Below are 117,674 nucleotides of genomic sequence, written 5' to 3' on the forward strand. Positions count from 1 at the left end.
TTTTTTACTTTATTTTACTTTACAATACTGTATTGGTTTTGCCATACATTAACATGAATCCACCACGGGTGTACATGCGTTCCCAAACATGAACTCCCCTCCCACCTCCCTCCCCATAACATCTCTCTGGGTCATCACCGTGCACCATCCCAAGCATGCTGTATCCTGCGTTGGACATAGACTGGCGATTCGATTCTTACATAATAGTATACATGTTACAATGCCATTCTCCCAAATCATCCCACCCTCTCCCTCTCCCTCTGAGTCCAAAAGTCCGTTATACACATCTGTGTCTTTTTTGCCGTCTTGCATACAGGGTCGTCATTGCATCTTTCTAAATTCCATATATATGTGTTAGTATACTGTATTGGTGTTTTTCTTTCTGGCTTACTTCACTCTGTATAATCGGCTCCAGTTTCATCCATCTCATCAGAACTGATTCAAATGTATTCTTTTTAATGGCCGAGTAATACTCCATTGTGTATATGTACCACTGCTTTCTTATCCATTCATCTGCTGATGGACATCTAGGTTGTTTCCATGTCCTGGCTATTATAAACAGTGCTGCGATGAACATTGGGGTACATGTGTCTCTTTCAATTCTGGTTTCCTCGGTGTGTATGCCCAGCAGTGGGATTGCTGGGTCATAAGGTAGTTCTATTTGCAATTTTTTAAGGAATCTCCACACTGTTCTCCAAAGTGGCTGTACTAGTTTGCATTCCCACCAACAGTGTAGGAGGGTTCCCTTTTCTCCACACCCTCTTCAGCATTTATTGCTTGCAGATTTTTAGATCGCAGACATTCTGACTGGTGTGAAGTGGTACCTCATTGTGGTTTTGATTTGCATTTCTCTAATAATGAGTGATGTTGAGCATCTTTTCATGTGTTTGTTAGCCATCTGTATGTCTTCTTTGGAGAAATGTCTATTTAGTTCTTTGGCCCATTTTTTTATTGGGTCATTTATTTTTCTGGAATTGAGCTGCAGGAGTTGCTTGTATATTTTTGAGATTAGTTGTTTGTCAGTTGCTTCATTTGCTATTATTTTCTCCCATTCTGAGGGCTGTCTTTTCACTTTGCTTATATTTTCCTTTGTTGTGCAGAAGTTTTTAATTTTAATTAGATCCCATTTGTTTATTTTTGCTTTTATTTCCAGTATTCTGGGAGGTGGATCATAGAGGATCCTGCTGTGATTTATGTCGGAGAGTGTTTTGCCTTTATTCTCCTCTAGGAGTTTTATAGTTTCTGGTCTGACATTTAGATCTTTAATCCATTTTGAGTTTATTTTTGTGTGCGGTGTTAGAAAGTGATCTAGTTTCATTCTTTTACAAGTGGTTGACCAGTTTTCCCAGCACCACTTGTTAAAGAGATTGTCTTTACTCCATTGTATATTCTTGCCTCCTTTGTCAAAGATAAGGTGTCCATATGTGTGTGGATTTATCTCTGGGCTTTCTATTTTGTTCCATTGATCTATATTTCTGTCTTTGTGCCAGTACCATACTGTCTTGATGACTGTGGCTTTGTAGTAGAGCCTGAAGTCAGGCAAGTTGATTCCCCCAGTTCCATTCTTCTTTCTCAAGATTGCTTTGGCTATTCGAGGTTTTTTGTATTTCCATACAAATCTTGAAATTATTTGTTCTAGTTCTGTGAAAAATATGGCTGGTAGCTTGATAGGGATTGCATTGAATTTGTAAATTGCTTTGGGTAGTATACTCATTTTCACTATATTGATTCTTCTGATCCATGAACATGGTATATTTCTCCATCTATTAGTGTCCTCTTTGATTTCTTTCATCAGCATTTTATAGTTTTCTATGTATAGGTCTTTAGTTTCTTTAGGTAGATATATTCCTAAGTATTTTATTCTTTTCGTTGCAATGGTGAATGGAATTGTTTCCTTAATTTCTTTTTCTACTTTCTCACAAGTTAGTCTTAAATCCTATCCTATGCCTGGTTGATGTAAGAGAAAGCTGTCACTCTCTGCTCTAAAGTATTATTAATGATTGAAGCTGAATGCATGACTTCATTCTATATTCCATGAAGGCTCTTTTAAGTCAAGCGCTATAGCCCAGTCTAACTGGGGAACACTGTATTCTAAGGCTACACCACAGTAGAGGTGAAAAAGTGACCCAGCAACCGTAGGACCTGAGTTTTTTCCTTGGTTCTGCAACCCTGAATTTGGGCAAGATTTTATGGTTAAGAATCTGCCTGCAATGCAGGAAACCCAGGTTTGATCCCTGTGTTGGAAAGAGCCCCTGGAGAAAGGAATGGCAACCCACACCAGTATTCTTGTCTGGAGAATTCCATGGATAGAGGAGCCTGGTGGGCTATAGTCCATGGAGTTGCAAAGAGCCAGACACAACTGAACTACTAACACTTTCACTTTATCGTCACTGGACCTCAGATTCTTTGTGTGAGAGAGAATGGAAGTCATACCTGGTTATCTGCATGATCCCCACCATCACTGGTCTTCTAGACTCTGCACCACCTAGCAGATGCCAATTACATGGAATGAGAGCACCCTGACTGGTGGTCACAGCACCGTCCCCTAAGACAGCTGGCTTTACCTGAGCTCTGCTAAGTTTAAGTCCCTGGTGTCATTAGCATTTATCTCTGTGCTGGCCAGAGAAAACCAGATGGGAAAGTGTCCATACTCACTAGTAAGAAAATACTCTAGGGTACTAACGGTCTCCTCTGGCTAGAGTGAATGAGGAAGTTCAGTCCTCATCTCCTCATCAGCAGTATCAAAAGCATTTATGCCACAAAGAGGAACAAACACTATCAATCACTTTAAGGGATTTCCAAGGAGGCCTCAACATGGCTCTTCCCATTCAGATCACAAAGGTTGGCCAAACCTACAGTCTGCTCACAGGCAATGTTTCCTCGCCTTACCCATCACCTCAACTCTGTCCACTCCCCTGTATGATGTGTGTGTGTCTGTTTCCCTAACCACCCAACACAGAGTCATTCTCTTTGAGGACCTGTGACATAGTTTGTTCTTCTTTACCTAATTGTAGTTTTCTCTACCCACCACGACTTGGAAAACAATTAAGGGCACAACTGTAATGCATTTAAGTCCTGATTCTCCATCTGTTGCTGGGAGTCTAAGATCCCACCATTCCCAAACATGCCCCTTTACTCCACGGCCCAACAGGACAACAGCCCTTCTCTGTAACCCCTCACTGCCACCATGGGTGAGGAGGAGTCCTGGAGCTCACTGCCACTGGCAGCAGGAGCCCAGGGCCCTGCCCCTGCCTGGTCCAGTGCTCGCCATGGGTCTGCTTTCACAGTTTTGCTCCTGGCTGTCATCACAGAAGGGAAAGCTCCTTTCTTCACCAGTGATAACAGTTGTTCATTCCTATAAGACTCCTCCCACATCCCAAGGAAACCTGATATTCTTCATATACAGTTCCATCTGCAGGTAAGCAAAGCATTCCCAGAGATAGACAAGAGAGTGTTGACTGCTACCTTCCCATGCATTACTCCTACCAACCGTGAGTTAAAGTCCAACGTCAGGATGGATAAGAATGTAACTTTTCTCCTATCCCTCAGTAAGTTCTTTCTCCACTTAAAGAGTATTAGGACTACTCAGGAGATGTCTCCTCTCTTAATTTATAATTATGAACATAAGTGAGTTGCTTACAATGTAAGAGCTCAATTTAAGTCCCTAAATTCTTCTATTTTTTCCCCTTGGAAAGTTTTAGGAGATTCTCAGAAAAAAAATAACTGTCAACAGTCTATTCTGAGTTTCTGGAAAGGCATATCTTCAAAACATTACTCTTCTGTGGTGCCTTTCACAACAGAAGGTACATGTTTGACAAGCAAATACGTATATCAAATAATTCACTCTTCTCTTGGAAAATGCAAAGCTCACAAGTGAATGAGCATGGAGCAGTCAGTTTGTAGGAAAAGGTGAGTAGTAGGAAAGGTGAACAGACTCTTGCCTGGGCCATACATGTTCAGACAGGCAGTGGGGTGTGGAGAAGAAAGGAGACTGGAGGTCTGGGAACTGGGAAGGTAGGAAAGGGCATGTGAAGAAAACCAAAACACTTGGCTGAAGAGGAAAACAATGGTGTGAAAAAATGAGACAGGAAAAGAGGCAATCAAAGTGAGCAGATACCACATACCTATCTGGCCCAGCCTAGAGCTATCTCACAGAAAAGATTCCCAGTGTAAAAAGAGAGAAATGGCAGTGTAAACAAGTTAGAGAATGAGGTGGATACTGTACAGACAGATGACTCTGTCCTCTAAAGACAGGTAAGAGGGGACTTCCCTGGTGGTCCAGTGGCTAAGACTCAGCTCCCAATTCAGGGGGCCCGGGTTTGAGTCCTAGTCAGGTAACTAGATCCCACATGCCGCAACTGCATGCTGCAACTGCATGCCACAACCAAGAGTTCGCATGCCACTAAAAAGACCCTGCATGCTGCAATGAAGACAGAAGATCCTGAGGACTGCAACTAAGACCTGGCGCAGCCAAATACATAAATAAATGTTTTTAATGACAGATGGAAGGTCAGAGACTGGGTTACCAAAGGGTCCTCAGAAGTGCTCAGAAGTTGGGCAGCCAGTTCTTTGCTATGATATTGGCATGTACCACCCATCCAAGGGGTGCCATATAAGGGCCAAAACAGAGACTGGAGGGGGAAAGCTTACATTGTTCCATGAACCATCAGCTGTGAGACCAACAGAAATGAGAGCACTGGCTCTCTCAAAGTCAGGCCAGGAAATAAAGGACACATCGTCCATACCACAGATCTCTAACCTGTCAGGTCCCCAGACACGCTGGGATGCACTTCCCCAAATGGTAGCTCCGCTCAGTGTTGAGGCCACTGGAGAGCTGGGGCTCGGCCTCCCCCCTCCCCCCCACCACCCCGCATGGACAGCAAAGCTGTGAATTCTGAGGTAAATGCAGAGGACCTGTGAGCAGTGGGCTGCTGTCACAAAGCCCATGTGCTGAACTCCCCCAGGAGAGAAGAGTTATTGCCAAGTTCTTGCTCCTGTTTGAGACATAAGGCTGTGGATTAGAAGCAACAGAATATGTGGCAGAAGGGTGAAATGAGAGTGGAGGAGGCAAAAGATTCAGAGAAACGAGCTCAGGCACTGTAACTATCGGGGGACAAAGGGCCAACCCCACGCGTTTCAGTTGCCCTCAGACTATCATTGACTGACAGCAGTAATGTACAATCTCTGGTAGTGAAGGTCTCCAGTCATTAAATTAAAAATTACATTAAATATGTAATATTTAAGAAACCAAGACTATAAAATCTTTACAGCTAATTTTTAAACGTTGAAAAATCAATTTTTTACTTAAAGAGGTAAACTTTCAGTTCAGTTCAGTCGCTCAGTCGTGTCCGACTCTTTGCGACCCCATGAATTGCAGCACGCTAGGCCTCCCTGTCCATCACCATCTCCCGGAGTTCACTCAGACTCACGTCCATCGAGCCATCTCATCCTCTGTCGTCCCCTTCTCTTCCTGCCCCCAATCCCTCCCAGCATCAGAGTATTTTCCAATGAGTCAACTCTTCACATGAGGTGGCCAAAGTACTGAAGTTTCAGCTTTAGCATCATTCCCTCCAAAGAAATCCCAGGGCTGACTTCCTTCAGAATGGACTGGCTGGATCTCCTTGCAGTCCAAAGGATTCTCAAGAGTCTTCTCCAACAGATACCAGGAAAGAAACATGTTATTTGGAATACATCATTGCAGGAGAAGGCTAGAAAGTTGGAAAAATAGAATGTTACTTGTATAGAAGAATGAGCTCTAAATTTCTGCCTTTTCATGCATCCTTACCTAAGAAACTAAGTATTAAGGTGGTGATCAGTGCAAGTAGGAAAAAGAAAGTCTTATACAACACTGATGGTTATTACATAGTATAGAAATTTCACAAGTATTCTGGCTGGTGTATATAAAAACTCCCCTGGAGAGCTAATGATAGACCCTAGGGAATTCTGGTTCTAACAAAGCATCAATAAAACCAGCAGCAACTCCCCGGAATCAAAGGCTATGATCGCCACCCAAAGGGGCTGCTGACAGCCCAGCCTCTGAAAGAGCTACCAAAATCATTACCAATCATTAGACAATGACATTCAAAGGACATTGAGCACTCAAATGATTGTGTCAGAGTGCCATTTGTCAGAGCCAAGCACTTGCATTTCCAAATGGCAAATCCCTTTCAGGAGCAGATGTATGACCATTAGGGCCTGGCTATGCTGAGAGCCTTGGAAACTGTTTTGCAAGCTGTTATCATTAAGCAAGTAATAACACTTCTTAAGTCTGCTTCAGTGCATAATTAAGACAGGTTTCAACTCATCAGCCACCACGCCTATTGTCTGAAAGCCATCACAGAAAGGATAAGTATGCCTGCAATAAAATGAACTAGGACAGAGTTAACAGCTTCCAGGTAAGCTACAGTGCCAGAAAGCTGCGCCTTCGAGCAGCAGCAGGACAGATGCCCAATCCCTGGCGCCCTATGTTACCAACCTGCCTTCCTCCCTCTGAACAAGCGATCAGGTGGGCATGTAGGGGGCTTGCTGGATCCCCAAAGTATAGGAAGGTGGGAGGACCTGGATGTGGGATGAGTCTGCCCCAGGAAATAATTCATTCCTTTCCTGAGCTCCTCCACACAGCTAGGAACTAGGAACATGCAGGCTTTTACACAAGAAGGTGGGTTCAGTCTCAGATGGCATTTCTGCCAAAGACCAAGGGAAAGACACTGCACTGGGCCCACCACCAGCAGCCTCGGCCACATCCGTGGGTTGAGTGTGGGTACTGCCGACGTTGTGCTAAACACTACCCTGCGGTCACCTTTCTACTACGAGCTGCCTCCTCTGGGCAGATTCCATTCATCTGCCCTCAGCAATCTGAGAAGAGTGGCTAGGAGCTGGTGGGGTGTAGTGGAGAGTGTATGGCCTTGGAGCTGGGTGAACCTGAGTCACAATCCTGGCTCACTACTTATGTAATTGCTGGGTCACTTCTTCCCTTTCCATTCACCTCCACAAGTATAAAGAGGGATTAATAATACTTATCTTTCATGTCTGTTTTAAGAATTCAAGATAATATATAGCAAAGTGATTGGCACAGAGTTGGTCAATGAAAGTGAAAGTCGCTCAGTCGTGTCCAACTCTTTGTGACCCCATGGACTATACAGCCCATGGCATTCTTCAGGCCAGAATACTGGAGTGGGTAGCCTTTCCCTTCTCCAGGGGATCTTCCCAACCCAGGGATTGAATCCAGGTCTCCCACATTGCAGGTGGATTCTTTACCACCTGAGCCACAAGGGAAGCCCTTATGGTCAATAAATAATAGCTATTATTATTACTAATATATTATCCTTGGGAGTATATGACTACATGGAGATGATTTGAAGTGGGGAGGGGAGAAAAGAGATGTTAACACAATGAAATGGGCTTCACTTGTAAAGAAGACTTTTCAGACTGCCATGCATCTCTCCTATAGAAATCACGAGTATGAACACACTCTTTACTTTCATTAAGTAAGTTTCCCACAACCTTGTGATCTGCAGCTGGCAAGTTGCATCCTGTTTACGTGGGTAGGAGAAACTGAGGTACACAAGATGACCCGATTCTCTGTGTGAGTCAGAAGCACTACCCAAACAGAAACCCAGGGGCATCACAGTGCTCACTCTTTCTGGACCTGAACTGTTTTAACAAATGATTCATCTTGGTAGAAATCCCAATTGAAAAAAAAAAAAAAAAGATTAGTCCTACAATGGAGAGCACTATGTTTGGGGCCCCCAGGAAGTTCACATGCAGAAGCCCCAGGCTGGGCTCCAACCCCATTCTGTGCCAACTCTTCCTCTCTTGATTGTTTCTGGTTCTCAAAGGAGTTGAGCAGGATTGTAGACAAATAGAACCCACAGCTCATCTTCCTCTCTAGGGCCTTCTGGAGTCAACCATAGGACTATGTCCATGCTGGGCACCTGCCTATCCTCAGATTCTGGCTCTCAGGCCAGTTCTCGAGCACACACCTTTCCACGCAGGAGGCTAATTCGGATTCAGTTCACTGAGCCTGAGCTGAGAACCTGCAGGGCCCCTGCTTGCTGTTGTAAAAGGAACCAGCTTCATCAGGGGAGTCTGCTCCCACCACTCTGCAGGATTTGACCTTGAGTTTTGTTTCCTGCTGGTTAGATTATTCTCCCACCTCTCGCGGTCTAATGGCCTCCTGCTTACATAGCCCTGGACAAGGGCCTTTCCTTACGAAACTTGGTAGCCTCACAAAGTTCAGAGAGGGTGAGACCAAATGGCTACCAGAGACCACTGAAGAAACCCCTTCTCTCACCTCCCTCTATTAGATGGTCTTCCACTGGAAGAACCTGAACCTGGAGTTCTTTGCTCACTTAGTAGGGTAGCGTCCTGATCTTATGCATTTAAGAGCATAGTACAAGGGAGGCATTTATAAATAGGCAACTAGCTTTGCATGTAGTAAAGCAACTTAACTATAATACAGGACAAAAATATCGTTAACCTATACTCTTATTTCGTATCTTGCTATTTTTAATTGTACCTGAAGTGATGATGTACTGGTCCTTTACAAATGCAAATTCAAATTAAGTTCCTTTAGCGAAACCACTGGAATGTAGCTATATTCAGGACAGCAAATGCAAGGACCCAATCACCTATCTGATTAGTAATTTTTTCTGCTGATTTGACACAGAGTTCCGTCAGCTGTTACTATATTTCAGAGACCACAGGCATTCCTCTGTAGTCAGGGAGAAGAAACCAAAGCAACTTCTTGCCACAAGTTCAAAAAACCAAAGAAGCTCACAACCTAGGAAGGTCTCTCCACAGGCCTGGACGACTTTGCTGCCACGGTCACCGACACAATAGCAACATAACAAACATCAGAGCATCAGCTGGCTGGAGAGCTTGCTGTTAAAATCCATCTGGGCTTGGCCCCTGGTATCCTCTCTCCACTTTTGCTAAATTTATGGCAGTAGTTCAGAAGCTCTGCGACAAGGAACTGCTCCCTCTCCCCCCACATTCCTCCTGCCAATCCTCTTTGTAAATGTTTGTTTTAAACGTAATCTGCAGCTTTACTAAGATTATGTCCTGAGCACACATTTTTTTCGTCATCTGTATCTGTGCTAAAAGAGCCAATGCCTTCCTGCACCCTCAGTTCCCACCTCCACCTTCACTCCTCAGCCTCTCCCCAGGCCTTTCTGTTCTGATTTCAAAATCCGAACCCTGCAGAATCCTTGAGGACAAGGATCACCCGTTACCCTTCCTTTGTGTCTTCTCTGTGCCTCACACACAGGAGGCACTCGATAGATATTTTCAGCAAACTGGTCTGTTCATTGCTCTCTGAAGCACATTCCCATCTCTGAGTTCTCGATGAAGCCTTGCCTCCTGCCAAGAATGCACTCTCTTCTCTTTCCCATTTATGCAAATCCTGACTGTCCCTGGGGACCAAAATCAAGCCCTCTGAAATCTCATAATTAACAAAGCACTTTTTTTTCCCAATTAGTTTGGGTCTACAAATTGTTTCCACAGTTAATCTGAAGTCCTGTAAGCTTCATCTGGACTGAAGCAGCTTGCCAGAACCAAAACCAGGTGAGAAAGGGGGTCCAGGGCCAAACGTTTGCCTCAGGGGTGATGTCTGGGGTCTTTCCAAATCAGACACTGGGATAGCAAATGAAAGATGCCTGCCTGGAGGTGGAACCTATGCAAGTGACTCAAACTCAAAGGCAAAAGTGAAGAAACAGAATGGGTACAGAAGCTGAGGTTAGGATGTGGTCTGTCCAGAAGGATGCCCTGGGACAAGGCTTGTTGGCCGTGATACTGATGTTGAAAATCCAGGTCCTGCCCCTTCAGGCAGGATGACCTGGCCCTTAAAGCAGTCCTCCCCAGTCCTCCACACTGACACTGCCCAGTAGGAATTGCTGATCCCTTATTAGAATACTTCCATCCTCACCTGGGATCTAGCACAGTGCTGTACACACAGCAGGAAGGAAAGGAAGCAGAGAGGGCAGAAGGGAGATGAGCAGATCGTTGGTCCACTCCCCTCGGCCAGTCCAGATGGCCAGAGAGCCCAGGCATCCACCACCCTCGCATCCACTTGTCTTTAATACCTGCCACTTCTTTCATGCTTGGGGGATTGCTTTAATCTCTTTGGAAGGGTTTGGGTTTCTCAAGCACAGGGACTTCAACTCTCTTTTTTGTATCTACCCCAGGTGGCTGGAACTCACTTTTTCTGTTCCAGACCCTGTGTGTTATCTCTGAGCAAACATAATCTCTGTGGAAAAAGAGATTCCTATCTCTGAGGAAACAGGTGCTGGTTCCAGCCTCAAGCATGGGGCCTCACTGCACTGCTCACAAGGGGCTCTGGGCAAGACTCTGCCTCCAGTTAAGCAAGGGCGACTGGGACACCGTTGTGAGTTCAGACACTCTGCTTTGCCTAGTTTCCCACAGTTGCCTCATTCTCCATCCTACCCCAAACGTAGACACGAAGACATCTATGCCAAGAGGGGAGCAGTGCCCCCCTACCCCATCTACCTCCCATAAGCTTTCCGCAGACCTCTATTTAGGGGTGGAGGTAGGGGACTGTCTCATGATCCTTCTCACAGTCATTAGCAGAATCACTCCCGGTGCATGTTAATGGCCCCATCCGAGTCCTCCCAAACTTTCCAGTGCCAAGTGCACCAAAAATGGACCTGGTCTGAGTGTGACTTGAGCCTGGGCCTGCCCCATCCCTCTCCTTACTGTTTTTCAAGGCAGAATCACACCTATGGGAAAGGAATGTTAGCATCATGATGCCCCTCCCTCTAACTACATGCAAAGTTGGAAAACTAAGTGTGTCAGGGGAATTCTGAGCAGTAAAAACAAAATCCAAATCCCTTATAAATAAATGAATGGAAAGTTCTGCTTCATTCAGTGAAACCTGATTTCAGATCAACTGAGAGTAGAAAGAGAAAAAAAGCCCATGTTACAAAAGAGTGAATTAAAGCAGCCAAGCAAAACCCAAATGGCAAAATGGGGGAGGCGCGTGGTTATTTTCATAATCAACGAGAAAGAGGCAGGACTACGGGAAAGAGAGGTGAAACGGGTCACAGCCTCAGAGAAGCAGCTCCCTGAGCAGACAGGTGGCGGGGACTCACCTTTCCTGTTCCAGGCCCTGGGCATTATCTCTGAGCAAACACAAGCTGGTCTCTTATCAGAGGACAGTGCTGACCCAGCACATGGAGACTCCTGCTCAGGACTGGGACTACAACCCTGTGGGCAGGGGCACAGGGGCTGTTGAATTCATTGATTACATAGATGAGAAAACCAAGTCTCAGGAAGATTTGTTCCAGGTCTTCTAAAAGAAAAATAAGAAAACCAGAACTTGAATTTGGCTGTTCTAATGCCAAGTTTAGAGTTCCCTGCACAGGCTGGGGGGCCCTGGGACCTCTGCTGGAAGGGAAGGAACTCAACTGAGTAGTTGGTGGGGTCCCCTGGGCTTTTTTCACCCTTTCTAAACAGGAAGTGAGAGCACAGACTTCCGGCCAGCTCCCAACCAGCCCTATTATTCCAGTGTAGCCCCCGGGCTCAATAGACTTTCGATGGCCATGAACCGGCCCTCCACCAAAGGCATGAGTTCAGCCCTACTCCTTTATACCAAAGCTGCTTCTAGTAAAACACATCTATAAAGAGATTTCTCCTCGGGAGGCCCCACCCAGCTAGCCAAAGGGAGAGAATGGGTGAGTGACAGGGCTTCCTATTTTAGGAAATCTGTCAGTTCTCTATCAGCAGAGTCTGGGCCTCCAGCCAACACGTCCCTGGAGGGAGGAAGAATGAGTTGGAGGCAGCTGTAGAGAACTGGTGTCCCCACTTTGGGGACTCCTGGGCTCCAGCGAGGCGGTGGTCTCAGCCCCTGAGCTCAGGCTACAGCAGGATCACTGGCCTGGCCCCTCTTCCACCTCCACGGAAAAGAGGCTCCACTTCCCACAGCCTGGCCTGAGGCCACTGGGGAAGGGTGGGGGATGAGGCTGTGCCCCTTCCCTTAGCACATGTCCAGAGGCCAAGAGGTCCACATGTGTCCTCTGCCCCTGAAAGGAAAAAGCAGTCCCTTGCTGTGTGACCCTGGGCAATTTCCTCATCTGGAAAAGAGTGAGAGCAACACCTCCTTCATAGAATACTATGGTGACTGTGGCTGAAGCACTCAGCACCCCAGGCACTTGACTAGCAGCCATTGTCCCCTTCTCCTAGCAGATATTCTGAATCCTGTGACCTCAGCCCCTCAAATATCTTGTTCTGTATCAAATACATTTTTCCTTGAAGCCCAAACACATTTCTCTCTATCCCAGCTTCATATTCCTGTGTGTCTCTCTGGCATTTCTACCCCTTAGTTCTACCGGATATTTTATCTACCAAGCAGGTATATCACATTCACTACAGACCCAGCATTTTCTGAGACCTTAACAAATCTGTTTCTCAAGATGCCAGCACAAGTTGCACTGGGGAGGAGTGCAAAGGGAAGAGCCACACGTTGTTTGGGCTCTGTGGTAGGAGGGACAGCACCTTGGTGCAACCCCTTTTCCTTAATCATCACCTAAACTGGGCTTTCTACCTAATGCTCCCAACAGCACACAAGAAGTGCTAATTTTGCAAAGGAAAATTTGTGGCTAACTCTTGTCTCTACTTCCGAATACAATGCATGCCTTCTCTGGGGTGTTTTCAAACTCTTATTCTGCAGATTTCTGATGTTAATGTGTTATCTTTCTTTAAGAACTTTCTTTGGCTCAGCTCCTCCCACCAGACATTCCAGGACTGAAGCAACCTCAAGAGCAGAAGCCAAAGTGCTTTGCCAGCAAATGCAGAGCATGAACGCCCTCTTCTCTCAGGCCTTTCGGCTCAGCTACAGAGGACAGTGACTAGGTGAGGGCCGCAGCCAGAGGAGTAAGCGTCAGCAGCTACCAGAGAACGAAGCAAGACATTTCAAGTCAAAACCTTGCACAGGCCCTGGGCCAGGGCAGCGTCTGCAGTGTCATTACAGGGAACAATATAAAAAATCAATCTTAAACAGGCAGCCAGTGTAGCGCCTCTGAAAACAGACAACTATTAGGTCTTCTCCTCCCAGGAGCTGGCAGCCGCTACCTGGGGCAGCACAAACAGGGGAAGTTTTTAAACCAAAATAGTATTCTGGGTCTGAGGAACAATGAAAGACAAATGCCAAAGCTCAGGAAAGGGTATTTTATAAAGGCCTAAAGCACCTCTGCAGAGAGAAACTAAAATAAGATAAACCTGCTGAAGGGCTGTCATTTTCCCCCCCATCCTTATTGTGCTCCTATTAACTCATTATAGTGACAAGGAGGAGGCTCTGTCATCATGCGCCTCATCTTCCTCTCCATCATCCCCTTCATCATCACCATCATATTTGAAAGGTCAGGGCGAGGCCAGGATGAAAGGTCAGGGCGAGGTCAGGATGAAAGGTCAGGGCGAGGTCAGGATGAAAGGTCAGGGAAAGGTCAGGCGTGCTGAGGCATGCCTGGGCATGTCGGGACATGCCCCGGCAGACGGCGCTGCAGACAAGCCCCGGAGACGGGCCGGCAACCAAGCCGACCAATCAGGAGCCGACATGAAGCCCTCGCCGTCCAATCAGGAGCTGACACGGAGCCCTTGGACACCAATCACCGCTGAGCCCGCGTTTTCTTCCTTATATGGGAGCCCCGGCCCGGGCTATAAAACCCCTTCCCCACCCCTCACACCTCGCAGACTCCGCAGACTCCTTTTCCCCGCAGACTCCTTTTCCCCGCAGACTCCCTTTACCCCGCTGACTCCCTTTGCTTCGCAGACCCCCCTCGCTCCCTGCTTACCCGCCCCCGGGAGTTCTGCCCGAGAGCGACCGCCCAATAAAAGGCCCTGTTCAACTGTCCATAGGGGTGGTTCCTTCTTCCCTAGGCATTTCTTACATCTGGCGCCCAACGTGGGGCTCGAGGTGAGGGCTTCCGGCACTTGCCGTAGAGGCCCCCTCGAGCTCCACCGCCGCAGTAGCCCCCGGACCCAGGCGGCTGACCAACCCCCCGGACGGCAGGATACGGGGTAAGTCCCTTCGGCTTTGGAGCCCGCCCTCCCTGGCAACCACTTCCTAGGACCCGGTAACCAGTGGCCACTTACTGGGTCCTCCCGGTCACCAGCTCGTGAGGTAGACATCCCGAACGGCTGTGTAGACCTCTGGCTTCGGCCTCCGGCTTCGGCCTTCCTCAGTCCCCAGCTCGGGAGGGAGACGTCCCGAACGGCTGTACGGACCCTCCGGCTTCGGCCTTCCTCGGTCCCTCAGTACGGGAGGAAGACGTTCCGAACGGCTGTGCGGATCCCCGGCTTCCCTTGGCACCCGAAGACGTTCGGGCAGTGGGGGTTAGTCTCCGTTTGGTGATCGCCATGGGATCGATGGCCTCCAAACCCGATCCCCAATACTCCACCCCCTTAAAGTGTCTGCTGGCTAACCAGTGGACCCTAAAACTAAAGGAATATATCCGCTCCAAGCAGCTCACTTTTCTGTGTTCACAAGCCTGGCCTCAGTATCCCCTAGATAATGGCTCACAATGGCCAGCCACAGGGACATTTGACTTTGACGTCCTCCGTGATTTAGATAACTACTGCTGGAGAACGGGAAAATGGTCTGAGGCCCCCTATGTTCAGGCCTTTTGGGCATTGCGCTCTCGCCCCACCCTGTGCACCACGTGCACTCCCCGCCAAATCCTGCTTACCATGGCTCCCCTTATTCCACCCTCCCGGGCCAAACCAGCTCCTCCTGTCTCTGAGTCCTCTGCCTTCTCTGTTCCCCCAGAAGATCTGGTGGCCCCTCCTCCCTATACCTCTCCCACGGCCCTTACCCCTTCCACTCCGGTTTCTGCTACCTCCCCTTCCACTCCGGACTCTCCTACCTCTGCTCCAGCCCCCGAGACTCCACCACCGGTCCCGGATCCTCTGGCCCTTAACCCCATCTTGTATCCTCCTCTTCCCCTCGTCACTCCCTCCCCTTCCCCGGTTAGCTCCCACACTCGCTCCCACAGCAACCCTCCGGGAGCCTCCCCTCCCCCTCCCCCAGCCCCGCTATTCCCTCTCCGACAAGTAGCTGGAGTTGAGGGTCTAGCCCAAGTCCATGTCCCCTTCTCTCTCCAAGACTTAGCACAGATTGAGGCCAAACTGGGTTCCTTCTCCTCCAACCCCACTCAGTACATTAAGCAGTTTCCTGGTCTGACCTGCTCCTACGCCTTGACATGGCAGGACATATATGTCATCCTGGGGTCTACCACCACCCCCGAGGAGAGGCAGGCTATCTGGACGGCAGCCAAGGCTCAGGCCGACCAGCGGCATTATGCCAACCCCTCCCCCGAGCGCCCCCCCGGGGCTCAGGTGGTTCCTGACACTGACCCTGATTGGAACTACCAGGAAAGGGGTGGCGGCCAGCTGCGAGTACGCTATATGATCGAGTGTATCCTCGACGGGATGGAAACGTCCTCTCATAAGGTTGTAAACCTCCTCAAACTAGATGAGGTGACCCAGGGGCCCGACGAAAACCCAGCCATGTTCCTTAATCGGCTGACCGAGGCCCTCGTCCAATACACCAAGCTGTCACCTGAGTCCCCCATCGGGGCGGCCACCTTGGCCAATCGTTTTATCTCCCAGTCTGCCCCCGATATCCGGAAAAAGTTGGCCAAGGCCGAGGACGGCCCTCAGACCCCTATCCGAGACCTGGTAAAAATGGCCTTTAAGGTCTACCATGCCCGCGAGGAAACTGCTGAGGCCAGCCGAAAGGCAAGGCTCAAGCAAAAGGCCGAATTTCAGGCAAGCCTCCTAAACCAGCAAACCCAGGCCTTGGTAGCGGCCCTGCGCCCGGCGGCGGGCTCGGGGCCCCAAAACCCCCCTCCGGGGGCCTGCTTCAAGTGCGGCCAAGAAGGGCACTGGGCCAGGATATGCCCCAATCCGCGACCTCCTTCCAAGCCGTGCCCATTGTGCAAACGACGAGGACACTGGGCTAGTGACTGTCCCCAGGCCTCTCGGGCCTCAACCTCTAGGGGCCGGGGACCAGAGCGCCCCAGGGAGACCTCCTGCCCTCCTTCGGCTTTGGAGCTGCTGAACTTCGATGGTGACTGACGCCGCCCAGACTCGGGGACCCCAATAACCCAAGCCGAGCCCAGGGTAACGCTCCAGGTAGCGGGTAAGTCCATCAATTTTTTGGTTGATACGGGTGCTACCTATTCGGTCCTTCCCTCTTTCGGAGGCACTTTACGTCCTTCCCAGGTTTCGGTTATGGGCATTGACGGCCAACCCTCGTGTCCGCTCCAAACCCAACCACTATCCTGTTGATTAGATTCCTGTCTATTTACCCACTCCTTTCTGGTCATTCCCTCCTGCCCTACTCCTCTCTTGGGAAGAGACATACTTGCTAAGCTGAAGGCCACTCTTCAGCTAGCTCCAGGGTCGGCTCCCACGTCAGGGGCCTTCCTAATGCTACTGGTTGACCCTCCAACCTCTTCTGTTAATCCTGAGGTCTGGGACACCCGAGTCCCGGTGGTGGCTCGACACCACCCTCTGGTCCTCATCCGGCTAAGGGACCCCACCTGTTTCCCAGCCCGGTCCCAGTTTCCTTTATCTACTTGCAACCTCAGAGGGCTAAAGCCCATCATCGACCGTCTCATGGGACAGGGTCACCTGATCCCCATGACCTCCCCCTGTAACACGCCTATCCTCCCTGTTCGGAAGGCTTCAGGAGACTACCGGCTAGTGCAGGATCTCCGCCTGATCAACGTGGCGGTAATCCCTGCCCATCCACTTGTCCCTAACCCCTACACCCTCCTTTCTTCCATACCTCCGCAGACTTCTCATTTCACCGTTATTGACCTCAAGGACGCCTTTTTTACTGTCCCACTCCACCCTGACTGCCAATTCCTCTTTGCGTTCACCTGGACTGACCCCGACACCCAGCTGACCACACAACTCACATGGACCGTACTCCCTCAGGGGTTCAGAGACAGTCCCCACTACTTCGGGCAAGCTCTGTCCCGGGACCTGGCTAGGTGCTCGCTCCGCCCTAGCACCCTCCTCCAATACGTAGACAACTTGCTCCTTTGCAGCCCCTCAGAAGAGACCTCCCGACAATATACTGCAACCCTCCTCAATTTCCTTGGTTCCCAGGGTTACAGAGCCTCACAATCCAAAGCCCAACTGACTCAGACTTCTGTCGTCTATCTGGGTCTCCAAATCACTCCAACCACTAAAGCCCTGACAGCCGACCGGTGTAGCCTCCTCCAGTCCATTTGCCCTCCGGCCGACGGAGACCAGATATTGTCCTTCTTAGGACTGATGGGATTCTTCCCACACTGGGTCCCAAATTATGCTACCCTGGCCAAACCTCTATATGCGGCAGCCAAAGAGACTCCTACAGGGCCGCTGTCTTCCCCCACCGAAGTGATTCGGGACTTCCACGCTTTACGCTCAACTCTATTGGCTGCACCTCCTCTCTTTCTCCCAAATCCCAACTATCCGCACCATCTATACTCTGATGAAAAGGGAGGGATAGCCTTTGGAACCTTGGTGCAACCGATTGGCCTCGAATTGCTGCCTATTGCTTACATATCCAAACAACTTGACCCCACAGCCAGGGGATGGTTCCCCTGCCTGCGGGCACTAGCGGCAGTGACAACGTTGTACGCCGATGCAAAAAAGCTGATTCATGACCAACCCCGGACCATCTTCTCGCCTCACCGTCTTGGTGACCTTTTAGCCTCTAGATTTCTTTCTAAACTCAGCAAGTCCAGGCTCCAACAATTTCACCTGGTATTCCTGGACAATCCTCAGGTTTCCGTGGGCCGCTCCCCACAATTAAACCCGCTTTCCTCGCTACCCTCACTCCCTCTCTCCTCAGAACCCCCAACCCACTCATGCTCGGAGGTCCTTGAGTCCCTTATGCAACCACCCCACGACCTGTTTTCCAAACCTCTACCAAATCCAGAGCTAACTTTGTTCGTCGATGGGAGCTCAAAGCGAGACCCCAGTGGAAACCGAAGGGCGGCCTATGCTGTGGTAACCACCCGGGAAGTCCTGGAGGCTCAGCCCTTGCCACCCGGGATGACTTCTCAGAAGGCTGAACTAACAGCCCTAACTAGAGCCTTACACCTAGCAGAAGGAAAAAGGGCCAATATTTACACAGACTCCAAATATGCCTTCTTGATTGCCCATTCTCATGTGGCAATCTGAAAAGAATGGGGCTTCCTGACCACTAAAGGATCCCCCATCTGTAATGCCCCCCACATTACTCGACTGTTGGATGCCTTATCCCTGCCCAGAGAGGTCGCTATCATACATTGCAAGGGACACCAAAATACTCATGACATTGTCGCTCTGGGTAACAACATGGCAGATCAAGTGGCTCGACAAATTACCTTACAACAAGCCCCCGAGCCCCTGCTGACTTTGAGATCCACCCTCAACCCAGATTATTCGAGCAAGGAAGCCAGAGCCTTGCTGGCGCAAGAAGGGGCTCAGAGGCACCCGTCGGGATGGATACTGCTCCATAGTAAACCGGTGCTTCCTGAGTGCCAGGCTAAGACCATAATATCCCAAATTCACAATACCCTCCACATTGGACCAAGAGCTCTCTTTTCCTCTCTCAGCCCTGTCTTTTCTCCCCCACATCTCAGACAGACCATATATGCTGTCCACCGATCCTGCCTAACATGTGTCTCCACCTCTCCTCAAGGAGGACTCCGACCCCCACAGGAGACTCACCAGTTGAGGGGACATATGCCCGGGCAGGATTGGCAGATAGACTTCACCCACATGCCCAGACATCGAACCTACCGCTATCTGCTGGTCTTGGTGGACACCTTTTCAGGATGGGTCGAGGCCTTCCCCACAGCCCGGGAGATGGCAGCAGCAGTGGCGGAGGTCTTGACAGCCCATCTCATTCCCAGGTTTGGGTTGCCAAACTCTCTCCAGTCTGACAATGGGCCTGCATTCATCTCACAGATCTCTCAGCAGGTGGCTGCAGCCCTAGGTATCAGCTGGCATCTTCACATCCCCTATCGGCCCCAATCGTCAGGCAAGGTAGAGCGGGTGAATGGCATCATCAAGACACATCTGACCAAGCTAGCCTCAGAGCTGCGGCTGTCTTGGGTCGACCTCCTTCCTCTGGCGCTCACTCGCATTCGCACCACACCACACTCCAAAACAGGTTTGACCCCTTTGAACTGCTCTACGGCAGGCCCTATCTCCTGACTCACCTCCCCAAGGGAGAGGCTCCCCCACTCGCGGGATACCTCCCCCTCTTCTCCCTCCTACGATCCTTGCTGAGGGAACACGCAGACCGGGTCCTGCCACAACCAACAGATGACGCAGGGCCCACCCAGCCTCTAGCACCAGAAGATCGGGTACGGCTAAAAACCCTGAGTCCCCACCCACTACAGCCTCGCTGGACGGGACCCCATACTGTAATCCTCACCACTCCTACAGCAGCCAAACTCCTGGGACACGAGCCCTGGTACCACCTGACCCGACTCAAACGAGCTCCCCCAGGTCTCCCAGAGACAGGGGTGGCCCTGGCCCCGACCCCTCCTCATGATCACTCCTACCGCTCCACCCTCACGGGGCCGACCAAACTGACCATTACCCGAACCCCTCTGTCGCCGATTCCTGAGTGACTGAGAAACCACCGTCCAAATCTTTTATTAAGAGGAGAGGGAGGAACACCTTAGGGAGAGCAACAGAGGGAGAGGACAGAAGGAATAGGACAGAGAGGAGGAGATGCAGAAAAAGGAAGGAAGATGAGGGAAGGAAAGAACCAAGGGAAATGGAACCAGAGAAGGAAAGAGGAGAAAGTCAGAGAAAGCAAAAGCAAGTCAGAGAAAGGAAAGAGAAGAGTTGAAGGGCGAAAAGGAGAGAAAGCAAAAGAAAGTAGGAAAGAGAAATAGAGTGGCGGAGACAGTGAGAGAAGGAAGGAAGAGAAAGACTGAAACTGAAAGAGTGAGAGAAAAGAGAGACAGAATCGAAGGAAAAGAGAGAGAGACGAAGGCAGAAACTGCCAGGAAGGAAGGCAAAAGGCGAGAGAGAGAGAGGCCCAGCAGGGCTGGTTCGAATCCTGGTTCCAGAGCTTCCAGAGCTCCCCTTGGCTGACAACTTTGCTATCTTCCCTAGTGGGACCGATCATCATTCTCCTACTGCTCCTGACTTTCGGGCCTTCATCAAATAACAGCTCAACACGGTCCAGCTGATGGTGATGTGACAACAGTACCAAGGGCTTCCAACAAGCACTCTGTGGCAAGATTAATGGCAGACGCCCCCTGTCATCCCGACTGTACCCTACCCCATCCCGGCCGTACCCTACCCCTCGTTGCCCCCGTTCAGCAGGAAGTAGCCAGAGAGAGTCGGTGCCCCTTGTCCTATATCAAAAAGGCTGGGATGAAAGGTCAGGGCGAGGCCAGGATGAAAGGTCAGGGCGAGGTCAGGATGAAAGGTCAGGGAAAGGTCAGGCGTGCTGAGGCATGCCTGGGCATGTCGGGACATGCCCCGGCAGACGGCGCTGCAGACAAGCCCCGGAGACGGGCCGGCAACCAAGCCGACCAATCAGGAGCCGACATGAAGCCCTCGCCGTCCAATCAGGAGCTGACACGGAGCCCTTGGACACCAATCACCGCTGAGCCCGCGTTTTCTTCCTTATATGGGAGCCCCGGCCCGGGCTATAAAACCCCTTCCCCACCCCTCACACCTCGCAGACTCCGCAGACTCCTTTTCCCCGCAGACTCCCTTTACCCCGCTGACTCCCTTTACCCCGCTGACTCCCTTTGCTTCGCAGACCCCCCTCGCTCCCTGCTTACCCGCCCCCGGGAGTTCTGCCTGAGAGCGACCGCCCAATAAAAGGCCCTGTTCAACGGTCCATACGGGTGGTTCCTTCTTCCCGCAGCGTTTCTTATAATCTTCTCCCTCCCTGATCCTCCTCACCATCCCCTCATCCTCACCATCATCTTTTCCCTCTCTCATCCTTCTCCCCCTCCTTCTCCTCATCTTCCTCCTCCCCTTCTTCCCCTCCTCATCAAGGCCCACCTTCACCATTGGAATCAGCTCCTGCTCAGTCTCTGGACCTGCCTGCAAGTTTGATGAGGCAAAAAGAGGAGGCTAAATTTGCTTAAAGATGTCAGTGTGGGGACAACAAGAAAGCAAGATAAAAAGAGAGGCAGAAGCACAAATTCCTAGCAGACAAAGCCTACTACCAAGTATCTGAGACTCAGCTAATTCTGCCAGAAATATGAGTGGATGGGTGGACTGAGGCAAGGGCTTTCTCACCTATTCCCTACTAGCACCAGGATCTTTGAATTACAGCAGATTTTTGAAAGTACCAAGGGGCACCAAGTTTCTAAGACCCTGTCCCATATTTATTTCCTTTTCTAGTTCAACAGTTCAGTTCAGTTCAGTTGCTCAGTCGTGTCCGACTCTTTGTGACCCCATGAATCGCAGCACGCCAGGCCTCCCTGTCCATCACCAACTCCCGGAGTTCACTCAGACTCGCGTCCATCGAGTCAGTGATGCCATCCAGCCATCTCATCCTCGGTTGTCCCCTTCTCCTCCTGCCCCAATCCCTCCCAGCATCAAAGTCTTTTCCAATGAGTCAACTCTTCGCATGAGGTTCAACAAGGACACTATTTTGTGCTTGTTTGGTGAGATTTTGAAGACAGTTTTCTTCTGGACAAAGGATGGTTTTACCAGATAATTCAGGCATCTACTGGGTGCCCACCAACATGTCCTCCTAGGAAATGGATGGTGTAAGAGTGTTGATTCATTAAGTAAACAAAGGAACAGCAAAATATCACACACCCAGAGGCAGTGGACCCCCCGGACAGGGAGGCAGGGCTAACTCAGAAGGATTCACCTTAGGACAGACAGTGAATCCTGAACTTCACCAGCATGTGGGAGCCCCTCTACTCCTATACTTCTTTATTTTTGTCTAGGAATTTTATGTATTGAAAGTTAATTTATAATGTGTTAGTTTCAAATATACAAAGTGATTCAGTTATATATATATATTTTCAGATTATTTTCCATTATAGGATATTACAAGATATTCTAAGAGCTGTATATTGTATATTGTCACCCTGCTTTCTAAACTTGTATGTAGAGTACATTATGTGAAATGCCAGGCTGGGTGAAACACAAGCTGGAATCAAGATTGCCAGAAGAAATATCAGTAACCCCAGGTATGCAGATGACACCAACCTTATGGCAGAAAATGAAGAGGAACTAAAGTGCCTCTTGATGACGGTGAAAGAGAAGAGTGAAAAAGCTGGCTTAAAACTCAACATTCAAAAAATGAAGATCATGACATCAGGTCCCATCATCTCATGGCAAACAGATGGGGAAACAATGGAAACAGTGACAGACTTTATTTTCTTGGGCTCCAAAATCACTGTGGATGGTGACTGCAGCCATGAAATTAAAAGACACTTGCTCCTTGGAAGAAAAGCTATGACCAAACTAGACAGCATATTAAAAAGCAGAGACATTACTTTGCCAACAAATGTCCATATAGTCAAAAGCTGTGGTTTTTCCAGTAGTCATGTATGGATATGAGAGCTGGACAATAAAAAAAGGCTGAGCAACACAGCCATCGAACTGTGGTGCTGGAGAATACTCTTGAGAGACTCTTGGACTGCAAGGAGATCCAACCAGTCCATCCTAAAGGAAATCATCCTGAATATTCATTGGAAGGACTGATGCTGAAGCTCCAATACTTTCGCCACCTGATTCAAAGAGCCGGCTCATTGGAAAAAAAACCCTGATGCTGGAAAAGATTGAGAGCAGGAGGAGAAGGGGTCAACAGAGGATGAGATGGTTGGATGGCATCACCGACTCAATGGACATGAGTTTGAGCAAACTCTGGGAGATGGTGAAGGACAGGAAAGCCTGATGTGCTGCAGTCCATGGAGCTGCAAAGAGTTGGACACAACTGAGCAACTGAACAACAACAAGATAGAGTTCCTGTGCTATAGAGTAGGTCCTTGTTGTTTACCTATTTTATATATAGTAGTGTTTATGTTAATTTCAAGTTAATTTATCTCTACCCCACCCCCATGCTTCTGCTCTGAGGCTGATGTCCTAAGAAGACATCCCAGGATTTAACAACCAAGCTCCATTTGTGCCTTTCCCCATGCTGGGGCCTGGCCTCCCGAGTTCCCAGCAAGCAGAGGTTCCACTGAAAGTGAAAAGCCCCCTCAGGTGAATATCATCACATTCATCAGATGCTGACATAGCCCTTCATCACACCTGCCTCTCTTTCCCTTTTCTCCACCTCCCAGAATGAGGAAGGGTTTCTTTTCTGCTGAGCCCACAACTGATGAGTTTCAAGGTGCAACATGACATTAAAACTGCCCTGGTGGGGTAGTTGCCATGGTGCCCTGGAGGGCCACTCAGCTCCCTCCTCACACCCAGCCTGCAGCTCCTTAGGCAAAAAGGCAGAATGCCCTTAAGATAATGAGCACAGGCATTGAAATCTCACTTCAGTCAACCCCACCAAGTATTCAACTTACATACTCCCTATCAACCCTAGTCACTGGGGATTAAAATAAGAGCTCTAGAGGGCAGGACTGGTGAAAGGAGAAGAGTATACAAAGCACCTGCCAATCCGTAAGACAGAAAATAAGCCCCTGGGAACTGTAAATATCTGTTTAATGTATAAATGAACAAATACAAGCAGCTCGAGTATGGCATAGGCCTCTTAAGGGACATTTTCTGAAAAGATATGGTTGATATTAATAATTGGTATGCTTGATGTGTCATTTTCTGCCTTCCAAAATGCTTTCTTGTGTTATCACACTTGGTCTCTGAAAAAGAAAGGGCACTAGAACTGGGCTGGGAAATTATTTCCATTTTGCAGCTGAGAAAAGGAAGGCATGACGAGTTTCCCTATTTGAGCAACTCAGACTCGAGTGGAGGTCTTGGAGGGAAGCCCTCTCCCACCTTCTGTAAAGGCTCAGCCACAGGCCCTCCCCCGCCCCCCGCCCCAGCAGGAGCCACTGAACACCTGAGGGGCTGCTGGGGACTCAGGCGTCCCAAAGCCCTCCTCCATGCCTCCATGGAGTCCATGCCTCCACTCCCTGGGGCCTCAAACAATGAAATATTTATTTGGTGATAAGACCATGCCCTTCAGATCAAACGGCTGCTCTTGCCTGGATTCAGTTCAGTTTCATTTATGTCCAACTCTTTGTGACCCCATGGACGGCAGGATGCCAGGCTTCCCTGTCCATCACCAACTCCTGGAGATTACTTAAACTCATGTCCATCAAGTTGGTGATGCCATCCAAACATCTCATCCCCTGTTTTCCCCTTCTCCTCCCACCTTCAATCTTTCCCAGCATCAGGATCTTTTCATGAGTCAGTTCTTTGCATCAGGTGGCCACAGTACTGGAGTTTCAGCTTCAGCATCAGTCCTTCCAATGAACACTCAGGACTGATTTCCTTTAGGATGGACTGGTTGGATCTCCTTGCAGTCCAAGAGTCTCTGAAGAGTCTTTTCCAACACCACAGTTTGAAAGCATCAATTCTTCAGCACTCAGCTTTCTTTATAGTCCAACCCTCACATCCATACATGACTACTGGAAAAACCATAGCTTTGACTAGAGAGATCTTTGTTGGCAAAGTGATGTCTCTGCTTTTTAATATACTATCTAGGTTGGTCATAATTTTTCTTCCAAGGAGCAAGCATCTTCTAATTTCATGGCTGCAGTCACCATCTGCAGTGATTTTGGAGCCCCCCAAAATAAAGTTTCTCACTGTTTCCATTGTTTCCGCATCTATTTGCCATGAAGGGATGGAACCGGATGCCATGATCTTCGTTTTCTGAATGTTGAGCTTTAAGCCAACTTTTTCACTCTCCTCTTTCACTTTGATCAAGAGGCTCTTTAGTTCTTCTTCACTTTCTGCCATAAGGGTGGTGTCATCTGCCTATCTGAGGTTCTTGATATTTCTCCCAGCAACCTTGATTAAAGCTTGTGCTTCATCCAGTCCAGCATTTCTCATGATGTACTCTGCATAGAAGTTAAATAAGCATGGTGACAATATACAGTCTTGACATATTCCTTTCCCAATTTGGAACCAGTCCATTGTTCCATGTCCAGTTCTAACTGTTGTTTCTTGACCTACATACATATTTCTTAGGAGGCAGGTCAGGTGGTCTGGTATTCCCATCTCTTTCAGAATTTTCCATAGTTTGTTGTGATCCACACAGTCAAAAGCTTTGGCATAGTCAATAAAGCAAAAATAGATGTTTTTCTGGAACTCTCTTGCTTTTTCCATGATCCAGCGGATGTTGGCCATTTAATCTCTGGTTCCTCTGCCTTTTCTAAAACCAGCTTGGACATCTGGAAGTTCATAGTTCACATACTGTTGAAGCCTGGCTTGGAGAATTTTGAGCATTACTTTGCTAACGTGCAAGATGAGTGCAATGATGTGGCAGTTTGAGCATTCTTTGGCATTGCCTTTCTTTGGGACTGGAATGAAAACTGACCTTTTCCAGTCCTGTAGCCACTGGTGAGTTTTCCACATTTGCTGGCATATTGGGTGCAGCACTTTCACAGCATCATCTTTTAGGATTTGAAACAGCTCAACTGGAATTCCAGCACCTCTACTAGTTTTGTTTGTAATGATGCTTCCTAAGACCCACTTGACTTCACATTCCAGGATGTCCGGCTCTAGGTGAGTGATCACACCATCGTGACTATCTGAGTCGTAAAGATCTTTTTTGTATAGTTCTGTGTATTCTTGCCACCTCTTCTTAATATCTTCTGCTTCTGTTAGGGCCATACCATTTCTATCCTTTATTGTGCCCATCTTTGCATGAAATGTTCTCTTGGTATCTCTAATTTTCTTGAAGAGACTGCTAGTCTTTCCGATTCTATTGTTTTCCTCTATTTCTTTGCATTGATCACTGAGGAAGGCTTTCTTATCTCTCCTTGCTATTCTTTGGAACTCTGCATTCAAATAGGTGTATCTTTCCTTTTCTCCTTTGCCTTCAGCTTCTTGTCTTTTCACAGCCATTTGTAAGCCCTCCTCAGACAGCCATTTTGCCTTTTTGCATTTCTTTTTCCTATGGATGGTCTTGATCACTGCCTCCTGTACAATGTCACAAACCTCCATTCATAGTTCTTCAGGCACTCTATCAGATCTAATCTCTTGAATCTATTGGTCATTTCCACTGTATAGCCATAAGGGATTTGATTTAGGTCATACCTGAATGGTCTAGTGGTTTCCCCTACTTTCTTCAATTTAACTCTGAATTTGGCAATAAGGAGTTCATATGCGAGCCACAGTCAGCCTCCAGTCTTTGTTGACTGTATAGAGCTTCTCCATCTTTGGCTGAAAAGAATATAATCAATCTGATTTCGGTGTTGATCATCTGGTGACGTCCATGTGTAGAGTCTTCTCTAGTGTTGTTGGAAGAGGGTGTTTGCTACGACCAGTGCATTCTCTTGACAGAACTCTATTAGCCTTTTCCTTGCTTCATTCTGTACTCCTAGGCCAAATTTGCCTGTTACTCCAGATATTTCTTGGAGAAGGCAATGGCACCCCACTCCAGTACTCTTGCCTGGAAAATCCCATGGATGGAGGAGCCTGGTAGGCTGCAGTCCATGGGGTCGCTAAGAGTCGGACACGACTGAAGCGACTTCACTTTGACTTTTCACTTTCATGCATTGGAGAAGGAAATGGCAACCCACTCCAGTATTCTTGCCTAGAAAATCCCAGGGATGGGGGAGCCTGGTGGGCTGCCGTCTATGGGGTCGCACAGAGTCAGACACGACTGAAGTGACTTAGCAGTAGCAGCCAGATATTTCTTGACTTCCTTCTTTTGCATTCCAGTCCCCTATAATGAAAAGGACATCTTTTGGGGGTATTACTTCTAGAAGGTCTTGTAGGTCTTCATAGACCCATTCAACTTCAACTTCTTCAGCATTACTGGTCGGGGCATAGACTTGGATTACTGTGATACTGAATGGTTTGCCTTGGAAATGAACAGAGATCATTCTGTCGTTTTTGAGATTGCATCCAAGTACTGCATTTCAGACTCTTCTGTTGACTATGGCTACTCCATTTCTTCTAAGAGATTCCTGCCCGCAGTAGTAGATATAATGGTCATCTGAGTTAAATTCACCCATTCCAGTCCATTTTAGTTTGCTGATTCCCAAAATGTCGACGTTAACTCTTGCCATCTCCTGTTTGACCATTTCCAATTTGCCTTGATTCATGGACCTAACATTCCAGGTTCCTATGCAGTATTGCTCTTTACAGCATCAGACCTTGCTTCCATCACCAGTCACATCCACAACTGGGTGTTGTTTTTGCTTTGGCTCCATCCCGTCATTCTTTCTGGAGTTATTTCTCCACTGATCTCCAGTAGCATATTGGGCACCTACCAACCTGGGGAGTTCATCTTTCAGTGTCCTATCTTTTTGCCCTTTCATACTGTTTATGGCATTCTCAAGGCAAGAATACTGAAGTAGTTTGCCATTCCTTTCTCCAGCAGACCACGTTTTGTCAGAACTCTCCATGACCTGCCATCTTGGTTGGCCCTATACGGCATGGCTCATGGCTTCACTGAGTTAGACAAGGCTGTGGTCCATGTAATCAGACTGGTTAGTTTTCTGTGATTGTGGTTTTCAGTCTGTCTGCCCTCTGATGGCTTATGGAAGAGGCTTATGAAAGCCTGATGGGAGACACTGAATGAGGGGGAAACTGGGTCTTGTTCTGATGGGTGGGGCTATGCTCAGTGTATCTTTAATCCAATTTTCTGTTGATGGGGGGCGGGGCACTGTTTTCCCTCCCTGTTATTTGACCTGAGGCCAAACTATGGCGGAGGTAATGAAGATAATGGCAACCTTCTTCAAAAGGTGCCACGCACGCACTGCTACACTCAACCCCCCAACCCTGCAGCAGGCCACTGCCGCATGCCGCTGCTGGAGACTCCTGGACACTCATGGGCAAGTCTGGGTCAGTCTCTTGTGGGGTTACTGCTCCTTTCTCCTGGGTCCTAGTGCACACAAGGTTTTGTGTGTGACCTCTCAGAGTCTGTTTCCCAGTCCTGTATAAGTTCTGGCAGCTCTATGATTGGTTAACGGCGACCTCCTCCAAGAGGGCTTAGCCACACCCAGGTCTACTGCACCCAGAGTCCCTGTCCCTGCAGCATCCATTGCTGACCCACACCTCTGCAGGAGAAACTCAAACACAGTTCTGTCTCAGTCTCTGTGGGGTCTCTGGGTCCCGGTGTGCACAAGGTTTTTTTGAGCCCTCTGAGCATCTCTAGTGGGTATGGGGTTTGATTCTAAATGTGATTTTGCCCCTCCTACCATCTTGCTGGGGTTTCTCCTTTGCCTTTGGATGTCGGGCATCTCCTCAAAGTCACTCTAGTGCCACACAGCCAGATTACCTTACAGTAAAGTAGATGCAGTGTCAGTGTCTGCTGCCCCCACGTGCTGGAAGGTCACCCACTCCAGCTTGCATGGAGAATTGCCCCCGACCTCAACCCTCTGGCAGGGAGGCAGAACCACCAGGAGGAAGATTCCTGGCTCTGAGGAGTAAGAGAGAGAGCGCAGGCCTTGTACCTCTGGACCCCAGACACCCACCCGCTCAGGACCCGCCAGCTCTGGCCTTTCCCTCTCTTGGAACTGGCCTGATGTTTCTGCAAATCACTGTCACTGCCTGCAGCAACCCACAAGATCCTCTCCCCAAAAGGGCTGCCTAGTGAGCAGAAGACAACCTTCTTATTGTTGGGAAACATTCAGGGTAAAAAGCTTAGGTTACGAAGTCTGAATAAGGAGGGAAGGTTGTTCATAGGCACTGTCCCAGGGATTCCTTCCTAATTTACCCTGAGAATCCCTTTGGCCTCAAGCTCCTGATGGGCGTCAACCTGCTTCCCTCCTGTTGGCTCACCAGCCCAGACGCACCATCGGGCATGCAAATGCCACTGTGCCCACAAGCCCTGGTATTCTGAGGAGCCCCGGGCTCAGCCTGCTTTAGAGTAATTTTGAAGATGAAGTGAAATAACATGTAAGAAACACAGGTAATGTAGCTATGTGGTAACCAGGTTAGTTGTCATTGTGCTAGGTTTTTTCCATTTGACTCACCTCCATGTATTCTCAGCTCCAGGAGCTGACCCTTGAGGAAAGTGCCATTGTGAGCATCCTCGCTGGCTGGCTTCTGGTTTTGCCAACAGGAAGCAGGAGAAATGGGCAGGGATTTCTTCCCCACTCCCTCCCTGTTCTGGGGCCCTGTCTCTGGAAGCCCTTCCTTGTAGCCCTTAGGCCACAGTCCTGCTAGGTCAGGCACCGAGACTTCCTCCTGCTCTTTGCCCTTACAGAAGTAATGGCGCCCCCTGATGCAAGTCTTCAGGTACCACAATGCTCCCTATCTGTTTCCCTCATGCCCACTGCTGTCGATCCTTTCATTAGTCTTTCTATTTGAACCACCTGGGATAAATTCTGTTTTCCTGGCAGACCCCTGACTGATAAACTTATAGACATCTGCATCTGTGTCTAGCCAGCTGAAGTGGCCCGCCTTGGCCTCACTGGTCACTGAGAGCAGAGGAAGACAGTGTCCAGTGTTGGTTAACAGAATCTGCAGTGCAGAGCTTCCAAACCCCCAGCAGGGCCAGCTGGCCCCTCCTTCCTCTGCTTCTTTCTAGTGCTCTAGCTGCACTGTCTTATAAGGCAGCTCAGCGTGGGCTGCCAGTAATCTGACATCAGAATGGAAGAATACAGAGGCCTCAGAGGTTCTGCATTTTCTGGAATCTAATGATTCTGCTGATCCTCTGGTGTTTGGCAATTGCTATTTCAATTTCAAGATGCTTAAATCACTTCTTTGTTCTTTCCGCTGTGTAACTAGGGCGCCACTATGAGTCTGGAGCAATTGCTGTTTGAAGTAGGCGTTTTTATTGGGGGGAGTGGATTACGTAGGGTTGTTTTGTTTTGTTTTCTTTGTTCTGGAGGACTCAAACCATGCGCTTGGAAGAATGTCAAGTTTGTTTGGGGCTTTTCTACTATAGGAGGTCCACAGCTGACTTTCTTCAAATGGTGCTTCTTCTGTCCATCTGTTTCTAGCATTACTTCCTCGTTTCAGGGTGGATGTCTAGTTTGGGAGCTCCAAGGCCTCGCCTCCCTCCAGCTTCCGGGTAGTTGCAAGCTTGTCTGCCAAATTCACTCATGATATATGTATTTACTGAAGGCCTGCCTATTGCCAGGGAGACTGGGCACAGGAAAACAATGGTGACCAAACACTGTCCCTGCCCTTCAGGACCTCATAGTCTAGCAAGAAGGGAATACAAGGAAAGCTCAGCGAATTACCAGGAGCACCAGAGGGGGAGAGCTGTGGGGGGTCAGACTGGGCTCTGCCTCCTCACTGTCAGCGTTCTAAGGCCGGGATCAGGTTCACAGCTAGCCCATTTTCCACACCTCAGAGGAAATGTGCTTCATAAATAAGTAACCACACCTGCTACTATGCAAATAAGCTCAGCTCTGCTCTTGAACAGCCAGGTTCACATTTCCACTAGCCTTTTCTCTCCAGATTCCACATTCTGTGCTGTTATTTATCTCAGTCTTTAGTTACCGAATGAGACAGCTAAAGTCGAAAAGAAAGGACCATTTGAAGGGCCTTTACCTGGCCCCCATGTGCCTGGGTTCCCGGCCCAGTGTCATGCAAAAAAAAAAAGCAAAAGACAAAGACTGCAGAAAATACCGACTCCACTAAGACTAAGCAAAGGGTGGGAGGCAGTGGGGGGAGGGGTTGGGAAACAGGAGAGTTAACTTAGCAGGAAACCACTCTTGCCCCAGTGGACTCCCTGAGCATTTCAGATGCAACTCAAGTCCTGACTCACTTTCACTGGCCTCACAGGAGAGCCTCACAGAGGCTAAGGACGGCCAGAAGATGGGCTGCTAAGAATTTTCTGGTTTCAGTTCAGGCTGCTTTCCAAAATTATCTGGGGAGTCAAGAGACATTTCAGGTTATGCCATAACTAATCCACACATCTTGCATTTATTTGGGAAAGGAGGCACCAGTCTTCTATGTGGGTGGGATAGGAAGTGAAGACTAGGGAATCTAGTATCCTCTTTCATTCCCATTTTCCTTTGTGAAAACCCTTCAAATCAAAAAGTCATTGAATGTTGAAGGTGAAAAAAGATGTTGGGAATCACTTGGTCCAGTGGCCTGTCCTCATTTCAGACAGCTAATCGAGAAAACAGACTGTGATCAAAGTCCCACAAGCTAGAGGCTGAGCTGACCCGGGCTCCAGGCCAGCTGCACTACTGCCCTGGGAATTCAGGCACAAGGTATTGGCAGAGGGTAGAGGGGGAATGGAAGAAGGCAATGGCAACCCACTCCAGTACTCTTGCCTGGAAAATCCCATGGACGGAGGAGCCTGGTAGGCTGCAGTCCATGGGGTCACTAAGAGTCGGACATGACTGAGCGACTTCACTTTCACTTTTCACTTTCATGCATTGGAGAAGGAAATGGCAACCCACTCCAGTGTTCTTGCCTGGAGAATCCCAGGGACAGCGGAGGCTGGTGGGCTGTCATCCATGGGGTCGCGCAGAGTCGGACACAACTGAAGCAACTTAGCAGCAGCAGCAGCAGCAGAGGGGGAATGTGTGGCCATTAGGGGAATAATGGAAAAACTCTGAGGAGGGAGAAATCAGCTGATACTCAGCTTGTCATCCAAGCTGGCTGTCACGAGGCTCAAATTGGAAGCAGGTGAATCTGCTTGATGAGAGTTGAAGGGAAGTGAGGAAGAGCACGAAGGAGGGAGGGGCGGAGAGAGGAAAGAATATATTTCAGAATCAACAGAATCTGTGACTCTGTGTACTAACTAGGGTGGCAAGGGTTGGATAGGAACAAGAGTAAGGGAAATATGTTCCTGCAGGAGGGAAAATGCTTCTTATATAATAAGTAAAGGGCAAAAGTAATCTTAAAGTGAGTAGAAGGTAGGGAAAGCTGCCTGTGGTTAACCTGGGGATGCACCCCTAGGTGCCCTTTCCTGAATGGAGGGTTTATTCCCTCACGTGGTGGGAATGCTGCTGGAAGGAGACCCCCCCACCCCCCCCACCCCCACCCCCCAGCTGTCAGCCTTCTTTGGGGAATGCCTGAGCTAAAGGCAGCTGCTCTGCCCAAGGTCATGCTTTTTCTTCAGTGGCTGCCACTTCTTCAGTGGCCTAACCCTCTTGCCCCGACTGGGGACATCTGAGAGGGGCCAGCGCAAACTCAGAGCTTTCCATGTAGCCAGCTGAGTTCTCTGTTGGGGTCGCTTCAAAGCTCACCTTCTCCCTCAGTCTGATCCTACTTTCCCCCCTTCCCTCTCACAGCACTGATACCAAGAGCGCCCTCTAGAAAACAGCCTGTATGCAAATCTTCATCTCAGAATCAGCTTGTGTGCTAAGTAGCTGAGTTGTATTCCACTCTTTGCGACCCCATGGACTGCAGCCTGCCAGGCTCCTCTGTCCATGGGATTCTCCAGGCAAGAATACTAGAGTGGGTTGCCATTTCCTTCTCCAGGGGATCTTCCCGATCCAGGGATCGAACCCGCGCCTCCTGCAGCTCCTACATTGCAGGCAGACTCTTTACCATCTGAGGCACTAGAGAAGCCCCCAGAATCAGCCTGAGGGAACCCAAATGGCAACACTGCATATCTAAGGAACACACAGGGTGCCACTGAAGGCAGAGATAACTCTGTGAAGCTGGTCAAGTCACTCCCACCTGTGAAAGCATGTGGATTTGGAGATGCAGTTAAGGCTCTGTCTAGGCGACAGGTTGTCACCTCACCGCCATTCAAATGCCGGAGCAGTGAGACAGAACAGGCCATTCCTTCCCTTGCAGGGCCACACCCTACCTGAGCCAACCAGACAGAATCAAGTTCAGGCAATTCTTAAACACCTTTAAAGAAGATTCCAAAACCACTCTTGTAGCTGGCACCTCATGTAAAGCTGAGAAACCTTAATTAACTATCAGAAATGTTCCCCTACAATAAATTTAAATTCCTCATACCCTGTAGGTTTTCTTTTTGCTCTCTTAGGCAGAGGTAGAAAACATAAGCTTGTTTAGTGACAACTCATGATTTATCTTCAATCTCTTCAAGGTGAACAATCCCATTTCCACTATTTTTTTTCTTTTTGCAAACAGGTATACTTTTCATCCTGTCACCATGTCTGTGGCTTTCCCTAACAGCCATAAAGAAATCTCTCTCAAATCTCGGTCAATTCAACGGTTTTGTCCGTTTCTCTTCTATTAGACTTAGCTTTATCATCCTGCATGGCAAACAGCAAAATAATAAGGCAACACCAACAAGCCAAAAGGGCACTGTCCTTGGTTTCTACTCTTCAAAGTCAGCATTCCCCCAGCCTGAAGATATAACAGGGCTTCTAACTGAAGAGGTGGGAGGCAAAAAGGATAAACTTGAGGCTGCACAATTCCCAAGAACAGAGAAGCTACTGTGGCACCCCCCCCCTCCCCCCCAGGTAACTGAGGTAGGGTGGTATTCTGCAGAACTTGCCAGAGGCAGGCAGCTCAGGTTCTGGGGTTGTGTGCTTCTGCCTATGAGAGAAATCGAGGCACATCAGTTCTTTCTTTCTTGCCAAGAATCCTTGAAATATTTATATTTCTGAGTTATGAACTGAAAGTGAGATAAGCCCTGTTCTATTTGCTTATTTTCCTGCACTTATCTCAGGATGTTTCCTGGATCTGTGTGGTAAAATAACGATTTAAGTAGGGGAGAGAAATAAAGGAAGTACATTCAATTATTTGGCCCTCTTTCACCCACAGAATAATTTATGTTTTACTGTGGATTGGTAGGGTTTTTACACTAATTAGGAAAATTTACACCAATAGTTTTAATGACGTGGCAAGGCCCGGAGACATTTCTGCTTGACCGCGCTAGTTGTGGTGCAGCGGGTTGGGGAGCAGGGCGCGCTACCGCCATCTAGTGGATAAAGGCCAGAATGCCGCTAAACACCCTACATGGCAAAGACAGCCTCACACAACAAAGAATTGTCTGTCTAAAATGTTTTGGTTTGATTTTGTTTGGGCTGTGCTGGGTTTTCATTGCTGCACAGGCTTTTCTCTAGTTGTGGCGAGCGGGAGGTTACTGTCTAGTTGTGGTGCATGGGCTTCTCACCGTGGTGGCTTCTCTTGTTGCAGAGCACAGAGGTTAGTTTGTGTGCCAAGCAGTTGTGGTGCTAAGGCTTAGTTGCTCCATGCTATGTGGGATCTTCCCAGACCAGGGATTGAACCCAAGTCTAATGCATTGGCAGGTGGATTCTTTACCACGGAGCCACAGGGAAGCACCTCCCCAAAATGTTACAGTGCTGTGACTGAGAAAGTCTGACTTACAAATAATTTCATGTCCATGTACTCACGTCTTCAGGAAGCTTCAAGCATTGCTGATTTTCCTACTCTTCATACTCAGTGGGCCTGGGAAAATTACAAGCTGCTTGACCAACAATGCACTGTCTTATTTTTGAGGGAGACAGAGCTGAGGAACAAAGACAAATGAAACCCAAATGTGAAGTGAAAGCAAGCTGACCTTGGCTCATGGGTTCCCTTCAAAAGCAATTATATACTTTATGTGTAGGAATCTGTGAGCAGAAGGGCTGGAGCTAGTGGTGAAGAACCCGCCTGCCAATGCAGGAAGTGTAAGAAATGTGGGTTTGATCCCTGGATCAGGAAGATCCCCTGGAGGAAGGCATGGCCACTTCAGTAATCTCGCCTGGAGAATCCCATGAACAGAGGAGCCTGGTGGGCTACAGTCCAAAGGGTCGCAAAGGGTCGGACACAATTGAGTGACTGAGTACAGCACAGCATAGCACACATGAGCAGAAGGGCTGATAAGAAAATAACAAGGAATTCTTATAATTACTTCCTAGATCAGCGTTTTGTTTACAGGCACAAAGACATACCTCTTGTTTTCAATTCTGTCATAATCTCATCCCCAAACTCTGAATCAAGGATTGAATATGGTGTAAGCAGAATAACCAGATACTCTCTTCAGTTGGTTTTGAAACCACTTCAGTGATTTTAAGAAAACAGACTTTCTACAATCTGGCAGTAAATTGACCAGCCTGGGATATTTTTGCATATACATTTCTTACTTTTCTGAAGAAAAGACTGGTGTGCCAGAATTTTTCAAAGCTAAAATTATGGTATAAGCAACAACTCGGCAGGCAGCCTGTGCTTCAACGTGCAAAAGCAGAAACAGGAAGGTCAGCCAGGCTAGGAGGGCCTGGTCAAGCATATGACAGTGTGGGATCACTGCATGACGGGCAGGATCCCACTACAATACCGCCTTTGAAATGCCTTGAAAAGCAATCTTATGTCTAAAAAATAAAGTCCTCAACTCCAGGCCCGAACTCACCCCACTCATCCCACTCTCATCCCTACTTCAACTGAAAAGCTCAAAAAGAGAAAAAGTGCTAGGATTTAAAACATTTTAATGTAGAATAATTTTTTTTTAAAGGGCCATCTCCTTAAGAACACAAATCCCCTGAGAACAGCCCTCAAGGAGGCTTCTGGGAAGCTGGCTGGCCAGGGAGCACGAGGAATCCGTCTCCCCACCTAGATGACAATTGCAGAACCTATCTGACATACCTATTCTGGGACTCTGGAGTCTACTGAAGGCTTGCAACTTCCAGGGGAAGGCTTGGGCAATAAAGTGCAATTGATTTCAGCCAATTTTAGCTCTTAATACAGTAGCAGCTCGGAGAAGGCAATGGCAACCCACTCCAGTACTCTTGCCTGGAAAATCCCATGGACGGAGGAGCCTGGTAGGCTGTAGTCCATGAGGTCGCTAGGAGTCAGACACGACTGAGCGATTTCACTTTCACTTTTCACTTTCATGCACTGGAGAAGGAAATGGTAACCCACTCCAGTGTTCTTGCCTGGAGAATCCCAGGGACGGGGGAGTCTGGTGGGCTGCCGTCTATGGGGTCGCACAGAGTCGGACACGACTGAAGCGACTTAGCAGCAGCAGCAGCACAGTAGCAGCTACCCATTCCACACCCCTAGCCCCATGGCAGGCAGCTGTGCACTTTTGTTTCTGGAGCACCTGCAGATAGCTTGCAGAAGCCAGGTTGGGCAAGAAGAACCCTGTCTTCCAAATACAGGGTGCTCTGAACTCTGATTGCCACTCACTAACTGAGCTCAATAAAGAGGCCTTTGACTATTATTGTTTCACCTCCCTCCATTGTTGCAAGTCCCTCCCTGTTCCAGCTGAATGAAATGACTTCCAGGGGATTTAAAGGCCCAAAACTCACTCTTTTCCTCCTTCAATTTTTTTCTTTTTCCTTTTTTGAAGGACAGTTACAAAAGAGTAGGACAATCAAAAGCAACTCCATATATAGTGGAAGTTAGAAAGTCATTGTGCACACTTAGAGGAAAGATGGGCTCAGAAAAGATGTGAGAAGACTCTAAGTTTACACCTCAAACAGATCTCTGGCACAGAGATGGCCTACAACAATTAAAACAGAAAACCCTGGGGACCAGAGAGAAGCTGATTTCCAGAGTCACCAAATTATTAGATTCAAATATCCAGTTTCCAAAAAAAGGCCCCACAAGGTATATAAAAGAAATAGAAATGTATTGCCCATTCAAAGAAAGAAAAAAATCAAGAGAAACTACCCCTGAAAAATAACTGATATCAGGTCTACTAGGCAAAAACTTTAAAACAACTATCTTAAATGTGCATAAAAAAAAACTAAAGGGAGAGGTGAAGACAGACAAGAAAATGATGGCTGAGCAAAATGAAAATGCCAATAAAGAGATAGAAAACCTAAAAATACACCAAAAACAAATTCTGGAGCTGAAAAGTACAATAATTGAAATTAAAAATTCACTAGAGGGATTCAAATGCAGCTGCAGACAGAACAATGGAAATACCGAGTATGAGAAAAAGAAAGGAAAAAAAAACTGAAGGAGGAAAAAACAGAGCCTAAGGGACCTATGGGACACCATTAAGGGGATCAAAATATGCATTGTGGAAATCCCAAAGAGAGAGAGAGCAGAGAGAATATCTGATGAAATAATGGTTGAAAACTCCCCAAATTTGATGAAAGACATGAAATAAACATCCAAAAACTTCAAAGACCTCCAAACAAGATGAACTCAAAGAGACACACACTGAGACTAATCAAACTTTCAAAAGACAAAAACAAAGAATCTTGAAAACAGCAAGAAAGAAGTGATTCACAAATACAAGGGAACTTCAATTTGATTGTAAGATTTCTCATCAGAAACAAGCTTTGGAGCTCAGAGGCAGTGCTGTTCAAAATGCTAAAAAAAAAAAAAACAAAAACAAAACTGTCAAGCAAGAATTCTAGATCCAGAAAAACTGTCCTTCAAGAGTGAGGAGGACATTAAGACACAGTGAGGGAGAAATTAAGACATTCTCAGATAAATGACAGTGGATGGAATTTGTTACTAGCGCAGTGTCTGGCACACAGAGAACACTTTAAAAATATTTCTCTTCAAACATGGTAGGCAGAGATGCCTTGTATAAAAATGAAAATACCATGGGAGATGAATAGGTAAAGCACAGAAGAATTTTAGGGCAGTGAAACTATTGTGTCTGATACTATAATGGTAGATACACGTCATTATAAACTCATCCAAACCCACAGTATGTACAACACCAAGAGTGAACCCTAATGTAAACTATGGACTTTGGGTGATAATGATATAGAACTGAAGGCTCATCAATTGTAACAAATGTACCACTCTGGTATGAGGGGGTGTTGATAACAAGAGAGGCTGTTCATATGTAGGGAAAGGGGATATATGGGAAATCTCGGTATGTTCTGCTCAATATTGCTTTGAACCTACAACTGCAAAAAAAAAAGAAAAAACCCTACTTTTAAAAGTCATGTGTTTAGAAAAATATGATGGATTTTGGCTATTTTTAACCCAATGGAAAATTTCTATTATAGCTATTTCATTACAGCTGTCAGAGAACAATGTCATAAATCAAACATTAATGCAATGCTGACCCAAAAAACTATAGCTACTAATATGACCTAATACCTATTAATATGCAACCTAAAAAACAAAGCAGGCATCCAATAGAAATGCACACGTGTTCATGTACAACACATGCACAAAAATATTTATGAAAGTACTATATGTATGTCCCATACTGAAAACAATGTAAATGCCCATCTAGGTAGAATTGTGGTATGCTCACACAATGGAATAAGAAAGAGCTATGAGAATAAACAAATTTACCTGACATGGATGAATACCATAAAAATAAATACTTTTTGACACTTACCTAAAGTCAATAACAGGCAAAACTCATCTGAGGTATAAGAAGTCAGGCATGGCTGTCTCTGGGAGGTGGACAGTAGTGACTGAAAGGGGGCTTCTAGGATTCCAGGGGTGTTGTTTCTTCATCTGGGAGTTGGTTACACAAATGTGTTGCTGCTGCTGCTGCTGCTAAGTCGCTTCAGTCGTGACCGACTCTGTGCAACCCCATAGACGGCAGCCCACCAGGCTCCACTGTCCCTGGGATTCTCCAGGCAAGAACACTGGAGTGGGTTGCCATTTCCTTCTCCAATGCATGAAAGTGAAAAGTGAAAGTGAAGTCACTCAGTCATGTCCAACTCTTAGCGACCCCATGGACTGCAGCCCACCAGGCTCCTCCATCCATGGGATTTTCCCAGCAAGAGTGCTGGAGTCGGGTGCCATTGCCTTCTCCACTTCATGAAAAGTTATTGTGCTCTACAGTCATCACTGTGCAATTTTTAGAATGTATTATTGTGTATATATATATATTTAGTTATCAATCAAATTTACCAATAAAATAAAGCAAGAGTAAAGCTAATTCACAAAATTGGCATTAAATATGAAAGATTCCAGGTCCAGCCTGAAATTTATTCATTGAACTACTTATTGAAATTTACTTTGTACCCAATACTGTGTTTGATTTGGTGATATAATGGTAACTGTTATGGGTTGAATCGTATGTGTCCTCCCAAAATTATTATGTTGCAGCCCTAATCCCAGTACCTTAAGATGTGACCTTACTTGGAGATAAGGTCTTTACAGAGTTAAAATGAGGTCATTAGGGTGGGCCCAAATCTCATATGACTGGTGTACATATAAGGAAATTTGGACACAGACAGAGGGAAGATGACATTAGAAATATAGAGAAGGTGGTCACCTATAAGCCACAGAGAGAGGCAAAGTCCTAGAGCCAATCATTCCCTTGCTGCTGCTGCTGCTAAGTCGCTTCAGTCGTGTCCTACTCTGTGCGACCCCACAGACGGCAGCCCACCAGGCTCTGCTGTCCCTGGGATTCTCCAGGCAAGAACACTGGAGTGGGTTGCCATTTCCTTCTCCAATGCATGAAAGTGAAAAGTGAAAGTGAAGTCGCTCAATCGTGTCCGACTCTTAGTGATGCCATGGACTGCGGCCAACCAGGCTCCTCCGTCCATGGGATTTTCCAGGCAAGAGTGCTGGAGTGGGGTGCCATTGCCTTCTCCGAATCATTCCCTTACAATCCTCTAAAGGAATCAACCCTGCCAACACCTTATCCCAGACTTCTGGCCTCCAGTACTGTGAGCAATAAATCTGTGTGGTTAAGCCATTCAGTTTGTGGTACTTTGTTTCAGCAACTCTAGAAAACTAACACAGTATCCTTCCCCCATTTTCCACACCCTCAAAATGTGCTGTCCTTGCCATCAATAAAAAGCACTATCCCTGACTGTAACCATGATAATGGCAATAAAGAACAGCCTAGAAAAAAGAAACATGGCATAATTTAGGAAGTCATAAAAGGCTTCCCTGAGGAATTTTTAACCAAGGTTAAGATCTGAATTAAAAGAAATTCTTAACTGGGTAGAAAAGAAAGAGACGAACCTTCCAGGTAGAAGCAGCAGCATATTTTCAAGCCCCTTACAAGAACAGGCTTCCCTGGTGGCTCAGACAGTAAAAGAATCTGCACACAATGCAGAAGACCTGGGTTCTATCCCTGGGTCGAGAAGAGCGCCTGGAGAACAGAATGGCAACCCACTCCAACATTCTTGCCTGGAGAATCCCATGGGCAGAGGATCCTGGAGGGCTTCCCAGGTGACACAGTAAAGCACCCACCTGCCAATGCAGGAGACCTAAGAGACCCGGGTTCAATTTCTGGGTCAGGAAGATCCCCTGGAGAAAGAAATCGCAACCCACTCCAGTATTCTTGCCTGGAGAATCCCATAGACAGAGGAGCCTGGTGGGCTACAGTCCATGGGGTCGCAAAGAGTCAGACACGACTGAAAGCAATATAAGCACTAGCACTAGCAGTTATCACCTATGAAGCATCCTTGCCAATATCAGTTCAGTTCAGTTAGCTGAACCTAAATCTAGTTAAGCCTTTACAGCTAACTTCTATTTATAGGAAATATAGGGGAAAAAATCAAGTTAAATAATACTGAAAGGAAGTAATCAGACAAATCTAGAACGTGGAACATTGCGGATAACAAACAAGCCAGTCTGATCAGTCAATGGCAAGAGAGCAAAAAAGAGAGGGAGGAAGAATATATGCAGAGACACAACAATAGAATGCATGAACCTTGTTTAGATCCTAATTGGAACTGTAAAAAGTCACGTTTAAGCAACTGGTGAAATCTGAATATAGACTGGATATTAGATAATACTAAGGAATTATTGTTATTTTTACAATATGCTGTCTCTTCCCATTGTAGCTGTAATCTTGACAACAGAGACCATACATAAAACAGGTATTCAGAATGTGTTATTGATAGTGATGTTGACTCTTGATACTTACAATTTAGGCAGAAGGTCAAAAGCACTGGAAAATCATTATTCCTTTATGGAATTACTGAAGTTTTGAGTTGTAAATGACAAAAGGAATTATCTAGTCAAAATAAATTCGAGAGGAAAATGACACAAAGCTAGATAGATCATGGTAGAGCTGGTCTACAACACGGGCTCCTATGCCATGACGTTCCTGTTATACCTCTTTCAGTGCAGCTTATAGGGAGGTTCTCGCAGATTCCAGTCCTGTACAGTTCACAGCTCAACTCTTTGTCCTTCCCCTACTTGACTTTATATCCTTGTTCTTCCTCCTAGCCCCATCTCCAGGTGTTTTAATTTAGATTCATTTGACAAATTTCACTTTCCTTGGGAAAACTGCCAAAAGTAATGTTAACAAAGAAGAATAATGAGTGGAGGAAAAACATTTTGGTTGAAACCAAAGGAAAATTAACAGTAATAACAACAGCTGCTGTTTCAAGCTTTTTTCCAGATTTATGTACCTAATCCATCCTACTGGCTTTCATGTATACATTTTTTCCCAAGTCTGTCAATGAATAACACAGTACCTTTCTATCAATCATATAGACCTCAAAGGAAAAAAGGTGTGAAGCCATAGTACATACAGAATCAATGCTGTATACGGAATTACCAATATACGGAAAATTGAGAACTCAGTCAATACTCTTCTGGATTTATAAGGTAAGCCCAACAACCTTCATATTTGTGTAAACAGATAGCTTAATATAGGGCAGTAAGGTGTGTTATATGAAATACTCCAAAGAGGGATAATTATACAAGTATAAATGGACAGATATATGGGATTTAGTAAGTCTAAACCAGAGGAATATGTGTTTCTGGGACCTATTACATCAAAATAAGGGTTATCTTCTACTAAGTTCTTTTACTACATAATATACTACACATACACGTCACTAAACCTTTAGGGGAGGTAAATAGTCCATATTTTACACAGAGGAAGAGAAAGAATTTGAATTTGATAATGAAGCTCTGATTTCAAGTCTGCCATTCCCTTTTCCAGGAGGTCTTCCCAACCCAGAGATCTCCTGCATTACAGGCTGATTTATTTTTACCATCTGAGCCACCGGGGAAGCCCATAAAATAAAATGTATAATAATTTAGGAGGGAAATACTTATGCTCTTTTATTCTCTCTAACAGCAGCTCATGTTTACCATGTTCCATGATCAAGGCTGACATTCAGTTATCATGCTCCGGTATGGCATAAGGGCTGAAAGCTATTCTGATTAGTTAGGTATTCGTTCTGTTTTGATTGATGCCTATGCCATGCTGATCATTAAATATTTTGAATATAAACACGCGTCCAAGACACAGAACTCTGAGTTTTCAATCAAATACTTAGAGACTTGAAATTATCCAAAACTGCTTTGAATGCCATTTTCCATGCCTATAGGTATCCCAGGTCTATCTATTTGAAAATTTTGACTATTCTTTCTCTAAATAAGAACATGCTAAAACTCTCATTTTATAGTAGAAGCTTAACATTGCCATTTATAAACACCAGAGCTTGTTGCACATCTTTGAGTCAGTAGTACAAAATTACTATATTTGAGGGTTTCACCAGTGAAAACCTTGAACTGACATCCTGCCTTTAAAGTCAGGCTTATAGCATTTAATATTTGGGAAATCACCTAACAGACAGGATACTACTACACCTTCCTCAGTTCTTGCTGTTAAATTAGATCACCAGAATGAAGTATATTTAGATATTAACTTATGCCCTTAGTAATACCTAAATTGAGATTTATACAGACTTATGCTCTTAGATTTTTATCCAGTCAATATATGAGAGGGATAAATTAGGAGTTTGACACTAGCATATATACACTATTATATATAAAATAAATAATCAATAAGAACCTACTATGTAGCATAGGGAATTATACTCAATATCATATAATAACCTGTATAGGAAAAGAATCTGAAAAAGAATAGATACATGTATAAGTGAATCACCTTGCTGTATACCTGAAACTAACACAATGATGTAAATCAACTATACATCAATAGAAAATAAAAATTAAATTAAACCCTTTTTAAAAGAAAAAACAAATAGGAAATTTTTCTAAAAGATTCAATATACAAAATGACCATATTAAAAAAAAGAAAGCAAAGGTATAAATATTTCAAGGACAAATCTAAACATCATCATAATAAAAGAAGCATGATTTATTTCTGAGACCTTCACACTCCAGATTTATTATACCAAAATCAGTTTGCCCAACCAATACACATAAAATGTTATACAGGCTCCCTCAACTGGTTAACATGTAGAACTACCAAAAAACATGCTGCATTAAGTTGACTGTATCATCCTCTTCAGAAATTTCTGTAACCCCAGCTTGAGATCGAAGAACAGACATGATGTCATTAGATAATTGGTCAAAGCCATTCTGTAAACATATATTTGCTACTTCTTGCCACTTTTCTAGGGAGCAAAATGGATCAGTTATCATAAGATGTTCAACTGCATCTGAGGAAATAAAATCCAATATTATAGTATAGCATTCATCTGATAATTCATACTTAACAATTCTTCAAAAATAAACAGAGATCATTTCAACACCATTTCTGTTAAATCCAATTCCTTCAAGTGTCATATGGAGTTCCCAGTTGAGCTCATAGTGAGTACTCAAGTGTTAGTTCTTTCTCCTCCTTTTTCATTAACCTTTCTGTGCCTCAATTCAATCCTCCACCATTTCTCACATTCCCTATTCTTCCACTCATCTCCTTCTTGGTAACGTCAGCAGATGCTGAAGGTTGAGATGTATGGAACTCAGAAAGTGAAGACTGTGGGACCAGCCTCATTCACAGTCTCTAAGGTACCACTAGGAACTAGCTAATAAATCTGATGGTCAACTTTTTATGATCCTTCACTTTCATAAATGCCCTAATAGTGCTAACCTAAGGATTTAAAAAAATCTCTGGCAAAACCTCCATCCAGCCTCTAGACAGAGACCTTTTAATGATGAGGCTTCTGTAACAAATGTTTTTCTAAAGGAAATAAAAGAAGGATTTAGTTTATTAAGGAAAACTAATGATATTATTTATTTAAAAAAAGAAATTATTTTCATAATTACTTTTAAAAATCAATTACAGTCACCCTCTTTGGGACTATTTATGGAACGCATTCATCTATTACCTTCATTAGTTATGATACTTAATGAATTGAGGATCTCTATTCAGGATATTGTAATCACTGTTATTTTATTCCTACCATGATTACTATTTTTCTATCAAAATATTTTAGTTGATGTCTGTAATGATAATTTCTAAATTATCTTCCCAAATATGTTTTCATGTAATTTACTCTTCATTCTTTGGCCTCATGTAATAATTTAAAATCAAGGTATCTGCTCAAATTTCTATATTAAATTAGAGAAAGGAAAGAAAAAAAATTGAGATCTAATTATTCTTGATTGCACTGCAGAGTGAGGTTCAAAGTAAATGATATATGTAAATAATATTTACATATATATTTAGTTTGGGAATAAGAACCAAGGTTTGTCTAAACAACATTTAAAGTATATATAAAAATTATTAAATATATGCATGTTAATATATATAAAGTTTTTAGAGTAGTCATAGCAGTTATAATTATTATGATGTTCTCAAGCTTCATAAAGAATCTCTCTTCATTCTAATCCTCTCAACAAATATACACTATTGCCAACAGAGTATTATTGACATGGTAATCTTTATAAATTCCTAACATGCCAAGAAGGAACTCTGAGGAAGATAGAGTTAACTCAAACATAATAATCTTGAACCTTTCCTTAAATAACTCACTATTTCTTCTACAACAAAATTTTACTTCACTTACCTTTCCCACCTTTACTTATTCCTTGAAGTAGCTTAATCCCAACTTTTTTCATGTCTACAGAGAACAGGTGAAGTACAGCAAGACCAAAAGATAAATATGGTGGTTTCCCATTCCACTCTTTAGTGAGACACTGAATCAATTCAGTGTTGGGACATAACTTTATTAACTGCATCAGGTCATCTAAAAGCAAAAATTAAAAACTGTATCTCAACATCTTAATATGATGCTGCTGCTGCTGCTAAGTTGCTTCAGTAGTGTCCAACTCTGCGTGACCCCATAGATGGCAGCCCCCCAGGCTCGCCCATCCCTGGGATACTCCAGGCAAGAACACTGGAGTGGGTTGCCATTTCCTTCTCCAAAGCATGAAGGTGAAAAGTGAAAGTGAAGTCACTCAGTCATGTCCGACTCTTAGTGACCCCATGGACTGCAGCCCACCAGGCTCCTCCGCCCATGAGATTTTCCAGGCAAGAGTACTGGAGTGGGGTGCCATTGCCTTCTCCACCTAATATGATGAGGGACTAGCTAATGTTTATCTTTGTCAATCAACTCTTCATTTTCCAATCCTTCCAAAGCTCTTAATGAATTCAACATTACCATCTCCAATCCAAAAATAAAACAATCCTACTCAGTATAGAAAAAACAAAGGAAAAATACCTAAACAAAGAGTACAAGCAAAAATTTATCCAAAAATTGTCATGAAAAGAAATGTGGTATTAAAAAAGACCAGGTTGACAATCAAGAAAACTGAATTTTAATCATAGCTTGATCAGTCACTTAATCTTTTGGATATCAGTTTTATTCTAGAAATCATTGGTGGGAAGGGGGTAGAGGAGCAGGATAAAAAGAATTTTTCCTTCTAAAACAGATGCACTATGAGTCAGATTTTTCTTTTGGAACAAAAGACTTTTTTTAGAACTACTGCTTTTGTTTTCTTTGATTTGTAAATGTAAATGGAAAGCTGACAGTCTAAATCTGAGAGACCATTTTCTTCTCAAACCAGAAAGTATTAACAAACTGAGTATGTCCCCTTATGGCAGAAAGTGAAAAAGAACTAAAGAGACTCTAGACGAAGGTGAAAGAGGAGAGTGGAAAAAGCTGGCTTAAAACTCAACATTCAAAAAACTAAGATCATGGCATCTGGTTCCATCACTTTTTGGCAAATAGATAGGAAACAATGGAAACAGTGACAGACTAGTTTCTGGGGCTCCAAAATTACTGCAGATGGTGACTGCAGCCATGAAATTAAAACACGCTTGCTCCTTGGAAGAAAAGTTAACGACAAACCTAGAAAGCACATTAAAAAGCAGAGACACTACTTTGCTGACAAAGGTCCACATAGTCACAGCTATAGTTTTTCCAGTAGTCATGTATGGATGTGAGAGTTGGACCATAAAGAAGGGTTAGGGTTAGGCAAAGAATTGATGCTTTTGAATTGTGGTATTGGAGAAGACTCTTAAGAGTTCCTTGGACTGCAAGAAGATCAAACCAGTCAATCCTAAATCAGTTCTGAATGTTCATTGGAAGGACTGATGCTGAAGGCAAAGCTCCAATACTTTGGCCACCTGATGCAAAGAGCTGACTCATTAGACCCTGATGATGGAGAAGACTGAAGGCAGGAGAAGGGGACGACAGAGGATGAGATGGTTGGATAGCATCACCAATTGAATGGACATGAGTTTGAGCAAGCTCTAGGAGCTGGTGAAGGACAGGGAAGCCTGGCGTGCTGCAGCCCATGAGGTCGCAAAGAGTCAGATATGACTGACTGAACAACAGCAACAAATGTCCCCTGAGGCCAAGGATGATACTTTGGAAAGCTGTGGCTGTTTGTCACTAAAATGTAAAATAAGCAAAGTAATCTTTCAAACATTGTTTCTATTTTCTAAGCTTAAGTTTCCTCAGGTTATTATTATCTTATGATGCTGTGCTAAATAAATTCTGAGGATAAGTATCAAGGTTCTATTTATAAAGAAGTATTATTATTTCTTAAATTAGTACAATATACAGTTGTTCCTTGGTGTCCATGGGGTATTGGTTGCAGGACCCCTTGCAGATACAAAATCTGAGGATACTCAAGTCTCATATAAAAAGTCTCTTATACAAAATGGCATAGTATTTGCATATAACCTACACACATCCTTCCATATACTTTAAATCATCTCTGGGTTAACTAACACAATGTAAATACTACATAAATATTTGTAAATACAATGTAAATGTTATGTAAATAATTGCTGGTGCACAGCAAACACAAGTTCTGCTTTGTGGAACTTTCTAGAATTTTTTCCCCTCAAATATTTTCAATCTAATGTTCTTTGAATCCACAGATGTGGAACCCATGAATATGGAGAGCTGATTGTGAATTTAATTATTTTCTAGTGCAAGGTGTTACAAGAAGAACAGGATAATATGATAATGAGTCGATTGTATTTCTATGTACTCATGTGAGGCAAATTTTGTAAGCAAAAACAGAAGCTTCACATTTCATTCAATAAAAATTCCAAGAGTACTTAAAACTTACATTCCATGTCTAAACCTTGACTAAAATAATTCTAAGGAAAAACAATAAAACAGAAACTGAATCTGTATAATTTAACTATTAAAATAATTATTCATTCAATAAATATTATGTCGTAACTATTCTTGCTAGATTCTGATCTGTTGCTGTGTGTATACAGGCGAATTACTTACCTCTCTGTGCCTTAGCCTCTCTGTGAACACATAGTTATTTTTCATCTATAAAATAGGGGTAATAACAAAACCTAGTTCATAGAGTTAACATAGGGCTTAAGTGAGACAGGGATGTAAAAAGGTAGACTAAGCTATTATTATACTAACTGTATCAGGCATGCTGTTACATAGTACATGAAAAAAACTAATAGTTTTAAAAACCAGATTCTAAGTAAAAGTTAATTTTTTCTTCAAAAATGATTAGATTCAACAACCATAAAAGACTATTTACCTGGAAAAAATGTGACCTAAAAGTGCTATATTTTGTTCCATTTTGTGATTTCTTAGAACTGGAGTATATAGCTTGCAAAATCAGGATTGACACAGGCCTGGGGTATGGGGATTTGTCAGGACTGCCTGTACATTAAGGCTAATGCTGAACTAGACTACAGTAAGAGATCAGCTCATTCAACTCGGGTCACTCTAAGGTCCTCAATTCTCTCAGATCACTGTTCAGCTGCAACCTAGGTGTTTTAAACTTTTAAAATCAACATTATTTCACTAATTCTAATGCTTATAGTTCAGAAATTATATATAAGTTTTTTTAAATTCTTAAATAGCATGGTCCAAATATCTAAAGTTTACTAAATGTCTATGTATTGAGGAAATATATAATATATTTGAAAGTCTGGCATCAAAGTCAATCAGTTCCAGCTTATCTGTTTTCACTAAAAATTACTAAAGAAATCTACTTACCAGTATATATAAAACAAGTTTTACAATGTAAGTCCAAAATATTGCCTAATATTATGGGTGATCTTACAACTGAAGTTCAGAATCTGAACATATACAAATAATAGGCTTTTTCACTCACCAGAAGTAAAATCCTTGAATTGTTGTATGTATTCCATGGCCCCATGAATCTGACCCTGTTTACACAGGCAAAGAAGAGCCTTCTTGTGCAAGCCACATTCACTGTAGATAATCTGAGCTAAAGCCAGACATTTGGCCTTGTTATAAGTATTCTGCTCCCCATAATCAAAAATCACATCCCCAGCCTCCTCAGAAAATGTCAGCCTAGAGCAAGCAGATCAATAGGGCACACATTAATGAGTTCTTAATGAATGGATGAGAATGAAATATTTGAAAACTCAGCACAGTAGAACTGGATTTTTTATGGTCTGTAAGAATCCCATGTTAGGCAATTGATGAAATTAAACATATTTAAGAGTTAATCACAAGAACAAAAACAATCAACATGTCTTCCTTTGGGGGAAGTCATTTTGGTGAAATTGAGCTCAACTTTTTAAAAAAATCTACAAACAAGGTTAAAACTCTCCTGAAAAGACTGATGGGGTTTACATTTTCAAGGTAAACAAAAATTCTCTCCTAATTGAGGCTCTCAATGTTCTTAGCTGTTATATAGATTCCAAAACCCTGTAGAATGTAAGAATTTATTAAGTGTTGGTTAAAGACAGTGACAACGTTTTTAGCTTGAAATTAGCATCACATCTTGCAAACACTATATAGTACTAAGAGTGAAACAGAAAGTATGAAGCAGTGTTTTGTTTTTTATTGTTATAGATTTGCAAGAAACAATGCGGAGGAGCATAAATGAACTTAACTGTGTCTATTAGGGGAGACTAAAGAAGCAGCTCTTTTGAGATGGTTCGACTAAATAGATTTCACTTTCCATCAGTTTTAGTGCACCATCTTCACACACAATTGAAGGAAATCATATGTACTACACAGTAACTCCAGGCAAGAACACTGGAGTAGGCTGTCATTTCCTTCTCCAGGGATCTTCCTGACGCAGGGATCTCCTGACCTGGGTCTCCTGAGTTGCAGGCAGATTCTTTATCATCTAAGCCACCAGGGAAGATAGAAACTATAAGCATAAGCCAAAAAAGATTTGGATGGACAGAGAGGCCTGGTGTGCTGCAATTCATGGGGTCGCAAAGAGTCGGACATGACTGAGCGACTGAACTAAACTGAACTGAACTGAAAGAAACCACTTCTATACTGGCTATACTGAAATTGTGCTTTAGTTAAATTTTTATTTAATAGCTACAGAATTTTATATAATATTAATTATGTAATATTAATCACATAATATTAGTGTCTGCATATATGTAATAAAATGCCAATAATAATAAAATGAAATTCTGAGGCCCCTACAAACTGTCTCTTTATTGAAAATTAAGTAGATAAAGCCCTCTGTGTTTGCTGGTGGGGACAGCAGAGAGGTGGGTCTAAAATCAAAAAGCAGGTTCTGAGTACAAATTAATTATGTAGTAACCAATTCCCCGACTTCCACATTTCAATACCAAAATATGGGTTTTGGTAGCTACAGTCACAGTGTTTCCTGAGGTTGAACAAGTCATTATTTCTGTTGTTTTTAGTGACATTACTGAAGCAACATGAAAATATAAGTACTTTAGTATTTATTTCTCTTATTAATACTATTATTTCATTATTTTCAGTGGTGACCCTCACGATGCTGTCCCACCTGAGAGAAGGCCAGAGTTGAGACTAAGACTGTTCTGTCTTCGCTTGTCACTTTCCAAAAGGATGATGAGATGCAAAGAGTATGATTAAAAAGAAAATTATCCAAAGGGAGGAGGAGGATCAAACCCCAAAAGAATGGAATTGGCCCTGAAGGAAAAGGAGGGAAAGAAAATTATGGATGCTAGCCCTGGGGGTAAGAGAGGCACCCTGAACCAGGCTGGGAAATGAGCCTGGGAACCTCCCTCCCCTCTTCTCCCCCTAATTACCTCATCATGGCAACCCACTTCAGTATTCTTGCCTGAAAAATCCCACGGGCAGAGGAGCCTGACAGACTACAGTCCAAAGGGTTCAAAGAGTCAGACATGACACAGCAACTAACACAAAGCCCCTTCTTGGCTCTTCCAACCTCAACTTCCAACTCTGAAGAAGGCTCTTTCAAAGACTTCTGAAAGTGGACCCGAGACCAGACTAGCTCTGGGGAATACAAATGACTAATAAACAAAATATGTTTAACTCCACAGGTAAACTAAGGTAGACTTGATTATAAGCCAGACTGTGGGCTTCCCTGATAACTCTGTTGGTCAAAGAATCCACCTGCAATGCAGGAGGCCCTGGTTTGATTCCTGGGTCAGGAAGATTCCCTGGAGAAGGGAGAGGCTACCTACTCCAGTGCTGTAAAATTTTCAGAAGTCAAAATAAAGGTAATCACCAAATCTATGCATGATATTCATTATTGTTATCTTACAGGATTGGGTTTGTAAAGTTAATATTCTATTTTTCCTTTCTAGGGGCAACGTCTGCAATTTGGAGATATTAATACCAACAAAGCACCATTTCTTAAATTTAGGCTTTGTGGGTCAAGTGATTAGACTTTTCCTGGTAGGAATGACTAAGAGAGCCAAGTTTAGTCCATAACCCAGGTTGCTCTAGGGCTGGCTCTGTGCTGGGCTTCAGGAAAAGAACTGAAGCAGTTTTAAAGGCAGCTATGTGGTAAAGGCCAGGTCATCAGAGTCAGAGATCAGGGGACAGAGGCTAAGAATAAAAAGTGTGATTTGCCTTGAGTATTCTTTTCTATCATCTCTGGATCAAAAAAAAAAAAAAAGGAAACATTCTAATATATAAAAAACAGTATTCTATCTAAATAGAGATTAAGAAAAAATGCAGATTAAATAAAGATAAAATGCAGCTTATCTTCACACATTTTTACTGATGTGCAGCTTATCTTCACACATTGTTAATGATTAATTCATTAAAAATCATTGGGAATCCTTCTTTCTACATGGTATGTTTCATAAGAATGGGCATAATTTACAATGGTTTATAAATAACCTAAAGGCTTTTTCTATAAACTAGTATATTGAGTTCATACTCTTAAAAGGCTTTGCCTTACTTTCAACTTGTAGCATATTTTCAGTAGTAGTTCATCCAATCATTTTTTGGGAAAAAGGTCAGATTTTTTTTTTTCTATGAGTTCCTAATGGAGACTTGAAATATATGAATAGGTATAATCCATAGTTATCCATAGTCTTCTAATTTTAGTGCATAGTTTTACCACATAGTTCCATCAAAGCTTAAGAAAAAATGAAAATACTGCCAGAAGACTGAAATCTAACATTTTAAAATCAATTGTTGCAAATATGGTATGGAGTAAAGTTGTAATGATTTTTATAGTGTCTAAACTAAGGTAGATCAGTCCTGGGTGTTCTTTGGAAGGAATGATGCTAAAGCTGAAACTCCGGTACTTTGGCTACCTCATGCAAAGAGTTGACTCATTGGAAAAGACTCTGATGCTGGGAGGGATTGGGGGCAGGAGGTAAAGAGGATGACAGAGGATGAGATGGCTGGATGGCATCACCAACTCGATGGACGTGAGTTTGAGTGAACTCTGGGAGTTGGTGACGGACAGGGAGGCCTGGCGTGCTGCGATTCAAGGGGTTGCAAAGAGTCAGACACGACTGAGCGACTGAACTGAACTGAACTGAACCTAAGGTATCTAAATAGAAGAAATCCCAAACGTGGAAAATCCGAACAATATTAATTAGCTTATAAGTGCTCTAGAGTTAAGTGCTCTAGAGTTAAATCAAATTGTCCTATTTAGAATAAAGAAATTTATGCTCAATGGTCAAGTTGACTGGGACACAGAGGGCCCAGGTATTTGGTCAAATATTATTTGGGGTGTATCTGTGAGAATGTATTTAAAGAGGGTAACACTTTAATTGGCAGTCCGAGTAAAGCAGATTGCTCTCCTGAATGTGGGTGGCCCTCAACCATTCAGTTGAAGGTCTGAAGTGTACAAAAAGGATGACACCCACTCAGGTAAAAGGGAACTCTCCCTGCCTGACTACTTAGCTGAGAAACCAGTCTTCTCCTGCCTTTGGGTCTCAAGGCTGCCAGTTTTTAGGCTGGAACTTAAACCACTGATGATCTTCAGTCTCCAGATTGCCAACTGAAGATGTGGGGACTTCTCAGCCTGTACAATCATGAGTCCATTTCTTATTTTATTTTTTCTGTTTCTCTGGAGAACCCTGGCTAACACACTCTGCAAGCAGGCTCCTGGGAGTGACAGTTGATCAGGGCCACTCTTTATTTCTCAGGTCTACTGAGAATACAGCACCATATAATGATCATTAGTTTAAGAAGCACTGTTCATGCTAAAAGATGAAGACATATGTTGGCATCACTTCAGTTCAGTTCAGTGGCTCAGTCGTGTCCGACTCTTTGTAACCCCATGGACTGCAGCATGCCAGGCTTCCCTGTCCACACCATTTCCTGGAGTTTACTCAAACTCATGTCCATTGAGTCAGTGATGCCATCCAACTGTCTCATCCTCTGTCATCCCCTTCTCCTCTTGCCTTCAATCTTTCCCAGCATCAGGGTCTTTTCAAATGGGTCAGCTCTTCTCATCAGGTAGCCAAATTATTGGCGTTTCAGCTTCAACATCGTTCCTTCCAATGAACATTCAGGACTGATTTCCTTTAGGATGGACTGGTTGGATCCCCTTGCAGTTCAAGGGACTCTCAAGAATCTTCTTCAACACCACGGTTCAAAAGCATCAATTCTTTGGTGCTCAGCTTTCTTTATAGTCCAACTTTCACATCCATACATGACTACTGGAAAAAACATAGCTTTGACTAGACAAACCTTTGTTGGCAAAGTAATGTCTCTGCTTTTGAATATGCTGCCTAGGTTGGTCATAACTTTCCTTCCAAGGAGTAAGTGTCTTTTAATTTCAAGGCTGCAGTCACCATCTGCAGTGATTTTGGAGCCCCCCAAAAATAAAGTCTGACACTCTTTCCACTGTTTCTCCATCTATTTGCCATGAAGTAATGGGACCAGATGCCATGATCTTTGTTTTCTGAATGTCGAGCTGTAAGCCAACTTTTTCACTCTCCTCTTTCACTTTGATCAAGAAGCTCTTTAGTTCTTCACTTTCTGCCATAAGGGTGGTGTCATCTGCATATCTGAGGTGATAGATATTTCTCCTGGCAATCTTGATTGCAGCTTGTACTTCTTCCAGCCCAGAGTTTCTCATGAAGTATTCTGCATCATTAAGTTAAATAAGCAGGGTGACAATATACAGCTTTCACATACTCCTTTTCCTATTTGGAACCAGTCTGTTGTTCCATGTTGAGTTCTTACTGTTGCTTCTTGACTTGCATACAGATGTCTCAGGAGGCAGGTCAGGTGGTCTGGTATTCCCATCTCTCTCAAAATTTTCCACAGTTTATTGTGATCCACACAGTCAAAGGCTTTGGCATAGTCAATAAAGCAGAAATAGATGCTTTTCTGGAACTCTCTTGCTTTTTGATGATCCAACAGATATTGGGAATTTGATCTCTGATTCCTCTGCCTTTTCTAAATCCAGCTGGAACATCTGGAAGTTCGCGGTTCACATACTGTTGAAGCCTGACTTGGAGAATTTAGAGCATTAATTTGCTAGCGTGTGAGATGAGTGCAATTGTGCGGTAGTTTGAGCATTCTTTGGCATTGCCTTTCTTTGGGATTGGAATGAAAACTGACCTTTTCCAGTCCTGTGGCCACTGCTGAGTTTTGCAAATTTGCTGGCATACTGAGCACAGCATTTTCACGGCATCATCTTTTAGGATTTGAAAAAGCTCAACTAGGATTCCGTCACCTCCACTAGCTTTGTTCGTAGTGATGCTTCCTAAGGCCCACTTGACTTCATATTCCAGGATGTCTGGCTCTAGGTAAGTGTGAGTGATCATACCATCATGATTATCTGGGTCGTGAAGATCTTTTTTGTACAGTTCTTCCGTGTATTCTTGCCACCTCTTCTTAATATCTTCTGCTTCTGTTAGGTCCATAACATTTTTGTCCTTTATTGTGCCCATCTTTGCATGAAATTTTTCCTTGGTTTCTCTAGTTTTCTTGAAGAGATCTCTAGTCTTTCCCATTCTATGTTTTCCTCTATTTCTTTGCATGGATCCCTGAGGAAGGCTTTCTAATCTCTCCTTGCTATTCTCTGGAACTCTGCATTCAAATGGGTATATCTTTCCTTTTCTCCTTTGCTTTTTGCTTCTCTTCTTTTCACAGCCATTTGTAAAGCCTCTTCAGACAGCCATTTTGCTTTTTTGCATTTCTTTTTCTTGGGGATGGTCTTGCTCCCTGTCTCCTGTACAATGTCACGAACCTCCCTCCATAGTTCATCAGGCACTCTGTCTATCAGATCTAGTCCCTTAAATCTATTTCTCACTTCCACTGTACAATCATTAGGAATTTGATTTAGGTCATAGCTAAATGGTCTAGTGGTTTTCCCTACTTTCTTCAATTTAACTCTGAATTTGGCAATAAGGAATTCATTATCTGAGCCACAGTCAGCCTCTGGTCTTGTTTTTGCTGCCTGTATAGAGCTTCTCCATCTTTGGCTGCAAAGAATATATTCAGTCTGATTTTGGTGCTGACCATGTGGGGATGTCCATGTGTAGTCTTCTCTTGTGTTGTTGGAAGAGGGTGTTTGCTATGACTAGTGCATTCTCTTGGCAGAACTCTATTAGCCTTTTCCCTGCTTCATTCTGTACTCCAAGGCCAAATGTGCCTGTTACTCCAAGTTTTTCTTGACTTCTTTCTTTTGCATTCCAGTCCCCTATAATGAAAAGGACATCTTTTTTGGGTGTTAGTTCTAGAAGGTCTTGTAGGTCTTCATAGACCCGTTCAACTTCAGTTTTGTTCAGCATTACTGGTCAGGGCATAGACTTGGATAACTGTGATATTGAATGGTTTGCTTGGAAATGAACAGAGATCATTCTGTCATTTTTGAGATTCCATCCAAGTACTACATTTCAGATGCTTCTGTTGACTATGATGGCTTCTCCATTTCTTCTAAGGGATTCTTGCCCACAGTAGTAGATATAATGGTCATCTGAGTTAAATTCACCCATTCCAGTCCATTTTAGTTTGCTGATTCCTAAAACGTCTACATTCACGCTTGCCATCTCCTGTTTGACCACTTCCAATTTGCCTTGATTCATGGACCTAACATTCCAGGTTCCTATGCAATATTGCTCTTTACAGCATCAGACCTTGCTTATATCACCAGTCACATCCACAACTGAGTGTTGTTTTTGCTTTGGCTCTATCTCTTCATTCTTTCTGGAGTCATTTCTCCACTGATCTCTAGTAGCATACTGGGCACCTGCCGACCTGGGGAGTTCATCTTTCAGTGTCCTATCTTTTTGCCTTTTCATACTATTCATGGGGTTCTCAAGGCAGGAATACTGAAGTGGTTTGCCATTCCCTTCTCCAGTGGACCACATTTTAGAGTCAGAACTCTCCACCATGACATGTCCATATCGGGTGGCCCTACCTGGCATGGCTCATAGTTTCACTGAGTTAGACAAGGCTGTGGTCCATGTGATTAGATTGGTTTTCAGTGACTGTGGTTTTCATTCTGTCTGCCTTCTGATGGAGAAGGATAAGAGGCTTACCAAAGCTTCCTGATGGGATAGACTGACTGAGAGGGATACTGGGGTCTTGTTCCCATGGGTGGGGCCATGCTCGGTAAATCTTTAATCCAGTTTTCCTGATGGGTGGAGCTGTGTTCCCTCCTTGCTATTTACCTGGGGCATCAGCCAGACACCATCTTAACCTTCCAGGAACAAAGTTCGGGGTTTTTCCTTCTCCTTTCTGCTTATCTTAGGTAACCCCACCCTTGCATGAGCCCTTAGTTACAAGCTGTTGAAGTAGTATCAGTACCCGTAAGACCCTGGGAATTGACATGGGGTCTGGGCCACTTACTCATGGAGCTTACTCGTGTGCTCTGGGCCTGACTGAGCACGATCTTGGTCATACTTGATTTTGGATGGACTCTTCTGAGCCCGAGGCCAGGGCTGGCGGCTGGGAGGAGCAACCCCGAGGAGCGGTGGCTGCGAAGGCACAGGAGGGCCTAGAGGAGCTATCCCACGTTGAAGGTCAGGAACAGCGGCAGAAAGGAGATACCCCCTTACCCAAGGTAAGGAACAGAGGCTGTGCTTTGCTGGAGCAGCCGTGAAGAGATAACCCACGCCCAAGGTAAGAGACACCCAAGTAAGATGGTAGGTGTTGCAAGAGGGCATCCGAGGGCAGACACACTGAAACCATACTCTTAGAAAACTAGTCAATCTAGTCACACTAGGACCACAGCCTGTCTAACTCATTGAAACCAAGCCATGCCTGCGGGGCAACCCAAGACGGGTGGGTCATGGTGGAGAGGTCTGACAGAATGTGGTCTACTGGAGAAGGGAATGGCAAATCACTTCAGTATTCTTGCCTTGAGAACCCCATGAACAGTATGAAAAGGCAAAAGATAGGATACCAAAAGAGGAACTCCCCAGGTCATTAGGTGCCCAATATGCTACTGGAGGTCAGTGGAGAAATAACTCCAGAAAGAATGAAGGGATGGAGCCAAAGAAAAAACAATACACAGTTATGGATGTGACTCGTGATAGAAGCAAGATCCGATGCTGTAAAGAGCAATAATGAATAGGAACGTGGAATGTCAGGTCCATGAATCAAGGCAAATTGGAAGTGGTCAACAAGAGATGGCAAGGGTGAATGTCAACATTCTAGGAATCAGCGAACTAAAATGGACTGGAATGGGTGAATTTAACTCAGATGACCATTATATCTACTACTGCGGGCAGGAATCCCTTAGAAGAAATGGAGTAGCCATCATGGTCAACAAAAGAGTCCAATCTGCAGTACTTGGATGCAATCTCAAAAATGACAGAATGATCTCTGTTCATCTCCAAGGCAAACCATTCAATATCACAGTTATCCAAGTCTATGCCCCAACCAGTAACGCTGAAGAAACTGAAGTTGAACAGTTTTATGAAGACCTACAAGACCTTTTAGAACTAACACCCAAAAAAGATGTCCTTTTCATTATAGGGGACTGGAATGCCAAAGTAGGAAGTCAAGAAACACCTGGAGTAACGGGCAAATTTGGCCTTGGAATGCGGAATGAAGCAGGGCAAAGACTAATAGAGTTTTGCCAAGAAAATGCACTGGTCATAGCAAACACCCTCTTCCAACAACACAGGAGAAGACTCTACACATGGACATCACCATATGGTCAACACCGAAATCAGATTGATTATATTCTTTGCAGCCAAAGATGGAGAAGCTCTATACAGTCAACAAAAACAAGACCAGGAGCAGACTGTGGCTCAGATCATGAACTCCTTATTACCAAATTCAGACTTAAATTGCAGAAAATAGGGAAAACTGCTAGACCATTCAGGTATGACCTAAATCAAATCCCTTATGATTATACAGTGTAAGTGAGAAATAGATTTAAGGGCCTAGATCTGATAGATAAGAGTGTCTGATGAACTATGGAATGAGGTTCGTGACATTGTACAGGAGACAGGGATCAAGACCATCCCCATGGAAAAGAAATGCAAAAAAGCAAAATGGCTGTCTGGGGAGGCCTTACAAATAGCTGTGAAAAGAAGAGAGGCGAAAAACAAAGGAGAAAAGGAAAGATATAAGCATCTGAATGCAGAGTTCCAAAGAACAGCAAGAAGAGATATGAAAGCCTTCCTCAGTAATCAATGCAAAGAAATAGAGGAAAACAACAGAATGGGAAAGACTAGAGATCTCTTTAAGAAAATCAGAGATACCAAGGGAACATTTCATGCAAAGATGGGCTCGATAAAGGACAGAAATGGTATGGACCTAACAGAAGCAGAAGATATTAAGAAGAGGTGGCAAGAATACATGGAAGAACTGTACAAAAAAGATCTTCTCGACCTAGATAATCATGATGATGTGATCACTAATCTAGAGCCAGATATCCTGGAATGTGAAGTCAAGTGGGCCTTAGAAAGCATCACTACGAACAAAGCTAGTGGAGGTGATGGAACTCCAGTTGAGCTGTTTCAAATCCTGAAAGATGATGCTGTGAAAGTGCTGCACTCAATATGCCAGCAAATTCGCAAAACTCAGGAGTGGCCACAGGACTGGAAAAGGTCAGTTTTCATTCCAATTCCAAAGAAAGGCAATGCCAAAGAATGTTCAAACTACCACACAATTGCACTCATCTCACATGCTAGTAAAGTAATGCTCAAAATTCTGCAAGCCAGGCTTCAGCAATACGTGAACCGTGAACTCCCTGATGTTCAAGCTGGTTTTAGAAAAGGCAGAGGAACAAGAGATCAAATTGCCAATATCCGCTGGATCATGGAAAAGGCAAGAGAACTCCAGAAAAACATCGATTTCTGCTTTATTGACTATGCCAAAGCCTTTGACTGTGTGGATCACAATAATCTGTGGAAAATTCTGAAAGAGATGGGAATACCAGACCACCTAACCTGCCTCTTGAGAAATCTGTATGAGGGTCAGGAAGCAACAGTTAGAACTGGACATGGAACAACAGACTGGTTCCAAATAGGAAAAGGAGTATATCAAGGCTGTATATTGTCACCCTGCTTATTTAACTTCTATGCAGAGTACATCATGAGAAATGCTGGACTGGAAGAAACACAAGCTGGAATGAAGATTGCCAGGAGAAATATCAATAACCTCAGATATGCAGATGACACCACCCTTATGGCAGAAAGTGAAGAAGAGCTAAAGATCCTCTTGATGAAAATGAAAGAGGAGAGTGAAAAAGTTGGCTTAAAGCTCAACATTCAGAAAATGAAGATCATGGCATCCAGTCCCATCACTTCATGGGAAATAGATGGGGAAACAGTAGAAACAGTGTCAGACTTTATTTTTTGGGCTCCAAAATCACTGCAGATGGTGACTGCAGCCATGAAATTAAAAGACGCTTACTCCTTGGAAGAAAAGTTATGATCAACCTAGATAGCATATTCAAAAGCAGAGACATTACTTTGCCAACTAAGGTCCGTCTAGTCAAGGCTATGGTTTTTCCTGTGGTCATGTATGGATGTGAGAGTTGGACTGTGAAGAAGGCTGAGTGCCGAAGAATTGATGCTTTTGAACTGTGGTGTTGGAGAAGACTCTTGAGAGTCCCTTGGACTGCAAAGAGATCCAACCAGTCCATTCTGAAGGAGATCAGCCCTGGGATTTCTCTGGAAGGACTGATGCTAAAGCTGAAACTCCAGTACTTTGGCCACTTCATGTGAAGAGCTGACTCACTGGAAAAGACTTTGATGCTGGGAGCGATTGGGGGCAGGAGGAGAAGGGGACGGCCAAGGGTGAGATGGCTGGATGGCATCACTGACTCGATCAACGTGAGTCTGAGTGAACTCTGGGAGATGGTGATGGACAGGGAGGCCTGGCGTGCTGCAATTCATGGGGTTGCAAAGAGTCGGACACGACTGAGCGACTGAACTGAACTGAATTGAACTTCTGAGCCCCTCCGACCTTATGACTTGGTGAGTCTGTCAGAATACAGATAGATTCATGATGAGCATTTCTACTTATACAGTCTTTGATACTCCATGGATAAATACTTCATCTTTAGCACAACCAAATAGTTGTATTTCAAATGTTATACATTTGTTATACAAATGTTGTCTGTTACAAGTGACAGACGATCTACTATTATATCTCTGGGTAGTCCCATGCCAACTGAACACAGTTAGTTGGTAAATCAAGAACCATGGTTTCTAAACGAGAAAACAACTTGAAAAAGAATTGATTCATGTATATGTATAGTTGAATCACTTTGCTGTACACCTGAAACTAACACAACATTGTTAATCAGTAATACTCCAACATAAAATAATTTAAAAAAAACACCATGGTTTGATAAAGGCATGGTAACCACAGTCATTCTACCAGACAAGCCATCAAGATCAAAAGAAATGTAAGTAAGAAGACTCTAAAATGGGTGAGAGAAGAAAAATAGTCAGTATCAATTAATATGGATGAATCTCAAAGTAATTATAAGTGAAAGAAGCCAGACCAAAGTAAAAAAAGAATATACAATGTGTGATTCCAAAAAATATATATATATATATAAAATTTTAGGAAATGAAAATGAAAGTAGGATAATATAAAGTAGATCAGTGGTTATCTAGAGATGGGGAGGAGGGTAGAATGAGGTGGTAGAAGGAAAGAAGAGGCATCACAAAGGGACATAAGGAAACATTTGAGAGTCGTGGATATATTTAGCATCTTGATTGTGCTGATAATTTCAAGGATGCATGCATATGACAAAACAGGGTTTCTCTGGTGGCTCAGCAGTAAAGAATCTGCCTGCAATGCAGGAGACTCAGGTTTGATCCCTACATTGGGAAGATCCCCTAGAGAAAAAAATGGCAACTCACTCTAGTATTCTTGCCTGGGAAATACCATGGACAGAGGAGCCTGGCGGGCTACAGTCCATGAGATCACAAAGTCAGACACAACGGAGCAACTAAACAACAATATATATGTCAATACTTGTCAAATTACACACCTAAATATGTGCAGCCTACTGTGTATCAATTATATCTCCATAATGCTGTTTTTAAACAACTCATCAAATGGTACACTTTAAATACATATAGGTTATTATATATAAACTATATCTCAATAAAGCTGTAAAAAAGCAAATTACAGCCCTAGGACTTAGTAACAAGGGTTATAATTCATCCTGCTCACCTTCCTCTTATAAGTTTCCCTGAGAATTATGACCACAGAATCCTAGAGGAGCTGTGCCTGGATGGAGTGAACTTAACGTGAAAAGCAGAGAGATCTGTATTATGCAAATGGTTGACTAAGGCAGATGCTGTTTTGGTGTCCTGCCCAAATCCTCCTTACTGAGTCAGCATACCCTTCCCCAACTGCTCTAGGTATTGGCTCCCAGTGGCTCACAGGTGCTTGCCTTCCATAAGGGATTACCCAGGGCTAGTGGGAGCCGCTATGGCCAGAAAGTTATGTATTCCTACCCTTTCCAGGCAGCCCACAGCCCTTGACTGACGGAGAAGCATGGAAGCCTGGCCCCTTCTGTCAAGTGGGAACAGCTCTGTGATGTGCTTTATGCTTCAGAGGCATCCCTCTGTAAATAAGGTCAATACTTACCTGACGTCACATCCTTGCTTGGCTCTTTCCATTTCCCTATTCTGCTTCACTCAGTCCCTTACAGGTTTTTCTTGAGAAGCCATCCTTCATGAACACCCAAATTCCCGTCTTAGGCCTTGGTTCCAGGGAACCCAATCCAAGGCAACCCTGGTACAAGTCTGCCAATTTGTGCCAAGACTCAACTCCAAGAAGCCACCTCCTGCCTGTGCTTGCTGGTTTGTATGTTCTTTTAAATGTTATCTTGGTTCACATCCCTCCTGCTTTTAAGTTTTCTCCTGGGCTTATCCTTTACATGTATCCATAGCCTGTCTGAAATAAAGTTATCCCTCTGAGCAGCATGATACTGATCAACCCTTTTCTATCCTTACTGATCAACTTCCATGCTCCAATAACTGGTCACAAATCATCTTGTCAATTGCCTTGAGGCAACTCCTGACCTGAGCTCATTGTGACTAGGCCCTATTACTTCATCCATGAATGCTTAGTAAATACTTTTGGATAAACTGCAATAGAGATCTGAAATAAATGCTCAAATAATGTACTGACAAGAAAACCATTAAAATTTTGAGAACTTTTTATGTTTTATCAAGCAAATTTCAAAATTAAGTTAAAAGCATAACTTTGCTTACCTTTCTTGGGTGACCCAGTTGATGACTAAATCTAAACGTTTTTCAGACAATCCACACTTGATTCCTTCCAGAGTTAGCACTGCATCAACAGGATGTCTAAAAGCATGACTTATACTAAAGACAGCCTCAAAAAATAAGAGTAATGGGGAAGGTTTTCCTCTAATTTTTCCAATAGCTACAAAGAGAAGAAAAGGTTTTCGGTCAAATATTTTTAAGTAATAATTTACTTTTTCTTACTTCACATTCTTATTTTCATCTCATATCATTTTCTAAAAATTTTAATCCAAAGTTATATATTAACATTTGTAATTTTTAACTAATGCTTGTGGATTAAACTTTATATTTTGGATAATGGACAGGGAAGTCAGTTGTGCTGCAGTCCATGGGGTTTCAAAGAGTTGGATATGACTTAGCAACTGAACAACAACAATGACTAAACAGCATATGCTATGTGAAAACCAAGGCAGAGATTAGAGAGATGGGTCTACAAGTCAAGGAATGCCAAAGATTGCTGACTTTAAAGTTATGAGAGCAGCATGGAATGGAAATCTATTCAGAGCCTCCAGAAGGAGGTGAAAGATGGGAATTCCCTGGTAGTCCAGTGGTTAGGTCTTAGTGCTTTCACTGCTGTGGGCCCAGGTTCAATCCCTGGTCAGGGAACTAGGATCTCACTTAGTGTCTCACTTAATATTTTGTGATTCTATGAAACACTCAGTAAGTTATCACCAATCTAGTTTTGGTGAATTTCTTAGAGTAAGATCCACATACCTAGTAAATGAATAAAAGTTGGCTGTTTTTCAATTTCACTGGTAATTATATACTATTTAAGCATTAATTGCAAGCACTGATTTTTACTGAAACTTGCAATCCATAATTTGAGTAGACTAAGACAAAGGGAGAAGAGAAAGAAACTCAGGACTATACCAATATCACTTAAAATTTTTTATCACTTTTTAAAAGTTTTATCACTTTTAACTTATACTAAGTTAAAAGCACATCCAAAGAAAGAGTTCCTGGTTACTTGCAAGATGTCTCAAAATTTCTGAGTAAAAATCGAACATTTCAATGTTAAAAAAAAAAAAAACACACAAAACAGAACACTATAACCTATAAAACACTGCTAATTTTTTTTAAAACCCTAAAAACAAAAATGGAGAGATAGACCACGTTTATGGGTTCACTGGGTCATAAAATTCAGTACTGTTCACTGTCTATTCTCCCCATGTTGTATTATAGATTCAAAGCAATTCCTAGTAGATCTTTTTTTTTTCTAAGAAATTTACAAGCTGACTTCAAAAATTTAAACAGAAATATAAAAGACCTAAAATAGCCACACCAAATTTGATAAAGAAGAACAGAGTTTGAAGACTAACACAATCTAATTTCAAGACTTACTATAAAGTTACATTAATCAAGACAGTGTAGTATAAGCTTCAAGATAAACAGATCAATGAACAGAATAGACAATCAGTTGATTGTCACAAAGGTACAAAGGTAAATGAGTGGAGAAAGTCTTTTTAAATAAATTATCCTGGAATAACTAGATAGCTATCAGCAAAAATAAACTTTGAAAAAAAAAACCTTAACCCATATCTCACACCATATATAAAAATTAACCCAAACTGGATCACAGACCTAACTGTAAACCTAAAATTATAAAATCCTTAGGGGAAAAAATAGAAGAAAAATCTCTGCAGAGTAGACATAGATTTCTTAGGTACTATACTAAATTCTCAATCTATAAAAAAAATCATAAATTAGATTTCAACATAATGAATGACTTCTACTCTTAGAAAGACACTGTTAAGAAAATGAAAAGACAAGCCACAAATTGGTAGAAAATATCTGATAAAGCATTTCTAGTCACAGAATAGAACACTACTCAGCAATGAAAAAGAATAAATTATTGATAGATGCAATAACATGGATGAATTCCAAAATAATTATGCTCAGTGCAAGAAATCAGTAAAAAAAGCATACCTACTAAATTTCTTGTAGTGCATTTGGCTGTCTTATAGAATAGGGCAAAAGTGGAGAAAAACAATAGTGGACCACCACCCTAAAAAGGCTGTCAATGATTTCAAGACAATTTCTCCTGCCCAAGGGAACAGTAAATTAGTAGCCTCTATTTTCAACTGAATTTGGAGAGTGCATGAATGCTATTACATTAGCCATCTCCAAAGATAACTGCATACTTATGTAGTATGGCAGGAAAGGTCCCAAGTGTGGAGTGAAATGAGCAAGATGAACATCTCTGGAAGTATTTGTGGAAGCTATATGCACCCACCATGCACTGCACATACATACACTGTATTAGTTTCCTAGAGTTCCTGTAACAAATCACCACATACTGGGTGCCTTTAAAAAAACAACAGAAATTAATTTTCTCACTGTTTCTGAAATAAACTTGAAAATATAAACAAAAGAATTTTACACTTGTACTTTTTGGTTTTGTTTTTTTGTTTTTCGGTCTTTATTTTTATGTTGCTCTGTGATTTCAGATTATGGTTTGTGGTATACTGTGTAACAAGTAATTTTAAAATTGAGCATTAGAACAACTTATTTCTAGGAATATTAGAAGTCTCTTGTAAAGAATTGAACCAAGACTGGTTATTCCAGTTAGATAAGCAGTTCCTGTTTGGGGTTTAGTAGATTAAAAAAATAAAAAAGGACACCTACATTATAATTCATTTATATGAAATTCTAGTAAATGAAAACTAATCTTTGGTGATTGATAGCAGATAAGTAGTTGCCTGGGAGCTGGAGAGAAGCCATGTGAGGGAGACCAGTGGCAGGAAGGGGAGTAGTGGGAAAGAGGGGTCAGTTCAGTTCAGTCACTCAGTCATGTCCGACTCTTTGCGACCCCATGGACTGCAGAACACCAGGCTTCCCTGTCCTTCACGAACTCCTGGAGCATGCTCAAATTCATGTCCATTGAGTCAGTGATGCCATCCAACCATCTCATCCTCTGTCGTCCCTTCTCCTCCCACCTTCAATCTTTCCCAGCATCAGAGTTTTTTCCAATGAGTCAGTTTTGGGCAACAGGTGGCCACCATTGGAGGTTCAGCTTCAGCATCAGTCCTTTCAATGAATATTCAGGACTGATTTCCTTTAGGATGGACCAGTTGGATCTCCTTGCAGTCCAAAGGACTCTCAATAGTCTTCTCCAACACTACAGTTCACTTCTTCCAAAATCACTGCATATGGTCACTGCAGCCATGAAATTAAAAGACGCTTACTCCTTGGAAGAAAAGTTATGATCAACCTAGATAGCATATTCAAAAGCAGAGACATTACTTTGCCGACTAAGGTCCGTCTAGTCAAGGCTATGGTTTTTGAAGTCATCATGTATGGATGTGAGAGTTGAACTGTGAAGAAGGCTGAGCGCCGAAGAACTGATGCTTTTGAACTGTGGTGTTGGAGAAGACTCTTGAGAGTCCCTTGGAATGCAAGGAAATCCAACCAGTCCATTCTGAAGGAGATCAACCCTGGGATTTCTTTGGAAGCAATGATGCTAAAGCTGAAACTCCAGTACTTTGGCCACTTCATGTGAAGAGCTGACTCACTGGAAAAGACTCTGCTGCTGGGAGGGATTGGGGGCAGGAGGAGAAGGGGACGGCCGAGGATGAGATGGCTGGATGGCCTCACTGACTCGATGGACGTGAGTCTGAGTGAACTCTGGGAGTTGGTGATGGACAGGGAGGCCTGGCCTGCTGCGATTCATGGGGTCTCAAACAGTTGGACACGACTGAGCGACTGAACTGAACTGAACTGAACTAGCTTTCTGTATGCCATGAAGTGATGGTACCGGATGCCATGATCTTAATTTTTTGAATGTTGAGTATTAAGCCAGATTTTTCACTCTCCTCTTTCATCAAGAGGCTCTTTAGTTCTTCTTCATTTTCTACCATAAGGGTGGTGTCATCTGCATATCTGAGGTTATTGATATTTCTCCCGGCAATCTTGTTTCCAGCTTGTGCTTCATCCAGCCCGGCATTTCCCACGATGTACTCTGCATGTAAGTTAAATAAGCATGGTGACAATATACTGCCTTGACCTACCCCTTTCTCAATTTGGAACTAGTCTGTTGTTTCATGTCCAGTTCTACCTGTTGCTTCTTGACCTGCATACAGATTTCTCAGGAGGCAGGTCAGGTGGTCTGGTATTCCCATCTCTTTCAGAATTTTCCACAGTTTGTTGTGATCCACAAAGTCAGTAGATGTTTTTCTTGAACTCTCTTGCTTTTTCGATGATCCAACGGATATTGGGAATTTGATCTCTGGTTCCTCTGCCTTTTCTAAATCTAGCTGGAACATCTGGAAGTTCACGTTTCACGTACCGTTAAAGCCTGGCTTGGAGACTTTTGAGCATCAGTTTGCTAGCGTGTAAGATGAGTGCAATTGTGCGGTACTTTGAACATTCTCTGGCATTGCCTTTCTTAGAGACTGGAATGAAATTGACCTTTTCCAGTTCTGTGGCCACTGTTGAGTTTTCCAAATTTGCTGGCATATTGAGTGCAGCACTTTCACACCATCATCTTTCAGGATTTGAAAAAGCTCAACTAGGATTCCATAACCTCCACTAGCTTTGTTTGTAGTGAAGCTTCCTAAGCCCCACTTGACTTCACATTCCAGAATGTCTGGCTCTAGGTGAGTGATCACACCATCGTGGTTATCTGGGTCATGAAGATCTCTTTTGTATAGTTCTTCTGTGTATTCTTGCCATTTCTTCTTAATATCTTTTGCTTCTGTGAGGTCCATAACATTTCTGTCCTTTATTGTGCCCATCTTTGCATGAAATGTTCCCTTGGTATCTCTAATTTTCTTGAAGAGATCTCTAGTCTTTCCCACCCTATTGTTTTCCTCTATTTCTTTGCACTGATCACTGAGAAAGGTTTTCTTATCTCTCCTTGCTATTCTTTGGAACTCTGCATTCAAATGGATATACCTTTCCTTTTCTCCTTTGCCTTTAGGTTAAAGCGTCTGCCTCCAATGCGGGAGACCCAGGTTCAATCCCTGGGTAGGGAAGATCCCCTGGAGAAGGAAATGGCAATCCACTCCAGTATTCTTGCCTGGAGAATCCCATGGACGGAAAAGCCTAGTAGGTTACAGTCCACGGGGTCGCAAAGAGTCGGACACGACTGAGCGACTTCACCTTACCTTCTCTTCTTTTCACAGCTATTTGTAAGGCCTCAGACAACTATTTTGCCTTTGTGCACTTCTTTTTCTTGGGGATGGTCTTGATCACTGCCTCCTGTACAATGTCACGAACCTCCATCCGTAGCTCCTCAGGCACTCTATCAGATCTAATCCCTTGAATCTATTTGTCACTTCCACTGTATAATCATTAAGGGATTTGATTTAGAGAGGGATCACTGAGGACAAAGAGGGAACTTTTGGAGGATACATATGTCAAAACCTAACAAACTCTATACTTTAACAATGTACAGGTTATTGTATGTATGTTGACTCGCTACAACAAAGCTGCTTTTAAAGGAAGTGGAGCAAACCTGACAAAATATTCACATTTTTAAGCTTGGTAGTGAATTGTTATTGTTCAGTCGCTAAGCTGTTTCTGATTCTTTGTGACCCCATGAATTGCAGCACACCAGGCTTCCCTGTCCTTCACTATTCCCCAGAGTTTGCTCAAACTCATATCCGTTGAGTCGGTGATGCCATCCAACCGTCTCATCCTCTGTTGCTCCCTTCTTCTCTTGCCCTCAATCTTTGCTGTTATTCATACTTTTCTGTACACTTGAAATATTTCATAACTTAATTTGGAAAACCTAATCAAACTCCTTAATCTTATAGGTAAGGAAACTGAGTAAATGATAGATATAGGGCTGGACCCTGAATCTTATTTTCCAGTTCAATATTCATCCCATTCTATCAGGGGGAAAAAGAAAAGTATAATTAGCATATACATGTAAGATTCAGAGAGAAATGCTTACCCTTAAATTTGTTCACTGTCCCAATATTTTGAAGAATTCTTCTAGGACCATTCACTGCAAAATAAACTGCCTTTTCATATTCCCCAAGTGAGATTAATTCATTGAACCTACAGTCATTGCATTTCATTATATAATAGTATACAAAAAAAGTAAAGAAAACTGATTAGAAATGTCTAATACATATTAAACATAGTAGTATAGTAATACAAACAACACCTCTAATAAACTATAACTAGATCCATTCACTCTCTAAAATATTCTTTCACTCCCTTCCCTAATATTATTTTTTGTAGCTTCAGAAGAAGATTCTCACCTGCCAGGTGACTTGAACCTGATTATGTACCTTATTCTTCAGTACCTAGAACAATCCATAGGAAATGGAAAGAACTTCACTGAATTTATAATGAGCTCAGATTTTTTTTTTCTCTCATATCATCTCCAGAAGAAAAGGGGAACCAGGGGAAAAAGAAGGGCAATCTGCTTAGAGGCTCAATGTAGGGTAAATATTAATTGAACTCAAAGGCTGCCAAAGCTAAAATCAAGGAGTCCTTGGTATTCGGAAGCGTAAGTTGTTCCACCAGTAACCAGACTCCCAACTGAATGTGAGACTAAATGAAAGAAGAAAAGATAATAGTTCAGATAACTTAGGCTTCTACTCCTCTTCCTAGGGCAAAATGTCTCCAGTTCAACCCTTACCTCACTATTAATAAAACTATGCCAAACAGCATTTAAAGAGTGTTGCAAATGAATGTGGAACCTCAGAGGAGGAAAAACACTGAAATAATATTAAGCAAAATACATAAAACTTTTATCCTTAGGGTTTTTCTCTCATATTGGAAGCTGGTAGACTTAGAGAAGCATAGAGTATGAGGAAACAATCCAGGCTTTGGGGCCCCTCAAAATGATCTTTACCCCTTCTTTATATCATACTGCTACTGCTGCTAAGTCACTTCAGTCATGTCCAACTCTGTGCGACCCCGTGGACTGCAGCCTACCAGGCTCCTCCGTCCATGGGATTTTCCAGGCAAGAGTACTAGAGCGGGTTGCCATTGCCTTCTCCTTCTTTATATCATATCAACAAGCAAATCAACAAGAGAAAACTGTTTAACATAGAAGACTAGGAATACTACATATGTTCATTACAGATTGGCCTCATAGTCTATGAATTAACCTCTTAAAGAATAAAGTCTTATGGGGGTGGGAAGGAGGTTCAAGAGGGAAAGGACAAATATATATTTATGGCTGATTCACATTGTTTTATAGCAGAAACCAACCCAACATTGTAAAGCAATTATCCTCCAATTTAAAAATTAAAAAAAAGAATAAAGTCAGATCTCTTTAAGCCTTTACTATACATATATAATAATTTAATACATATTAGAGAGAAATATGCCTTCCTAATATGTCACAGGATACAATGAGGAAAAGAAGGACTAAATTGGCTTGGATAATCTGATTCAAGAAGATGCTCCTGGGCTTCCCTGGTGGTCCAGTGGTTAAGAATCCACCTACCAATGTAGGGGACATGAGTTTGATCCCTGATCTAGGAGGATCAAACATGTCGAGGGCCTCCTGGGCCAACATACCACAACTGGTGAAGTGCCAGTGCTCAAAGCCCAAGTGCCCTAGAGCCTGTGCTGCACAACAAGAGAAGCCATGGGGATGAGAAGCCTGTGCATCACAACGAAGAGTAACCCCAGCTCTCTGCAACTAGAGAAAGCCCACACACAGCAACAAACACCTAACTAACACAAGCAAAATAAATAAACAAGTAAAAGAAGACGTTCTCAAAAACATTTTGTAAGATCAGGTCAATGGTTAGGGAATACAAGAAAAATATAAATAAAACAACATTATAGTCCAGCTATATCTTCCATAAAATCTCTGAGACCATCAATCTGGTATTTATTTTCATAAAGAATCTATATTCTAAAAATTCCAGTTTATTTTCTAATTTGTCTACTAGAGTAGCATTTAAAAAATACAAAAGCTAGAGACTACAGCTCAAAAAGATGCTAATATTTCAAAAAGATGCTAAAAATGCTAAATATTGAGTAAGCATTTAAGCAAGTATTAAATAAATGCTATAATAGCTTAAGGAAGATCAAAGCTTTTAAATATTTGCCTTTCAATGAAGTACAGCAAAATTTCAGCTTCTTTCGCCTTGCTTGGGTCTTCTTCAAGTAGCTCTTCAACAATGCCTTGTTTATCTGTAAATATTAACAGCATCATCAGATGATATTTAAGGTTATCAATCAATATAAACAACAAACATAAATGTTTAATACCAACAATCTAATGCTACAGTTCTAATAGTACCAACCTCTTCCTAAACTGAATGGCCTCCCCATCTCTTGCTTCCTTACTTTCAGGTACATTTTCAGGTATTCTCTCCCTGGCTAACCAAGTTTACTCTTCACAGATTATCTGCCAACTGCTGAAGGAAGAAGCCCATAGGGTAACAGAGCCCTAACAAAAGTAAGTACATTTTTAGAACTCAGCCTAGGAAAATCCCTATTCTTTAGTTTTCAAGGGGAAACAAAATGTTTTCCATTATATATGATACTTAAAAAATACAGATCATCTACCGTGTAAATCTTTACTTTTCTGGATGTTCTTCACGATGTCTTGAAATGATCTGCTCATATCAGATTTTACCCACAAAGTAAGTGCTTGTGAAATAACCTGCAGTCTTTGATGACTATAAAGATACAAAAACGTTAATGACATACTGAACCTAAAATCAAATAGTGGAATATTAAAATCAATACAAATAAAAGCTTCAAACTTTTAAAACATAGATGCAACTTTCATACCTAAACTGTAATTCATTGTTCAGATTTTCAGTTGAATCTCGCCGTTCTAATACCACAGTCATTTCCTCATCTAAATCTGCCTTCCTCTGAATAGGTACATATTTTTTGGACATAAGTTCTTCAATTTCTGTGTATTTACCTTCAAGATGTTTCAAATATTTAGTGAGAGCATCTAAACTGACAGATTCTTGGAGAGTCATGCCTAAGGGAAAGTGAACAAATTGAACAAGACAAGTGGTCTGTGGGATGCTTGTGCTCAAAGAGCAAGTCTTAGTATTAATAAAATAGGTCAGATGGTTGACTATGTTAAGAAATAATTAAGAGATGGCTGTATGAACTCGTAGATTACTGAACATTAGCATACATTTCTAAATGGCTGGAAGTGTTAAACAAATCATCACTGAAGACTTAATGAAAGGAATTCACTGGTGGTCCAATGGTTAAGAATCTGCCAGGTAATGTAGGGGACACAGGTTTGATCCCTGGTCTGGGAAGATTCCACATGCTAAGGAAACAATTGGAATTTCTCACAAATATTTTAAACAAAATACTGTACCTGGAATAGGTTTTAAAGGATCTTTGCAGAAAGTACAATATTGTTCTTCTTTTGTGTCATACTTTGCCCTGACTTGTTTCATTTCATTTATCTGCAATTGAATCTTTGAGGAATTATTTTCAATAAGTCCCATCCTGAAAATCAGAAAGGCTTTTTTAATATGTTTCTTTCAACTAATTATTTAATCATATCATTCAAAGTAAAACAGGTTAAATTATTACTTTAATTTGGCTAATTATCATTTTGTACCATGAATGCGGGTAAAAGTTTACCAAACAATGGCAAGAAGTTAACTAATCTCATAGGTGAGAAACCATTCTCTTTCAAAGTATCAATAAAATCTTATACTGACTATGATTTGTAACCTTACTGGAAATTTGTAAATGTTAAATAGAATAATCTGGCCACAAAGTATTAAGTCCATTCCCTTTAGCTGAAAATTACCTTTGCAATTTAAAAATCATTTTTGTAAGTAATCATATTAGTTTCCTGTGGCTGCTATAACGAAATACCACAAACTTGGTGGCTTGAAACAACAGAAATCAGTCGTTTCATATTTCTGGAGCTCAGAAGTCCAATATTATTCAGTTCAGTTCAGTTGCTCAGTCGTGTCCGACTCTTTGAGACCCCATGAATTGCAGCACGCCAGGCCTCCCTGTCCATCACCAACTCCCGGAGCTCACTCAGACTCACGTCCATTGAGTTGGTGATGCCATCCAGCCATCTCATCCTCTGTCGTCTCCTTCTCCTCCTGCCCCCAATCCCTCCCAGCATCAGGGTCTTTTCCAATGTGTCAACTCTTCGCATGAGGTGGCCAAAGTACTGGAGTTTCAGCTTTAGCATCATTCCTTCCAAAGAACACCCAGGACTGGTCTCCTTTAGGATGGACTGGTTGGATCTCCTTGCAGTCCAAGGGACTCTCAAGAGTTTTCTCCAACACCACCGTTCAAAAGCATGAATTCTTCAGCACTCAGCTTTCTTTATAGTCCAACTCTCACATCCATACATGATGACTTCAAAAACCATAATCTTGACTAGACGGACCTTTGTTGACAAAGTAATGTCTCTGCTTTTGAATATACTATCTAGGTTGGTCATAACTTTCCTTCCAAGGAGTAAGCGTCTTTTAATTTCATGGCTGCAATCACCATCTCCAGTGATTCTGGAGCCCAGAAAAATAAAGTCTGACACTGTTTCCCCATGTATTTGCCATGAAGTGATGGGACCAGATGCCATGATCTTCGTTTTCTGAATGTTGAGCTTTAAGCCCACTTTTTCACTCTCCTCTTTCACTTTTATCAAGAGGCTTTTTAATTCCTCTTCACTTTCTGCCATAAGGGTGGTGTCATCTGCTTATCTGAGGTTATTGGTATTTCTCCCAGCAATCTTGATTCCAAAGAAGCTTTAATGCTCCTCTATCTTTTGTCTTCTGATTTGCCCTAATATTTCTGTTACTATCTTATCAGCCTCCTGTCCCTTTCAGAAAAAAAATTTTTTTTTTTACTATTTTATGTAGCATTTTCTCCCAACAAGAAGTGATCCCAACCTCTAGCCAGCTACATTACCAAAACTGGAGGTTAAATGTCACATAATTTTCCTGGTTGACTTGAAATTATCTATAAGAACAATTTACCCATCAATTACCAAATGGAACACCGAAAATCTGAGACTGTTCAAAAAGAGTGAGAGTTTTATCATCTCCCAGTAGGTTACTTACTTTTTTGCATCACAAGATTAAGTGCTCTATTTCAGATGGTAATCATGAAATTGTACCATTAAACCTTCCATGCAAGAAATTACCTGGAGCAATTATCTGCATCCTTCATTTTACGATACTACAATGTGCCTCCAATTATCCTAAGAGATACTATAAATTTCTCAAACTGAATTAATATTATTTTTCAAGTAAAAATACAGTAATTTCAATAGGAAGGGTAACATAAAAACATGGCTTTAAAATAAAATCAAAGTTGAAGATGACTAAGAATCATTAGTTATAATTACAATGGCTAGTTAATAAACCAAGTAGCAATTATCACCTTTTGGGCTACTTACGAATATACTTACTTTGCTTGAAGTTGGGCTATTCTTTTCCTGTGGTATACCAACGCTGTGGGCTCTCCTGCCAAAACTTTAAGTTTTCCATGAAGATAAAATGCAGTTCTTTGGCCTTTCTTTATTGTCTCAATAAATCTGTCATATTCTTTCTTGATTGAAGTAAGAATGGATTTGTATGCAGTGACATATTCTATTACCTGAAACATGATTTTTTCTGTCTATGGTACTGAATTTTTTTCTAGAAGACTATAGATCAAAAGCCTTGCAAATCGCATTATAATTTTTTTTAATGAAATGATGGGCAATTAGAAATCTAAAATTTTACAAATTTGAGCTTGCACTTATATGCAATATGCCTGGATATTAAAGATAGTTCATGGTTACTGAATATATGATCTTTGTGAATCATTACAATTCTATATGCTTAAATATGAGAAAAAAACATTTTTTGCTCTACTCAGGAATTAACACATACATTATATGAGGTCAGTTAAAACCAATACCAGGTCTAACTATCCCAACTCTGAATCTCTTAAATACAATTACATATCATCCCTCACTATCTCTAAATCTAGTCTCTGACTTCATTCAGACCTTAAAATCCTGGACTCCCTGCATCTCCCTGTTTTTCTAACCCATCTGCTCTTGTTGATCAATAATCTCAATTACCAAACTGCATTTCTATCCCCAAGATGTCAAGTACAATTGTAGAAAACCTTTCACATCTTATATTCATGGTTTAAAATGATGTTTATGTACATAATATCTCTGGAACGATAATGGAAAAAAAATAGAAACCTACAGAGGAGGAAAGAAGAAAACTATAGAGAAAGAAAGGGTAAGTAGGTTCTAAAATGAGAGGGACCTGACTTCATTGTATACTCTGCTTATTGGTTTTTTACTTTTTCTTTCTTTTTCTCTGGTTAACCTTGTGTAGGAATTACTCTAATGAAAAAGCAATAATAACTAAGAAACACTTTAAAGAAGTTAAAAAACAAAAACATTAAAAATAATCTATGGTTGCCAACTCATGAGAATTTTAGAAGGTGTCAAGTGATATAAGAAATAAATGTGACCAATCCACAAGTTCCTCTGAAAGATACAATTACGCTTTCTACCCCTGCTACACATCTGTCTATAGTATACTCCACTATAGCTAGAAAATACCTAGAAAAAAATAATGCAGAAAGACATCTGGTCTATCAAGAAACGGTATAAGGAGGGGAGTTCCCCATTGGCCCAGTGGTTAGGACTTGTGCTTTCACTGCTGTGGCCCAGGTTCAGTCCTGGGTAGGGAAACAGATCGCAAAAGTGGTATGGCCAAAAGAAAAAAGAAAAAAAATGGTATAAGGAGATAACTGATCAATGCCAAGCACCAGAAGAGGATTTCTGAGTGGAAGATACTGGTCATCTTTCTGACATGACCAAACTACCTATCCACCAAAATCAAGACTGCTGCCCAGCAATTTTCAATAAAATGGAGACCATTAATTTGTGGTCTTTCAAGCTAAACACTTCACTGTGCCCTGCTATCCTCCACTCCACAAGCCTCTCTGATGTGCTGCAACAATTCAAGACAACTCAGATATGTTAATGGATAGAAAACGGACTTGTTGTAACATCATCATCAGCTCCCATGGGTTTACTAGAAGAAACAGACTTCAGAAAGACACTCAGGAAGTTTTAAGAACGCACAGAAAATGCATTAGAGTAAAGGAGGCAAACTGGTATGCTAGAGGTAGAACAGTTTCGGTTGGCCAGCAAAATACTTAAAAATTTAGGAAATTGCACTCAAAGCCCGTTATTTTTAGCTTCTCCTGAAAATTCTGAAGAATCTACCAACATGGAACTCCCATTCCTTTAATGGCAGTAGTCAGCTGGAGCTTTAAATTGGATTTGTTCTTCATTTCACCACAGTCCCCATGATTCCTTATTCTCTTAAAGCCAATCCACCTAACTCTCATATGACCTTCCTGACCTCTAGGCATTCAAGTTTCAGTCTCCATATTAAGGCTTCCCTTAACTCCTCCAAAACAGAGCTGTATTTCCCAGGTACAGAACTATGAGGAAGAAAAGGAATGGCACTCATTCCACCTCAGCTCCTACTCACAGGACATACACTATTTGCACAAAACACCACGAGGAACACAAAGGCCAGTCACTTTCCAGAGTCCGGCTGCCTCTATAATTCATCCATATCTCCTGAAACTCACTCTTCCTAGCCTTGATCTTCTTTGCTTATTAAGTCCTCGGCTCTCTCTGGAACCTACCCTCAATTCTTGTAACACAAGCCTCAGGTCTCCTTGCTTTGATTCAGGCATGGTTCTCTAGGCTGAATCCTCTACCTCTGATTTTAAACAGAATTTGGTACTTGTTCTCCGGTGCTAAGCACTCAGGGATGCAAGTTGGTACTTTCATCTTTTGCCAAACTAGACCCTTCCAAGAGATAGGGAAGCTTAAAGAAGGCAGATATTAATAGTTTATTAACAACCAAATGTGCTAGCATAACATGAAAATGAAAAGGCAGATTATTTTTGTGAGAAGCTAGAAGACAGGTTCCTTCAAGTACCACAGGATTTCTATTTCAGATCCCCTCTTAGTTTTGAAGAATAGGATTCTTCACAGTGTACAATGTATAACTGTATAACGTACAAATAGTTCGAATGGAAATCTTGGGGGGTAGGGAGAAAAGGACTAAAGATACAGAAATCACCTTTTATTTAATCTCCTGTCTTTTTTCTAGGAATTAAATTTACCAACACCTCCTCCAAAATGACTTCACCATAACTATACTAATTTAAAGCAGAGAGCTCTTCATGTGTGAAAACTTGTGACAAGTGTTAGCATTTGGATATGCAAAAATAAGTATGTTACAGTTATAACTTTCCTTTGCTGATTTCACACAAGTAGAGTCTCAGCATGATTTCTGATATTTATAAAACCTATTCAATACACTACCTATAAACATTCACCTAATACATTCCTTAATGACTAAAACACCAAAACAATTTCATTGACCATAACAACTTATAAAATGAAGCTAACCTGAACCTGCCAATGTACCAGTTCTTAAAGACAGATTTTCTACATGACTTTAAAGGAAGAAAAGACTCTTTTTTCCATTTTATACTTTTATGGATATGCAAGTGAAGTGAGGTAAAAGTCGCTCAGTTGCCTCCGAGTCTTTGTGACCCCATGGACTATACACTCCATGGAATTCTCCAGGCCAAAATACTGGAGTGGGTAGCCTTTCTCTTCTCCAGGGGATCTTCCCAGACTAGGGATCGAACCCAGGACCCAGGTCTCCCACATTGCAGGCAGATTCTTTACCAGCTGAGCCACAAGGGAAGCCCAGGAATACTGGATTAGGTAGCCTATCCCCTAACGAATCTTCCCAACCCAGGAATCTAACCAGGGTCACCTGCATTGCAAGCAGATTCTTTACCAACTGAGCTATTGGGGAAGCCCAGTAGATAGGCGTCAATTTTCTTAATTCCACTTTTAGGTATCTATGACTACTTTATGCTCACTTTTCCTTAGAGTGAGGCATTTTATTTTTATTTTAGAGGAGAAATAAGACTCAGTGTATAATGCTTAAAAATTAAACAAAACAGAGTTCTTCTATTTTGCCTATGGCTGTTTAACTCAGAGACAAATAGTTTACAGAAGCCTTAACATAAGTAATTATTTCTTCCAGGTAAGGAGGAAAGGATGCTAATTTCACTTATTTTACTGTCAGGGCATTTTCAAAGACAGGTGAGAAAGAAAAAGTGAGGTTAAAAAAAAATGAGGATCGGTGGCCATAATGCAATCGTTTATAAAGAAAAGACGGTTTTTCTAAAATCTTAAAAAGCAAAATCAAATGTTAGCTAAAACTGCAGCTGGAGGAGGAAATGGCAACCCACTCTAATATTCTTGCCAGGATGATTCTGTAGACAGAGCAGCCTGTTGGGCTACAGTCCATGGGGTCACCAACAGTTGGACACGACTGAAGCAACTGAGCATGCGTGCACCAACTGCTTGTTTACTGTGCCTATAAGACCTCTAATCTATGAGGGGTCTCAATTCAATATTATAGATCAAATTAAAAGCAAGATTTTAGTGACACTGCAAACCAACCCAAAACAATGAAGAATCACCAAGTTCTGGCTACTGCCAAATTCCTTACAAATCAGATAATAATTTAAGATGGAAGGTCAAAATGATGTTTGAAGGCACAGATTGTAGCTCAAAACCTGATAGCCTGCAGCTATCATAGCCTTAAGCCATGATAACTGAAACACTTATTAACTGTCTAGTAATATAAATCCAGCATAGCATTTTCCACATTCATCTCTTTCTGACAAATTGGGCAAATTTCTCAAAACTGATAAATGGAAGTAGTCAAACAAGCAGTGGTGTTACTAAGGTATGAATCTTATTGTCAGGATGGACCATTTCTACCACATAAAAACTCCACTGTTTTAGAGCGTTACGATACCTTATCAAAAACATTTCGGTATATGATGTAATATTCATCAGCAGGTCCTTCCTCATTACAGCACACTCTTTCAGTTTCTGTAATTATGTATCTTTGCATTCTTTCCAAAAATTCCTTGTCACTTCCACTAATGATAGGAGGGAGAACAGCATGCTTATTTATTTCCTGGACGGACATACGTCAATCTAGACTCCTGTTCACGAGAGAAAATTTATGTCTTGATCTGCTTATGCAACAAAGCCAAATTTTTGATAAGCCTGAAAGGAAAAAAAAAATCAATTAACCTAAAGCTTTACATAAATTAGGTCAAATATGGATCTAACTAAAATGTATCAGAAAAAAAATCTCATGGGTCTCATGAAATAAATATTTCAACCTATGAGTGAACAGGTCTAATAAATTCTACTGTTATGTGCTATACTATACCTCTGGGATAGAAATACCAAACACCAGACAATAAAAAGCTCTTTTCTTACTAAAGAAGCATTTGTATCATAAGATCGAATGGTTTAACATTTTCTAACAGAAGTTTAATTAGCATTTTATTTGCTTCATATGGGAAAACTAGTTTGAAAGCATCCTGATGAAACAAACAAGGTCAAATATTGTGGCCTGTAGTCATTCTGGTGTGGGAATGATAGCCTTGCTTATAGGAACTTAGGCTTAACTCTAAGACAAGAAGCTACTGGAGGACTGTGTGCAGAAGACTGACAGCTGACTTACATTTTCAAAGAATTGCTCTTACTGCCCCGTGAAGACAAGGGTTGAACTCAGAATTACTGGGAAGCTACAATAGCCCAGGCAAAAGATAACAGTGGCTTGAAACAGTGGTTAACAGCAGAGCTGTGAGAAGTGTTCGGCGCATACATCAAAAATAAAACCGTAAAGATTTGTTGAGGGATGCGATATGGGTATGAGAGAACAGTCAAGGATGACCATAAAGTTTCTGGCTTCAGCAACTGAAAAGATTGTTTTGCCTTTTATGAGATGGGAAGATCAATTTCATAAGATTAGGAGTTTGGGCCCACCTATTAGAGATGATGAATTGACAGCTAGTATGCGAAGCTGGAGTTCAAGTGAGTAGTCTGAGTGAGAAAGAGGTTTATAAGTCATCTGCATATAAATGATATTTAAAAGTTATGAGGTAGAATGGAAAAAGATCTCCGAAACGTAAGCAAAGCAGATATCCAAGGATGGGGCCTTGAGGGGCACTTCAAAGCTTAGAGGTCTAGTAGATAAGGAGGAAGTAGCGAAACAGCCTGGAAAAGAGGGTCTATGGAGATGGAAGTCAATCAGGTGAAGAAAGTGTTTCAAAGAGGAAAGGCATGATCCACTGTGTCAAACGCTGCTGACAGGTCAAAGAAGATTAAATGGATATTGAATTTAGCAGCACAGAGGTTATTCCCACAGTTATTCAGTTGGAATAGTAGGGGAGACAAAAAGCTTGTCCCCAGAAGTGGGTTCATTCAATGGAAGGAAAAAAATTAAAGAGACAATGAGTATAAATAACTTTCAAGGAGTTTTGTTGTAAAAATGGAGAGTAATTGGCAGAATATGGGATGAAGAGTGTACCAGAAAGAAGAAATGGATTCCTCAGAAGTGCCAAACTAGGAAAGACATGTCCGGAACTTCAGTTAGCAAGAGTAAAGCGAGTAATGGCTTTGGCAGATTAGGCTCTAAGGAAGGCAGAGGTTCACTATCACACTAAGGAATCTGGGTTTTATCTTGAAGGTGAAATAGCATAATGACATAATCATTTTTACTTGTTAGAATACTTTGGCGGCATAATAAAGGTGGGTTAGAAGACGACTGGGGACAGAAAAAATTAAGAAGCCTGAATTTGGGGATGGGGAAGCAAGAATGGCAGAGAGATAAAGACAGTAGGGTACACGACAAAAGGCCATATGGCTCAGCAGGTAAAGAAACCACCTGCACTGCAGGAGACCTGGGTTTGATCCCTGGGTGGGAAGATCCCCTGGAGAAGGAAATGGCAACCCATTCTAGTATTTTTGACTTGAAAAATTCCATCGACTGAGGGCCCTGGCCGCGTTAGCATATCGGGTCGCAAAGAGTCGGGACAGGACTAAGAACAAACGCGTAGCAAAGGTTTAGCTCGCTAACCCGCCTGCCTTGCCAGGAGAGCACCCTACACATACTCCAAAAACTTCCTCTTAGGACTTTCACAACTCCCAACGTCCAAACTTGGAGATTCTGCAGTAAATAAACTTCCATCGGGTTTCTTTCCCATATGACTTCATGTGAAAATCTGAAAACTCCTTAGACTTAACATACTAAACCTTTTCACACTGCATAGTGACATACAAGACAGGCTCTCCCTCAAACTAGCAGAGCCGAAGGGGTTGAGGACACCACCTATTTTTCTGGTTGCCCGGATCTGGCCACTGGAAGGCCCTTCCCTTGAAGGCCCTGGGAGCTTCTGGTGATAGATTGCTGATTCTCCGCCCCTCACCGCCTCTGTTAGTGGGTGACGACACTTTTGGTCCCCCTGCTCTTCTCCAGCCTCTTAACCTTCTCTCCTAATCACTTCTGACCCGTTTCCATCTCCCCGAAACCATTACTGCGCTTGCCTCTTCCTCCTCACCTTAACCCCTTTCTCCAAACCTACCGCTAGGCGATAGTAACTAGGGAGCCGGGAGGTGCGGAACTGCATCTTGGGACAAGTAGTCCTGCTGAAAAGAAAGCAGTGGAAACTACAATTCCCAGAAGACACTGCCATTTCCTCCCTTTTTCTCATGAAGCCCCTTTTACGCCACCCCTTTTTAAAGGCCCTCTTACCCACGTCAACTACAGGGGGCAAGTCTTTTAAAGACATTTCTAAGTTGCTTAAATCTATTATTTCGAGAAAGTTCTGGGTGATAAAGGGAGAAATAAGCTAAGCTAGAGGGAGGAGAAATGAGGTCACGACCTGGTCTGGCATGTGGCTGGACAGCCGCTGCGACAGTGCTCAGGCACTTGGTGTGGCCGCCTAGGAGGCGGGGCCTCCAGGAGCGCCCGGAAAGCTCGTGGACCAGCGTGGGGCCTTCCTTTCGGATCCGCCATCTGCGGTGAGTGTGTGCGTTCGGCCGCGCTCTGGCCCGTGACTTGCCATCGCCGTTGCTGTGTCTCCGGGTCTCATCTGTCTCCTCCTTTTCCTCACCCTCAGGTGGAACCGCCGCCAGGATGCAGATTTTCGTGAAGACCCTGACGGGGAAGACCATCACTCTTGAGGTACGGGCCAGGCCGGGGAGAAGCCGCGGCCTGAAGGAGGCCTGAAGCCGCGCCTGAGGCGGATTTCGGCACGCGCGCTGCTTTCCGCCGTGCAACGCGTTTCTGAGCCGGGCTTCTAAAATCTGTCCTTGAAGTGAGGGTTGTTAGTTGAGCCGCGGCCTAGGGCGCGTTTTCCATGCCTGAAGTCCGAGCGTGTCACCTCAAGGCGTGCCGACAGGGTAGCCGGAGCCGGCGCCGCGCGGTGGGAGGGAGGTGCTCCTGTAGGTGGGCGCGAGCACGTGTGGCCCGGCCACGCAGTCTGGGCTCTCCTAGGTAGGATTCGGACCCCACCGGCTCGGTTCCTGGGTAACTTTCAAGTTTCTTACTCTATTACCAATATGTTTGCGTTTTAAAACTCATAGGTCGAGCCCTCGGATACAATAGAAAATGTAAAGGCCAAGATCCAGGATAAGGAAGGCAAGTTGATACTTTCTGATTCAGAAAAACTGACCTGTAGAGGTTCTTGTCAGGCGCTAGACATAGCTGCTCTCTGCAGGGTGGGAAGAGGTCTGATTGAAACGCGTTGTACGAAGATGCTTTTGGAATAAGACAGTAGACAAACGTTTGTCAGTATGGAGCCAAACTGCAGTACGTTTCACGTGTGTGAATTCGAACGAGCTGGCTAATTTACACTCTTAGCGTCTTCTGTAAAGTGGCTGTGTTAACATATATTGAGTAAATAAGATTAAAATGTGTAAACATTTACAGTTACACCTTTGCTGTAGTCAAAACTCACTGATGACTGTCAGTACCATTTATTTGACTCAGGAATGTAAATCTGGAGCAGATATGGTCAATTTGCTATCACTTAATTTATGTATTCAACTTGTTTCCCATTAGGAATTCCTCCTGACCAGCAAAGACTGATCTTTGCTGGCAAGCAACTGGAAGATGGACGTACTTTGTCTGACTACAACATTCAAAAGGTCTGTTTGGAGGAAAGCAGCCCCTTAAGTATAAATATGTCTTACAACTGGGAATTTTGACCAATATTCAAAAGTAGGGGGAATAGCGTTCAATTAGCAATAGTATCCTAGGTGATTCCTGCATCAGCATTTGAGAAGTGCTGCTACAGTCCCCTACATTTTGGATTTTGCACATTGCATCCCATGGTGTTATTTAACCTTTCTATAACAGTTTATAGGAGAAGGCAATGGCAACCCACTGCAGTACTCTTGCCTGGAGAATCCCAGGGAAGGGGGAGCCTGGTGGGCTGCTGTCTATGGGGTCGCACAGAGTCGGACACAACTGACGCGACTTACCGGCAGCAGCATAGCAGTTTATATAAGAATCAGATAACCCCTCCCCAACATTCCATCATCTGTGGGTGTGCTTGACATCCAGTTAGAAGGTGTATGATGCTGGTTGTCCCTTCTCTGAACACTAGCATTAATTTAGCCATTTTTAAAGCCTGTTTCATTCTCTGTTCAATAACAGGAGTCCACTCTTCATCTAGTGTTGAGACTTCGTGGTGGCGCTAAGAAAAGGAAGAAGAAGTCTTACACCACTCCCAAGAAGAACAAGCATAAGAGAAAGAAGGTTAAATTGGCTGTTCTGAAATACTATAAGGTGGGCCAAATAACTTTGTCTATAGAAGTTTGGAGTTTTTTCCTGTTTTGGTATTTGATTCGGCTTTATGTAATGGGGATTACCTGTAGCTACTTCATTTCAACTAAGCTTCGGGTTCTAATGTCAGTTTGGGTTAACTCTATCACTTGCATGGTTGGACTTTTAAAAACTCAACTTTTTGTTGTACTAATTATGGTGAGAATTTGGGATGCTTTGGTTTGTAAATATTAAAAACTATCATTGTCGTGTAATTTAAAGGATAAATATTTTGAGTCACTTATAAGCCAGATTTCAGAATATGTTGCAAGATTATCTTAATAGCAGGTTTCTGCTTTTTAGGTGGATGAGAATGGGAAAATCAGTCGCCTTCGCCGGGAGTGTCCCTCAGATGAATGTGGTGCTGGAGTTTTTATGGCCAGTCACTTCGACAGACATTATTGTGGCAAATGTTGTCTGACCTATTGTTTCAACAAACCAGAAGACAAGTAATTGTACATTGGTTAATAAACATATGAGCTAACATTTAAATGCTGGGTTTTATTCCACTGCTTTTAAAAGTAGACTTTAAGCATCAAATTTTCTAAAGTAACCTGTACTTTGCAGAATTATGTTGTATTTAGTATTAGTAGTTTAGATTTCAGCCAGTTATTTTGACCCCAGCAGTATTGACATTTAGACTGATAATTCTTGGTTGTAGGGGCCTTGCTGTGCATCAGTAGGATAATGAACAGCATTCCTGACCTCTACCCACTTGATGCCATGAGCATACTATCCCTCCCCACAGCCAAAAGTATCCACATTGCCAGATGACCCCTGAGGGTGGGTAAGAGCTATGCCCTTTCTCACCCCTGCAGATTGGGAAACACTGGTTTGTGTGAATTGGTATTACAACCTTGCCTTAAAAAGCAACAATATACTTGTTTCCTACAAATGAAGTTTAAAGGCTGAGCTCCTGAGTTGCCCATTAATCCATCTCAAGTCTCTGGGTGGTTTGGCTCAATATTTGCTGTTTGCAATACAAAGGGTACATGCTGTTATTCAGTGCTAAGTGTGTAAATTCTAATGTTTACTTACTGGTAGTGTTGATGCTAAAAAATACGGTTTCATAGTATTGGTATCTCATTTTGCCTCTAGAGCACAGTTCAGAATCACTGAACTAAAGCACCTGAGACTTTTTAAATTTATTTTTAAGATTCAGTGATATACCAATAATAGTTTCCTTTAGCCATATTTTCCCATACCAGGATTTCTAGTTGTAGGCATCCTTAAATAAGATTTCCTATTTTAACAGGTAAACATCAGTTAAAGCTTGGTAGAGCTTTTTGACCAGTAGTGAGTGATGAACTATACCTTCAGTAAAAACTAGTTGCTCTATAATAAGACAAAAACATTTAATCATTTATATATTTTTAAATAATTTTAAAATCCTGGGTCCCAAGAAGTCTTGGCTGGAACTTCTTTTTCTTCATAACAAACAATAGCATCTCCCACTTTAAATTCTATCGTTTCTTCATCCAAACTAAGACCACAATCCATTCCAGTTTTGACAACTGAAGTATCATCTTTATGGTGTTTCAGTGAAAGTAACGAGCCTTTAGGGGAAAAAAGAAAATGCATGGTTCATACAGTCAACAAATAAGTATCCAGCAAGTACTGTTGTCTGTTTACAAGGAAAATTATACTGAAATTGTTACAGGTTTTACACTTCTTCCATGTTACATGATGGGGCTAAATACCAAGGAAAGGGAGGAAAAGTTACATGGCTGTAGTAATCTTCCTTTTTTAAAGGTAACACTGCAAGGGATGGGGTGGTTCTCAGGACTTCGATGAGCTAAACCAGCATGACACTGCAGGCAAAGGTGGTTGCTGCTGCTGCTAAGTCGCTTCAGTCGTGTACGACTGTGACCCCATAGACGGCAGCCCACCAGGCTCCCCCGTCCCTGGGATTCTCCAGGCAAGAACACGAATGGGTTGCCATTTCCTTCTCCAAGGCATGAAAGTGAATGTGAAGTCGCTCAGTCGTGTCCGACTCTTAGCGACCCCATGGACTGCAGCCTACCAGGCTCCTCCGCCCATGGTATTTTCCAGGCAAGAGTACTGGAGTGGGTTGCCATCGCCTTCTCTGCAGGCAAAGGTGGTTAGAGGATGGAAATAAGTAGATGTGGCTGGAAAGGGCTTCCCAGGTGGCCCTAGTGGTAAAGAACCTGCCTGCCTGGTGTAGAATATAACACAGGTTCAGTCCCAGGGTCTGGAAGATTCCCTGGAGAAGGGCATGGCAACCCACTCCAGTATTCTTGCTGAAAAACTGGACAGTCTGGTGGGCCTTAGTCTGCAGGGCCACAAAGAGCCGGACACAACTGAAGCAACTCAGCACACATGGCTGGAAAGGTAGTTTGGGGTCACTTTTTAGAACCTTAGAAAATCAAGACTGGGGAACTAACAATCCTGTGGGAATCACTGAGACTGGAGGCCAGATAGGAGTTAGTAAGAGGTGACCTGAGACTCTACCCTAAGACTAGGGCAGTGAAAGACCTCAGAGAGTAACCCATAATCAGGTTTTTAGTGACGATATGATAGAAACAGCTTTATGTTGCTTACCCTTCCAAATAACATGTCCATTGCGGATTAACTTAAATTTTTTTTGCTTTTCTATCTGTCCCTTTTGGACTCTGCAGCCAGCCACAGGAACTTTTTTCTTCCCTTCTGTTATAGAGAAGGTAGCTAGTATAGAAGCCTCACCTTTAGGAAGAAGAGAACATTAAGTATACTGAAAACAGAAATTCTGACAAATACATAATTTCTGACATTCTGCGCAGCAAGAATTAAAGGCATGAGGAAAATATACAAACTCTGGTAAAGAAGTCCTGATTTTCTCTGACTCCACCACTCTTTTCCTGACCAATATTAGAAATAAAAGCATAAAAATCCTTGGAAATGTACTTACCAAAAGAATGAACAAAAGAAACACGGTTACTGTTTTGGCTGAATAAAATGCAGTAGAAGATGCTAACAGTTGACTGTAAAATGAGTGTAATTTATGTCCACTTCGTGAAAAGCTAGTCATCCTTTAATCCAGTTTCTCAACTGGATCATCTTACTAAGCTCACCACTGGTAGATTATACACACTTAAGAGTACTAAATCTCTGACTCAATTTTTTTACTGACTGAAATTTGAAACATTCGAATACGACATGGTATCACACACTAGAATGTACTAGTCTTCTAGGGTTAGTGCTATTTGGTGTTCACTTCCTCCTAGAAATCCTCATATGACTTTTCCAAATTGCTCTTAGCACAAGAACATAACAAATCTCTGTGATCATGTTTAGCAGGTCAGAAGAGCCTAAAATAAATCTGCATTGTGGACCAAAAATGCAAATACTGAGTCTCATCACGAGGAAACAGACATCCAAATTAAAGTACATTCAACAAAGTCACTGGCCTATAACACTTCAAAAATGTCAAGGTCAAAAAAGACAAAAACAGGGAACTTCCCTGGTGGTCCAGGGCCTAAGACCATGCTCCCAATGCCGGGGGCCCAGATATAATCCCTGGTCAGGGAGCTGGATCCCACATGCTGCAACTAAGAGCCAGGGCAGCCAAATATTTTTTAAAAAAAACAAAACTTAATCTGTCATCCTGAACCAGGGGGAAAATATATACCTATAGTACATTATAGAAACAATGAACATGGACTGTTGACTTGCAGTATTAATGTTCCATTTCCTAAGTTTATATTTGTTCTGTGGTTTTATAAAAGAACATCCTTGTGCTTAGAAAATAAACACCGGGTAGGCCAAAATGTTTGGATTTTACAGACGAACTTTTTGGTCAACCCAGTATTTAGGGGCAAATGAATACAATACCTCAAATTTACAATTAAATGGCCCAGGGGGGGAAAAAAAAACAGTGAGTGTGTATGGAGGAAGGGGGTGAACTAAAGCAAATGGGGCAAAATGTAAACAACTGAACTGGAAGCGAGTTCCTTATACTTTTCCAGTAATTTTTCAGGAAACTTAAAAACTATCATCAAAAGTTAACCAAGAAAATCTGGATGTGGGGAGGAAAAAACATAAAAAGATTCAGTCCATCTTAAATAAATTTAGTCTTTAATCTGGCCAAAGGATATGTTAGAAAAAATAATTTTAAATGTTAAATATTTAATGTAAGTTTTCTTCTCATGGTGGATTTCTCTGCCAGTTGCAGGACACAATCAATGGCTCCTTCCACAACACTATTAACCTTCATGCCTCCATCCAGTCTACTTTGTATTATGAGTAGTTTATGTCTTAACTAGAGGGCACGTTCTTACTGCCTTATTGCCTTTATATCCTCACACCCAAAGCATAACACCTTACAGAGGCCAGGTGTTTATAATTCAGATGAAATTATGCTGAATCCTTATCTACAGTAGTCATTCTTTCTAGAACACAGGATATGTGTTGGAACAGTGAACATATTTAAACAGTGAAATACATTTCCCCTTAAACTTTGCTTTCAAGTGTTACTCACAGCAGGTAAGGTATGAATGTTTAGAAGTACCATTCAGTGAACACTCACCTATTGGGTGCTCTTCCACAATGCAGGGCAATCTGCTGTTCAGGTCTTCCTGCAAATCTTCAATAAGATGGTAAATGACTTGATGAAGTTTAATTTTTACTCCTTTTTTTGCAGCCAACTGCTGGATAACATTGCCTGCATTCACATTGAAGCCGTATATAACACCTGGAAAGCATAAATAAAGTAGCAGAAATATTGCATTAAACAGTCTTTCAAGCAAAAACTCAAATCTAAAGTTTTTGCTTCTACATATGTTAAAAGCAAGTAGGAGAGATAAATTCTATAATATTTTCTCATGAAAGCTAGTTTTCAAATTAATAAAAATATTTTATAAATTCTGTTATGTCTTACTAAACAAGGAAAATTTCTTTGATTTTTAAGTGTCCTTTATGATGTTTAATGTTCATTTAGGAAACATTTAAAGTGCCCAAAATGTGCAGGGTGATATGCTAAATGTTAATTTTTACACCAGGGAAATAAGAAAAAAAATGATTATAGCTGAAATATTATTACATTATTTTAATAACTTATTAATTATAATCTTATAGCCTACAACTTTTGTGGTTTGCTCTGAAGTATTCAGCTGACCAAAAGATGTTCAAAAACACATGACCCTTGAGCAACACAGGTGTTAGGGATGCTGATCCTCCAGACAGTTGAAAATCCAAGAGTAACTTATAGTTGGCCCTCCATATAAATGTGGTTCCTCCACATCCAAGGAGTCAGCCAACCTCAGATCTTGTAGTACTATAATATTTACTACTGAAACAAATCCATGTATAAGTGGACCCACAGTTCAAAACCATGTTGTTCAAGTGTCAACTGTAGTTACTTAATTAGAAAAGTTCAAGAGTTATTTAAGAAATGAAAGAAGTACCGTGGAGCTGACCATTTTACCAAAGAACAAATGGGGGAAGCAAAAGCAAAACACTTTCCTTAAACAAGTGAAAAAATTAAAGCAAATGGCTTCAGTTCAGTTCAGTTCAGTTCAGTGGCTAAGTCGTGTCTGACTCTTTGTGACCCCATGAATCGCAGCACACCAGGCCTCCCTGTCCATCACCAACTCCTGTAGCTCACTCAAACTCACATCCATTGAGTGGGTGATGCCATCCAGCCATCTTATCCTCTGTCGTCCCCTTCTCCTCCTGCCCCCTATCCCTCCCAGAATCAGAGTCTTTTCCAATAAGTCAGCTCTTCTCATGAGGTGACCAAAGTACTGGAGTTTCAGCTTTAGCATCAGTCCTTCCAAAGAACACCCAGGACTGGTCTCCTTTAGGATGGACTGGTTGGATCTCCTTGCAGTCCAAGGGACTGTCAAGAGTCTTCTCCAACACCACAGTTCAAAAGCATCAATTCTTCGGTGCTCAGCCTTCTTCACAGTCCAACTCTCACATCCATACATGACCACAGGAAAAACCATAATCTTGACTAGACGGACCTTAGTTGGCAAAGTAATGTCTCTGCTTTTGAATATACTATCTAGGTTGGTCATAACTTTCCTTCCAAGGAGTAAGCGTCTTTTAATTTCATGGCTGCAGTCACCATCTGCAGTGATTTTGGAGCTCAAAGAAATAAAGTCTGACACTGTTTCCACTGTTTCCCCGCCTATTTCCCATGAAGTGATGGGACTGGATGCCATGATCTTCGTTTTCTGAATGTTGAGCTTTAAGCCAACTTTTTCACTCTCCTCTTTTACTTTCATTAAGAGGCTTTTTAGTTCCTCTTTTCCACTTTCTGGCATAAGGGTGGTGTCATCTGCATATCTGAGGTTATTGATATTTCTCCCAGCAATCTTGATTCTAGCTTGTGCTTCTTCCAGCCCAACGTTTCTCATAATGTAATCTGCATATAAGTTAAATAAGGAGGGTGACAATATATAGCCTTGATGTACTCCTTTTCCTATTTGGAACCAGTCTGTTGTTCCATATCCAGTTCTAACTGTTGCTTCCTGACCTGCATATAGGTTTCTCAAGAGGCCAGTCAGGTGGTCTGGTATTCCCATCTCTTTCAGAATTTTCCACAGTTTATTGTGATCCACACAGTCAAAGGCTTTGGCATAGTCAATAAAGCAGACATAGATGTTTTTCTGGAGCTCTCTTGCTTTTTCAATGATCCAGTGGATGTTGGCAATTTGATCTCTGGTCCTTCTGCCTTTTCTAAAACCAGTTTGAACATCAGGAAGTTCACAGTTCCCATATTGCTGAAGCCTGGCTTGGAGAATTTTGAGCATTATTTTACTAGCATGTGAGATGAGTGCAATTGTGTGGTAGTCAGGAGAAAAACATAATCACCTTGAAAATCTTGTCATTAAGAAATCATTCAACACACAACACTATCTACATCAATAGTATAGTCAGTGCCCATAAAGTACTTTGAAATAGCCAGTATTATGGAAGACCATTTCAGTAGTAGAGGTAACAACTAATTCTAATCAAGTTAGGTCATGAAGTACCTCCTTCCTAAATGATTCACTAATTCAATAAAATTGGAGCTTTGCCTAGATGTTAAACCTAGTCAAAGTCACAGTCATGCAATCATGATTCCCCATTCTGTATAACGTAAGTTTGACTTATAAATAGTCCCCTTGCCTTCGAGGTATTTAAAGCTAAAAGGAGCTTTTGATCTAAGAAAAATATAATATATAAAATTACAAGTGAACAAAAATAGGCAGTCTCTAAAAGAAAACACTGAATAGGCTGTCTGCAGATTTCAGGAGCATTCAAAAGTGTAAGTGAAAGAGAGAACCAAGCTTGGGTTTGGTTCAGGAACTGGGCGAGATGAGGTGGCAGTAATGGTACACTGGGGAAAAAAACATTAAGAGAAACTACTGGGGCCTGAAATAGTTCCCCAAGATTTCGGTACAACAATGACAAGCGGGGCTGTGCCTGCAGTAGCGCACTTCCTGTGGAACATGCAGCCGCCAGCTGGGACTGGACTGCCAACAGGAAGGGGAATGCGGATGCGGAGTAAATGTCAGGTGTCAGCAGCCCAGCAACAAAAGACAAAAGTGAAAGGTTCAGAGTGTGTTCTAGGGAACACTGTTAAACAGGAAATGGAAAACTTACCATGAAATGTTTCAGCAAGTTTGACATCATTTTCACTAATATCACCCACACCAAAATGTACCAATTCTAGTTCACACTCATGTGAAGCATCATAGGTATCCATAATGTTCAAAATGGCTTCAACAGAACCATCAACATCACCTAAATGCAGCAAAAGTTTAAAAGTATTGATGTTAGGAGTAAGGAATTAACAGACTCAAAAATTATAATAATCTTTTTAAAGCAGTAACAAGAATGGCATTTACCATGGAATATATTCTTATTTAGGTTTAGCATGATAAATACCTTCTTAGCTGAACAAAGTATAATGAACCAGATATACATTTACAGCAAAAGTCACAAGAAAATTGTTTAAGGAAATCTCCCCCAGCGGAGGAGGGCAAAAGGTACAAAATTCCAGCTATAAATAAGTATGTAATGGGGATGCAATATATAGCATAGTGACTATAGTTAATAATACTGCATTGCTTATTGGAAAGCTGCAAACAGAGCAAATCTTAAAAGTGTTCGAGAAAAATTTTATAACTATGTATCAGTGAGAGATGCTAACTAGATTTACTATGGTGGTCATTTCACCATATATACAAATATTGAATCATTATGAAAATGTTACATGTCAACTATATCTCAGCTTTTAAAAATTCCCTTCCAAAATACTGAAATCATTTCAGCTTACGGCCCAAATTAATGAGAGAATGACAAAATATGAAAAAAATGGCAAAAAAAAAGAGTTGTAAAGTAAAATCTTTTAAAAGTCACCTTTAACAATTATAGGAAGTACATTTGAATCTCTTTCTAGTTTTTCTTTCAGCTTTAAGGGTTGCTGCTCTCTTTTTTCTTTGTACTTTATATATGATCTCTCCTTCCAGTGCAAAGTGCCATACTTCTCGCGGTCTTTCCGATGTGCTTCTTGGTGTTCCTTTCGCTTTTCTTCTATTAATTTTAAATCCTCTTTATTTTTCTCCTGTTCTTGCTCATACTTTCTCCAGTCAACAACTTCACGTGCCCTTGGCTTTATAGGGGGAGAAAGGGAATTACTTAACAGAAACCAATAACTGCTGGTTTTTTCCTCCACTATAAAATTAGCTTAACTCATATATGAAACCACTAATTAAAACTTTAATATGGAGGCTTTGTGTAAATTTGAAATTATTTAAAAATCCAATCTTAAATTGCTAAAAATTCTATCGCCAAACTCTAAAATGACATCACTGGTCACTCACACGTTATACTACTGGATTAACATTACTTATTTTGTATTGTAATATTATAGACTGACATTTCAAATCACTATATCATATTCTATATTATAGGAATTAAGCTTGATATACCTCAGATTCTACTTCAAGAATTTCATCTCCTGCAGAAGGGAGGTCTCTCCAGCCTACGATTCCCACTGGCATGCTAGGACAGGCTTCACTGACTGCTCTGCCATTTTCATCAAACATTAAGCGTACTTTTGCCCAACTCTTTCCAGCAACCAGAATGGAGCCTTTTCTCAAAGTTCCTCTTTGAATTATAGCTGTAGTAACAGGACTAATATGAAAACAAAAGCATATATTCTTAATGCCATAATCAGGATGTAATAGCACTTTCTCAAGTAAAGATAGCTTTAAGAGATTACAAAATATTTATTGATATGAACAAACAGGGTTAATTCCACCATTTCTTAACTTCTCAAATAATTTTTCATACTATTTGCTGTTCAGCTGATTATTCGTGTCCAACTCTTTGTGATCCCATGGATTGCAGCACACCAGGCTTCCCCTTCCTTCACCATCTCCCAGAGTTTCCTCAAACTCATGTCCACTGAGTCAGTGATGCCACCCAGCCATGTCATCCTATATCGTTCCCTTTTCCTCCTGCCTTCAATGTATTCAATTTTTATACTATAAAAACATTTTTCATAATAGTAACCTACGTGTCCATTAATGGAAGAATCAATAAAGAACATGCAGTATATACATATAATGCAGTATTATATAACCTTAAAAAAGAAAAAGACCCTGTCACATGCTAGAATATGAATGAACCTCCTAAACGAACATTATGCTAAGTGAAATAAGTTAGTCAAAAAGGACAATATTATATGATTCCACTCATACAAAATATCTGAAGCACTGCAAATCACAGAAACACTGCTGAAAGGTGTTGCCGAAAGGTGGGGGGAGGGAAAGGGGAAACTAACACTATATGGGAATAGTTTGTTTTGCAAGATGAAAAATTTCTAGAGATCTGTTGCAAAACAATATGAATATACTTAAGACTACTGAACTGTACGTTTAAAAACGGTTAAGATGGTGATTTAATATTATGTACCTTTTACCACAATTTAAAAAAAGAAGAAAACACACACAAAAAAATTTCTTGTAAGGTTATGGTGGTGAAGGGTGCAGATAGCTGAGTATTTTGACAAAATCCTAATCCTCTTTCTCTAACTAATAAGTAGTGAAAAGACCTCTTCTGCTAATAAGGAGGGAAATTAAAGATGAGAACACTATTCCAACAATCTTACTATATATTAATGCGTAAGGACATAAAGGATTTAGAAACCCAAAAATGCAACAATTGCTATTTCATTCTAATTGATGTTAGCCTATAAGATTTTACCCATTCAGCTAAGTCAGAGGGGAAAAAAACAAAAATCAGATTGAACTACTAAGTCACCTAAATAGGACTACTAAATGTATACACATAGTTGCTATGGTCTCTTGATAACTGCATGTTGGGTTCTGTGTGCCAGTGCAATAAAAAGCTTTTAAAAACAAATGCTTTGAAAATACTGTTCATGTGTTAAAAATAATATGTAATACATATAATAATATATGGTTATATAATCAGGTCACAAAAACAATGAAATAAAATTATTAGAAAGTATGCATTTTAACAGACCTACCCTCTTCCTTTGTCTGTGAAAGATTCTATTACTGTTCCTTCAACTGCACCAGTAGGGTCTGCTTTCAATTCCAACATTTCTGCAAGAGCAATAGTTGCCTCTGCCAAAGCCATCATGTTTTCGCCCTTAGAAACAAACAAAAAAAGAGTTGTTAATATACATTAACAAATATTATCTGTAAATGTAAATACCAGGATCAGAAAGTCAAACAATCCCTGACTGCGATACTTTTCTCTTTAAGCATAAAAAACAGGAATTAACCTATAAGAAGGAAGGAAAGAAGGATAGAAGGGAGAGAGGGAGGAAAGGAAGGAAGAAAAGAGAGATGCAAGAAAAATCTGACGCTGGGACAGATCTTGCAAGGAACGGTGCCTGTATTATTTTTCAAAGAATAGGTACTAGTGCTTGTCAATACCTTTTTATAAACATATGCTTCTTTCACCCTCATTCCTTAATCTGTTTCTAAAGATGAGTTTTCTTCCTCTCACTTTCTTTATAATGCTACTTTACCTTTGAAGTTCTAGCCAATTAAATAAGCTTTCACTGATTTCATTTTGATCACTCAAGAATTCAGTGAAATACTACTTATTCTTATTAAATAAATGAGGAGACAAAGCACTGACTAGACCCAGGCTATAAGCTCACTCTAACTACTCAGCTGTGAAACCTTGAAAATCACTTCACCTCTGTGCATTGGCTGTTATTATTCAGTCACGCAGTTGTGTCCAATTCTTTGTGACCCCATGGACTGCAGCCCACCCAGCTCCTCTGTCCATGGGATTCTCCAAGCAAGAACACTGGAGTGGGTGTACATTTCCTTCTCCACTCTCTGAATTGCCTTTCCTCAATTGTAAACTGAAGGAGCTAGATTAGATGACTCTTTCGCCTTTAATGATCTCTGTTTATTGTGCTTTCTAAGGCTCCAAGATCATGTAGCTGATTAACTAGTGATGCAACTGGAATTGATGAGCAAGAGAGTTTTCCATTGTCCATGTCAGCTAAGAGACTGCTCACAGTTGTCACAAAGTATGAAACAACAGAGACAACCTTAACAAAACTAGCTAAACACTCTGCTTAGTTAGTTCAGTTGCTCAGTCGAGTCCGATGCGACCCCATGAATCGCAGCACGCCAGGAGGTACTGAGTTTCTTTGGTGTTTTTTTATCCAGAAAAGAATAACTAGTAATTTAATGGGCTTCCCTGGTGGCTCAGTGGTAAAGTATCTGCCTGCCAATGCAGGATACAGGGGTTCGGTCCCTGATCAGGAAGATCTCACATGCCAAGGAGCAACTAAGCCCACGCGCCCTAACTACTGAACCTGTGCTCCAGAGCCCGGGAACAGCAACAAGAATAGTCACTGCAGTGAGAAGCCTTCACATCGCAACTAGAAAGTAACCCCTGCTTGCCAAAACTAGAAAAGCCTGAGCAGCAAGAAGCCCCAGCACAGCAAAAATAAAATGAACAGATTAAAAAAATTATTTTAAAAAGAATAATTGGTAATGAACAGAAAATGGAATTCATCACAAATAACACTATAAAACTTATAATAATTTAACTCATAGAAGCATCGGGTCAGTCAATAACAGAATGAATCCAAATGTTACAACACTGTATTAGTAAAAAGTTTTATTTGTTTAAATCTTTCTTAAGTGCCCTAAGACCTAGTCTATAAATCTATAGTTGGCTAAACACTATTTTAAGCAGATATGAAATTCGGTTGGTAATAAAAAGTGCCTGTTTTTAAGTGAATTATCCTATCTATTGGAGAAGGAAATGGCAATCCACTCCAGCACTCTTGCCTGGAAAATCCCATGGACGGAGGAGCCTGATAGGCTACAGTCCATGGGATCGCAAAGAGTCGGACAAGACTGAGCGGCTTCACTTCACTTCACTTCACTTCATCCTATCTAATCCTACAATATTTACCACTTACTCTCCTCATTCTAAGTATCTCATAGTAAGTAAAGCACAGTTTAAACCTGATTCTCGTGGACTGGTGACTGACCTTTCTGAGACTAATTTCTAATCTACCAAACCAGGATAAAGATACCAGCTTTGCTGAGTACTGAGAGAATTTTTAAACGACGACAGAAATTCTGTGGGTCAAAATGTTCTTGAGCTACAAGGCATCCTGTGCATTTCACGCAGCACTTTCATCTGAACACACCTGTACTTACCGTGAGTGCAGAGACGTGCACTGCTTGAACGTCACCTCCATAATCCTCACACACCACATCGTACGCTAGCAGTTCTTTCTTCACTTTCTCAGGGTCCGCCTCAGCTTTGTCACATTTGTTTATGGCAAGGACAATAGGAACTGAAAGGAACAGAGTTAAGAGTGCAAATGATGGCACTTCGACTCCAGGTATTCACATCAAAACACAAAATTTTCTGGCTTTCGCTTGACTCAGTGACTGTATTTATCTAACAAAACACCCACTTTAGACCCACTCTACCCTGCTTTCTACACATGAAGAATTCCAGATAAGAGATGTCAAAACAGCAAGTGTAAGATTCTAAATTAAGACTAGACAATTAATGATGATTAAAAAACAAAACCACAACAGTATTAAGGGCAGAGAAAGGCCTATCCTTAAACCTGAAAGCAGGATCAGCAACTATACTAGAGATAATTTCCAGAAAAAAAGATCAAGAGAAGACTCTAATTCAACTCCACCACTAGATCACCCTTTCATGGGTCACTGCCTCGTCATGGTGAAGGGGCTTGTGTAACTCAATGAAGCTATGCAGGGCCACTCAAGATGGACAGGTCACAGTGGAGCGTTCTGACAACACATAATTCACTGGAGGCGGGAATGGCAAACCACTGCAGTATTCTTGCCTAGAGAACCCCATGAACAGTATGAAAAGGCAAAAAGATATGACACCGAAAGTGAGCTCCACAGAACAGAAGGTGCCCAACAGGCTACTGGGGAAGAGCGGAGGACAGTTACTCCAGAAAGAATGAAGCAGCTGGGCCAAAGCAGAAATGACTCTCAGTTGTGGACCTATCTGGTGACGTAAGTAAAACCTGACGCTGTAAAGAACAGTATTGCATAGGAACCTGGAATGTTAGGTCCATGAATCAAGGTGGTCAAGCAGGAGATGGTAAGAGTAAACATCAGTATCTTAGGAATCAGTGAACTAAAATGGACGGGAATGGAAGAATTTACTTCAGATGACCATTAAATCTACTACTGTGGGCAAGAAACCCATAGAAGAAATGGAGTAGTCCTCATAATCAACAAGAATCTGAAATGCAGTACTTGGGTGCAATCTCAAAACTGACAGAATGATCTTGTTTTATTTCCGAGGCAAACCATTCAACATCACAGTAATCCAAGTCTATGCCCCAACCACCTATGCCAAAAGGGCTGAAGTTGATCAGTTCTCTGAAGACCTACAAGACCTCCTAGAACTAACACCTAAAAAAGGTGTCCTATTTATCATAAAAATTGGAATGCAAAAGTAGGATGTCAACAGACACCTGGAGTAACAGGCAAGTTTGGCCTTGGAGTACAAAATGAAGCAGGGTAAAGGCTAACAGAATTCTGACAAAAGAATGCACTGGTTATAGCAGACATTCTTTTTCAACAACACTAGAGACGTCTTTACATATAGACATCAGTAAATGGTCAATACAGGAATCAGACTGATTACAACCTGGTGGGCTGCTGTCAGTGGGGTCACACAGAGTCGGACACGACTGAAGTGACTTAGCAGCAGCAGCAGCAGATGAAGACAGAGAAACTTTAAACAGTCAGCAAAAACAAGACCTGGACCTGACTGTGGCTCAGATCATCAGCTCCTCAGAGCAAAATTCAGGCTTAAACTAAAGAAAGCAGGGAAAACCACTAGGCCAGTCAAGTACAACCTAAAGCAAATCTTCTGTGAATATACAGTGGAGGTGATGAATAGATTCAAGGGATTAGCTCTAGCAGACACAGTGCCTGAAGAACTATGAACAAAGGTTTGCAATACTGTACAGGAGGCAGTGAACAAAACCATTCCAAAGAAAAAGAAACGCAAGAAGGCAAAGTGGTTGTCTGAGGAGGCCTTACAAATAGCTGAGGAAATAAGCAAAAAGCAAGAGAGAGAGGGGAAAGGTACACCCAATTGAACCCACGGTTTCAAAAAATAACAAGGACAGACAAAGGCCTTCTTCAGTGAACAATGCAAAGAAATAAGAAGAAAACAGCAGAAGGGGAAAGACTAGAGATCTCTTCAAGAAAACTGGAAAATACCAAAGGAATCCATCCAAGACGGGTATAAGAAAGGACAGAAATGGTAAAGACTCAATAGAAGCAGAAGAGATCAAGAAGAGATGGCAAGAATACACAGAACAGTACAAAAAATTCTTAATGAATTGGATAACCAAGATGGTGTGGTCACTCACCCAGAGCCAGACATTCTGGAGTGTGAAGTCAAGTGGGCCTTAGGAAGCACTGCTGCCAATAAAGCTAGTGGAGGTGATGGAATTTAGCAGAGCCATTTCAAATCCTAAAAGATGATGCTGTTAAAGTGCTGCATTCAATATGTTAGCAACTTTGGAAAACCCAGCAATGGCCACACAACTGGAAAAGGTCAATCTTCATCCCAGTTCCCAAGAAGGGCAACACTAAAGAATGTTCAAACCACTGGACAATTGCACACATCTCCCATATTAGTAAGGTTATGCTCAAAATCCTTCAAGCTAGGCTTCAGCCGTATGTGAAGCAAGAACTTCCAGATGTTCAAGGTGGATTTAGAAAAGGCAGAGAAGCCAGAGATCAAATTACCAACATTTGCTGGATCATAGAGAAAGCAAGGGAATTCCAGAAAAACATCTACCTTTGTTTAATTGACTACACTAAAGCTTCTGACAGCGTGGATCACAAAAAACTGTGGAAAACTCTTAAGGAGATGGGAATAACAGACCATCTTACCTGTCTCTGGAGAAGGAAATGGCAACCCACTCCAGTATTCTTGCCTGGAGAATTCCATGGACAGAGGAGACTGGTGGGCTACAGTCCATGGGGTCGCAAAGAATAGGACATGACTGAGTGACTAACACACATTTTACCTGTCTTCTGAGAAACCGTACGCGGGTCAAGGAGCAGCAGTTAGAACCTTATTTGGAACAACTGACTGGTTCAAAACTGAAAGGAGTATAAGGCTGTATATTGTCACCCTGTTTATTTAACTTGTATGTAGAGTATATCATGAGAAGTGCTGAGCTGGATGAGTTACAAGCTGGAATCAAGATTGCTGGAAGAACTATCAACAGCCTCAGACATGCAGATGATACCATCCTAATGTCAGAAAGTGAAGATGTCTTGATAAAGGTAAAAGAAGCGAGTGAAAAAGCTGGTTTAAAACTCAACATTCAAAAAACTAAGATAATGTCATCCAGTCCCATCACTTCACGGCAAATATAAAGGGGAAAATGTGGATGCAGTGAGATTTCCTCTTCTTAGGCTCTAAAATCACTGCAGATGGTAACTGCAGCCATGAAATTAGAAAATGATTGCTTGTTGGCAGGAAAGCTATCATAAACCTAGACAGTGCATTAAAAAGTAAAGATATCACTTTACCAACAGAGGTCTGTATAGTCAAGGCAATGGTCTTTCCAGTAGTCATATATGGATGTAAGAGTCAGACCATAAAGATAGCAGAGTGTCAAAGAACTGATGCTTTTTAACTGTGGTGCTGGAGAAGGCTCTTGAGAGTCCCTTGGACAGCAAAGAGATCAACCAGTCAATCCTAAAGAAAATCAACCCTGAATACTCACTGGAAGGACTAATGTTGAAGCTGAAGCTCCAATACTTTGGCCAACTAATGCCAACAGCCAACTCGTTGGAAAAGACCCTGATGCTGGGAAAGACTGAAAACGGAAGGAGAAGAGGGTGACAGAGGATGAGATGGTTGGATGGCATCACTGATTCAATGGACATGAACTTGGACAAACTCTGGGAAGTGGTGAGGAACAGGGAGTCCTGGCATGCTACAGTCCATGGGGTCACAAAGAGTTGAATACGACTTGGCAACTGAACAACCACCACCACCTCTAGATCATCTGCCTCTTCTTTTCAGAAGCTTTTAACTCACTGTTAAAACCCAACATCTCACCAAGGGCTAAGGGTCGTTATTGTACACTTCCTTTTAGGATTTACAGCAACTCTTTCTTCATACACTTAGCTCAGAGACTGACACACAACAGAGTCTCAATAAATGTGTCCTTAATGAATGAATCAAATAATCTTATCATCTACTTGTCATTACCAAACATACCCTCTCATTAGAGAACTCACACAAAATACAGATAATTCTCTGGTTAGGTTTCACCAAGTCTACAATGTCAGGTATCAAAGGAACAGAAATTGAAAACAGACACAAAAGAGCTATGCAATCCACAGCCTACTTTAGGAAAAAGTACATTCTATATCGATGAGCTGTTACTTAACAGGTACAGGAAGCCTGATATAAGGAATTTATCCTGTCTCAACCAACTGCTTTGTTATGGGATCCCTGACAGATTTCTCACTCATATTTGTTACATTCCTTAGGATCATTAAGAACATAGCCCATTCCACAAAAGCAACTTTGAGAAATTAAAAATTAAAGACAGGAACACAGAAGCTAAAAGACTGGATTCCAAATGCAGACATGATGCAAATTTACTGTAATTGGGAGAAGTTCCTGCCACCTTCTAGGTCTTAGTTTTTCTGTTTATGAGATGGAAAAAAAAAACTGGACTAGATCAATGACCGTCAACCTTTCTTTTTTAACTTGCCACCAAACCTAAGGTGACATGACGTACTCTGTCAGGTACATTTTCTCAAGACAACAGTATTTTCTCATGAGTGTAAGGTCATTTCAGAATAAGAATGAATGTACAAAATATATGTGTGGTGTTTACTATTACAATTTTTAAATGGAGAAAAAAGGAAGAAGACAGCCAAGTGATTTCCAAAAGTTTCAATTTTATACCTCTGACCAAATAAAAACTTATTTAAAGCAGATGAAGGAAAAGTCTCTTTTTAGAGAAGAATTCCAGATAATAAATGAATAAGGAATAACAATTAGAATATCACTGTTTCGGAACTCCTAATGAATTTAGTCAATGGATACATAGGGGTTCATTATTCTAGGCTTATTTTTTATATCTGTTTTAAATTTCATTGATAGAAATGTTTTCAAAAGTCATTTGAGACTGTTAAAATTGTTACACCATGCCAAGTAAGTAAACAGTAGAGCAAGGACTATATTTGTGGTCACAAGTCCCAAGTTGAATCCTGCTACACTCTTCTTAGTAGATAATGTCTTTAGCAAAACAATTCAACTTTCTTTGAGCCTTCCCTGTTAAACAGGTATAATAATCCTGGAATTCCCAGGAAGATGAAATGAGCAACATGTAAAAACAGTAATTCTATTTAGTAGATCCTTTAAAGAAAAAAGCAACTTCCTTCCTGATACATGGAAGTCAACCACACAGTACCGTGAGCATCTCTGGCATGCTGAATGGATTCTACGGTTTGTTTCATCACTCCATCATCTGCAGCTACCACCAATATAACAATGTCAGTGACCTGAGCACCTCTGGCTCGCATTGCTGAGAAAGCAGCATGTCCTGGAGTATCAAGAAAGGTTATCTTTTCCCCAGAGGGCAAAGAGACTGTGGAAACAGAAATACAAGATCACTTAGGACTCAAATAAGAACATACATGATGTTATCAACACAATTAATAATTCTTCAAAATAATTTTATTTTTCCCATTAATCTTAATTAGAACGATACAGATCATCAGTCCACAATGAAGTGATAACATACCAGTGAGACCTTTAGAGTTTCTTTTTATGTAATCGTTTCAAACTAAAATTTTTCCTATTTCTAGACTATAATATAAATGTATAACAGTATACATATAATATAAATGTATATATTATAATAAAATACAAATTGAAATCTAGAGGAAAAAACAGACTGATAGTTGTATAGGCAGCCACTCCTACATTAGCAAACAGCAGCTGCACAACTGCTTTGAGCAACAAATGCAATTTAGTACACAGTTAGAAGCTCAGGCTTTGAGTCCAATAGCGTTGGGTTTAAATCCTGGCTTTGCCACTTTACTAGTTGTGTACTTTGAAGCAAGTAGCTTAACCTAAACAAGTCTCAGCCTCTTTACATGTATATAGGACTACTAATAACTACCTCATGATGCTGTTGTGAAGATAAAAAAGATAAAGCATACAAGGTTCTCAGAATAGAGCTGGGCACATGCTAGGTGTTCAGCAAATGATAGCTGTTATTGAATTATGAGTAGTAACATTATCACAACCTAGTATTGAAGAGTCTTAGGCTCATTGGTCGCAAAGAGTCAGACATGACTGAGCGACTAAACTGAACTGAAGAATAGGCTAGAATAAAAAAGGTATAACTTTCGTCTTATACTACGTACAAAATAACCTTTACCAGCCACCTGCTGTACATTTCATCTAATGGCTTTAAGCTTTAGCCTTTCTTTTACTTTAAATTTGCATACTCATACTATGAATACCTGGTTTAAGAAAATAATCTGTGGGGTTCCCAAGCACACTGTAAGGTGATTTGTGTTCATACCAAGAAAGGCACCAATGTGCTGAGTGATGCCTCCAGCTTCCATTGCCGCCACTTGAGTTTTTCGCAGTTTGTCAAGTAACGTCGTTTTCCCATGATCAACATGGCCCATTATAGTAACAACTGGGGACCTTGGTATTAATAAAGCTGGATCGGCCTGGGGCCTACAATTAACAGCAAAGGAGTTTCATTTTCATTTCTTAAATATCAGAAACACTTTATAGCCTATGAACTGATTTGCAGTTACCTCTGTGCACCACCTTTAACAACAAAACCCAACATTCAGCTCTGATTAGATATGACTATCTTCCTCTTCCATGCATACCAGTGACTTATGATGATATATACAATGACTGCCCACCTGCTGTTGGCATCTTAATAACAATGAGTAGAACTGAATGAAATTTTAAAATTCAGGATCAGTATACATAAATCAGCAAACTAAGAAAAATAACACTTAGAGTTTTATCATAACCTGAAAATATACTTTTTGATGCTTTAAGCACTTTGAAGAAAAGTTTAACATATACTCACAGATCATTTTAATTGCAAAAGAAATTTTAAGTCAAATCTTTCCATTAAAAAGTGTGAAAAAAAACCAATGTTGTCTCCTTCCCCCAATTTACACAGTTACATTTTACCTTTTGACAGCATCTTTATTTTCTCTGACTTTGTCTTGTTTTAATTTGCTCCATTTTAACTTCATTCCTGACTTCTTTATCACTTCTTTGATCCAGACTTCATCTAAACGTGAGTGTGTTTCTAGTGAATCTATGTCAACAGCAGTGTTCATTAAAGATTCATATACACAGTCTGGGTGAAACAAGATAAAACCTTTAGGATCATGAATTAAACACAACTAAAAAAAAAAAAATCCCAGATGCTGCAACTAAAGATCCTGCATGCCATAACCAAGACCTGGAGCAGCCAAATAAATAATTTTTTTAAGTTGCATTGTTACTACACTGTATTGTAATTGTTATTGTATTGTATAGTCATTACTACAAATATTTTTTTTGCCTATACTACACTACAAATATTGTCAAAATGAGTGCAAGAAGAAAATTTGAGAATTACAGATAAACAAAGGGAAAGTAAATGAGTATAAATAGTCTCTCAGTCCAAAAACATCCTTTGGACTTATTCTAATAGCCCACAAGACTTCTGAGAAAGAAAGTTTCATTCAAATTAAAAAAAAATCTTTCCCACTTTTATTAAAACAAAATCTTGGAGAACTATATTTGGCAAAGAGCCAAGAAACTAATTAGGAACTGTCACCTGAAGTGAAAAATATTGGAATTACTTAACATCTTTTTAAACCACCAGTCTAATTTTCATCCTTAAATACCTGAATCTCACTGCAAATAAAATATCAGGTAGTCCATATTTATAGGAAAATATTTCCCTATTTTTCCTTATAAAATTATCTGGCTTACCTATGTCTTTTTCCATTGCTCTGGCCAATTCCTCAACAGTCATTCCAAGCCATACCTCCACCTCCTTTTTAGATTTTGTTGAAGGTAATGGAGATTTCTGTGATCTTTTTTCCTATTAAATATTCAGAATGCATAAAGAAGGAAGAAAAAACTTTGAGATTTATTCTGGAATATATACCACAGTCACGGCTCCTATTTCTACCAACTCTCCTAAGTAGTTAAACCTCAGACTAAAATTTAAAATCCTGCATTTTTAATTCACTGTTATATACTGATATAAGTCATCAAATTCATCAATATTACTAAACAGCTAACTAGAACCTCCCTTCCTCACAGAGATTTATTGCCTGGAGTATAACATCAAGGCATAAAGATTTCATAAATGACAAAAATACTCAAAATGGACTTCTACTCATCAGTATAGGAACTTTCATCTCAGATCAAATAACAGAGAAATCTCTAAATACCTTCTTTGTCACCAGAAGCCTACGTTGAAATAATGCAGCCCTGATGAGTGCATCTGTTTGCCAGGGCCGGGTGTACAGCTGAGCCGTCTGCACCGCATAAGCAGATGAAAACACATGCCTCCACTGTGCCAACATTCTTCTTTGACACAGGCTGTGCAGCTGCCTACAAATAGTGTGAAACCGTAGCAAGTTCTCCAACTTCAGTATCTTCCGGTTCATGTTTCTCCTAAGAAAAAAAGTTTAAAAAGAATATTATGTTCAATATTGAAACCAAGTTAGGAAAGGTTAATAGGATATGTACCACACGAAAAGCGCTGTGCTAGTGTTTCAACAATGAGTAAAACTGGGTTCCCACCGTGAGAGAGCTCACAGTCCAGTCAGAGATGGGATGTCGTACCAAGTATTCTCTAGATATTAACTATGACTGCTGTTAATAGTCCTATGATTTTGTACGTCAGGAGAAGGCAATGGCACCCCACTCCAGTACTCTTGCCTGGAAAATCCCATGGATGGAGGAGCCTGGTAGGCTGCAGTCCATGGGGTCGCTAAGAGTCGGACACTACTGAGTGACTTCACTTTGACTTTTCACTTTCATGCACTGGAGAAGGAAATAGCAACCTACTCCAGTGTTCTTGCCTAGAGAATCCCAGGGATGGGGGAGCCTGGTGGGCTGCCGTCTATGGGGTCACACAGTCGGACACGACCGAAGCAACTTAGCAGCAGCAACACTGACATATAATAACTTATAAGGGCTCTTTTTTCTTGAAACATCAACTAACCAAATCATAACTAGAGTGATTTTTTTAACACAAATTTGAACTTAACTCTTTGCTAAACATCCTTTGTGGGGGCTGGAAGGGGATTATCCCTAGTTTAATATACAACTTCAAAACATGCTATATAAGGGGTCATTATCTGCCTTCTGTTAATCCCTCACTTCATCTCTTACAATCTTATAGTTGCCTCATGCCTACCTCCCAAATTTTTGTTGCTCTGTCCTACATATGATCTCTGATGGTCGTCATCTAATCTTTGAACCTTTGCATATGCTTCCTCTACTTGGAAGTGTCTTTCAACCCTAAAATTTTCTGTTCTTCCATAGCTCTTTCCCAAAAAAGGATGTAACAGAGTGGGAAGAAGGCACCCAATAAATACCTACTGAATAACGTTTTCTGATTACTCTTGGATTTTTTTTTGCCTGTGCTGGTCTATGTTGCTGCTCATGGGCTGGCTCTAGTTGTAGTGAGTGGGGGCTACTCTCTGGTTGAGGTGCACAGGCTTCTCACTGTGGTGGCTTCTCTCATTGCAGAGCACAGCCTCTAGGCACAAGGGTTTCAGCAGCTGCGCCACGTGAGATCTGTAGCTGTGACTGGGGAGCTCCAGAACACCGGCCCAGTAGTTGCAGTGCATGGGCCTAGCTGCTCCGTGGCATGTGGAATCATCCCGGACCAGGGATCAAACCTGTGTCTCCTGCAGTGGCAGTAGGATTCTTAACCATGAAACCAACAAGGAAGCCCCTGAATATTACTCTTCAGATGAAAGAAGAGTTTATTGAGAAACTCACAATCGAATTCAATAGTATAGCTCAGAACTCAGTAGTACAGTCTTTTCCTCCTTGAGTCTTCTATTTCTTCTGATCACAAGACTGCATTTCTTCAGCTTTGTTTTTCAGTGTTTAAAGCAAGAAGCAACTAAAAGAACATAAGAAGTACTACTTTTCTCCTCGGCAAACATTTCCTTAGCACCATCTTCTAGGGACTGCATTTGAGGTTGTTGATTCAAAGGTTAATAAGCCAGAGTCACTTCCTTTGGAGTTCACTGTCTCTAAAATGTTCCAGTATAATGATTCTTAAACACCTCAAGAATGGCACATTTAAACAATCTTATTTGGGTACATTTCCCTGAAGGATGAAGTATGAATGCTCAGGAAGCATGGAATTCCTCGGGCAGGCGGGGGTGGGGGTGGAGGTAGATTTTTTTTTTAATGAGTCTAAAACCAGATTTAACAAGGACACGAGTTAATGCAGTGGTAGGAAAGGTCCTTCATGGAGATTAACCAAAGCACAGATATTTCACTGAGGCAGATATTAGAAAAACACATGGGGCGGGGGGGAGGAGGGGGTGGGCAATAAACCAAATACCCAAACTGGAAGGAAAACTTGCCACTTATTCCAAGCCTCTCGTTTTATAGAAAAGGAAAATGGAGTCCAGAAAGCTCAAAAAGCCTTCTCCAAAGTCATACCGCTAGTTACTGACAGTCAGGACTAGAACCCAAGCTTTCTGACTCCCAATTCCGGTGTTCCTTTGCCGCTAGGATATTCTTATTATGGAACCTGAAAAAAAAAAGATGTTGGAAATAATGTAGTTGCGTTGGTCCAAACATCTGAATGAAACAGTTGAAAACCTCGGACTTTATGTGCAAGGTAAAAAGAAGTCACTATACAAGAATGACAGATCTAAGGTAGCTTCACCTGGAACCCTAGCCCAATAAGCCTTGAATACAGAGGAGGCGGGGGACGGGGCGCTCAAGGAAAGGAAGCAGCCCTCTGCTTCCGGCTGGATAACTCCTTCATCATACCTAAAGCAGGGTCACGCACGGATTAGGTGCATCATGGAAAGGCTCCCGAATGCGCAATGTTTCTCATCTGTGCCGCTGACACTTTAGGCCAAACAATACAATACACGCCACCCAGTACAACCCGGCTAAGGGACCCACCCCTCGGCCCCTCACCTAGCTCCTACCTAGGACCCAGGCCTTCGGGATTCTGAAGGGGGCGGAGATCACCTTCCGGACCTGCAGGACAGTCAATCAGCCAGTCCGTCCCTGAAACGGTCCCTCTCCGGCTTCCGTTGCCGCCGGAAGCGGCTCTACGCGGAATTCGGAAGTCCCTACTTCGGAACAGTAGCTGTAAAGTTTGTCGAAGCCGTACCGGTGTTGCTGTGCGTGGATGAATAATCGCTTTTACAAATCCCTTCCCCTTGCCTGGTGGCTCAGAGGTTAGAGCGTCTGCCTGCAATGTGGGAGACCTGCGTTCGATCCCTGGGTCGGGAAGATTCCCCTGAAGACGGAAATGGCAACCCACTCCAGTACTCTTGCCTAGAGAATCCCACGGACGGAGGAGCCTGGTGGGCTACAGTCCACGGAGTCGCAAAGATCGGACACGACTGAGCGACTTCACTTTTACTCCCCAGAAAGTAAATTACTGCAATTCTGGGGCCGTGAGTGTCCTCCATGCGTACGCTCAAGGCAAAGTTAAACGGGGAAATGTGGGAGAAATACGTCCTTAAAACACATACTTCCAAAAAGGGAGAAATGCAAGGGAAAGCGGTGATAGAGTTAGTGATGAGGAAGGAGCGCTTTCTCTTTTAAAAGTCGCTTCCTGTGGGTGGCATTTGAAGTGGTAAAGCTAGAGTGGGCCCCAATCCCAGTTCATTCCCAGCGGTGACTCAGGGACCTTTTTGTAAACTCCCTGTGCTGCAGCTTTGCAATATGGTAATACTGGAGTGGGTAGCCATCCATTCCCTTCTTTAAGGGATCTTTCTGACCCAGGGATCGCACCTGGGTCTCCTGCATTGCAGACAAGATTCTTTACCGACTAAGCCACCAGGGAAGCCCTGGTAATGGTGGTGGTTTCATCCCTAAGTGATGTCCAACTCTTGCAACCCCATGGACTGTAGTCTGCCAAGCTCCTCTGTCCACGGGATTCTCAAGCAAGAATACTGGAGTGGGTTGCCATTTCCTTCTCCAAAGGATATTCCCGACCTGGATGTTAAACTCGGGTCTCCTGCATTGCAAGCAGATTTTTTTTACTAACTGAGCTGAGGGAAGCCCCATGGTAATAATAGTAGCTGCTTAGTAAGATAGCAGTAGCAGGAAGGTTCATAAAGTAGCTGGTTCATAAGGGTTTGCTGTTGTGATTATTAGCTTCCTCCCAGAACATTTCCACACCTTGATGGGACGTTGTCTTCTGGCTTGTCACCTTGACCTCAACCGCCACTATTCTCAAGTCTTAAGTATTGTTTTATTTCTGTCCTCAAGGTCTAACACTACCCTAGGCTAATGATGTAGGTATATTAGAGTTTCTTACTGTTATCTGCTTTCTCCCTCCCTAGTGTGGACTCCTAACTCATGCCCTATCCCCCCTAGTGTGGACTCCTAACTCATGCCCTATCCCCCCTAGTGTGGACTCCTAACTCATGCCCTATCTCTTTTTTTGTTTGTCTCCCCAGTGTCACCACAAAGATGTGTAGGCAGTGTTGATGAATGATTGAATGGAAACCTCTGTCTGTCTAGAAAATCTTTTTAATGAACCTAACACACTTGAAAACTACTGAAGTGCGTTTCAGTTTGCTATTTTACTTACCTTTCACACTCACTGAAGTGCAATTTCTGTAAGAAATTCTTTGCTCTCTCTGCCTTGCCAAATAGTTAAGAAGCAGAAATTGAGTGGCAGAACATCAAAGTAATGGTCATACCATTCTCCCCAATGTTAGAGTGAAAATAACCAATACATTTCTGATCACGAAGATATACATACTAATGTGGAACATTCAAGCAATACACCAAAACACAGAAAGTGGAAGGAGCAAGGAAGGAAGGAAATGAGGAAGGAAATAGAATGAGGGCAGTTAAACAGGCACCAACCTGAAAAAGTCTAAGCTGGAAACTTCTGAACAACAAAATAATGGAGTATTAGATTATAACTCAAAATAACAAATGAGGGATAGGGAGAAATCCTCCTTATAGAATTCCATGTTTATTAACTTCAACTATGAGTTAAAGCTTAGTTCCCACCTCCAATCCCTTGGGTGTGGACTGGACTTAATGACTTCCTTCCAAAGAACAGAATATGGAAAGGGAAAAATAGTACCTTCTTAACAGAGAATCTGGCAGACACCACCTTAACCAACTGATCAAGGTAAACATCAGTAATGTCATGTCGACATCACATACCCCCTGAAATGATGTGATAAGGACACTACATCTCTAACATTTGTCCCCAAAACCCACAACCCTACTACAATCATGGGGGAAACATCAGACAACCCAAATTAAAGAGCATTCTACAAAATACCTGAGCAGAATTCTTCAAAGTTGTCAAGGTCATGAAAAACAATGAAAGACAAGGAAACTATGACAGATCTGAAGAATAAGGAAACGTAATGACTGACTACAATGTGGGGTCCTGTATAGAGTCCAGGAACACAAAAGCATACTAGTGGAAAAACTTGTGAAATCTAAATAAAATCTGTAGTTTAGTTGATTCTAATACCCCAGTGTTAATTTCTTAATTATCACAAACACATCACAATAATATTAACATTAGAGGAAACTGAGTGAAGGACAGTCAGGAACTATCTACTATCTTTGCAAATTAAAATTTATTTGAAAAATTTTTGGTTGCGACACTCAACTTGTGGGATCTTAGCTCACAAACCAGGGATCAAACCCAAGGCCCCAGCAGTGAAAGCCCAGAGTCCCAACCACTGGATCACCAGGGAATTCCCTAAAAAGATTTCTTTATAAATTTTCCCCCTTCGTAAAATAGTTCAGTCACCTGCATTTATCAGATACTACCCTCTCCTGGGCTTCCCTGGTGGCTCAGTGGCAAAGAATCCGCCTGCCAATGCAGCAGACGGGTTTGATCCCTGGGTTGGGAAGATCCCCTGGAGATGGAAATGGCAACCCACTCCAGTATTCTTGCCTGGAAAATCCCATGAATAGAGGAGCCTGGCGGGCCACACTCCATAGTGTCACAAAGAGTTGGACATGACTTAGCAACTAAACAAACCCCTCTCCCAGCATCATGACATTTCATATTCAAGTTCTGTGACTAGATGTCTAGCTCAAGTTCATGTTGATAATTTTGATTTAATGTCTCATGTTATTTCCAATGTAAATTTGAGACTGTATTTGCTTTAAGGACAAGGGACCATGCAAAGGATGGCATTTCTTTTCTATTTAATACAATGCTGACATGTATGTTTGATAAATAAATATGCATGAACTTGGGTTAGGATAGTTTCTAAACAGTGATATAAGATTCTTTTACCATAGATTTAGCTCCATTTTATAATAAAAATCTTTGGTTGTAAGACTTGTTTGGAGCAGGATACCTGGTCATCACACCACAGGTAGACTGTAATTATGGTATCCCTGGTGGTTCAGACAGTAAAGAATCTGCCTGCAATGCAGAAGACCTGGGTTCAGTCCCTGGGTTGGGAAGATTCCCTGGAGAAGGGCGTTGCAACCCATTCCAGTATTCTTGCCTGGAATCCTCATGAACAGAGGAGCCTGCCGGGTTGCAGCCCATGGGGTTACCAAAAGTCAGACATGACTGAGTGACTAAGCACAGCACATAGCACAGAATACAATTAAGAGAACATTAGTGTAGACCAGGAGAGATGATGGTAATTTGGGGTAGAGTTATGGAAGTGGTTAGAGTAGAAGGATTTAAGAAACTGAATTGTGATGCATTGTCAGTGGGGCAGGGGGAGGGCTTCACACCTGGCATAACTGATGGATGGCAGTTCATTTCTAAAGAGATTTCCAGGTCAGAACACCTTCCTTGTCTAGACAATGTGCTGGATGGCATTATCAATTTTCCTCTTTGTGTTTCTCTTTTGTAGCTGTCATGCAGACCTTATTCTTGGTTAATTGTTTCCTTACTTTTGTACATGACTCATATTTCTTTTTTTAAAAAAACTTTATTTGTATTGGGGTATAGCCGATTAACAAACGATGTTATGATAATTTCAGGTGAATGGTAAAGGGACTCAGACATACATATACATGTACCCATTCTCACCCAAACTCCCCTCTCATCTAGGCTGCCACACAACACTGAGCAGAGTTTCCTGTGCTATACAATAGGTCCTTGTTGGTTATCCATTTTAAACATAGCAGTGTGTACATGTTCATTCCAAACTCCCTGACTGTCCCTGCTCTCCCCCGGCAACCATAAGCTTGATGTCAAGGTCTGTGAATCTGTTTCTGTTTTGTAAGTTCATTTGTATCCTTCCTTTTTAGATTCCACATATAATAGATGTCATATTTTTTCTTCTCTTACTCCACTCAGTATGATACTCTCTACGGAACAACAGACTGGTTCCAAATAGGTAAAGGAGTACGTCAAGGCTGTACATTGTCACCATGCTTATTTAACTTATATGCAGAGTACATCATGAGAAATGCTGGGCTGGAGGAAGCACAAGTTGGAATCAAGATTGCCAGTAGAAATATCAATAACCTGAGATATGTAGATGACACCACCCTTATGGCAGAAAGTGAAGAAGAACTAAAGAGCCTCTTGATGAAAGTGAAAGAGGAGAGTGAAAAAGCTGGCTTAAAGCTCAACATTCAGAAAACGAAGATCATGGCACCTGGTCCCATTACTTCATGGCAAATAGATGGGGAAACAGTGGCTGACTTTATTTTTTGGGGCTCCAAAATCACTGCAGATGGTGATTGCAGCCATGAAATTAAAAGACGCTTACTCCTTGGAAGGAAAGTTATGACCAACCTAGATAGCATATTCAAAAGCAGAGATATTACTTTGTCAACAAAGGTCCGTCTAGTCAAGGCTATGGTTTTTGAAGTCATCATGTATGGATGTGAGAGTTGGACTATAAAGAAAGCTGAGTGCCGAAGAATTGATGCTTTTGAACTGTGGTGTTGGAGAAGACTCTTGGGAGTCCCTTGGACTGCAAGGAGATCCAACCAGTCCATCCTAAAGATCAGTCCTGGGTGTTCTTTGGAAGGAGTGATGCTAAAGCTGAAACTCCAATACTTTGGCCACCTGATGTGAAGAGCTGACTCATTTGAAAAGACCCCGATGCTGGGAAAGATTGAGGGCAGGAGAAGGGGATGACAGAGGATGAGATGGTTGGATGGCATCACCGACTCAATGGATATGGGTTTGGGTGGATTCTGGGAGTTGGTGATGGACAGGGAGGCCTGGAGTGCTGCAGTTCATGGGGTCCCAAAGAGTTAGACACGACTGAGCGACTGAACTGAACTGATGTCCATCCATGTTGCTGCAATATGGCATTATTTCATTCTTTTTAACAGCTGAGTAATATTCCATTTTATGTATATACATCTTCTTTATCCATTTCTCCATCAGTGGACATTTACATTGCTTCCATTTCTTGGTTACTGCAAACAGTGCTGCAATGAACATTGGGGTACATGTATCTTTTTGGATCATGTTTTTCTCCAGATATGCGCCCACGAGTGGGACTGCACGGTCATATGGTAGCTCTGTTTTTAGTTTTTTAAGAAACCTCCATATTGTGCTCCGTAGTGGCTGTACCAATTTACATTCCCACCAATAGTGCTGGAAGCTTCTCTCCTGGTCACATCCCCTCTAGCATTTATTGTTTGTGGATTTTTTGATGATAGTCATTCTGGCTTGTGATTTACATTTCTTAGCTACAATTCTTCTTAGATTTCAATTCTTCTTTTTCCCCTTCTTTCAATGCTCAGGTCTCCATGATTGAATTTGGGTGTTCTTGAAAGTCTTCAAATATTTAAGGACAATAATTTGGGATATGCCACATCTTCATATATGTGGTCCTTGGTATTCTGATGCTTTCCATTTTTATTCTGAGAGCGTAGTGAAAAAAATAAGCCTCACCATATCTTATATACCAAAGTAAAATTTAAATATTAATGAGTTGAGTATTTCTAAGAAAAAAAAAAAAAGATTGCATATTCTATTGCTAGAGGTTAGCTTTCTATACCTAGATCAGATTAACTTAAAAAAAAAACACACATTTGGTTACACAAAAATAAGTAACATCTGTAGGTAAAACCAAACTAAAAAAAAAAAATCCCCTCTTGTGAATTCCCTGGCAGTCCTGTGGTTAGGAGTCTGGGCTTTCACTGCCAGGTGCCCCAGTTTGATCCTTGGTTGGGGAACTATGATCTCTGAAAGGTATATGGTGTGGGGGGGGAAACCTCCTCTTTAATGGAAAAAGTATATATGATATTTGGAGTATATAGGACAAATGAAAGACACACAACTTGATTATTTAAAGAGCTCACATAAACCAATGTGAAAGCCATTAACATTCACTCCATAGCTAAATGAGCCAAGACAGAAATGAAACTAACTCACAAATGGGGAAATAAAATAATAAACATAGAAAAAATGTTCTGAGTGGTCCCTTTCCCCTTATCTAAGTTTTCTAAATACTCTTTAATGTGGTACATTTCTTTTGCTGTTGATCTGAATTTAGGTGGCCACGGGCAGATGCCTGTTGATTCCATAATCAAGCATCAAAGAACTGGATGGACTGTTTGAAGGAAGACATGGCATAATAATTTTAAGAGGTTGGTTAAACTGAGACCTTTTAAAATTGCACTGTCCAAGGCTAATTCTGGGTGAATTATGAAGTTGGCTCTGATTTTCTCTTTCACAGCTGCCTCTGAGGCTGTCCTGTGGGGGAGGACTCAAATATAGTCCACCTTTGGTATCCAAGGGGTGTTAGTTCCAGGGATCCTCCACAGACGCCAAAATTTGTAGATGCTTAAGTTCCTTATATAAAATGGTGCAATTTTGCATATGACCTATACACATCCTCCTGTATACTTTAAATAATCTCTAAATAATATCTAATACACTGTAACTATGTAAACAATTGCTAGTGTGTGGGAAACTCAAGTTTTGGCATTTGGAACTTACTAGAATTTTTTTTTTTTTCCATCTGTTGTTGGTTGAATTCATGGATTCAGACCTGTGCATATGACAAGACAACTGAACTTTGCAGTATCTTCTTAAGAGCATTCTTCGCCAGGCCTTCCATTTGCACCCCAGAGATGACCTAAATATATTCCTACTAGAGTTAAATGTCCCTAGGAATAGCTATGATTTAGCTCAGATTCTATTACTGAATTGGTCTACTTGGCTTGTGCTGGGGTTCTAGCCCTAGCCATGAACCCTTGTCCCAGTCAGGAAGGTTCTTTTCCTGAACAGATTTGTACAGCCAATAATAAATCCTATGCTAAGACTGGAACAGCACAAGCTTTATTCAATGGCTAAAGAATGGAGAATCTTGTGTACAAATCAACCTAATTCAAGGGGAGACACTATTTATATAGGAGGGTGGAGATAGAAGGGAGGGAATTGGAAAGAGTGAGAGGAATATTCATGACTTACCTGAGAAGAGCAGTGTGGTTTGGACCTGGCACTGATATAACTCTCTTTTTCGGTCTTTGTAACCCTTTTCTAGAGGAGATCAGCCCTGGGATTTCTTTGGAAGGAATGATGCTAAAGCTGAAACTCCAGTACTTTGGCCACCTCATGAGAAGAGTTGACTCATTGGAAAAGACTCTGATGCTGGGAGGGATTAGGGGCAGGAGGAGAAGGGGACGACAGAGGATGAGACGGCTGGATGGCATCACTGACTCAATGGATGTGAGTTTGAGTGAGCTCCGGGAGTTGGTGATGGACAGGGAGGCCTGGTGTGCTGCGATTCATGGCGTAACAAAGAGTCGGACACCACTGAGCGACTGAACTGAACTGAACCCTTTTCTGGTTGTTGTCATGGCAACTGTCAACTGTCACTGCACTTATGGGTGTATCATTTAGCATGCACTGACTATATAATGAGGCTCTAGGTCTACTGGAAGTTAAATCTTCAACCATCTAGTGCCTAATTGGATCTAACCAGTCCCTGGTTTTTGCTTTGCAGCTCCCTCCCAAAACTTCAGATAAGAGCAACTGGTTTCCATTCAAGAGAGGGGTAGGGGTATGATTCTGGGGCAACAGTTTTGGTAACAATTGGAAGCTTAATCTAAACTCATAAATGAAACTCTAGTGGAATTTCAGGCCTCATTCAAGGTGGGGAGTGAGGGTTTTGCAGGATAGTGGAAAACACTCCACCAAGAGGCAGGAAAAAATGCCTCTGAAAAAGGTAGTCAAAAGGATAGAGATTCTGGCTCTTTCTCTGCTTGTTGGTCCACAACCTTAGGAAGTTCCCCAGGTGAAACCACTGCGCGCACACACACACCCAGAAACCCCACCCTCCACCCCAGAAGGGCAAGGAAAGACTGAAGAGGCAGGGCATTCCTCATTGATAGGTGGCAGTTTTAATAATATTCGAAGGAACTTATATTGGTGGTTTGTCTTGGGCATCCACTTGCCAGCATCTTAAGAATTTATCTAGAGGCCTTAAGGGGCGAAAGGGGCCTCACTTACCTAAAAAGTCCAGGTTTCAATGACACATTACTCTCTCAAGGCTGCATCCTTCAAGTAGCACCTAGCTCAGAACAGTGGGTAGTATGTACATTCCAAGGGCAGAAGGGATAAGGAGACTGCCTCAGTCTGCTTCCTGGGTAAACCCGAGACCACATACAATGAATCACTCCCTCAACATTCCTTAAGTTGAGTTGTTAGGTTTAAATCTATTTAAATGGAAGACAAGCTGGGTATAGGGAACCTGCGGCGGGTATGGAGTGGGCTGTGAGAACGCAGGCGCCTCCCTCTTGCGGGACGCGGGTTAAGGACACTGCATGTCAGGGGAAGGATGTCCTTGCGGACTCGGACGAACCTCAGGAACAAACGGTAGATGTCGAGCGAACACGGTACAACCTCGCCTCCAGAAAACGCGGGCGCTGGACTTCCAGCACCGCCCCTGTCCCTCCAGGAACTTCCGCCTCGGCCTGCAGTGGGCGGTCCGCGGGAAGCCACGCCCAGTTCCGCGTCTCTCGCCGCCGCCACGAGGACAACATGGCAGGCGCCGAGTTGCGGGCGGCGCTGGAGCAGCGGCTCGCCGCCCTGGCCATCCGCACAGAGGTCGTGGAGCACCCGGAGGTGAGACGCTCCCCCAGGACCACCCCGGGAGGAAGTGGGCTCTACTGCAGCGTCTGCGAGGCGAAGCCGCTGAGACTAGACGTCCCGGGGGGTCACTGTAAAGTCTGTTCCTAAGGCATTTCCCGGAATCCAGAGTAGAGAGGGATCTGAATGCACCATCGAGTGCATTTCCACTTGGGACTCTGCTGTTATTATGAAAAAACCTGTTTTCCTTTTGGAGCGATTTTTTTTAATTTTGGGAACTAGCGCAACATATTGAGAACTTGTGCATCTCAAACTGGCCTGGGTATGTAAGTTGCCAAGCAGTAAAACGTTTCTGCAGTGGCTATGATGCATGCGGGACACCAGGGTTAGAGTTTGGTGTTTTTTTTAACGATTCAGTTGATTGATGGAGACTTTTTGTTTTTGCAAGTACCTCACGTAGCCAGTATATAACCTGACTGTTGGGAGGACAGTTTTTGCCTAACTCTTGAGTAACAGCTCCTGATAACTAGCTAGATACGGTGATAGTCTTCAAAGGGTAGAGAAATTCATCAAAACTATTTTCTTTGACTCTTTTGCCTCGATACTCTCTCCCTTTTTACTGTGCATATTGCCAGCGTTTCTGATGTTCTTTTTATACTAGTCCAGGCTCTCATTTCCTGCCCTCACTCCCTCTCTGTAGTTATATTTTATAGAGTAGAGGTTGTATTATGATCTGGATGGAATGCCAAGGAATAGGAGTCTGGGCTGCTATAAACTCCCCCCCCCCCCGCCCCTTTTTATTGGAGTATAGTTGATTTACAGTGTTGTGAGGGCTGCTATAAACTCGACTAAAAGTCTAAAGGAAAAACAAAAATAGCATTTTAGAAATGTGAAGGTTTAGCCAGCATATTGCAATGGAGAACTGGCCAAAGAGAAACTACTTGAGGTCCGAGATGAGATATAATTATTTGATAATAGGCTGGGAATCGGTTGCTACCAGTGATATCCTGGACACCGAGTACTCCCTAACCACGCTGTTTAGACCCAGCAAGCAATGTATATATAACTGTACGTTTGCAGTGTACATGCATGTTATTTTAAAAGTTCTCATGTGGTATTTTACAGGTGTTTACAGTTGAAGAAATGATGCCTCATATCCAGCATTTGAAAGGAGCACACAGTAAGAACTTATTTCTTAAGGACAAAAAGAAAAAAGGCTATTGGCTGGTGACAGTTCTTCATGATAGACAAATTAATTTAAATGATCTCGCCAAGCAGTTAGGTGTTGGGAGTGGAAACCTGCGGTTTGCCGATGAAGCAGCCATGCTAGAAAAACTGAAAGTTGGCCAAGGTTGTGCCACCCCGTTGGCACTCTTCTGTGATGATGGAGATGTGAAGTTTGTTCTGGATTCTGCCTTTTTGGAAGGTGGACATGAAAAGGTGTACTTTCATCCAATGACCAATACTGCAACCATGGGATTGAGCCCTGAAGACTTTCTCACATTTGTGAAGAACACAGGACATGATCCCATAATACTAAACTTTGATAAAAACTAACTGGGCTAAAGTTCAGAGTATTTATTTCTGAAAGCTGTTTTTCTTACTTGTAATTATAAGAAGCATTAAAAGTGGGAAGATATATCTAGCACTCGGTTTGGTGACTACCTGAACTATTGAAAAACTATCTCATCTTAAAGTTTTTCTTTTTTTAAATATATTGAGGTAGCTTTAGTCAGGCCAGAGGTTCCACCCTCCCCATCCCCATGATTACTTGTTACAAGAATGCCTTCCTTAACATCAGGAGTTCCCTGGTTGCCCTGTGGTTAGGAATCCAGGCTTTCACTGCCTGGCTCAGGTTCAGTGCCTAGTCACAGGAACTGAGATTCCCACACGCAGCAGGGTGGCCAAAAAAGAATAAATTAACATCAAAACTAAGATTATTTATCTAAGATTAACTGTCTTACATCTTATTTATTATACTTGAAAAAAAGCAAGTTGCAAAAATAGCGTATGTAAAATTATACATGTGATAGTGACATACAGGGGAAAAAATAAAAAATAATATGGGAAGACATTAAATTGTAAATAGTGGTTATCTCGAGGGAATGAGGATTAAGGAATAAGAATTTCCCAGCAGTATAATTAAACAAGGGGGCAAGGGAAAACCTTTCTGTTACCAAGTGTTTGTTTTTAAACCAATGCTTTTTTTCCCCCAGTGAAAATATAAGCTAATTTTTAAAATAAAATTCTATCGTTACAATATCTTAATCTAGAAAAA

The 117,674-nt window shown here is 42.2% G+C and overlaps 4 protein-coding genes and 1 non-coding gene across 5 annotated transcripts; 3 read left to right on the forward strand and 2 right to left on the reverse strand.

Annotated features, from left to right (window-relative positions):
- Positions 1–43,071: 43,071 nt before the first annotated feature.
- Positions 43,072–80,451, reverse strand: CLHC1 (clathrin heavy chain linker domain containing 1). The gene is made up of 12 exons (XM_052649340.1): positions 80,384–80,451; positions 77,758–78,014; positions 73,287–73,474; positions 71,220–71,353; positions 70,664–70,865; positions 70,436–70,548; positions 69,973–70,057; positions 67,848–67,954; positions 61,898–62,072; positions 48,160–48,362; positions 44,619–44,798; positions 43,072–43,268 (listed from the first exon to the last, which is right to left on the reverse strand). The coding sequence occupies exons 2-12, from the start codon at positions 77,932–77,934 to the stop codon at positions 43,072–43,074; spliced, it is 1,761 nt and encodes a 586-aa protein (XP_052505300.1). The 5' UTR covers positions 77,935–78,014; positions 80,384–80,451.
- Positions 62,485–62,557, forward strand: TRNAE-UUC (transfer RNA glutamic acid (anticodon UUC)). Its single transcript has one exon. It is a non-coding gene; the product is annotated as a tRNA-Glu (tRNA).
- Positions 80,452–80,826: 375 nt separating the features above from the next.
- Positions 80,827–83,115, forward strand: RPS27A (ribosomal protein S27a). Its single transcript, XM_052648798.1, has 5 exons — positions 80,827–80,985; positions 81,387–81,441; positions 81,865–81,950; positions 82,462–82,593; positions 82,933–83,115. The coding sequence occupies exons 1-5, from the start codon at positions 80,938–80,940 to the stop codon at positions 83,080–83,082; spliced, it is 471 nt and encodes a 156-aa protein (XP_052504758.1). The 5' UTR covers positions 80,827–80,937; the 3' UTR covers positions 83,083–83,115.
- Positions 83,116–83,863: 748 nt separating this feature from the next.
- Positions 83,864–103,832, reverse strand: MTIF2 (mitochondrial translational initiation factor 2). Its single transcript, XM_052649126.1, has 13 exons — positions 103,614–103,832; positions 103,147–103,258; positions 102,352–102,523; positions 101,714–101,874; positions 100,592–100,768; positions 95,292–95,431; positions 93,116–93,240; positions 91,551–91,755; positions 90,979–91,231; positions 90,220–90,360; positions 87,155–87,319; positions 85,192–85,332; positions 83,864–84,185 (listed from the first exon to the last, which is right to left on the reverse strand). The coding sequence occupies exons 1-13, from the start codon at positions 103,830–103,832 to the stop codon at positions 84,013–84,015; spliced, it is 2,184 nt and encodes a 727-aa protein (XP_052505086.1). The 3' UTR covers positions 83,864–84,012.
- An 11,510-nt stretch (positions 103,833–115,342) lies between these two features.
- Positions 115,343–117,296, forward strand: LOC128056663 (prolyl-tRNA synthetase associated domain-containing protein 1). The gene is made up of 2 exons (XM_052649470.1): positions 115,343–115,432; positions 116,522–117,296. Exons 1-2 carry the CDS (start codon positions 115,349–115,351, stop codon positions 116,951–116,953), a joined length of 516 nt encoding a protein of 171 aa, XP_052505430.1. The 5' UTR covers positions 115,343–115,348; the 3' UTR covers positions 116,954–117,296.
- Positions 117,297–117,674: the final 378 nt, after the last annotated feature.

Source organism: Budorcas taxicolor, chromosome 11 (assembly GCF_023091745.1).
Source record: "Budorcas taxicolor isolate Tak-1 chromosome 11, Takin1.1, whole genome shotgun sequence".
NCBI classification, from domain to species: Eukaryota; Metazoa; Chordata; class Mammalia; order Artiodactyla; family Bovidae; genus Budorcas; species Budorcas taxicolor.

Bases quoted from the DNA above. Each gene is read 5' to 3' on its own strand.
- CLHC1 (XM_052649340.1), bottom strand. From the start codon at position 77,934: ATGTCCGTCCAGGAAATAAATAAGCATGCTGTTCTCCCTCCTATCATT. The intron at 73,475-77,757 runs GTATCGTAACGC...ATCATGTTTCAG, and splicing joins ACCGAAATGTTTTTGATAAG to GTAATAGAATATGTCACTGC. The intron at 48,363-61,897 runs GTAAGCAAAGTT...TGCTTGCTCTAG, and splicing joins AACTGGGTCACCCAAGAAAG to GCTGACATTTTCTGAGGAGG.
- RPS27A (XM_052648798.1), top strand. From the start codon at position 80,938: ATGCAGATTTTCGTGAAGACCCTGACGGGGAAGACCATCACTCTTGAG. The intron at 80,986-81,386 runs GTACGGGCCAGG...TAAAACTCATAG, and splicing joins GGAAGACCATCACTCTTGAG to GTCGAGCCCTCGGATACAAT. The intron at 81,951-82,461 runs GTCTGTTTGGAG...GTTCAATAACAG, and splicing joins CTGACTACAACATTCAAAAG to GAGTCCACTCTTCATCTAGT.
- MTIF2 (XM_052649126.1), bottom strand. From the start codon at position 103,832: ATGAACCGGAAGATACTGAAGTTGGAGAACTTGCTACGGTTTCACACT. The intron at 93,241-95,291 runs GTAAGTACAGGT...TTTGTTTCTAAG, and splicing joins TGCACGTCTCTGCACTCACG to GGCGAAAACATGATGGCTTT. The intron at 91,232-91,550 runs GTATATCAAGCT...CCCCCTATAAAG, and splicing joins TTCTTGAAGTAGAATCTGAG to CCAAGGGCACGTGAAGTTGT.
- LOC128056663 (XM_052649470.1), top strand. From the start codon at position 115,349: ATGGCAGGCGCCGAGTTGCGGGCGGCGCTGGAGCAGCGGCTCGCCGCC. The intron at 115,433-116,521 runs GTGAGACGCTCC...GGTATTTTACAG, and splicing joins AGGTCGTGGAGCACCCGGAG to GTGTTTACAGTTGAAGAAAT.